At 40.1% G+C, this 136,211-nt stretch overlaps 1 protein-coding gene across 3 annotated transcripts; it reads left to right on the plus strand.

Annotated features, from left to right (window-relative positions):
* The first annotated feature begins 11,327 nt into the window (after nucleotides 1-11,327).
* LOC126198777 (alpha-N-acetylgalactosaminidase) lies at nucleotides 11,328-110,161 on the plus strand. Of its 3 annotated transcripts, none has more exons than XM_049935341.1 (10): nucleotides 11,328-11,470; nucleotides 11,876-12,048; nucleotides 50,159-50,333; nucleotides 64,356-64,530; nucleotides 82,441-82,535; nucleotides 82,680-82,841; nucleotides 102,992-103,189; nucleotides 103,918-104,082; nucleotides 108,855-108,927; nucleotides 109,013-110,161. In XM_049935341.1, the coding sequence occupies exons 2-10, from the start codon at nucleotides 11,891-11,893 to the stop codon at nucleotides 109,141-109,143; spliced, it is 1,332 nt and encodes a 443-aa protein (XP_049791298.1). In that variant the 5' UTR covers nucleotides 11,328-11,470; nucleotides 11,876-11,890; the 3' UTR covers nucleotides 109,144-110,161. The 3 variants fall into 3 exon arrangements, with proteins under 3 accessions (XP_049791298.1, XP_049791297.1, XP_049791299.1); XM_049935340.1 differs by having other exon boundaries at nucleotides 11,348-11,518; XM_049935342.1 differs by lacking the exon at nucleotides 11,328-11,470 and adding an exon at nucleotides 11,610-11,798.
* The last annotated feature ends 26,050 nt before the right edge of the window (nucleotides 110,162-136,211 follow it).

Below are 136,211 nucleotides of genomic sequence, written 5' to 3' on the forward strand. Positions count from 1 at the left end.
TTTTACTCATATTTTGATGCTGTCCACATTTCCCCCATTATGAATTCAGACATATCTTAGCAACAGCTCATTTTCTTGGGCTTACTTTTAATCTCTTTAAATCCAAGTCAATACTTTTTTGTTTACATATTTAACCTACATTTTATTAGCTCCAAACTTATGTGAGTTAGTTTCTAATTTTATCTTCATTAGGTCTGTCATGTAATTTTTAAACTACATGTTGTTTTTATTTCTAAAAACATACTTCATAGACATCTAAAATTTATATCCTTTTTCAATAGCTTTCTATACTTTTTTATTTGTCCAAGTTCCAATAAAACTCCTTTCATGATCATTGTGATTACATATATCTATTCTTTCTTCTGCACATTCTACACATACAGGAAACAACAGTTGTTCATTTTTATTGACCTTCATTTGTACAGGTAAAACAGCATGATACAATCCTCTAGGTGCCTCTACTTTACATTTTACAAACCTATACCATTTTTTTAGAATAACATCTTGGCTTATATATTTTTTGGATGACCTACAGGATAACAATCATTAATTGTACAGCTGGGTAGTGACCATATGCATCAAAATATTTTATTTTTGTCTTAACATCATTCGCTTTGGCTTTAATTTTATTGTGTTTGTATGACGAACATGAAAAGCATCTCTTGGATACAGTGGTTCAACTAGTTTGGGTAACTGTTTCAATTTCTTAAGACTTTTATACATAAGTGAGTTGATCCAATTACATTCTCACATTTCTCCCTCATTATACCCTCAATTTTGTATTTCTGTACTTTTTGTTAAAGCCCTTTGACATAAATCATCTATTGATTCTCGGTTTTTGTTGTTAATCGTTTCAGTTTTAAAACATTTTTAAACTATTCCAAAAACAGTTGTGGTGTTGATTATTCGTTTATAAAACTATATACTTTTGCTCCAGCTGTATTTACTTCACCACCATCAAGAGCGAGATGAATGTTGTTGTTTAAACTATTTAACCAAGTTATAGGCTCTTTACTGTAATTTTTCTTTCGTTCTCCAGCCAATGCATCAATTTTATTGGGTAAATATTTACATCTGTATATAGCCATAAAAAAATCTAGCAATTGATAAATGAGAGAATGGATCTATGTTAGCTATTTCTTGGAATTGTTTTCTATTTCTGAACAGCTTCTTCTTAATATATCTACATCAGAGTTACAGTACTCATTAACTTCCTTTCTTCATATTCAATTCATAATTTTCTTTAAATTTTTGACTATGCCATTTGCATAATATGTCCCTATTTTTCGGTTTCTAGTATAAACACAATAACATTTGATATCAGGAATTGGTCCTATGTAATTTTCATTCTCCTGGGTATTGAATAAATCTGGGAAGTAACCATTCTTTAATTCTTTCAAATCAAATGCTTCTGGAAATTTACTATATTTTCCTTGTATGAAATGCTGCAATCTATAATTTTAAACCTAATTAAGCTATCTCCAATAACATTAATTTAATTCATGTGTAGGTAATATATGGCTTTATATTTTCAATGCAATGAATAACAGTCGTCAGTATAATGAGCTGTAAATTGTAATCATTATGTTTATTAGATTAATCCACCTGCAAAATTCATCATTTATGAACAGTATCACCATTAATAATGTGAACTATTATGAGATTTGCAATATTGATTCCTTTTTCTTGTTGAGCTTTATAATCGAACCATATGCATTTTTCAGTATAAGTACAAGGACTTCTCTTTGGGAATCCTTTTTACAACACTTAAAATGTTTCCCTGTAACTATAATATTGCACATCGAAGATTCAAAAATGTAATAATTTTTACATTCTGCATTAACACAACAACCATTTTTGCTTCATTATTGTCAACTTTTGACTATATATTTTTCATTACATTTTCTTTCATGTACACCATCTTTTTGTGTTTGGTATTGCACATCTTCTAGGTCACAATTTCGATGTATTTCAAAGCCACATTTATGTTCTACAGATCTCAAAAAAATCCGTTTACATTCCCCACATTTATAAGCTATACCACAAACATCATGGTGATTGTTTATCCATTCTCCATTATAACAGTGTCTGTTACAGTTTTCCCAATATATCTTATTGTCCACAGTGTTGTGTTCTCTACCACTGCAGAATATATATATATTTCTTTCTAGTTTGCATTTATGTTCATTCTTATTGTTATATGTTTTCTTACACTTGTCACAGAAGTATGATGATTCTAAGAAAGCTGACGTACTATTGATTACATCTAAATGGTTATGATTTTTATACAGATTTATTAATATTATCAAGAGTAAATCCTTCCTTGTTGTATTCGCCTAAATTATTGCACAATACAGTGGTTAATTATTTTGGTAATTTGTATTTCTCTCCTCTAATTTTCTAAATTTAACCAATAGTTAGTTCTGTGTCTAAGATAAAATCTGTGTAATGTGTTAATGCAATTATTATTGTTCTAGAACAATGCACGTTATTACTATTATTAACTCTACTAATGCATGTTTTGGTATTTTTATCATCAGCTAAGTTTATTATTTTAATACCTTCGCTACCTCTTCGAATTGGTAACATGTGACAATTAAATATGGTATTTGCTATAACAACAGACTCATTGGGTGTCAATATATCTCTGATTTTATTGCACAAAACTTTAACAGATTGTTTAGTATTATCTTATGCTTTACATCTCATAGAAATTGGATAAAACATTTTGGATTTGCTGTTGTTATATTCAGCTTATGTCCTTATTTAAAAAAATTAATTCTGTGTTTGTTAGAATGGTTGGGTTGTTTGAAGGGAAGAGACCAAACAGCGAGGTCATTGGTCTCATCAGATTAGGGAAGGACGGGGAAGGAAGTCGGCTGTGCCCTTTCAAAGGAACCATCCCGGCATTTGCGTGGAACGATTTTAGGGAAATCACGGAAAACCTAAATCAGGATGGCCGGACGCGGGATTGAACCGTCGCCCTCCCGAATGGCGAGTGCAGTGTGCTAACCATTGCGCCACCTCGCTCGGTGTTGTTAGAAGGGACACAGGAAAAGTAACCACTGTGGTATGTAGTATTACTGTTAAAGAGAATGAGACCATCTTAACCAACAGTACACAGGTAGCCAATGTATTTAAAAATCACTTCTTAAGTGTAGGAGAAAAAATTGGTGAGAATAGTTCAAAAGAAAAAGACAGGTAGTACATGGAAGAGATAGTTTTGAAAAATTTTAGTCATATTAAGTCTCATTTAACAATCTCTTGTGAAATAAGGAAAATTATTAAGTCTTTGAAAAATAAATATTCTGTTGGAGTAGGTGACATCTCTAACAAGTTATTAAAACAATGTGGAGCAATTACAGCTGATGTTTTGAGTCACAAATGTAATGCATCACTGACTCAGGGTATTTTTCCAGATAGGTTAAAATATGCCATTGTCAGGCCTCTCTACAAAAAGGAGGAATCCACAGATGTCAATCATTACCAGTGAGTATCCTTGCTTACTGCATTTTCAAAAATCTTTGAGAAAGTATGTACTGAAGAGTGGTTAGCAATCTCAACAGTAATGGGATACTTAGTAAATGGTTCAAATGGTTCAAATGGCTCTGAGCACTATGGGACTCAACTGCTGAGGTCATTAGTCCCCTAGAACTTAGAACTAGTTAAACCTAACTAACCTAAGGACATCACAAACATCCATGCCCGAGGCAGGATTCGAACCTGCGACCGTAGCGGTCTTGCGGTTCCAGACTGCAGCGCCTTTAACCGCACGGCCACTTCAGCCGGCACTTAGTAAATCACAGTTCATATTTCAGAAATGCTGTTCCACTGAGGCAGCAATATACAATTTCACTGCCACATAATAGAGCCTTTAAATAGTAAAATGTCACCAGTAGGAATATTCTGTGACTTACCCAAAGCATTTGATTGTGTGAACCATGACATTATGTTAGAGAAATTACAATTCTATGGTATAAATGGAACAGCATATGAGTGGTTTAAGCAAAAAGTCCCTTTATATGCTTCAGTTGATTCAAAGAAGTTTGCCACTTCATCTAACTGGGGTGAAATTACATTAGGTGTTCCACAAGGTTCGATCATGGGTCCCCTCCTGTTCTTGATATAAGTGAATGACCTCCCTTCTTATATGAAACAGGATTCTGAACTGACACTGTTTGCTGATGATACAAGCATAATTATTAATCCAGTAAAAGAAGGTCCAATAGAAAATGATAGAAATAAGGTATTTGGAAAAGTTATTAACTGGTTTTCTGCGAATGGGCTTGCTCTGAACTATGAAAGAACACAGTACATCCAATTTTCTGCTGCAAAAATCATAATTCCTTCAATAAACATAACACATCAAAAGAAGTCAGTAGCCAGGGTAGAGCATACTAAGTTTTTGGGTGTACATATGGATGAGAATCTTAACTGGAAAATTCATATTTTGGATTTCCTAAAACGACTAGGATCAGCAGCTTTTGCAGTCAGAATAATTGCCAATTTTGAGGATGTAGAAATTAGTGAGCTAATATACTTCGCATACTTCCACTCTCTGATGTCATATGGAATAATATTTTGAAGCAACTCAACACTTAGGCAAAAGGTATTCACTGCTCAAAAGAAAGTAGTTAGAATAATGTGTGGAGTTCATAGTCTCACATCTTGTAGGCATCTGTTTAAAGGGTTAGGAATTATTGCAACTGCTTCACAGTACATTTACTCAGTAATGAAATTTTTTCTCAACAACATGGACCAGTTTAAAATCAACAGCAACATTCATGATTACATTACCAGAAAATAGGAAAACCTACACTATCCTTTACTTAACCTGTCTTTGGCACAGAAAGAGGTAAAATATGCTGCTATAAAACTTTTTGATAGATTACCAGATAAAATAAAATGTCTGACAGACAGTAGTAATAGTTTCAAAAACAAATTGAAATCATACCTCCTTGACAACTCCTTCTATACCACAGATGAATTCTTGAATATGAGCAAATAAATCTGGAGATATAGTATATGCATTTTGTGCCATTTAAGGGAATGGGATAGACAATAGAAATATTGGGGTATAGCACTATAATGTAAACAAAAAAAGAAAAAAACATGTTTCCTGTGCGCATTTATTGTGCATTTGACATGTTCCACATCACAACAGTTTTCCGTGCTATTGATCAATGGAACACATTACTAACTAACTAACTAACCTCCCAAAGATGTAAACAGCCATGCATGAGCAGCGCCCATTAGATAGACAGGGTCTGATAACCGATCAGTCCAGTCACACTGCTCGTGTTGCCTGTAGTTCAACCATGCCTAGATGGTCAATACCGCGGTTCGATCGCGTCAGCATTGTTACATTGTACCAGAAAGGGCTCTCAACAAGGAAGTGTCCAGCCATCTCGGAGTGAACCAAAGTGACGTTGTTTGGACATGGAGGAGATACAGAGAGACAGGAACTGTCAGTGACATGCTCGCTCAGACCGCCCAAGGGCTACTACTGCAGTCAATGACCGCTGCCTACGGATTATGGCTTGGAGGAACCCTGACAGCAACACCATCATATAATGCTTTCAGTACAGCCACAGGACTTCGTGTTACGACTCGAACTGTGCACAATAGGGTGCATGATGCGCAACTTCACTCCTGACGTCCATGGCGAGGTCTATCTTTGCAACCATGACACCAAGCAGCACGGAGCAGATGGGCCCAACAATATGCCGAATGGACCGTTCAGGATTGGCATCACGTTCTCTTCATTGATGAGTGTTACATATGCCTTCAACCAGAAAATCGTCAGAGACGTATTTGGAGCCAACCTGGTCAGGTTGAACGCATTAGACACAATGTCCAGCGAGTACAGCAAGGTGGAGGTTCCTGCTGTTTTGGGGTGGCATTATGTGGGACGAATGTATGCCGCTGGTGATCATGGAAGGCGCTGTTACGGCTCTACAATACATGAATGCCATCCTGTGACCGATAGTGCGACCATATCGGCAGCATGTTGCTGAGGCATTCGTCTTCATGGACGACAATTCGCGCCCCCATCGTGCACTTCTTGTGAATGACTTGCTTCAGTATAACGACATGCTCGACTAGAGTGGCCAACATGTTCTCCAGACATGAACACTGTGGAAAATGCCTGAGATAGATGGAAAAGGGTTCTTTGTGGATGATGTGACCCACCAACCACTCTGAGGGATCTACGCCGAATCGCTGTTGAGTTGTGGGACAATCTGGGCGAACGGTACCTCGCTGAACTTGTGGGTAGTATTCCACGACAAATAAGGCATGCATCAGTGCAAGAGGACGTGCTACTGGGTATTAGAGGTACCAGTGTGTACAGCAATCTGGACCACCACCTCCGAAGGTCTCACTGTGTGGTGGTACAACATGCAATGTGCGGATTTCATGAGCAATAAAAAGGGCAGAAATGATGTTTATGTTGATCTCTATTCCAGTTTTCTGTACAGGTTCCGGGACTCTCGGAACTGAGGTGATGCAAAACTTTTTTTGATGTGTGTATTTTGCAGTAACATAATTATTAAGATGTGTTAGAAAACTTGTATATTCAGGCCTTGTAACACATTCTTTTCCTAAGTAATGTTTGGTAGCTGCATCATAACCGCTTATTGAATCTTTTAAATCTACTAATCTTCTACCTTTAAAATCAACATACCCATTACTTACTTTAAAAATGGTGTGTAATTACTTACAAAGTTATTTGATTATATTTTCTAGTTTTAGATCAGTTTCATTTAAGTTCATTTTCCTATTATTGATGCCACCTTTAGGCTGCAGCTTTTTTCCAAAATTTTAATTTACTATATTCTACTTTGAAAAGACAAAGAAACTGGTACACCTACTTAATATCATGTAGGGCCCCCACAAGTACGCAAAAGTGCCACAAAATGATGTGGCATGGACTCGACTAATATCTCAAGTACTGTTGGAGGGAATTGAAACCATGAATCCTGCAGGGCTGTGCATAAATCCGTTAAGAGTATGAGTGGGTTGAGGTCTTTTCTGAACAGCACACTTCATGGCATCCCAGATATACTCAATAATGTTCATGTCTGGGGAGTTTGGTGACCAACTTAAGTGTTTAAACTCAGAAGAGTGTTCCTGAAGCCACTCTGTAGCAATTCTGGAGGTGTGGAGTGTCGCATTGTCCTGCTGGAAATGTCCAAGTCTGTTGGAATGCACGATGGACATGAATGGATGCAGGTGATCAGACAGGTTGCTTACGTACATGTCACATGTCAGAGTCGTATCTACTCGTATCAGGGGTCCCATATCACTCCATCTGAAACATGCCCCACACCATTATAGAGCCTCCACCAGCTTGAACAGTCCCCTGCTGACATGCAGAGTCCATGGGTTCATGAGGTTGTCTCCATAACCGTACACGTCTATTTGCTCGATACAATTTGAAACGAGACTTGGCCGACCAGGCAACATGTTTCCCGTCATCGACGGTCCACTTTCAGTGTTTATGGGCCCAGGCAAGTCATAAGGCTTTGCGTCGTGCAGTGATTAAGGGTACATGAGTGGGCCTACAGCTCCAAAAGCCCACATTGATGATGTTTCATTGAATGGTTTGCACACTGACTTTTGTCGATGGCCCAGCATTGGAATCTGCAGCTATTTGTGGAAGGGTTGCACTTCTGTCACGTTGAATAATTCTTCAGTCCTGTTCATGTAGGATCTCTTTCCAGCCACAGCGATGTCAGAGATTTGCTGTTTAACTGGATTCCTGATATTCATAGTACACTCGTGGAATGGTCGTATGGGAAAATCCCCACTTCATCACTACCTCGGAGATGCTGTGTCGACTATAACACCACGTTCAAACTCACTTAAATCTTGATATCCTGCCTGTGTCTCCTATGGCTGATTTCCTTTTAATTTAATTTAATGTTTATAAGTCGGAGGAAGGTAAGCATGATGCAGGAGGCGCATACCAGTCTAAATATTATACATCGAAAGCGTACAAAGTACACTTCATAGCTGTATTCCAAACACCCACAACTCCAGATTGTAGCAGCAGTAATCAGCCTCACAACTGTGCCAGATACTTGTTGTCTTGTATAGGCATTGCCTACCACAGCGCCATATTCTGTCTGTTTACATATCTCTATATTTGAATATGCATGCCTATACCAGTTACTTTGGCGCTTCACTGTAAATTTCATCGAACTTATTGTTATCTGACATCAGTTTTAAAATAAATATACTCAAATGGCCACGAATTACGTCATTAAAATTTTGTATTCGTTGTCAACACTGGTGTCCAAAATTAAAGCAACAAACCCCTATTTCGCTGTTTTGTGTCTAATTCACGATGTAATGGACGTCTAAACGATCGTGTTCTGCACGGAAACTGGCTTTCCGGTCAATGCATAACCACTCCAACTATGACGTCAGGGCATCTATCAATTGGGATCATGTTAGCCGTATAGTCCCTCAGTCACAATTGCTGTATACACAGTCACAGATGGTACAGTGTGGCACAGAGAAGATGCCTACCAGACTGACTGTGGTGGAGGGCGATAGGAAGAATGGAAGCAGGACAGTCGCAAACTGATGTGGCCTGATAGCTTAATGTGAATCGTTCCGTTCTTTCTCAGATGTGGCGACAGTTTATAGAGACCAAAACTGTATCCTGAAGACCAGGCCAGGGTCGACCATTTGTGACATCAGAAACAGAAGACATTTATTTGGCTATAAGTACCGCCTTGGAACTGCACAGCAACTAGCATCTGACCCTGCAATATCCACTGGACGTGTTGTATCGAGGCAAACGGTGTACAGAAGGCTCTGTAAGAGTATTCCTTATTGACGGAGACCTGCTGGTTGCATACCTCTGACATGTCTTTGCAGAAGGGAACGTCTAGAGTGGAAATGTCAGCATGCCACCTTGATGGTCTAACAGGGGCTAATGTTCTTTTCACACATGAGTCCCTATGTGGTCTGGAGAGTGATTCTCGATGGAATCGCATCTGTAGGGAATGTGAATTCGATTCATTACTCAAATACTGTTGAAAGAGACCAGTATCGAGGAGGGTCCCTAATGGTGTGGGTAGGGATTATGTTAACTACACGAACATCCCTTCATGAAATTGTACAAGTGAATCAGCAAGATTTAACTGCTGTCAGATATTGTAACGAGATCTCGAAACCTCATGTGCTGTTGTTGCGAGATGCTGTGGGCCCAGACTTCTCATTGATGGACGATAATGCTCGACCTCATGGAACACAGGTGGTTAATGTTCTCTTGGAAATGGAATATATTGCACAAATAGCATGGTCTGCTCGTTCTCCCGATTTGAATCCCATAGAGCATGTGTAGAATGCATGGGAAGATGGGTTACATCATGTCAGCTTCCACCAGCCATTTTTTAAAACTTGTGAGCAGCTCTGCAGGAGGAATGGGCGTTATTGCCTCAACATGAGATTGACGACATTATTCACAGCATAACCTGTAGCTGTCATGCCTGTATTGCTGTCAGAAGTGGTCGCACCCTACACTGAGCACATTAACCAGTTGTCGTAATGTGTGTGCAAACCCGTTAATTTGGAGAAAACGAAGAAACGTTTTGTCTACTGTTATGCATATTGCAGTCGTTTACGTTGTGTATTCTGTACATTGTTTCCACTCTACTATCAGCTATTTATACTGTTTTGTGCCAAAATAAACGCAACCTTGTAAAATTACCGTCTGTTGCTTTAATTTTGGACACCAGTGTATTGCAGCACAACTCACTTGAGCCAAGATATTTAACCAGTTGTTCAGGAATTTTTCCATCAAATTAAAGAAACACAATTTTTTATCTTTATTTTCATAATAGCATATCCAATGAGTACCAACATAATCAGATGTGTCAAAATTAACTATTCCAGAGTACTTTTTTTGTTTATTACGTAATTTATCAATCATAAAACCACCACGAAAGTATTTTATTTTTAATTGCTTTCTATATCAAAATTACTTAATGCATTAGGATACGTACTGGTATGGATTATTTTTTGCGTTTTTTTTATTTCAGTGCCATCTTTTTCTCCATTGCTAAATTACGACTTTTTTGTTCTTCTAATTCTTTATCACCATTTTTTCTTGTCCGTTACTGCTTTTGCAACATCAAGTGCTCGGCCATTGCATTTATTGGGTACAAATACTCTTCCCAAAATACAATGAGCTGAGATGTAACTCCAGTAAAACGTAAATCCAGTCACTAGCTAACATCATCCAACAGTTTAAGAGGTATAAAAATGTAGTGCAGATGAAAGCAGGTTAAAATGACTGCCAACATGATACAAACATGATTTTTGCAGCAAAACATTTTGCAGACACCTGGCTGACCACGTTAACTACTTTGATCCAACACTTTAAACGAAAACACGAGAAAACGAAAAAAACGTGAAGTTTCATTTAATTAAATTTTTCCAGTTTTTGTCTCTATTCACCTACGTGTCCCTATTCACCCCAGGTTACGGTGCAATATTTGGTTTCTGTTGGTGGTATTCCATCAATTCGACGTGATTTGTTTATTTTGTGTCTTTTGTGATCCATAGTGTTTCTTCTTCTGTCAAAAGGAAGCTTCACGGAGTAGTAGGCTACTTATAGCCTCGTAAACGATGATTTTGTGAACTGATCTTCTGGAAACGAGAAAACGACCAATGGAGTGCCCTGTTCATTCCTTGCAAGCGTAGCAGATTTTGGAGTAAATCTTATTTTTTGTTGATTTATAACTGTTACTTCTGAATGTGACCAAAAAAAATTGTGAAATACGTGTGGGTTTCATTTCAGGCCTGCAATCGGGAGTTGTGGGATTGTGTGGAATACAACTATGACGCGTACTTTGTTTAAATTCGATGCATAATTTTTTAGACTGCTATGCGCCTCCTGCGTCGTACTTACCTTCCTCCGACTTGTGGATTAATTTAGTGAATGTCAGGGGATGGAAACTATTTGTAATTAATGAAACTGTACTTGCTTGTGAGTTTGGGAAATAGAGCAAATTATACTCGAAGGTTTGTTGTATCCCTTCTGATCGCGATAATGCGAAATATGGCAATTGTGCTGTAAGTTTTCGCAACGAAAGTCAAGGGGAATAACCAATAACACTGCGACTAATGAACATTAAATTGAACTAAAATCTGGTAAAAGAAATCAGTCATAGAAGACACCACTCGGTCACAAAAATTCGACACGGAGATAGCTTACTACGAACGCAACGTTTTTCGAGTGGAGATCATGTTATCTCTGGTGCCATTGGCAACATGAAATACGGTTTTTGTTTATTTTGATGTGAGTCAGCGAAGTCGTACAAGATAAACATGTGTTGAGATGCATTAGAAAAATAAAAAGAAACAAATGTAAAAATAAGCAATGACATCACGGAGAAATAAGATGTCATATGAAAATACATAAACCGGAATCAAACGACAGCAGTGACAATAAGTATGCCTAATCTGTAAATTATTGTTGGACGTGGATTAAACTGTAGCAGTAAGTGTTAGTGTAAAATCCTTGTTTCATTGTATTTACTTTTCGCGGAAATTGATTTTATTATGCTTTCTGAATTCAGTTCGTGGGGGAAACGGGGCAAGATTGATCGACACGAAGTATTACAGTCGGTTTTCTGGGCTTGACAAGCGTCAGACTTGCCGTAGTTACATTTTTTTTTCGCCGGGGAACGGGGCCGACTGGTGAAAGTGAGGTTGAATGCTGACAGTGGTGGGAGTCGGCCGCTTGGAGCAGCCGCCAAGTCTGCTCGGAGTTACATAAAGTCAGTCAGTCGGTGAGCGGTGGTGTGCGAAGACGGTGCGCGAGTGAAACAAACTATATGACATCTCTTATTTTCAGGTAGTGTAACGCATCATGAATCGTGATGCGGTGTGCGCAGTGTTGTGCTTGGTGTTGACATTCGTCGAAGCACTTGAAAATGGACTGGCTCGCACACCCCCTATGGGGTGGTTGTCTTGGGAGAGGTTTCGGTGTAACACCGATTGTAAAAACGATCCCGATAACTGCATTAGGTAAGTTATGAGGCTGTGACTAAATGACACCTTCATTTATATTTATGAATAGTAGTGATCGACGTCAGACGTTACTTCTGTGTACAGTCCTGACTTTGCTATTTTGTTTTAGAATTGTAGATTTCAACAGAAAGTAGACAATAATTTGTAACATGCTATATTTCAACGTGCTTCCAAGTGTTCACTTGTTGCCTTGAGATGTTTATTTCGGTAGTTTTTCTACACAGTTTCAAAGATGCAGCAAAGTTAAAGATCTATCCCAGATGCACCGTTTTTTTCGATTCGTTGTGCTACAGTATCAGGAAGTCCAATAGCCTACTGACGTATAAAAACTATGCAGTTTACTTCTACCACTCTCCTAAACTACACTTGATTTTGGCCTTTATTTCATTTTGAAATAAGAGAAAGCAGTGCGAAAAAATGAAAAAAAAACATTAATTGTCATCGTATAATTTAAACTACAAGATGCAAAACTTAACAAACTCGTAGATTATAAGGACAGCAATAAGATACCTTTCTCTCGAACTTGCTGTGTGATTCAAAATCTATGGTGTGGAACTCATGTTATCTGAAAAGAATCTGGCTCAAGAATACATACACAATTCCAAATAATATTGATGATTTAATTTTGGGGAGTAATAATGTAGTATTAGGAATAGTGTCAAATTGTAGGAACTTGCTAAATAAAAGTTTAGAAGTAATAAATGTGATGAAACGGTACTGAAGTGTGATCTTGATTTGTGCCACAATAATTTCTGAGTGTCATGTAGGCATGTACTCTAAATGTTAACAGATGAAGATGATCTGTAAATTACACACAGCGTAACTCAAAGTAGAGGTGTTGACATAACATAAAAATTTATTAACAGCAGTAGAACTATCATATTACATGTAATTATTTTGTGTGTGCATGTAGTCGGTGTTTGGGATGAGACACATACGATTCACCAAGTATGACTGCCTTATAAATGTAGGCAGAGGTTAAAATATTCACAGTGTGATATATCATTTCTATGTCAAGATGGGGAAACTGAAGTGGATGGTGTGTTTAATATGATTATGTGTGTCTTATATGAGGCAAACAATGTAACAGTTTTTTGGAAGACAATTTTCCATAGTTCTCAAAGATCTGGAACTGTCTTGCTCCAAGTTCAAGTAAATTATAATCTGTTATCTGTCACATACTCTTTTCTCCTAATTAATGGGTTAACAACAAATTGATTTGATTGTGTTCTCAAAATTATATACCACTAAAAATAACATAACTTGCACAGACGCTTAGCTTGTGTAGGTGTTTTGGAGATGGTGCATGAAAGGAAATTCTACAGGCCAACTATAAGAATGTGGGTCCGACAAAAAAAGGGATGCTTACAAGCACTGTCAAAATAAAATTATTTGTTTTTTTATTGTACCTTGCCAAATAGTAGATGCATTCAGTTTGGAGATCATGGTATAAAAATAAGCCATAATTTTACACACAGAGTCTAGTGTACGTCCCCTGTATCAGTGACACAAGTATATTATTAACAATATTTCTCCATTGTGATATTTTTTATGGCTTTGAGCCAAATCAAAAACGTCCACTAGCTATATTTTCCAATCAATACACTTCTAAAATATTCTGGAATGTTTTCATTTTTCTTGTTACACTTGACTAACGCCATAAAAGATGTTACCTGAAGTTCTTCACACTCTTCTTCAAGCTGTTCACATAGGAAATATGAATGACATGCCCATTGTGTTACATAGTATATTATGCTTTAAAATTAATGTTCTGCACTTATGAACTTCATGGTCATTGTCACCCATAGGATTATTTTCCTTTGTCAGATGCTTTAAGAATATTTAAGGGAGTATGTTTATTCCAAGAAGTACAGTCACTGGTATCTGAACATGCTATATTAGATTAGATTCAGTTTTCGTTCCATGGACCCAAAAATGAGACAATTCTCGTGGGTGGTGAACATGTCAGTTTCAGTAATGATTGCCTTGCATACAACATACATTGTAGTTGATAACACTCTCCTAAACTAGCTAAATGGCATATTTAGTACGTTACTAACAGGTTTGTGTTTATTTGGAAGTAAAATATCCATGGATTGTTTTCCCATGTTCTTCCATGTATTGTTAGTTTCCTGTAGCATGGATCATTGTCAATATGGTGTAGTATTTCTTCCTGGTGTAAAACTTTTTGCACTTCAGAGGGACTTTGTGTGATTTGTGTGAATTACATAGTGGCAAATGCACCATTGTAATAGATTGGGTGTATTCAAAACATTTGCCTGTGCGAATGTGTGACCACTGTACCACAATTACATGTTTAATTAAAGGCAGTGGTGCAAATTGTGTTTGAACAAAAGAATAATTTACAACAGGGACCAACTGAAAGTGCGGTGCTATTTTTAAGAGACTGACCTCATATTCAGGAGCATGGAATTTGCTCTGTCAACTCCTTCTGGTTTAGGCTTCCATGGTTTTCCTAAATCAATCCAGGCTAATGCCAGGACAGTTTTTTTTTTTTCAGCAAGGACTCAGCCAAACCACGTGTACTACCCTTATAAAAATATCCTTATGTTTTCAATTTTTCTATATATTTGAGCTATTTATTATCATTGCTTTATGACGACAAATCCTGTCTCATTATTGTATGATCCATGGATGAATAAATAATAATATTTTTAAAAATAAACCTACTGTACTGAAAAACCACGTATTGCTTCCATAGCGTTTGTGAGGATAAAATTAGATTAATTACAGCATGCACGCATAGAGACATTAGATTGGGCATTTTTTTCCCATACTCTATACATGAATGGAACGGAAAGAAGCCCTAATAACTTGTACAGTGGGACATACCCTCTGCTATGTGCTTCACAGTGGCTTGTAGAGTATAGATGTAGATTTAATTAGAAATGACATTAAGAAAACATATAGAATAACCTGGATCCCAAGTGGAACTATTATACGCACAGACAAAGTTGACACTCGGCGTGGTGGCTGATGGGAGCAACTGTAAAGGCATTTCCCATTTACAGTCACTCCCATCAGACATTGCGCCAAGTGTCAACTTTGTGTGTTTAATAAAGCATCGTGTAGTCAGAAAAGTAAGGTTTAAATAATAAGTAGAGCTACTGAAGAGCTTGTTGCTGCACGTTATGAAGCTGTGACATCAGTGTATTAAGAGTAGGTTTTAGAAAGTCTAGATATATTCACAGGTAGTTGGTATGTTCGTTACCTAAAATTAGATAAAGGCAGCCTCTCACTTATAGCGGTTAGATATGTGGAACACAGTAACACATAACAGAAATTGGCATTCACACTAGTGTTCGAGCACTTAATTTTTTTTTTTTTTTTCCACCAATATTACACACATTTACACACACAGACACCCAAACGCATGTTCCCATGGCCACGGTACTAGCTGATTAATAACTTCTGTAATTTAGCAGAGAAAATGGGTTCAGGTGCTCATAGGTAAAAGCAAGACAATATTTTCAGAACATTCTTTTATAACGGTATAAACAAACAGCAAATTTCATCTATTGCATTGTGGGATTAAGTGTTTCAGTAGATATACATTTGTACTGATTTTCATACAAATATGGTCTGTACGTTCTTTCCATGAATGGTGTTTATCAACAATTATACCCAAAAAATTGTGTTTGTTTGTGGGGCTAAGGGGCAATTGAGCTGTAAGTTGAGTACTATTTATGTTCTGGTTATAGCTAAGCAGAAATTGCATTGTCACTGTCTTCTCTTTATTTACAAGTAACTCATTTGCCATTAGATAACTTGACAAAAAATTAAAATTCATTTCACTACTGTTCATAGAAGTTTGCGTATCACGGATCCAGCTGCCAAAAGATGTCATCAGCATAGCTCACAATCCTGCAGTTTTGGGGTTCAGTTAATCATTAACATACACAAGAAACAGAAAAGACCCCAATATACTTTCTTGCGGCACACCACAGTGGGGCATCTTGTGGATTTCATCCCTTTTGCAAGTTGTTTGACACATTGTTTTCTGTCTTTCAAATAGTAGGTAAGTAGTTGTAAGGCTACACCTCTTCTCCCGTATGCTTCTAATTTATGCAGTAGAATTGTATGATCGACAGTACCAAAAGATGTACTCATATCCAGTATATATGCCGGATACCTTGTTTCCTTCATCTAGCTTGTTTAATATTTAATGTATAAAAGTTGCTACTGCTGTTACAGTAGATCTTCGTTTTCTACAACCAACTTGTGGATTGTTGAACAAATAATGTTTGAGGAAATATGCCTCAGATTGATTTAATATATTTTCTGTAGTGATTTTCCGAGCTCCGAAGTTAATGATATTGGCCTATAGTTTTTGATGTCAGTTTTTATTCTGTTATACACCGGTAGGATTTCTGTGGTTTTCAAAAGATCAGAGAAGTCTCCATGGCAAAGGAGGACATGCATGAGATGTGTCAGAGACTTTACTGATTCTCCTCTGTGTTCCTTTAAGGGTCATTCCATATCAAATCACCCAATAAAAAATAAATTTTACACCCACCTCCTTAGGTTTTCATGAAATTTGGCTCAAATGGTTCTAATACCATCCTGACAACATCTGCAATTTTTTTTTTTTTTGCTGTATCTCTTACAGTTTTTTTTTTTATAAATTTTTAAAGTTTTTATGTTTTGCGTTTTCTGAACCTTCGGAAATGGTCAATTTAATTTGTATTCAAAACTTTAAATTTGCTTATCTTAAAAACTTTTTTAGATAACATCATGAATTTTTGCAGCAAGTTTATTTATTATACGTATTTGAAGATAAAAATGATGCTATTAAAATATATTAATATTTTCTATGAAAAAATATATATATATATGTATTTTTTTTTTTAACGGATGTTTTGTTTTATAAGAATTGCAATATCTAGAGTCTCAGACCTGATAGAATGCTCAAATTTGTTTTAATTTACTCTTAAACATATAGGCTACTTGATAAAACAAAAATAATGGCTTTTTAACATGTTTATTAATTATAGTAGATTACATTAGAATTATGTACGAAGATAGTTTACTTACGACACTTATGTATAACCCAACTGATTGCTTAAAACATTGAATTTTTTGAGTAATTTTGTCTTTTTAATAAACATTAATGCTGATTCAAACTGTTTTTCTACTTCATCCAAGAGCTTTCAGTTCTTTTGATACAGTGTTTTTTGAAGTAATACATTCTCCCAGTGCCGCTTGATTGAGGTGGGTCTACTACACAGACTATGTGCTCCAAAGGCACTATGCAGGAATCTTCTCTTTCAGGCCAATAAAATGATGCAGCGGGTCCTGAAGGATGTAGAAATAGAATTTCTGCATCTTCTTCATCATTGAATATTGTTTTTACCAGTCCAAAGTACCAGTTACCATCATAATTTGCAGCCACATAGCAATTTATGGATGGCTCAACACGAACCCAATCAGAAGAAGAATGGAAAGAAAAGACTAAGGAGGGTTTTACACTATCTGTAGTCCTTCTAATTTCAAGGTTGTTTGTTGGAAGTGGTTTGAAGTTATGAAAACTTCTAGTTCCAGGAATGGTTCGGGTTGCTGAAAAACGTTTTTCTAGTTTTAACCGTAGCAAATCAGCTTCTTTTTTGTCAATAAAGTGAAAATGTATGTTCTCAATATTTTTTTCACAAAACTTATACAATCGATTGCTGTCATTATTTGTTCTTTGTCTGAAACCTGTAGACTGGCTTTCCTTAAAATTCTTTTAATAGTTCCTCCTAGGCCATCACAAATTGACTTCCCATGACTTGTTGCGAAAAAAGAGTGTTGGGCCTTCAAATTAAAGTCTCTCAAGTGATCAGTCAGATTTTTAAAACTGTTTCTATTTTTGTACTGCCCAGCACAACCATCTGTAAAGTAGTGAACTGAGTCAATGTCAGTATGATGTAATGACAGCCACTTTGTAATTTCTTTTTGTAAAAAGTTAACAAAACCAGTGTCATGTTCTTGGTCATCACTAATAAAACAGTGGTTGGAAACAAAAACATTGTTTTCCTCATTTCTTAGAAAAACTCCAACTGGGTGTAGAGTACAACCACCTCTATTCCAGTGGTAACTTTGGATCTCATTTTGTATAACAAAGGAATAATTTTCACTGAAATCCATTACAATAATTGCTGTTTTGGGTGGTGGGTCTTCTTTCAATCTTTTAAAGGCTGCTGATTGGGATTTTGCTATAAACGAGTGCGGGGTGAGCTTTTCCAATGACCTAACCAATAAAGAAATGTAGTCTTCAACACTGATAGACTGTTTGATCATTTCTGCCCTGTCTGTGTTAACCCACTGACTGATTACAATTTCTTCTTCTAAATCATAATCTTCACTTAGTTTTTCAGTTAAGTACTCAGTTAGTGCAGTATTTGCAGGACAGCTGTCGCAATGATGTAGCATGCAGTTTTGGTTTTCCGTGTTGCACACAAGCATCTTAATTAGGTCTTTATAAGATTCTTCAATTTTCACAGCATCCAGTAATAGTTTAACATTCTGGTGGATACTGCATACACATACAGTGTGTGTGCCTGCAGCACCAGCAAGGATACACCATTTAGGTCTCAAGAAACAAAATTTTGAAAATCCTACTTCTACCTCGGGATTCTCCCATTTGAAAGAATAATAGAGTTCTCTCAAGTTACACAAAATGAGTCTCTTTTGCGTGTACACATTTTTTTGAACACTTACTTTGTCTTTTGCTCCAGGTAGCACTCTGGAACTTTCATCCTTTTCATAAAAATCTGTTACAAGTCTTACTGTATTTTCAGAAAGAGTTTTACCTTTTTTTGGACCAGGAGTTTCCAAAATACCCTTTTCAGATTTTAGCTTTCTAGCTTGTCGCACCATGTACTCACTTACATTAAATTCTTTCATCACTTTATTTCGAGTCCAAGAATCTGGAGCCAAGGTCAGAATATGGATTTTTTTTTAGACCTCCCAACAGATGAAATCTTCTCTTTCATAAGAGAAATCATTACATCAAAATCCTTTGCTTTCTCAACCACACTTTTATCTTCTTCGTCATCATCAGAACTTGGTGCATCATATTTTAATGCTTTTGAAACCGCCTTTTTTGCAGTCTTTTCAATACTACTAACCTTCCTTTTAAAATAAGACCCTTTACTTTGTTCTGACAAGCCATGAAGCTTTATCGGTGTTAAGCCTAAATAATCAAGAGCAATGTTTGTTTGTACGAGGGATTCATTTCTCGATTCCAATGATTCTAATTCAACCATGACTTCATCATCTGTTTCACTTTCATTGACTTCAACTCTTAATTTTTCCTCACAAAAGTTACGGCATGTTGAGCAAAGCTTTTGTCCAGGTTTTATGCTAATATTTTTTGTCAGTAATAGTTTAGAAAGATCCAAGCCTACACTTCTCAACGATTTTTTGATGGGCTTTTTGTGTTTTTTTAGTGGGTCTACACATGTTGTTTGATACTTTTCAAAAACATTTAAAAAGTAGTAGCTGTGGTGTGAACATATATTCTTAAATTCACACAGATTAATTCCAGATCGTAAGTGGATCAAATCTTTTTCTTCCTCACTCAATTCTGATACCGGTTGTAACTTTTTTGAAGGTGTGTAGGTTGTTTGGAAACAGTCAGATTTTTTAAATAACCCTACACTACAGGTTTGAATATCTGACATATTGATTTCACTTTTGGTCTGATTACTGTTCTGGTTACTTTTATAGGATATTGGAAAAGAATCTCTGTAAACTAAGTAACAGTACTTAATGAGAGTTCGAATAAACTTAATAAAATACTATCCAAGCACTATTTAACACTGTAATAATTTTTTACTTCAAAACACAGGAGTAACAATACAAAATCCAAGTGTACATTGTTACTCCAAGAAGACAAAAACTTATTTTCGGTGTCTAAGTCACTTGGTATTTTTTATTTTTAAAATATAATTAATATTATTTTAAAAATTATATAACTATTAAACAGGTTAAAAAGCCAACATAATTTTTCTTTTACCTAATAGCCTATACAATTAAGAGTATTTTAAAACAAATTTGAGCTTTCTATCAGGTCTGAGACTCTAGATATTGCAGTTTTTGTAAAACTAAACATCCGTTAGCTAAAAAAAAAATAAAAAACTTGAAAATTTTTTTCATTTGGAAGAATTTAATATATCTTTATGGTAATTTTTTTTAACATTTAGATATAATACACAAACTTATTCCAAAATTTCGTACTGATATCTTGAGTATTCTTTAATATACAAATTTTTTTAATTGTGAGGACACGTTAAGTTACAGTTTCCGACTGCTGAAACAACGCCAGATCTAAAAACTTTAAAAATTTATAAAAAAAACTATAAGAGATAGAGCAAAAAAATTTTACAAGTGCTTTCAGGATGATAAAAGAAGTAATTGTACCAAGTTTCATCAAAATCTGACATGGTTGGTGTCAAGGCCTGGGTGACTTGACATGGAATGACCCTTAACAGCTTAGATAAAATTTCATCCCAGTCGCAAGACGTTTTAGCTTGAAGTTCTGAAATGATTGCTAGGCAGTCCCTCTCAGTTATGTTATGGATGAAAAATAATTGGCTAATATTTGTAACATCTAAATTGCGTGCCCAGTCATGTGTTTCATTTGCGTCAATCGTACTAAACATCTGTATGAATTTCTCACACAGTTCTTTTGGGTCGTTTCTTATGTTGTCATTTTCATTTAATGTCTTGCTGGTGTAATAATGTGATTGCTGTTTCCCACAGTCTTTATACATTATTTTTCAGGCTGTTTTACTAACAGCATAGTCCATATCACTTCAGGCAGGCTAGGAAAAATCTTACCATCATAGTTTCATATGTTATTGAATTTAGCATATGTTAAAATGAATGACTGAGTAAGGAACACATATTTTTTTTGTTTTCTCCAGAAAAATTTCTGCTCTGGGATACAGCACTCCAAAGATGATACTGTGCATGCCGTTGTGAAGATGCAACTTTTGGAAAAAATTTTAAAACAGTTCTAGATATTTTGTTGTTTTTTTTTATTTTATTTTAAAGATAATTGATTTATGATTACAAAGAGAGCCTCCATTTGGACTTACCTGTCAAAATTCTTTTACTATGGCACTCTGAACTTTTTAAATAATTTATGGATTTTTTTTCCAAAAATGCCAATCCATAAAATTTTGATTTTTTTCTGTTGATTAGTACTATATCGTTCTACATTCCCTGAAAAGGAGAGTTTCCACTTTTAACTTGAACAGGTTTTATAAACAATTGAATTTTATTCCATATATAAGACCTGTTTTATTACCACATTATCACATAACAGGCTCATAAAAATCAAAACCTAGCCTTATTTAATATAATTTTAGTTTCGAAAGATGAGTAAGAGACTCATTTTTCAAGCATTATAAATGGTTCCAAAATGTATGTGAAAGGTCCAAAGGCATAAAGGTTTCAATTTATACAACCTCTGTGCTCTCTGTTTTGCACTGAAATTGGCCAGTCAATGAAATAAAAATGTGTTCCACTGCTTCAATATCTTCCTTTGATATACGTTATGCCTTCCTGTTGAACCAATAGAAACTGGAGCACTTATAATCTTCAAAACATTGTGAACAGGAAGTGAGCTCTGATGATGTTGTTGCTGTCCTTCAGCTGGAAACCTATATCCAGCAGCTGGTTGATGTTGGCCAAACAAACAAAATTTCTTCTTTCTTGCTTTTTAAAGTGCATGCAATATGAGTTCGCCCATCACTTTGAGTCCAAAAGTGTGTCTTCTGAATTCCTTTCACAAGAGTAGTTTATTTGGACAATTCTTCCTTTTTCTGCTTACGGAATTCTTTGATTTTCTCTTTGGACAAAAGAATGAGGGTTGTGGATGTGCAAGCTTTCAAGACTCTCATAAAATCCTCAGAATTCTGAATCACAGCTGTATTTGGCATGGAAACATTATGTTTTGTAGCATGGTGCTTCAGCAGGCCTTCTACACCATCACAAGGCCCCTTCCTGTGACCAGTAGCACTGTATACCCAGTCAGGTGGCACAAGTGACTTACTCAATTCAAACAGCTGGTAATGATTTTTAAAGTGACTAGGAGCACCATCAGAAATAATGATGATCTTCTCTACCCCTGTTTGCAGTTGAAGAATTTTGCACATTGATAGCAAAGCATGTGCCGAGTCATGTCCTGTGTCATCACTTATAAGTGTGACACTTGTGGTCTTGTTTTGAATATATGTCACTCCTGTAAAAATTGAAACCTGGTCATTACTCAAACGAGTCCCTTGTACTTCATATGGGAGAATTACAGACAAGTTCTCAGCAAACTCACAGTGCAGCACTAAACATAGTTCTTCAGCCTGTACACACTCTTTCACTTCTGCAATGTGTTGTTGTTGCAATTTCTTCAGATGCTGGTGTGTTACTGCTTTCACTGACCACTTACCAAATTCTACAATGAAACTGTCAAAGGCAACAGTTTTCTTTATTAGTTTATTTTTCCTGCCATATCGCATATGTAATTTCTACAGCGAGATGTGCTACATCTTCCAGGCCAAGTGTCTATAAAGACAGTCCTCCCTTTCCAGGGCAGTCACCATATTCTTGAAACAAACAAGTCTCTCACTTTATGTCACAGACGACTAATGACTTAACACGCCCATCCAAGTTGTCATATGTCACATGCTCCAGTAAGTTCAAAATTTGCACAGTCACACGTAAACAGACATGTCGAGGTGGGTGTGGAACTACTCACTTACGTTGTAGTGCGTAAAATTTTGATTTTCCAATATGTGATGTTGTATAGTTGCTCTTATAAATTGCAAAAGTTTCTTTAATACTGGGAGTCATGTACTTCTTCACTTTCACAACTCTTTAAATTTCAACTGTTGCAGTTATAGTGTCTTTTTTGTTGGCACTATGGCGAGAACAGACCCATTTATCTTCCAGATAAAATGACTGCACGATTTGAACTAGAGCTGCATCTACAGGATGACCATAATAGGAATCTGTTCTTCTAAAGGCTCCTTTTACTAAACTCACATTTTTTGATATGTCTACCATGCACTTTGATACTGATTGAACGTGGTTCAAATTGTTTTCTTTGAAAATGTCTCTGGAACTTGCACCTTTTCACTGTAGGATGCACAGTATTGAACAGCTGAATTGATATTTGTGAAAAATTCCTGGCAAGAAGTGCAAGAGTGCTTTGGTTCATTTTCTTTTGAAGATGAAATTTCTACTTTGAAGAGTATGGTCAGTTTTGCTGTAGTGTATTCATCCATAGTTTAAGTAATTTGTCTGCACTTTCTTGATGCATAAAGCTTATGACTCGACTTCACAGACCTCGGATTCTTAACAGGACTAACACCTGCCTCTGTAGTTAACTGATTTAGGGTATTAAGTCTTCCTCTATTGATGCCAAATCTGCACCATGGGAGGCTTCACCTTGTTCAGATACTATCATTGTTATTCTGTCAAAACATGTAGAACACAAAGTCATCACTGGAAAATCTTCACTTTGAAACAAGTCTTCAAATGAGAGCACTTATTCCCAATGTGAACAAATTCTGTTTTTTGTTTGTCTTGTATATCGCTCTTTTATGGATATGCGAATAGTCAGCACACTTTACTCTCCTGTGGCCCCAGTCAGAAGACATTTCAGATAGTCCTTTTCACAAAACACTCTGCAACTGTGTCAACTGGCAAATTCCTCTCGAAAACACAGAACTCATTGGATGGTCTCAGTTTTCTTAGAAGCCTCTTCGGTAAAGAAATTAGCACTGAACAACTACAATACAGAAACCTGCAATGAATAACCACGACAAAGAAACTGACAGAAACTACAACAAAGTGTAAGGAATATCTGCAACAATGAAAGTGAAAAGAAATAATTGCAACAAGGAAAGTGATAAGAAATAACTGCAGTAAAGACAATAGAAATAAACATTGTAACAAAGAAATTAGTAAGAAACAACTTCAGTGAAGACATACATTACCCTTGAAAGTTAAAAAAATTATTTTTTTAAATAAAACTTGTCCAACTTAGAAGTGGAAGCTCTTCTTTACAGAGAATATAGTACTACATGATACTAATCAACAGAAAAAATCTAACTTTTCTGGATTGGCATTTTAAAAAAATCTTGTAATTTGTAAAAAAAAAAAAATTCAAAATGTGACAGCAAAAGAACTTTGACAGATCTATCCAAACGGAGGATACCATTCTATTCATAAAGCAACTATCTTTCAAATAAAAAAAACTCTAATCTGTTACAGAGACACAGCATTTTAAAAATTTTTCCAAAATTTGCATCTTCAAAATGGTGTTCGCAGTGTCATCTTTGGAGACCTGTATCTCAGGGCAGGAATGTTTTTGGAGAAAACAAAAAACTTGGGTTTCTTACTTACTCCTGAATTTTAACAGATGCTAAATTCAATAAAATTCGAGAGACTGAAGGTAACCGCCCGGCCTGAAGCGATATGGATTATGCGTAACACAAGTTGAGTTGCATATTTGATAGTTATAGTTATGAGTTTTGAGGTTAATCAAGCAATCTGTGTTTTTTTTTCTGAGCAGTTTTGTCTTGTTAAGGAGTATTGTGATTTAGTATCTCTAAAGAGTGTGTGTCTGCCGCTCATGGTCTCGCGGTAGCGTTCTCGCTTCCTGAGCACGGGGTCTCGGGTTCGATTCCTGGCAGTGTCAGGGATTTTCACCTGTCCCGAGATGACGGGGTGATGTTGTGTCATCTTCATCGTCATCATCATTCATCCCCATTACGGTCAGAGGAAGGCAACGGCAAACCACTTCCATTAGGACCTTGCCTTGTACGGCGGTGTGGGTCTCCTGCATAGTTCCCCTACACTCTGTCAAGAAGGATGGGACTTCATTTCCAAAGAGTATGTAACAGTCCTGAATGTTCTCTCTCAGTTCAGTGATTTCAGGAGGGAAATTCTCAGCTTTGAAATTAATAGCTTTGTTTACCTGTTTTACTAAAGGACATGGTTAATTTAAAGTTTTATTGTATAGTTTATAGAAGTTTTCCCATTTGTCATTCACATTTGATGCATTGTAAATTGGTTCCCAGTTTTCATTGCCTAATGCCCTCTTAAGTTTACTATAATTAAATTTTCTTTTGTGCATTTTCAACTTCTCATGGTGTAATGAATAGTCCATTAAATTTCCTTCACTGATATTTCGGCCGCATGTCGTCCAGTCATGTTCAGACTGAGTCACAAGACTGACAACAAGATGCCAAGCACAGCCTTATATGCTCCACCTTGGCGGTACTGCACATGCGGGTCACAGATGCTGGTCGGCGGCAGAGACATACGCTTATACATGTGCCGCCTGTGGTGTAGGCGTACAGACATTCGATCCACTTATCGATGTGCGATTGGCAGTGGTGACACCACGACTACTTCTCTGCAGTTTAATTACCCCAAGAGCTGGATTCCATGCTTTGTCCAAATTAAAACCATTATCTCTACTTATGAAATTATTAGCTAATCTAACCTCTATAGCTTCCTTGAAGACAGATTCCCAAAAAGAAGAGGTGGATGTTAAAATCTTCACATCACTGTAATTCATGGAATGCCCTGTATCAATACAATGTTCAGCCACAGCTGACTTGTCTGGCTGTAATAAGCGTGTGTATCTTTGATGCTCCACACACCTCTCATGAACGGTGTGTGTTGTTTGACCTATGTACGACTTCTCACAATTTCCGCAAGGAATCTGATACACACCAGGCTTTACGAAGCTGTAAATTGTCCTTCACAGAGCAGAGTAAAGCTGCATTCTTCGTGGGGGGCTGGAAAATCACCTTAACACAGTGTTTCTCAATAATACAGCCTATCTCCGAGGAAATAGCATCCACATAGATCAAAAACGCACTAGATCTGAAGGAATTACTATATTCTTCCCCATCACGTACCTGCATGTTAGGTTTTTCATCGAATGCTCTACGAATTTGTTGCGGAGAAAATCCATTCGATTTAAAAATGCTCTTGAGGTATGTGAGCTCTTCTTGCAAATTGTCTTTATTTCATATACAGTGCGCCCGATGCACTAAGGTCTTAAGGACACCTATGGTGTGTGGAGGGTGATGGCAGCTACTGGCATGAAGATATAGATTTGTGTATGTCGGTTTCCGATATATGCCATATCCTAATGTGCCATCACCTTTACGGAGAACGACAACATCCAAAATGGGGAGGCAGCCGTCTTTTTTTGTTTCCATAGTAAATTTAATGTTAGCATGGATGGACTTCAAATGCTCAAGAAATCGATGTAATTTATCCATCCCTTGAGGGGCCCATACCACAAATGTGTTGTCCACGTACCTCCAGAAGACCGTTGATTTAAAACTTGCTGAGTCCAGTGCCTTGTCCTCGAAGTCTTCCATGAATAAATTAGCTACCAGAGGGGAGAGGGGGCTTCCCTTAGCAACATCATCAATTTGCTCATAAAATTCACCATTAAACTGAAAATAAGATGATAAAAGCACTTGTTCAAATAAGGCCGTAATTTTCTTATCAAAATGTTTGCCAATAAGAGATAAAGAGTCCTTTAAAGGTGCCTTGGTGTATAATGATACCACGTCAAAACTAACAAGCACATCCGTACTATTTAGCCTGACATTGCTAAGTCTCTGAATAAAATCCATAGAATTACGAATGTGGTGACTACATTTTCCTACCAATGGGTTTAATAAGGAAGCTAAATATTTGGCAGAAAAATACGTTGTTGAACCAGTAGTGCTCGTTATAGGTCTCATAGACAAGTCCTCTAGATGCTCATCCTTACCAATCTTGTGAACTTTAGGAAGACCAAAAAATGTCAGTGGTACTGCACCTCGTACTTTTAAACTTCTTATGACTTCCTTCAGTAGTGATGAAGCGTTCAGTAAGGCAGCAGTCCTTATTGTCACCTTGTTAGTAGGATCTTTGTTAATCTGCTGGTATGCACCAGAACTAAGTAGACCACATATCTTTTCCTTGTAGACCTCCTGAGGCAAAAGGAAGGTAGCATTACCTTTATCAGCACACAGGATGACTGTATCAGTATCCTTGCGCAGCTTTCGTATCGCACATCTTTCTTCATTGGAAACATTGCTTCTTTGTGGACGATGCTTCGTAATTGCTTGACAGGTTTCTCCTCTGATTTCTTCAGCAGAATCCTCAGATGGTGGAGTTGTCCCAAAATTTGCAGGGTTGGTTCACTTTGTTAAGAACGTTGCAGTTCTAACTCTTAAAAATATTTGGATCACTCACATACTTTCAATTAAGGAATCATTTTGGAAACTGTGATCTCCTTTGCAACAAGCAGTAGAGTTTTGGCCATGTAAAAATACCACTGCTGCTGTTCTGGAAATGGTTGATCAGACTCCCTTCGAAAACAAGAAGACGGTGTCACTTGTATAATGTCATCTAAGTATAGCTTTTGGCTGCATTCCTTTTAATGTATTACTAACAAAAGTAGAGTATTATGTTGTACAGAAATCTGCATTAGCAGTAACTTCTTCCTACATGAACAACAAAAGACAGTTTCTTTCAATTAGAAATAGGAATCCCCTTAGCAAAAATTGGTACTAGTGTTCCACTAGACTTTGTCCTTGTTTTCTTCTTTTTAATTGTGGCTATCAGTGACCTGCCGCATATCAGTCTGTTATCTGCCATGCTGATGATACGACTTTACTTCGCGTCATGACATCTGAACTCTTGATAAGATTACACTAGAAACTCTTGACTCAACATTATATTGGTTTGCAGTCAATAAACTTGTTTGCAGTACAGACAAAACACACAAGCTTGTGTTAAGAATGACTAAGAATATAGAAAATAAAACAATGGAAAATCCAGGATGGAATTTAAAGGAAAGTTGCCACTCACCATGTAGCGGAGATGCTGAGTCACAGATAGGCACAACAAAAAGACTGTCCCAAATAAAGCTTTTGGCCAGTAAGGTCTTTGTCAACCCCCCCCCCCCCCCCCCCCCCCACACACACACACGCAAATGCCTCACACACAGTGCATGATAGGAGAGGCGACTGGGTGGGGATAAGGAGCAGGCTGGGCAGTGAGGAGGAGGGATAGCAGATTAGGGGTGGCGGGCTATGCTGTGCTGCTGGGGAGTATGCAGAGATGAGGTAGAGAGAGGGTGTTGGGCAGCTATGCTAAGTTGGAATGTTAGGTGGAGGGCAGGGGAGAGAAATAAAAAAGACAGGGTGCGATGGTGGAATGAGAGCAGTGCAGTGCTGGAATGGAAACAGGGAAGGAGCTGGATGTGTGTGGATGGACAATGACTAACGAAGGTTGAGGCCTGGAGGGTTACAGGAACATAGGATATATTGCAGGGAAAGTTCCCACCTGTGCAATTCAGAAAAACCGTTGTTGGTGCGAAGGATCCATATGGCCAGGGTGTGAAGCAGCCATTGAAATGAAGAGTGTCATGTTTGGCAATGTGCTAAGCAACAGGGTGGCCCATTTGTTTCATGGCCACAGTTTGTCGGTGGCCATTGCTGTGGGCAGACAGCTTGTTTGTTGTCATGCCTACATAGAATGCAGCACAGTGATTGCAGCTTAGCGTGTACTTCACATGACTGGTTTCACAGGTACCTTCGATGGGATAGGTGATGTTTGTGACTACACTGAAGTAGGTGATGGTGGGAGGATCTGTGGGACAGGCCTTGCATCTAGCTCTATTACAGGGGTATGAGCCATGAGGTAAGGGGTTGGTAGCAGGGGTTGTGTAGTGATGGACGAGTGTATTGTGTAGGTTCAGTGGACGGTGGAATACCACTTTGGGAGAGGTGAGTAGGAACAGCTGAAGCAAATTGGAGAGATGTTGTTGAGGTTCTGGAGGAATGTGGATAGGTTGTCCTCACCCTCGGTCCAGATCACAGAGATGTCATCAGTGAATCTGAACCAGGTGAGGAGTTCAGGATTCTGGGTGTTTAGGAAGGATTCCTCTGGATGGCCCATGAATAGATTGGCATAGGATGGTGCCACGTGTGTACCTATAGCTGTACCTCGGATTTGTTTGTCAGTAATGCCTTCAAAGGAGAAGTAATTGTGGGCGAGGATCTAGTTGGTCATGGCAACTAGGAAGGAGATTGTTGGTTTGGAATCCATCAGGCATTGGGAAAGGTAGTGTTCAGTAGCGGTGAGGCCATGGGCATTAGGGTTGTTAGTGTAAAGGTAGGTGGCATCAATAGTGATGAGCATGGTACTGTGTGGTAAAGGGACAGTAACTGTGGAGAATCGGCGCTGGAAATGGATGGTATCTTGTATGTAGGAAGGTGGCTCCCGGGTAATAGGTTGAAGGTGTTGGTCTACGAGAGCAGAGATTCTCTCAGTGAGGACACAGTAACCGGCCACAGTGGGGCATCCTGGGTGGTTGGGTTTATGGGCTTTAGGAAACATGTAGAAGGTAGAAGTACGGGGGGTGGGAGGGGTGAACAGAGAGATGGACTCTGGGGAGAGGTTCTGGGATTGGCCTAAGGATTTGAGGAGTGACTGGAGATCCTTCTGGATTCCTGGAATGGGGTGACTGTGGTAAGGTTTGTAGGTGGATGTATCTGACAGCTGGTGGAGTCCTGTCATGTAATCCTTGCGGTTCAAAACAACAGTGATATAATCTCTGTCTGTAGGTTACCAAATATATCGAGGGTCTCAGTGAAGCCTTCACATACTGTAATTATCCTCCCAGCCTTGTAGAAAACAAAGTTCCCATGCCTTATCTTTCCAGTGTCCCGCCACCTCCCAAAGTCCCACTGTCCGGCCACGGAGCGGCACTCCCCTCGTAACTCAGTACCACACAGGACTGGAGCAACTGAATTACATTCTCTTCAAGGGTTTCGACTACCTCTCATCGTGCCTTGAAATAAGAAATGTCCTGCCCACTATACTTCCCTCCCTTCCCACAGTGGTGTTGCGCCATCCACCGAAACCTGCACAATATACTCATCCATCCCTACGCAACCCGTGCTCCTAGCCCCTTACCTCATGGCTCATACCCCTGTAATATACCTAGATGGAAAACCTGTCCCATACATCCTCCCACCACCACTTACTCCAGTCCGGTCACAAACATAACCTTTCCCATCAAAGGCAGGGCTACCTGTGAAACCAGTCATGTGATCTACAAGCTAAGCTGCAGTCACTGTGCTGCATTCTATGTGGCCAAGACAACCAACAAACTGCCCATCCGCATGAATGGCCACAGACAAACTGTGGCCAAGAAACAAATGGACCACCCTGCTGCTGAGCATGTTGCCGAACATGACATCCTCCATTACCATTACTACTTCACAGCCTGTGCCATGTGGATCCTTCTCACCAACTCTAGCTTTTCTGAATTGTGCAGGTGGGAACTTTCCCTGCAATATATCCTATGTTCCTGTAACCCTTCTGGCCTCAATCTTTTTTAGTCATTGTCCTCACCCATCCTGCCCTATCCCTGTTCCCATTCCAGCACTACACAGCCCTCATTCCACCATCGCACCCAGTCTTTTTACTTCTCTCCTTTTCCGCTACCCTCTCCACCTCTCCCACGCCCTCCGTCTAACCTCCCTACCTCACATAGCTGCCCTACGCCCTCTCTCCACCTCGTCCCTGCGCGCTACCCAGCAGCACAGCACTGTCTGCCACCCCTACTCTACTATCCCTCCCCCTCCCCGCCCTAGACTCCTCCTTGTCCCCACCCAGTCGCCACTCTGGTGCTGCTCGCAGTGTGGCATCAGTTCCTTGAGACTGCAGTCATGTGTGTGTGTGTGTGTGTGTGTGTGTGTGTGTGTGTGTGTGTGTTGTCTATTTTTTATTGTTGAATATAGAAAATAAATGTGTCAAATTCTTAGGAATAAATATCGATGCTATGTTCAGCTGTGAATAGCAAATCAACCAAGTTTGTACAAAGATCTTAAAAGTGTTCTAGTTCATGTGGAAACTGAGCTCTTTCAATTTTATCTCTCATTTGTTCTTCTCATATGGGGACAAACTCCTTGGATGATTCTATAGAGCACTGTCACCCTCCTTTTACCGGGCTTGGGATACTAATAGTTGTGAATCTGTATATATGTATGTCTGCGCTCTTTGTCAGGAACAAATAGAAATAAGACAAACATTGACATTCCAAGGCACAGGCTAGCAATAACAGGAAACTCCGATGAAGTGAAACATCATCAAAAATTTTAACAGGTTTCCTCCCACTCCTCAATCCTTGCCATTTAAAAAATTCAAAATAAAATTATATGACTGACAAGGACAAAAAAAAAAAAACTTATGTCACACTACAAACACACAGTACCTAATTGTGTCACTGCTAACACTGTCAAAAACAAAATCAAAGCAAGAGTAAGCAGTAAACGACTGAAATCTAATACTGAGGCTTTTAACTGTATTGTGTATATAGTGAATACCGTGAGTCCCATCAGGAAATTTTCTTTCAAAAAACAACAATCATTTGTGTTGTGTGAACAGGTGATATCAGTGCAATATAGTCATGAGTCATGAAGGTGACTGAAGTAACAAATGAAACAAGTTAAGCCTATTATTAATGAGCAGCTGGAGGTTATGAGCTCATTGTGTCAAAAGACATCAGACAAGTCTGATCATCCACTATCATTTTATTGGCAGAAGGGAGGAAGGATTGTTCCTACCCCTCCCTCCTCCTCCCCCCCCCTCCCCCCTTTCGCATACACGTTGGGGGAGAGAAAAAGAGAAAGAAGTAATGTTCTCGTTCTAATAACTTTTGATGGACTGCAAATATACAAAAAAATAGATTATTATCTTGTTGTAGAAGAACAGAAATATCTTAGCCGCCTGCAACTATAGAAGTGTGAAATGAGAATGTCAGCTTCAGTTGCAGTATTTGTTTTACTGGGCACAGGTAGTTTTGACATTATTAGATATTATGATGTGCATGTAATAAGTAAGAGTCATCACCAGTAATAAACAGAAAATGGGAAGTCTCTGTCTTGCCATAGGGTGTTGAATTAGATTATCTGTGGGAGAAATGTCTAATAAGACACACATTTAATTCTCTGAATCCCTTTGGATTCCCTTTTCTTCCCTGTACGTCATAACTAATTATTAACCATCATTTTTGTGTGTCGCTGAACCACTATGATAAAAGCTAGCAAACACTCCAAGTTTAAGCATGTATGTTTTGTTCTTTTACCATTGTTGATAGGTTGGTCTCATGAGTTGTTCTATCTTTTCGTGCTCTGGAACAGTTCCTCTACTTTACATATGTGCACCAAGCTTAATAGCTTCGTGATAACTCACTGTCTTTACAGATATGACTTTAAATTTAGTTCTGTAATGTGATAAACGGTCACAGATTACGATTACCTTATCTGAGGTCTGTCTTTTCATCTAAAAAGAAGACACTTTATTTGTCTGCTGTACATATTTCTCTTCTTTCATTTGTAGAGCATAATCAGTCACACAGATGTGAAGAAGGGAAGTCAGTAAAAGCACTACTGATCCTTTATACAGAAATGTGTGTCACAGACAAGTAAAGAGTCACAGAAACAGACCTCAAATGTAGAGAATATAATCATAATTCGCTAATGACAGCAAGTGTACAGAATGATGCCCCAGATTATAATCAGCATCTTAGTATTGCAGTATCATTGCTGCCTTCAGTATACCTGTACATCAACTAACATGTTTTGGGAGAAAGGAGGGAGGGGATGTCAGTGTCTTTTATTCTCTTTGTCTACCTTGAACTTGGTTCCCTTTCTGTTCCTAGCATGAATCCCTGACTTGATCTAATTTCATAGAGAATATATCTTCTTATAGAGTTCATTATTTTTGGATCATTACATCTATCTTTCAGGGCTTTGTTATAATTCCAGTAAAATTATGAGTGATACGAGTAGGGAAATAAATTTGAAGTTTTTTTTAACTCTTGATCTTTAAAGTTGTGGAGTTAATGAACAAAATTTGCAAAGCCTTTAATATCCTGCCAATGGCAAAATAATTGGAAATGGAACACCGCTAAATTTTGATTATCTTGAATATATGGGTCAGTATTCAGAATTCAAGTAAGCTAAATGTAAAACAAATTATGAAAGCTTTCTTAGTGCACCAGACAGATGTGTGGCAGCATAGAAAGACATTAAAACAGAGGTAAGGTAATAAAATGAAACTAGTGCTATTTCCGTCCCACCAGATGTGTTAAAAACATTTTGCCAACCCGTCCAGGCGTCAAGTTTGGAGGGAAGATGTGTGCAACACTTTAAGTGCTAATGTCAACTACAGATAATAATATAAGTCGTAGTTTTAGCTGGAGTAACATAACTAATCGTGAAGTTAATGATTCAAAAGACAAAATCAGTATTATGGTATTTCAAGCATTCTATTTAGACAAGTAAGAAAAAAATATCAGTGTCATTAACAAATACAAATAACATATTACATGAAGGTTCCTACCCATAATGCTTGGAAAATCTTGTATCCTATCCTAGATGGTTACTTTCATTGGTCATAATTACTTCTTTGTATAGAGGGTTAATTAGGCACAGGCATACAAACTTTACTGAAGTATAAGGAAAATGTACATGGATGGCTAATGTACCTGTAATAAATCTAATGTGTGGCTTATATGGCTTCGGACTTAGTATCACTGTATCCATGTATACATTATTACATACCTTATTTTGATGAAATATGGCACTGTGCTTCTATTATTTCTACATGATTATTGTTTTTACAGTTATCATCCTTTTATTTCTAATTGTCATCTGATGTTTGTTTATACTCGACCTTTAACTTTTATAAATTAACCTTTTGAATAACATTGAATGCACATTGACCTGTGCTGTTAACTGTCAGTGGCACGGTTATCAACATTGCTCTTCTGCTTCATGAACGCTTTTCTAAATTTTTTTCTTTTCATTTATTAATGAAACAGTAAATTATTTGTATTGGGTATGCCTGTTATTGTTGGCATTAATCTTGTTCCTCTCATTCAATATAATTAGGGTATACGCCAGATGTGAAAATTACCGAACTATCAGTTTAATAAGTCACAGCTGCAAAATACTGACGCGAATTCTTTACAGACGAATGGAAAAACTGGTAGAAGCCGACCTCGGGGAAGATCAGTTTGGATTCCGTAGAAATATTGGAAAACGTGAGGCAATACTGACCTTACGACTTATCTTATGAGGAAGATTAAGGAAAGGCAAACCTACGTTTCTAGCATTTGTAGACTCAGAGAAAGCTTTTGACAATGTTGACTGGAATACTCTCTTTCAAATTCTAAAGGTGGCAGGGGTAAAATACAGGGAGCGAAAGGCTATTTACAATTTGTACAGAAACCAGATGGCAGTTATAAGAGTCGAGGGGCATGAAAGGGAAGCAGTGGTTGGGAAGGGAGTGAGACAGGGTTGTAGCCTATCCCCGATGTTATTCAATCTGTATATTGAGCAAGCAGTGAAGGAAACAAAAGAAAAATTTGGAGTAGGTATTAAAATCCAGGGAGAAGAAATAAAAACTTTGAGGTTCGCCGATGACATTGTAATTCTGTCAGAGACAGCAAAGTACTTGGAAGAGCAGTTGAACGGAATCGACAGTGTCTTGAAAGGAGGGTATAAGATGAACATCAACAAAAGCAAAATGAGGATAATGGAATATAGTCGAATTAAGTCGGGTGATGCTGAGGGAATTAGATTAGGAAATGAAACACTTAAAGTAGTAAAGGAGTTTTGCTATTTGGGGAGCAAAATAACTGATGATGGTCGAAGTAGAGAGGATATAAAATGTAGACTGGCAATGGCAAGGAAAGCGTTTCTGAAGAAGAGAAATTTGTTAACATCGAGTATAGATTTAAGTGTCAGGAAGTTGTTTCTGAAAGTATTTGTATGTTGTGTAGCCATTTATGGAACTGAAACGTGGACGATACATACTTTGGACAAGAAGAAAATAGAAGCTTTCGAAATGTGGTGCTACAGAAGAATGCCGAAGATAAGGTGGGTAGATCACGTAACTAATGAGGAGGTATTGAATAGGATTGGGGAGAAGAGAAGTTTGTGGCACAACTTGACTAGAAGAAGGGATCGGTTGGTAGGACATGTCCTGAGGCATCAAGGGATCACAAATTTAGCATTAGAGGGCAGTGTGGAGGGTAAAAATCGTAGAGGGAGACCAAGAGATGAATACACTAAGCAGATTCAGAAGGATGTAGGTTGCAGTAGGTACTGGGTGATGAAGGAGCTTGCACAGGATAGATTAACATGGAGAGCTGCATCAAACCAGTCTCAGGACTGAAGACCACAACAACAACAACGCCAAGCTGTCAGTAACTTGCTAATAATATTGTTTTATCATTAATATTCTGTGTTGATGCCAGTAAATTTCTCTTTGTTATACAAAATTTCTACTGTATATTCATGATTCGCAGAATACATTGTGCATTAAAATTTATTTTGTGTAAGTTAAACTATGTATTGGTATACCAACACCACCCCATTGAGTTCCTACATCTGCATCTACATCTATATGCCTACTATGTGAATCACACTTAAGTGCCTGGCAGCATGTTCCTTGAACCACCTTCACACTAATTCTCTAATATTCCACTCTCGAAAAGTGCATGGAAAAAACTAACACTTATATCTTTCCGTGCTGCAAGCTCTGATTTCCCCAATTTTATGATGATGATCTTTTCTCCTTATGTGGGTTGGCATCAACAAAATATTTTCACATTCAGAAGAGGAAGTCGGTGATTGAAATATCATGATAACAATACCAGAGAAGGAAAGTTGCTAATCACCATATAGCGGAGATGCTGAGTCACGATAGGCACAATAAAAAGATTCACACACTCATAGCTTTCGGCCATTAAGGCCTTTGTCAGCAGTAGACACACACACACACACACACACACACACACACACACACAACTTGCACAAATGTCTGCAGTCTCAGAGAGTTGAAACTACACTCATGGTAACCTACCTTGTTGTCAGTTTATGACATTATATTCTATACCTATGCCATTTCACTTCAGCAAACACATTTGAAGTTATGGGTATTTTCTTCTTATTATTACTGATAAATCAATGTGCTTTCACTGTATTACTTGCAGAATGTGTTCCAGCTGTGACTGATTTGTATGTAACTTGCTTATTATGCAGTGCCCAACTTCTAGAAAATTGTTCTTGTACAGAAATGTGAAAGTCGCCTTTTAATGTCATTTATCCTTTATTACATTTGTAGATCAGGAGACGACATGAAGCTTCTGTCAAAACTGATCATTGTGAAATAAATAATATTTGGCGATCTTGGCTTCGGATGCTATATCTTTCCATTAAATCAACATATCCCTTCTATTACATAAACATATTTAACCTATAAAAAAGGTTCCATTATTATACCTACATTTTGTAATTGGTTTGGCTTGCAATTACATATTATTTCTTTTCTTGCTTATTTCTTTCCAGTAATTTTTCATTCTTTCCCTCTGTTTTTCCCTTCTTTCTTCTGTTTGTATTACACCTGTCTTTTTCTTTTCTTTCTCCTGGAATCCCTACAAACATCTTACTTTTGCTCTGAACCTTTCTCCTGTTTCTTCCTCCATTATTTCCATTACCCTCAGGTTTGCTTTCTTTTATCCATATCATTGATATTTTTGGGGTTTCTGTTGAAGTTAAGAATTCTTTTTGTTATCCTGTTTTCATCTAGCCTTTTTAGGTGTCTATAGAATGCAACTCTTCCCTTCCTCATTGTGTCTGATATTTGCTCTATTTTCTCATAAACTTCTTTGTTACTTCTTAACCCTTTGAGTGCTGCACCGGCACGTGTGGCTGACCTTGTCAAGCATGCCCTTGGGGTCGCCTGATCCATGTACCTGCACTGGCAGCCACTTCTGCAGACTTGTGTGCCTGAGCTCTCTGCTCAGCCCTCCTTGCCCTGGCCTGAGTATTTCTGGAACTACGGCAGCCGTGACAGTCTCGCAGTTAGTGTGATCGCCGACGTTACAAATAAACGCAGGATATCTGGATACTTATTCCATAGCTTTGAATCTGGAAATGAATTGCTCGACAGACCTAATGTACGCTGAAACTGCTTACGCTGCTAAAATGTAACTCCTCATCAAAGGCTTTCTTCCACTTGCAATAAGTTCTTGAGAATCGTCATAAGGTCTCAGTACACATCTGTGTTTTATTTGGCATACTGATACTTAATTATCAGATTTTTGTGTGTATGTAAACACTGTGGAATCCGTAACGACCAAACGTTGATGTTCTTCTGTACTAGCGCACTAATTTGTTCACAAACAACCTTCGAGGGAAGCGTCTGGATGCTGAGACACACTTTTGAAACTAATCATTATATTTTGAGAGCATTAACCCAATAAATTATCCCAAAGGAAACTTCAAAATAAAAAATTCAACATTTCTGAATTCTTTTTATATGGGACGCATTTGTTATTGTACAGTAGAAATAAAGAATGATTTATAACTTTTGTTTAAGAATTAGATAAGGAAATACTCAAGGTTCTAAACTACCTAATTAAACGTCACCTTTAATTCCTAATGACCTTTTGTGCTTCAGAAACGGGTGAGTGTGTGCAACTGACCAACGTGTGCCGAGACACCCTGTCCAAGTATAGGCCTAGAATTTTTCACAAATCCATTGTCCTGGAAAAATAGGACAGCAATCCGTTACTGAATTTTACTAGAAAATTGTAGCCTGGGTTGCGGTAAAACATATTTGTTTAAGCGGCGACTAGTTTCGGGCGAAGCCCATTTCAACCAACCATGTCAAAAAGGAATGTGACAAACACATTATAGCTTTTAATAAAACCATAGAGTATCGATAGCTATCCATCTTCTATGGTTTCATCAACAGCTATAACGTGGTTGTCACAGTCTTTGTGGTGGTTTGAAAGTGGGCTTCGCCCGAAACTAGTTACCGCTTAAATAAATATCTTTTACCGGAACCCAGGCTACAATTTTGTAATAATAATAATGCTAGAATTTTTTGTTTAATTAATGATATTTGCACTAAGTTTAAGATTTCACTTCTACCAAGAGGTTATGGAAGAATCCATAAATTTGTATCAAGTTTTTATTTTTGCACCTTCTGTACGAACATTTGAAGCATCCAGTTTGTCAGCACAGACTGGATGTTTCACATGTTCATACATAAAGTGTTTGACAGCAAAGTAATTCATCTGGAGAGGCTCTTCAAGCTCAGATAATTCGGTGATTTTTTGCACAGTTATATTTCCCATCCTTCTCTCACATCCAGGCTTTGGACCGTCAATGGCGAAGTTAAAAATATTTTTTAATTATTTTTTAATTATTTTTTAATTATTTATATTTTTGTAAGTAATTTTTTCAGAAGTAAGGGCTTCATTTCATCTTCCAGCTGTAGCAACTTGGCTAAAAGTTCTTCTTTGTGTGGTATGTTTCAAAACATAGGTCAACGCACAAAGGTACATTGCATGTTTTTCATTCATATTTTGTTTCTCGACGCACATTCTGTTTCGAGCAGACTGCACATCTATGCCATAGTCTGCGTTTCTTGGACTGGTCACTTGGAATGACATTTGGAAAGTGCATTCCGGTAAAGCGAAGAGGATTCTCGTCATCAGAGTGTCTTCCTTTCCTATCTCTTCGCCATTCTGTAGCAAATTTTTCCCCAAGTTCTCGTACCAGACATAAATGAAAATCTACTAATGATATTTTGCTCCCTGTCACCGATCTGTGAAGAGTGTGAGCATTCAAAACACAAAGGTCCACAACAACAAAAAAACTTTTTGTACCATTTAACAGATTTACGCACAGATGCAACAGAGCTTAATAGCATATCAGAGTGGTCTGCTGCTCCCACATTTGCACTGTAATCAACAACACATTGCAGCTTCATTACTTTTCTGCCAGTCGTCCTGTTTATCTTTCTTGTGTCACGCATTTCTATAATGTTGCAGGTAGTCAGCATGAACACTTCTCTCTTGTCATACCACTTGTGTCTGTTGACATAAACTCAAGTTCTCTTCGTTTCAGTTTCTTTTGTAGCTTCGGAAAGTTGCTGCTGTTCTCTGGTTGTGAAGCCAGAGGACCAAGGCTGAACTTGTATACCAATTATTGACATACAGGGTATGTCTTCGTTCAAGGTATGATTTCATTAGTGTTACCACAATATCACCAGATTTCTCCAAATTATGGACTTCAATTTCTGTTGTTGTGCCTGTGTATACAGTGAAATCCAAGACATATCCAGTTTTACAATTGCACAACACGAATGTTTTGATTCCAAATCTACTTCGTTTTGAAGGAATGCATTGTTTAAAAGATAAGCGACCTTTGAACAATAATAGGCTTTCATCAGCACAGAGTTTTCTGTATGGATTAAATGCACTGCAGAATGCCACACGAAGTGTATCAATTATTTTCCTAATTTTAAACAAACAGTCATCTCCACAATTGGCCAAGTTGTCACTAAAATGCAACATTCTCAAAAGTACATCTCTGGACCAATATTCCTTTACTCTCAACTTTTTAACACGAGCCGTGAGAAGCCAAATACCGTACCAATGAAGCTATACATTTCCTCAAAACCTGTATCTTTCCAGGTGGATAGTCGAAAACAAACTGATTCTGACATATTTGCCATGGTGAAAGTGAAAAATAGGTTCGTTTCAAGTGCTATAAATTTCAACAGATCTTCTGATAGAAATAGCATGAAAAAGGATAGAACACTTGAATCAGGCATTAGTTGGCAATTATGTCCTGAAGATGAGTCATCAAATGCATGAAGTGCTGGACTGAGATCACGTTTTTTACCAATTAGATTTCTCATTCTTACTATGGCGTGGCCTTTTACGGGTCGATTCATCTTTTTTTAAGAATCTGAAGAAGAACTGTCCTGGCGGGCTCTACTAGGTTAAGTATGTGGAGGTGTATTACTACGAGATTCTTCTGATGAATCTTCATCGTCACTACATTCATTGAAGATGCCTCACTCACTGTCACTGTTACTCCTTGTCATTATCTCCAGTATCTCTCGTCAGTGCAGCAACGCCGATGTGCAATTTGTCTGTGGAACTCAAAAGTGACAGCACTCTAAAAATCCTTTTGAAATGTCAGATAGCTAAACAGCACCACAGAAGCAGAATGCAGAAGATCACACGAACCAGCTAGCACGAATGTCGAACAGCAACTGCAATATCCGTAGCAGAGTGTTGCCCAGATAGCAGGGATAGTGGCACAGAATAATAAATAGTGTACATCCATCCCAGGGAGTGCACGGGACAAAAGAACTTGTGACTGGCTGGCATGCTGCCCTGAGGGGCTATGGATGTCCGCAGACCCACAGGCAGTGGAACCGGCTGCAGTATAAGACATCATTAGAACTCCAGTACTGGCCTGGCCATGCGATGAATGCCATCTACAGGGCCCACAGGAAAGCCCACTTCAGCGCAAACAACGTCCGCAGGCCCCGCAGCAAGGTGGAGTGCCGCAGCATATCATGTCTGCAGTACTCGGAGTTAATTTCCATTTTCCATTCTCATATTTAGGTGTCCCTTTCAACTCTCCTACACTTCAAAGGTCCAGGGGTAAAAAAAAAGAAAATAATAATAATATATCTACATTATTATTAGGTTATATCTAAAAACAAAGATTCTGTAACTTACCAAACGGAAGCACTGGTACGTTGATAGAAACAATAACAAACACAAACACACACACAAACACAATTTTCAAGCTTTCGCAACCCACGGTTACTTCATCAGGAAAGAGGGAAGGAGAGGGAAAGATGAAAGGATGTGGGTTTTAAGGGAGAGGGTAAAGAGTCATTCCAATCCCGGGAGCGGAAAGACTTACCTTGGGGGGAAAAAGGGACAGGTATACACTCGTGCGCGCCCACACACACACACACACACACACACACACACACACACACACACACATAACAGACACAAGCAGACATATGTAAAGGCAAAGAGTTTGGGTAGAGATGTCAGTCGAGGCAGAAGTACAGAGGCAAAGATGTTATTGAATGACAGGTGAGGTATGAGCGGCGGCAACTTGACATTAGCGGAGTTTGAGGCCTGGTGGGTAATGGGAAGAGAGGATATATTGAAGGGCAAGTTCCCATCTCCGGAGTTCTGATAGGTTGGTGTCAGGGGGAAGTATCCAGATAACCCGGGCGGTGTAACACTGTGCCAAGATGTGCTGGCTGTGCACCAAGGCATGTTTAGCCACAGGGTGATCCTCATTACCAACAAACACTGTCTGCCTGTGTCCATTCATGCGAATGGACAGTTTGTTGCTGGTCATTCCCACATAGAAAGCTTCACAGTGTAGGCAGGTCAGTTGGTAAATCATGTGGGTGCTGTCACAAATGGCTCTGCCTTTGATCGTGTACACCTTCTTGGTTACAGGACTAGAGTAGGTGGTGGTGGGAGGGTGCGTGGGACAGGTTTTACACCGGGGGCGGTTACAAGGGTAGGAGCCAGAGGGTAGGGAAGGTGGTTTGGGGATTTCATAGGGATGAACCAAGAGGTTACAAAGGTTAGGTGGACAGCGGAAAGACACTCTTGGTGGAGTGGGGAGGATTTCGTGAACGATGGATCTCATTTCAGGGCAGGATTTGAGGAAGTCGTATCCCTGCTGGAGAGCTACATTCAGAGTCTGATCCAGTCCCGGAAAGTATCCTGTCACAAGTGGGGCACTTTTGGGATTCTTCTGTGGGAGGTTCTGGGTTTGGGGGGGGGGGGGGGATGAGGAAGTGGCTCTGGTTATTTGCTTCTGTACCAGGTCGGTAGGGTAGTTGCGGGATGCGAAAGCTGGTTTCAGGTGGTTGGTGTAATGGTTCAGGGATTCAAGACTGGAGCAGATTCGTTTGCCACGAAGACCTAGGCTGTGGGGAAGGGACCGTTTGATATGGAATGGGTGGCAGCTGTCATAATGGAGGTACCGTTGCTGGTTGGTGGGTTTGATGTGGAAATTGTCTACCTGTCCATAATGTAGGTCTTTTATGTCGATAAATCCCCTTCCTCCTTCCTTTCTGCTTAATGTGAATCTTTCTGTTGCTGAATGTATGTGATGTATTCTATATTTGTGGCATTGTGATCGTGTAAGTGTATTGAGTGCTTCTAGGTCTGTGTTACTCCACTTCACTACTCCAAATGAGTAGGTCAATATTGGTATAGCATAAGTATTTATAGCTTTTGTCTTGTTTCTTGCTGTCAGTTCTGTTTTCAGTATTTTTTTAGTCTTTGTCTATATTTTTCTTTTAGTTCATCTTTAATATTTGTATTATCTATTCCTATTTTTTATCTGTATCCTAGATATTTATAGGCATCTGTTTTATCCATCGCTTGTATGCAGTCGCTGTGGTTATCCAATATGTAATCTTCTTGTTTAGTGTGTTTTCCCTTGACTATGCTATTTTTCTTACATTTGTCTGTTCCAAAAGCCATATTTATATCATTGCTGAATACTTCTGTTATCTTTAGTAATTGGTTGATTTGTTGCTGCCAGTAGTTTTAGATCATCTATGTATAGCAAATGTGTGATTTTGTGTTGGTATTTTCCGGTAATATTATATCCATAATTTGTATTATTTAGCATGTTGGATAGTGGGTTCAGAGCAAGGCAGAACCAGAAAGGTCTCAATGAGTCTCCTTGGTATATTCCACACTTAATCTGTATTGGCTGTGATGTGATATTATTTGAACTTGGTTTATTAATAATAATAATAATAATAATTGTATAATGATTTTTCCAACCACATTGACTTCTGAAAGTGCCCTGTGTAAATGGCAGTACCCTGATTGAGTACCCAGGCTGGAGAAAGTACAACTTATCTGTAGCAACAGCTATAGACATATGCAGCACAGACTAATTATTGGGTCTATGCATAAGTTCATATCTTTTTTTTTTCATAAAAAAGTTTAATAAACACTACAGATACACATAACAGATTTTATTGATGACTAATATATTCTACCTCACTGTTTACATCAGTCTGCCAATGCGGGGGTAACTTTTTGATTCCACGACTGTAGATATCATGTGGTTTTATGGTGATGAACCCATTGAGCCATGTTTTGAGCACATTTTTATCCAAAAAGGAAGTGACTTGAAGTTTATTTGACAGAGAATGGAAAATGTGAAAATCTGAGGGTGCAAGACCAGGTGAATAAGGTTGGTCAGGAATGACCTCTCAGCCCAGCTCCTGTATTGTGTGTGTGTGTGTGTGTGTGTGTGTGTTTTTGAAGTCCAGCAGAATGTGGGCAGGTGTTATCATGGAGTAGCATCGCTTCATGCAGTCTTCCTGCTCGTTGTTCTTGGAGTGTGTCTGGAGGACACCTTAGTTGGTAACAATAAATGCCAGCAGTGATGGTTACACTTGGGTAACACAATTTGTAGTACATCACACCGTCGCTGTTCCATGAGATGCATAACATTATCTTTTGTGGATGTTTGGAGGACTTTGTAGAGGGAGTTGCTGCTTGTGTTTGGACTCAACCATTCCATTCTTTTTCTTATGTTAGCATAAACACACTATTTCTCATCGCCAGTAATGATATGGGATAGCAGTAGTTAGTGTTGCTCACAAGCCAGTTAGATGATGAGTGAGCAGAGGTGCACATATGACCACCCACTCGTTTTTGTGATTTTGGCTTGGAGCATGTGGTGCCGATACACCCTATTCTTGAATCTTTCCCATTGCAAGCAAATGTCACGCAGTGGTGGAATGACCACAAATGATAACTGCCAGTTCTCGGTTACACTGAAGTGGATCATTGAGAATTAATGTGTTTAAACGATCTTCATCAAACCCCGTAGGTCTTCCTAAATGTGGAGAGTCGCTAATGTTGAAACGATCCTTCTTAAAATGAGAAAACCATTTTCTTGCCATTCTCTGCCCAATGGAATTACCCCATATATGGCGCAAATGTTTCTGGCCGCCTCTATTGATCTCAAAACAGAAGAATATTTGGCAATGGCAGTGTTCTGATTTCTCCACTTGGCACTCCATTTTCTAGTGTCACAGCTCACCATACACCATCTCCAGATGACAAAAATACAGTATGTAAACTGAAAAACAATGAACTACAAATAAAAAATGGCATTGATAAATAAACTCGTAGCAGTCGAAATACCAACACACGAAACAAAATTGCTACGAACTTATGTACCAACCTAATAAATAAAAAACTGAAGATGTGTTGTTAAGTTTAAATGCTCTTAAATAGAACAATAAGTTAGTAAAATTTCTTGGTTTCATATTGACGAAGGACTTATATGGGATACTCATACAAGTAAGCTATGCAACAGACTCTCTAGGTTAATGTACCTGTTGAATGGTGCGAAAATAATATTTAAATGACAGTGAAGGCTTGTAGATGTACTGAGGGACTTGTAGCATAATAATCTTGCTGCAATTAGTTTCAGGAACTAGTAGATACTAAGGAAAATATAAATCAATTTAATCTTGGAAATCAGTACATCACCATCACATTAGAAATGCACATGCGGTTGACATAATGGACAACAGATTAGTAAAAATCCACCACACCTATAAACATTTTGGCAATTATTTTTAGCAATCTCCCACCCCTACAGTATGTGTGAATAACTTTAAAAATAAAATTGGAAAATGGTTTAAGACCAAAGAATACCATGCACTGAAAGAATCTCATGGCAAAATAATAAGAGCTTTGCTTTTATGAGATAATAACATGCAGTATTACACAATACATAGTTTTAAGCAAATCAATCTGTAATGTCCAAAGTCTAATGTCCAAACGTAATGTAAAGTGATGTGTAAAGTCTAATGTATAAAGTATTTTTGTAATTGCGGTTGTGTTTAAACTTTGATGTCACTGAGAATGAGATTTTCACTCTGCAGCGGAGTGTGCGCTGATATGAAACTTCCTGGCAGATTAAAACTGTGTGCCAGACCGAGACTCAAACTCAGGACCTTTGCCTTTCGCGGGCAAGTGCTCTACCGACTGAGCTACCCAAGCACGACTCACGCCCCGTCCTCACAGCTTTATTTCTGCCAGTACCTTGCCTGGCCACTTGCCCGCGAAAGGCAAAGGTCCCGAGTTCGAGTCTCGGTCTGGCACACAGTTTTAATCTGCCAGGAAGTTTCATATCAGCGCACACTCCACTGCAGAGTGAAAATCTCATTCTGGAAACATCCCCCAGGCTGTGGCTAAGCCATGTCTCCGCAATATCCTTTCTTTCAGGAGTGCTAGTTCTGCAAGGTTCACAGGAGAGCTTCTGTAAAGTTTGGAAAGTAGGAGGCGAGGTACTGGCAGAAGTAAAGCTGTGAGGACGGGGCGTGAGTCGTGCTTGGGTAGCTCAGTTGGTAGAGCACTTGCCCGCGAAAGGCAAAGGTCCCGAGTTCGAGTCTCGGTCCGGCACACAGTTTTAATCTGCCAGGAAGTTTGATGTCACTGACTTCTCGAAAATGCTCAAAGGTGAAGAAATCTGCTGTGTTCCTTAATGTCTCTCTGTGGCCTGGATGGTGTAACAAACAATGACCCAATTGGTATTGGCAAATGAGCAAGCAAGAAATCCTTGTTGAAGCTGTAGCAAATGACTGGAGGAAACAGATTTCTGACAGTGTTGTATCACTGTCCTGGGGCTGGGAATAATGGGCGTAGATATGTTTGTCCCTGCAAGACATTATGTCTGGCCATTGCAGCCACCTCTTATGATGCTTTGAGTAGAATGTTTTTCAGCGCTTCAGCTGGTAGATCTTTGGCCTGTCAGAAAACCTAAACAGAGGTCTCAAAACAGTTGTCGTTGGATTTGTAGCTGTACTAATGCATTGTGGTTGGAAATGACAGACTGTTGACCAGAAATAATTAATGTACTGGCGACTGAATTATGATGTATCCATGGTCTAGGGGTACCGTCTTTGTTTTGTAATCATAACGTCCTCAGTCCTGGGTTCAAGTCATGCCACTGCTTAAATTTTGAATAAAAATCATCAGCAATGATGGCCAAAGACATCCGGTATAAGGAGTCCCTCTCATTCTGACAACAGTCTTGTCAAGAAGGTCAGAGGAGCAGACAGAGTTTCAGGGAACTCTCTTGCCCTAGTGGTGGTGGGAAACTGACCCTAAAATGTGGAATAATCAGCAGTGATTAACGGCATAGGGGATGCAGAAGGCAATGGAAACCACTGCATTAAAGACACATAACATGTATTCACAGGACATGGGGCTTGTACTTAAAAGTATCTGTTAATCTCTCCATTGGCAAAAGTTCCAGACTAGTCTCCCATTTATATCTCCAGGAGTGCACTGCCAAGGGGGGAGATGAACATGAGGAAAAGCTCGAATAACCAATTAAAAGATAACATTTCATGAGACAGGGTGTGGAATACCAGAAGTTTGAATGTGGCAGGGAAGCTAGAAAATCTGAAAAGGAAATGGTAAGACTCAGTCTAGGTATTGTGGGGGGGTCAGTGAAATGATTTGGGAAGAAGACAAGGATTTCTGGTTACATGAGTACAGGGTAATATGGTATAATGGGAGTAGGATACATTATGAATAGGAAGTTAGGACAGAGGATGAGTTACTGCATACAATTCAATGATAGGGCTGTTCTCATCAGAATCAACAGCAAATGAACACCGACATCAATAGTTCAGCTATACATGCAGACATCTCAAGCAGAAGATGAAGAGTTAGGGAAGGTATATGAGGATATTGAACAGGTAATTCAGTAAGTAAACGGAGGTGAAAATATAATAGTCATGAGGAATTCGAATATGGTTGTATGGTAAGGAGGAGAAGAAAAGATTACAGGAGAATATGGGCTTGCTTGTAGGAATGAGAGAGGAGAAAGACTTATTGAGTTCTGCAATAAATGTCATGTGGTAATAGTGAATACTCTGTTCAAGAACCACAAGAGGACGATGTATACTTGAAGAAGCCCAGGAGATAGAGGAAGATTTCTGTTTGATTACATCATGATCACACAAGAAAGGCTGTAAGGTGGAGCCAGGACCAGATGTAGACTCAGTTCACAATTTAGTAGCGATGAGTCATAGGATAAAATTTAGAGACTAAAATCAATGTGCAAAGAAGTGGGATATGGAAATATTAAGGAATGAAGAGGTACGCTTGAAGTTCTCTGAGGCTACAGATACTGTTATAATGAATAGCTCAGTGGGTGATTCAGTTGAAGAGGAATGAACGTTTCTAAAAAGGGCAATTGCAGAAGTTGGAGGAAAAAACATTGGTGCAGGAAGGGTAAGTGCGGAGGAAGCATGGCTAACAGAAGAAATACTTCAGTTGATTGACGAAAGAAGGAAGTACAAAAACGTTAAAGGGAAATACTGGAAATCAGAAATACAGGTCACTTAGGAATGAAATAAATAGGAAGTATGGAAAAGCTAAGGTGAATTGGCTGCATGAAAAATGTGTAGAAATTAAAAAAAAAATGTTGGAAGGACTGACTAAACATATAGAAAATTCAGAACAACTTGAGGTTAAATTAAAACAAGGGCAATAACATTTAAGAGTGTAATGAGAATTCTACTGTTAAATGCAGAGAAGAAAGGCGATAGGTGGAAATTGAGGGCTTGTGTGAGGGGAGGACTTGCCTGAAGATGTGATAGAAGAAGAAACACGAGTCGATAGGGAAGAGATAGGGGATCCAGTATTAGAGTCAGAATTTAGAAGAGATTTGGAAGAATTAAAATGAAATAAGGCAGAAGGGATTGATAACATTCCATTGGAATTTCGAAAATCTTGGGGGAAGTGGCAATGAAGCAATGACTCACATCAGTGTATAGGCTGTATGAGACTGGTGATACACTGTCAGACATTTGGAAAAATATCATCCACACAATTTAAAGATTCACCAGTGACGTTGCTATCCTCAGTGAAAGTGAAGAAGAATTACAGGCTCTGTTGAATGCCATCTAATGAGTACAGAATACGGATTGATCGTTAGTCAAAGAAAGGCGTAAGTAACGAAAAGTAGCAGAAATAAGAAGAGTGAGAAACTTAACATCATAATTGGTGGTCACGAAGTACGTGAAGTTAAGGAATTCTGCTACCTAGCAGCAAGATAATCAATGACGGACAGAGCAAATAGGACATAAAAAGCTCTAACCTATGGTGGAAAACTGGTAAAAATGGTATTCCTGTCCACGAGAAGTCTACGAGTATCAAATGTAGGTTTTAATTTGAGGAATAAATTACTGAGAATGTACATTTGCAGCACGGTATTGTATGGCAGTGACACACAGATAGTGAGGAAACCGGAACAGAAGAGAATAGAAGCATTTGAAATGTGGTGCTACAGAAGAAGTTGAAAATTAGGTGGGCTCATAAGGAAAGTTAAGCACGAGGATCTAACCTGTGGTGGAAAACTGAAATGATTGTTACACCTGATAGAGCAAAAGGCTGCTGCAGGGTACTGTACTTCTTAAGTTGCATCCACACCAGAGTGCCTTGTGCAAACATGTGGTGCAAAGCAGTGCAGGATGGACTAAAGAGTTCATAGGTATGCAGCAGTGTTCCAGTGTGCATGCGCACTTGTGAATGGAATTTCTAGGCTCTATAAATGAATAAGTAGTCCAGTTTCAATGTGTGAGTTTGAGCTAGTGACAAGGTTTTAGAAGTATAGCTTATGGGTTAGTGTAATCCACATGTTGGTGCAGTACAAAACCAAGGCTGTATGGAGAAGCATCTGCTGCCATATTTAGGATGCACGGGGAAGAAATGAGTAGGGCATACAGCTCAGAACAGTCAACATTTACAAGTGTTGTGTTGTGTTGTGTTTACACAGCTCTGTTAATAGAATGGAAATTGTGGGAGCATTCAGGTTGAACCATCAGGAGTAATTAAGGTTTGCCAGCTCCAAATGCAGTGTGTGTGTGTGTGTGTGTGTGTGTGTGTGTGTGTGTGTGTGTGTGTGTGTGTTGTGGGGTTCGGGGAGCTGTTTAATGGTCTGCAGGTTTGACTCCATGCCAGTTTTTCACAGAACATGGTTCCAGTAACACTTGGCATGTGCCTCAGCTCTTGTAAATTGGCAAAACTCATGCTGTCAGTGGCTATGGCTCCATGTCTATGACGAAGAAAGAGAAAGAGGAGAGAAGGAAGGGGGGGGGGGGAGAGAGAGAGAGAGAGAGAGAGAGAGAGAGAGAGAGAGATGAATAATGTTCACTGGCTTCCCTGTATCCCAAAAATTATCTCCAAACATTTATGATAAAGGCAGTGTTTTCGGTACACAAGGAATTTGAACCAGAACATCAGATGATCAATGCAGAGTTAAACTGAGGTTGTTTTGAAATTGTTTCTGCTATGTTGTGTTTTTGGCTAAAATTGTCGACAAATGGGAAGTGTTGCACAGAACTGCCCTTCTGCATATGGAAATTCTTGGTTGCAGTGACCACTGCTCTTGAACATTGAACATATTCTTGTATGTCAGATGTAGAGACAACTTTTTGCTCTGTTTCCCCAAAAGGCAAAGAAAGTCATAGAAAAGAAATGTCTTGCAGATTATAGTAGTGTTTTGAAAGGTAAATTAAATTTATTTCTCCTTTGTAATTCCTTCTGTAACCCAGGTATTTGTATGAGTTGGTCAATTCCAACAGTGACTCATTGATATAATAGTCATTAGGATATAACATTTTTTTGTTTTGTTAAGTGCACAATCTTCCACTTCCAAATATTAAAAGCAAGTTGCCAATCTTTGCACCACTGTGAAATCTTTTCAAGATCTGAATGTATATTCATGCAACTTCTTTTGGACAATACGTCTTTATAGGTAACTGGATCATCTGCAGAAAATCTGCAGTTACTATATCGTGAATAATCTAGAATATGCAGCTAAGAAACCAACAGGTAGCAATCCCTTTGTGGAAGAATCTTGTGAAAAGAAAATTATTGTAATTAATCTGTAAATAAAGTAAATTTCATCATATGTAGGGACCTTTGATGTACTGTTCTCAGTAGGTAATTAAACATATGCTAATGATGAGTTGTTCAAACAATTTCCATGATCGTGACAAAGCTGCAATAAATTAGAAAATCTAATATTTGCATGAGGAGGGTCTTACTTATTGACCGCTTTTCTAATTAGTATTTCTTTCTGTTCAGTGAAAACTTATTCCGGACTATGACAGACCTCGTGGTTTCTGAGGGCTATGCTGCACTAGGATATGAATTTATAAACATTGATGACTGCTGGTTGGAGAAAGAGAGGAGTTTGAGTGGACAGCTTGTTCCTGATCGTAGCCGCTTTCCAAGTGGGCTTCATGATCTTTCAGACTATGTAAGTATATAATTTTAAACTGTAAATGTACAGTAGATAAATTCTACTTCTAAACCTTGCAGGGGAAATTTATCTTCCCTTTCTTTACCTTTAGCATATGGTACTGGTACACACACACACACACACACACACACACACACACACACACACACACACACACACACCTGTGCATCTACATTGTGCAGGCTGCTGGACACATAATGCTGGGGCTGCAGTTCCCCAGATGGACTGAGGACAGGGGCTGTGTCAGAGGGGTTGGCTAGAGGGAGAAAGTGGGGGCAGAGCAGGAAGAGGGGGTTGGGGACACGTAGCTAGTGGCTCAGAGCAAGATGAGAGGTGTGAAAAATAGGAGCAGTGATAGGTGCGTGGGTTAGATGTGTGAGACACAGGTTCCAAAGTCAGTGAGCTGCAGCATGCCGATTGGAAGCGAGTGACAGGACAGAGGGACTTAAAACTGTTGAATAGAAGACATGGGTACTGTGGATTAGCAGAAGTTAAGGCCAGGAGGATTACAGAAGTGGTCCCGTTTACTCCTAAATATTCTCATCTCATCTGTTGTTGTTTCTGACTTCTGTAATGTCATGAGAAAACATGTGAAAAAGTGTAGAAATGTCTAAAATTTAGATTTTGTGTAGCCATTGTCTAATCATTTTTACTTACTTACTACAATTTTAGTTTGTGGAAGTTGAGTGATTATCACAATTCTGCAAATTTTCTCAAAGAACAATTTGTTGTATCACACTTACTCTTCAGCCATATGTTATATTTTCCTGTGGCTGTAATCAACGTACACGACCAGATGGATTCAAGAAATTTTGGGTTTCTTCTTGTAAACAAAGACCCTGTACAGGTAATGTGTTTGTAATTTGTTCAGGAGGCACAAGTAAATTTCTTTAAATTTTGTCGATGATTATTGGCGGGAAAGATATCACATTGTTACTTATGTGAAAAATAGATGAAAGTTCATTTTCATTCATACTTTATTGATTTATTGAAGATGCATGATATACTATTATGTTGGTGTATAAGTTCATAGTATTCTTGTTTTGCATATTGGTATTCCAATTGCTGTAGGCTTATTTATCAACTGTCATTTTTTATTTGTAGTTCACTGTTGCTATTTGAGTTTATGTGTAGTCAGACACTAGTGGCTCTCAGTGTTCAGGAAGATCTCCGGGGTTTGAAGATCGTTTAAATGCATTAATCTACAATGTTCTACATCCTTGTACTTAAGAACTGGCAAAAGTTATCATTCCACCATTGTATGACTTTTGCATACAGTGGAGAAGGTACAAAAATGTATGGATATTGCATGCTCTAAACCAAAATCACAAGGATCAGCAGGTGGCCATATGTTCATTTCTGCTTGCAAATCATCAATTGGCTCTTGAGCAACACTAACCATTCCTATCCTGTATTGTTACTGGTAACAAGAAGTGGTGTTCTTATGCAAACAGAAGAAAAAGAAAGGAATGGTTGAGCACAAACAGTGCAGCAACTCCCTGTACAATGGCCTGTGTGCATCCATAAACGATAATGCTAGGCTTCTGGTGGAACAGTGACAGTGTGGTGTACTACAAATTGCTTCCCCGAGGTGCAACCATCACTGCTGACATTTATTGTCAACAACTGAGACATCTTGCAGATGCAGTCAAAGACCAACTACCAGGAAGACTGTGTGAAGTGATGCTACTCCGTGATAACGTCTGCCCACATTCTCCTAGACTGACACAACACAGTATACAGGAGTTGGGTTGGGAACTCATTTCATACCATCATTATTCACATGATCTTGCACTCTCAGCTTATCACCCTTTCCAATCTCTATTGAACAATCTTCAAGGAACTTCCTTGCCGGATGAAAATGCACTCTGAACATGGGTCAACGAGTACTTCGCTTCGAAGCCACATACAGTCATAGAATCAAAAACTTACCCCAGCATTGGCACAGACTGTAGTAGATAGTGAAGGAGAGTATATTATTAATGACTAGAGTCTCTGTTATGTTTATCTATCGTGTTTATTAAACTTACAGAAAAACACTATAAACTTATGCACCAACCCTATATTTACAGCCCTAGGGGCTAATTTTAAGATTTTTACATGCTTTTTTCATTAATATTAACTTTTTCTTTCCACTGGTCCTATTAAATGTAAACAGTTTAGCCAGTGATGTTTTTCCACCTGTTCACATTTGTAAAATGGTAGTTTTCTGCAGATTTCACGGGTTAGTCATATCCTGCACATGTATATTAATTTTGGGACTGTCTTTATTAAGGAAAAAGTAGTTATGCAAGGTCACAAATATAATTGTAGCTTATGGAAATGTTACGTTCATTTAGCTTGTTTTCTGGGAAAAAAAGTTTTCCTTTTAATTTATATATTAAATGAAACTGAATACTGTGCAAAAATAATTGTCATAAATGTCAGTTATGTGCCCTGCACTTCATTGTAATCACCATGAGAACCAGTAAGAACAAGCACATAAAAATATTATTTTAGTGCTGATTTAAGTTCTCTACAACTAAGCTGTTTACACCAAATGTACTACAAGTATAAGCATTAATGAAAAACCAATGTAAAACACCTGAAGATTTGCTCCAAAGACTCCAAAAGTGTCATGAATTTTCTGTATGTTGGTAGCTTGATAAATTTCTCTCTCTCTCTCTCTCTCTCTCTCTCTCTCTTGCTCTCTCAAGATAGAATTTTATTCCATTCTGTACCTAAAGAATTTACTGCCAGGGATTTCATTAATCAGCACTGCATTGTCAGGGGCTCTTCACTCTTTTATGACTAGCCTCAAATGAACTGTCCACACTAGCATTGTGGGATGTCACATTTCGTGGACCTCAACAGAAGCCTGTGTGTCTTCTTGATCATTTAATTCATTTGGATCCCTGTCTCAAGACCAGTGATTCAGATTGGTGGAAATGAGAGTTTGGTATCAAACAACATACACTCCTGGAAATGGAAAAAAGAACACATTGACACCGGTGTGTCAGACCCACCACACTTGCTCCGGACACTGCGAGAGGGCTGTACAAGCAATGATCACACGCACGGCACAGCGGACACACCAGGAACCGCGGTGTTGGCCGTCGAATGGCGCTACCTGCGCAGCATTTGTGCACCGCCGCCGTCAGTGTCAGCCAGTTTGCCGTGGCATACGGAGCTCCATCGCAGTCTTTAACACTGGTAGCATGCCGCGACAGCGTGGACGTGAACCGTATGTGCAGTTGACGGACTTTGAGCGAGGGCATATAGTGGGCATGCGGGAGGCCGGGTGGACGTACCGCCGAATTGCTCAACACGTGGGGCGTGAGGTCTCCACAGTACATCGATGTTGTCGCCAGTGGTCGGCGGAAGGTGCGCGTGCCCGTCGACCTGGGACCGGACCGCAGCGACGCACGGATGCACGCCAAGACCGTAGGATCCTACGCAGTGCCGTAGGGGACCGCACCGCCACTTCCCAGCAAATTAGGGACACTGTTGCTCCTGGGGTATCGGCGAGGACCATTCGCAACCGTCTCCATGAAGCTGGGCTACGGTCCCGCACACCGTTAGGCCGTCTTACGCTCACGCCCCAACATCGTGCAGCCCGCCTCCAGTGGTGTCGCGACAGGCGTGAATGGAGGGACGAATGGAGACGTGTCGTCTTCAGCGATGAGAGTCGCTTCTGCCTTGGTGCCAATGATGGTCGTATGCGTGTTTGGCGCCGTGCAGGTGAGCGCCACAATCGGGACTGCATACGACCGAGGCACACAGGGCCAACACCCGGCATCATGGTGTGGGGAGCGATCTCCTACACTGGCCGTACACCACTGGTGATCGTCGAGGGGACACTGAATAGTGCACGGTACATCCAAACCGTCATCGAACCCATCGTTCTACCATTCCTAGACCGGCAAGGGAACTTGCTGTTCCAACAGGACAATGCACGTCCGCATGTATCCCGTGCCACCCAACGTGCTCTAGAAGGTGTAAGTCAACTACCCTGGCCAGCAAGATCTCCGGATCTGTCCCCCATTGAGCATGTTTGGGACTGGATGAAGCGTCGTCTCACGCGGTCTGCACGTCCAGCACGAACGCTGGTCCAACTGAGGCGCCAGGTGGAAATGGCATGGCAAGCCGTTCCACAGGACTACATCCAGCATCTCTACGATCGTCTCCATGGGAGAATAGCAGCCTGCATTGCTGCGAAAGGTGGATATACACTGTACTAGTGCCGACATTGTGCATGCTCTGTTGCCTGTGTCTGTGGTTCTGTCAGTGTGATCATGTGATGTATCTGACCCCAGGAATGTGTCAATAAAGTTTCCCCTTCCTGGGACAATGAATTCACGGTGTTCTTATTTCAATTTCCAGGAGTGTAGTTAGCTTTTGCTGTCTCACTATTAACCCATTGGCATAAAATTCTTTTTATTGACATCGTGACACAGCAGTAAACTTATTTTTCAGCTGTTTTCCTCATTTTTACAACAATGTACTATAAGCTATATTAAAGCATTCTATTTATTGCAGTTCTCTATTACACTGTTGTCTGAATGTTATAAAGCTTAAAACACTTACCTACGTGTAGACAAATCTTGCACTTGTCCCCCCTGCGGGTCCAGGGGTTAGAATAGGCCTGAGGTATTCCTGCCTGTCGTAAGTGGCGACTAGGAGTCTCACATGTTTCGGCCTTTATGTGATGGACCCCTGTAGGGTTTGACCTCCATTTTTCAAAATTTATTCTAAGAGCAAGCCAATTGGGAAAGGGTGCCTTACATGGTGCATAGTGTCCATCATGTGCTGAGACCTCTCACATCCGCCTTTGACGTGAGTCTGCACTTCCACTCATTCTTCAGCTGCTGGGCGAGGTCACCCTCTTGGGTGAGTTTTCCTCCATCCTCTGTGCAGTATCACTTTCTGCGCTGTCAACGATAATGGACTTCTTAGCTCGTTTGTGCCTGATATCCAGCACAATAGCCAGTCCGTTGTGTTAGGGCCGCCATGTACCCTGTTGGTTGTAGCCCCCTGACCACACAGGGATCGCTGTGCTGATGCCTGTGCCGTTAACTCCCCACATATGCCAAGGACTAGATGCCCGTCAACCTGGGGCATCAGGACTCCCAGCAATGGCCATCCTTCCAGGCGGCCTTTGCTGCGGCTGGGTAGGTGCCCGTTTTGAGGGCCGCTGGTCGGAGTGGGTGGTATCAGGGTGGATGACACACCATGAAGCGTAATACGTCATCTCTTGCCGGTAGTCAAACATCACCAGTCTCTAAGCGGTCAAGGTCTAACTTCAATGCTAAGAAATACAACCCCAAATAGTCCCTCCCCCCCCCCGCCCCCTCTCCGCCCGGCCACATCATGGGAGGAACACCAAGCTAAGGATGGCAGCGAAGCGTATTCACCCCGGTACCTCATATGTACGAGATTTGATGGGGAAATCTTTCTTGTCAATGAAACCTTAGTTTTTTGTGGAGCGTTTAGAGGACTAGTTTGGGGAGGTGGAGGGCTTGTCCGAAATGCGCTCAGGGTCGGTCTTGACCAAAACAGCATACTCTGCCCAGTCACAGGCACTACTTGCCTGTGACAAGCTGGGGGATGTTTCTGTTTCCATCACGCCCCATAAGAGCTTAAATATGGTCCAGGGTATCATATTTCACAAGGATCTTCTTTCTCAGTCCGGCGATGAGCTATGCGCCAATTTATAGCAGTGAGATGTCCATTTCCTCCGGCGCGTTCACCAGGATCCAAGGGACAATCACATTGCCACCGGCGCCTTCATCTTGGCCTTCAAGGTTGACACATTACCTGAGAAGATCAAGGTGATGGTCCGCCGTTGTGATGTAAAGCCTTATATCCCTCCCCCAATGTGGTGCTTTTAAGTGCTGGAAGTTCGGCCATATGTCTTCCTACTGTACTTCCAGCATCACCTGTCAGGATTTTGGACGTCCTTCACATCGCAACACTCCCTGTGCCCCGCTTCCCATCTGTGCCAACTGTGGAGAGCCCATTCACCTTGCTCGCCAGACTGCAGGATTCTCCAGAAAGAAAGAAAAGTAATGGAATACAAGACCATGGACCGACTGACCTACGCTGAGGCTAAGAGAAAATATGAGAGGCTACATTCTGTGCATGTGACGTCAACCTATGCCGCCGCTAGGACAGCGGTTCTGCCATCTTCCGTTCCGCTGCATACAGTTGGCTCTAAGAGCCGTCAGACTCCACCTGCCCCCTTGATTTGGGGGGGGGGGAAGTGCCTCCTCCCCCCCCCCCCCCGGTTGCTTCTGCACAACCTACTTCTGGAGCAACACCCCCCACCCCCAACAATTGGGGCTGCCAGTATGTCAGTCCCCACTTCTCAGTTGGAGAAGTGTATTTCTTCTTCGGCTCCTCTCGCCAGGAAGGGATCCCTTGGGTCACTCCCTTCCCAGGTTCCTACCAGTGGCAAAGCTGACACCTGCCAGTGGCTGAAGGAACCACAGGTAGCTGGTTGTAGGGCTTCACGGTCCTCTTCAGTCCCTGAGACTGAATCAGTGAAGCCCTCCCAGCCAGTCAACCCTAAGGAGCAGTGAGAGAAACCTAAAAAGAAAAAGACCCCCAAGAACCAAGGTACTGTGGTGGCACCCACGCCACCACTACCTGCAAGCTCTGTGTCTGAGGATGAGGTGGAGATTCTGTCGTCCGCTGAGGACCTAGATCTCGCTGGGCCCTCAGACACAATGGATGTCGATCACACAGGTACTCATCTGGTGGCAGCAGGTGACCCTGAGGCGTAGACTGCCTCATTGAGTGTTTCATGCCTTCCCATCTCCTGATCACATAATCCTCCTGTGGAATTGCGGCAGTTTTCTCCACCATCTGACTGAGCTACGGCAACTTTCAAGCTTTACAACTGCTTTCTGCATTGCCCTACAGGAAACCTGGTTCCCAGCTATGCGGACCCCTGCCCTCCGCAGCTATAAGGGATATTACAGGAACCGTAGCAACTATTATCGTGTGTCAAGTGGAGTTCGTGTCTATGTCCTGAACTCAGTATGTAGTGAACCTGTGCCCCTCCAAACCCCTCTTGAAGCTGTGGCTGTCAGGATAAGGACGACACAGGAAATAACTGTCTACAATGTATATCTTCCTCCAGATGGTGCGGTATCCCTGAACGTATTGGCTACACTGATTGATCAGCTCCCTAAACCTTCCCTGTTTTTGGGAGATTTTAACGCGCATAACCCCTGTCGGGTGGCACCCTGCTTACTGGCCGAGGTAGGGAGGTCGAAAATTTACTGTGACAACTCAACCTCAACCTCTGCCTCTTAAATACAGGTGCCCCCACACATTTCAATGTGGTACATGGCACATACTCAGCCATTGATCTCTCGGTTTGCAGTCCAGGCCTTCTCCCATCTATCCACTGGAGAGCACATGATGATCCGTGTGGTTGTGACCTCTGCCCCATCTTCCTGTCACTCTCCCGGCATCATGCCCATGGACGCCTACCTAGATGGGCCTTAAACATGGCAGACTGGGAAGCCTTCATCTCTGCTGTCATCGCTCTATCTCCCCCACATGGTTCCATCGATGTTGTCATTGAGCAGGTCACTACAACTATCGTTTCTGCGGCCAAAAATGCTGTCTCTTATTCTTTAGGGTGCCCCTGGCAAAAGACAGTCCCTTGGTGGTCATTGGAAGCCGCTGAGGCAATTAAAGAGCATCGGCAAGCTCTACAGCGACATAAGCAGCACCCTTTCCTAGAGCACCTAAAAACCTTTAAGCAGCTCTGTGCCCACGTTCACGAGCTCATAAAACGACTGAAACAGGAGTGTTGGGAGAGGTATGTGTCGACCAGTGGGTGCCATACGTCACCTTCCCAAGTCTGGATGAATATCAGACGTCTTTTTGGGTACCAGACCCCAACAGGTGTCCCTGGCACTAACATCAATGGCGTGTTATCTACCGATGTAGACATGATTGCTGAGCACTATACTCGAGACTCTGCGGCAGAGATCTACCCCGCCAGCCTTTCGCACCCTCAAATGGCAGTTGGAAAGGGAAGTCCTCTCGTTCACTACATGCCACAGAGAACCCTATATCGCCCCATTTACAGAGTGGTAGCTCCTCAGTGCCCTTGCACATTGCCCCCACACAGCTCCTGGGCCGGATTGGATCCACAGTCAGATGATTAAAGATCTCTTGTCTGACTACAAGTGACATCTCCTTGTCATCTTCAACCGGATTTGGTGCGATGGCATCTTTCCATCGTAATGGCGGGAGAGCACCATCATTCCGGTGCTCAAACCCTGTCAAAACCCACTTGATGAGGATAGCTACCAGCCCATCAGCCTCACTAGCTTCCATTGTAAGCTACTGGAACGTAATGTGTGTTGGTGGTTGGGTTGGGTCCTGGAGTCACGTGACCTACTGGCTCCATGTCAGGGCGGCTTCCACGAGGGTCGCTCTACCACTGGTAATCTTATGTCCCTCGAGTCTGCCATTCGGACAGCCTTTTCCAGACGCCAACACCTGGTTGCCATTTTTTTTTACTTATTTGAAGCATACGACATGACCTGGCGACATTCTATCCTTGCCACATTGTATAAGTCTCCGGAACCCGCTCCCAATTTTTATTCAAACTTCCTGTCACTCTGTACTTTCCTTGTCCAATCAGGAGAATGGCATTCCATTGGGCTCCGTATTGAGTGTCTCCATTTTTAATGGCTATTAACAGCCTAGCAGCAGCTGTAGGTCCATCGCTCTCACCTTCTCTGTACGTGGATGACTTCTGCATTTCGTATTGCTCCTCCAGTACTGGTGTTACTGAGCGGCACCTACAGCAAGCCATTCACAAGGTGCAGTAATGGGCTCTAGCCCACGGCTTCCAGTTTTCAGCCGCGAAGTCATGTGTCATGCATTTCTGTCGGCATCACACCATTCATCCAGAACCAGAACTTTACTGTGGTGGAGACATGTTGATTCTTAGAACTGGTTTTCAGCACCCGATTGACTTGGCTATATCACCTTCGTCAGCTTAAGCAGAAGTGCTGGCAGCACCTCAATGCCCTCCGCTGCCTGAGCAACACCAACTGGGGTGCAGATTGCTCTACTCTGCTGCAGCTCTACAGAGCCCTTGTTCAATCCCTCCTTGATTGTGGGAGTCTGGTTTATGGTTCAGTGGCACCCTTAGCATTGCGTTTACTCAACCAGTGCACCACTGTGGCATTCACCTAGCGATGGGAGCTTTCAGAACAAGTTCGGTGACCAGTGTCCTGGTGGAGGCCGGAATCCCTCCATTGAAGGTTAGGCATGCACAGATGCTCACCAGTTACATTGCACCCATTCGTAGTTCTCCTGCGCATCTGAATTACTGTCTCCTTTTCCCAACCACGGCGGTTCATCTCCCACATAGGCGGCCCAGGTCAGGGCTTACGATTGCGGTTTGTGTCCGGTCCCTTCTGTTTGAACTGGAGTTCTTCCTGCTACCACCTCTCCTTGAGGTCCGTTCACGAACACCTCCATGGTGTACACCTAGGCCACAGATTCTTCTGGACCTTTCGCATGGGCCTAAGGACTCCATTAACCCTGCGGCGGCTCTCCGCTATCACTTCCTCTCAATTCTCGGCATGTACCGGGGCCATGAAGTGGTTTACACTGATGGCTGATCGTCACATAGGCTTTGCGTATGTTCATGGAGCACATACTGAACCGCACTCCTTGCTAGATGGCTGCAATGTTTTTACTGCAGAGCTGACTACCGTATCTCATGCTCTTGAGCACATCCGCTCATGCCCTGGCGAGTAATTTCTCCTGTGCACTGACTCCTTTAGCAGCCTACAAACTATCGACCAGTGCTACCATAACCATCCTTTGGTTGCGTCAATTCTGGAGTCCATCTATGCCCTGGAACGGTCCTGTCGCTCAGTGGTGTTTGTGTGGTCCCCAGGACAGGTCGGAATTCCAGGCAATGAACTTGCCGACAGGCTGGCCAAACAGGCTACACAGAAACAGCTTCTGGAGGTGGGCATCTCCGAAACTGACACGCGTTCTGTCTTATGCCGCAGGGTTTTTCGGCTTTGGGAGACGGAATTGTTTGACAGTACGCACTATAAACTGCGTGTCATTAAGGAGACTATGAATGTGTGGAAGTCTTCCATGCAGTCCGCTCGCAGGGAATCAGTTGTCCTCTGCTGGCTTCACATTGGCCATATGTGACTAACGCGTGGTTACCTCCTCTGTCTTGGGGACCCACCTCAGAATTATTTTAATTGGAGTGGGGGACCGATGACCTAGCAGTTTAGTCCCCCCCCCCCCCCCTTCCCCATGCTTTTAAACTAACCAACCAACCAACTTGCACTCGTCACAATCAAAGCAGGTTTCTCCATGCTATCCTCTGTTTTAACAGATCTTGCATCTTCTGGACAGAGCTGCTTTTTTGTCAGTTGGGGTTATTTTTGTGGGAGAATGCTCCCAGTACCTTTCTGGTAGCCTTAATGGATTTGTTCCTTGGCCTTGGCCTGGGCATCCATGAATCCTGTGATCCGAAGTCAAATGTTTTTCAGCCAGGTTGTGATGAAAACTCTGGGAACCTCATTCTTCTGTTACTGGAGTTATCATGTAGTATACCATACTTGAATTGCATTGTCTGACATATAAAAACATTTTTCTTTTTTTTTTATATATATATATCCCTTCACATATCTTCTCAGAAGAGGATATGATGCTAAGCGTTGATCGTGTGCATTGACTCTGCCCATCCCTTTGTTGTAATTGCTGATGCAGTTAGGTTTCAGCTTAGTCTTCCCATTTATTTGCTGGTCTTCATAGTGAGGTCTATCGTGAAGGTGCACCGGTTTTTTGTCAATCCACTTCACAGCAAGAACTTTATTCACAGTTGCAAAAGTCAGTTTGCCTTTTTTCAGCATTGAGTTCTTGAACTGTGGTGGCATGTTCTTCCTGTTTGATCTTATAGTTCTAACTGTGTAGGTCTTCCTCTCCAATAGCTTTAGAAACAAGCTGGGAGAACTACACCAATTATCCATATATATTGTTCTCCATTCTTCCAGTAAAGTCTCACACAAATCAAGAACAACTTTCTTGCTCAAGACCTGTATAAATTTTAAGTAATAGTATCCATTGTCAGATGAGCAGGTTTTATATATTTTCAAACCAGATATTCCCCTCTTTGAAGGGTTTTAGTGTACATATGCCAATCTACCACTGAACTTCCTCAAACTCTCATTGATACAAAAGAAAGAAAGAAAGAAAAAAAAAATCGAGGCTTGTACACCCTCTGAAATTTGTCAAGAAGAAGATTAATAACTGATGTGACCTTCCTCAGTTTGTCACACTGTGTATCTGCGGAATCAGTAGCAAAATAAAGCACATTGAAATGGCTTTGAATCTCCTAAAAGGAATGTTTTCACGAAAAATAGGAGTTTGTATTATTTTTCTCTTCGACCAATTATCTTATACAAAAGATTTCTTTGTGTGGGACATATGTATGCAGGGTACAGAATGGGCCTTCATCTCATCTACTGCCACAGGAAAGCAGTGTGCTTTGTCAACCATTCTTCCCTGTTCCACATGTACAATTGTTTCTGTGCACATTTGAGCAGCAAATAAATTTGTTTCCTCGACCACTGACTCCCAGAGCTGTAGCGTCAAAAACTGATCAGTTACATTCAACTCTGATAGGTTTTGGCCTAGGGATCAGTGAATAGTTACATCTATCTTGCCTCCAGTGCTACTTTTGATAATGTAAGGATCATTGCAAACATTATCCCAGTTCCACGTATCAGTAACTGTCGATATACCTGTTGCCGGCTCTGCTACAGCATCTTGCTTGTCGAGGAAAAAAATCTCCCTTGTCAACACAACCACTGTTGTCACTCACTTCCAATTCTGTGCTTTTACTGTGTTCAGAATCTATTTCACTATCAGTGTCACTCAAACCACTTTCTTCAAGAGATAACGTATTCTTTTACCTTAGATCTCGTATGGATCACCTATGTTGCTTTACTCAATCTACGAAAATGTGCCAACTTTTCATTATACCGTTTAGCTGCAGTTGAGCATTCTTAAAATAGAACCATCAGTAGTGCAGTACATGCCTAAACACTGCACAACATGGCAATTGCATGATGATAGCCATATATGTCATTGTGCATAAATCCGTGCGATCATAATGATGGGTACACCCGTCATTCTACGCCAATGGGTTGACTACTGTATTTTTTTGGTGACATTTCTCCTCTCTGCTCTTCTAACATATATTGCTTGTCTACTTTTGTTTTTGCACTTTGCATTATCGGTCTGCCTTACCATCAGCATATGTATGTCGTTTGTTTTTATCATTTTAATAGTTTCTTGGTAATAAACTGCTATTACTTTATTCTCCCCTTCCTTCCCATCTCATTCCATCCGTAATTCTCTCACCTGTTTTCTTTCTGCTGTTCTGCATGATTTCTTTTGTTTCAACTTTCATATTTGATACATCAGTTGCCTGTGATTTATTATTACAATTTAAGATGTTATGACCAACTGCTTTGTCTAGTTCTTTTCTGGCAGTTCGTTTGCTATGACTCAAATGAAGAAGTGGCATATCCTTTCCTTGAAAAGTTACACATCTTTTTGTACTGACATTACTTGTAGTTCTCATTTCCTCTGATGAAGTAACTGATAAAAGATTCCAGTCATATGTTGTTTTCTTCTTTATTGTGTTTACTGATAACTTTTTTCATAAACTGGAAATAAAATTGAGCTCAGTGATTCACTGTTTGTGTTGTTCCTTTGAACTAAATTTGTGTGTGTTACTTTTCATATGTGAGTAACAGACTGTTAATATCTCATAATATTTATTTTATAGCATTTGGTGATTCATAGTTAAGGCAGGTATATTAGAAAGCAACCAGCTTTTTAAAACAGAGAACTTTTACATGTGTAAAATAATTATAATCATGAGGATGAAACACATTAAAAATAACTGCATCATTCAAAGGTAAACTGTTTTATTGGCAGCATTCTTCAGATACTGACTCATTGCATTATTTATGTAAAATCTTAATCTACTCATGTCTTCAGCTGCATCAGTAACTCAATATTTTACTGTTGTTATTGTTAGTAACTTTCTGTCAGTTTCACAACCGTCTTAGCATGCCAAACCATTTCACTTCATAAGGAGTTTTACAGTGACATCCTGTACAGGCACAACTGAAGTTAATACTTGAGTTTGTGAGGCTATAGTATACAGGGTGTTTAGGGAGGAAAGGTCAATATTTTACACAGTGATAGTATACGTAATTCTGAATAAAAAATGTTATATGAACATAGGTCCACAAATGCTTCGTTAAGGAGGTATGGATATTGAAAGGAACTTTAATTCTGCAAAATTGGTGTGCACAGCGCGAATCTGTATACAGTACAACTGGACCGTAACATGATTTTCTTCAAAACAATGTTATGGAGAAGTACACTAACGTTACACCTTTTTTCATGATGTTTATTTACTTTGCATTTAGTACATAATGCATTGCAACATGCATGTTACAGGTATTTAGTTGAAAAAGATGTACCACATCTTTTACAAACGACTTTAATCCTTATCGTACAGATGTTGTACAATTCACAGAACAGGTTCAAATATCCCACCATGAATGTCAATGCACTTTTGTGCTCTAGCAGTAACACGTTGTGTTGCTTGTTCAATTGCCTGTGGTTGGTTCCTAATCAATTCAGCAGGTCCATGATGCGACAAAGCAGTTCATCTCGTGTATTTACTTTCACTTTGTGCACCTCTGATTTCATCCAAACCCATAAACAGATATCTAAAGGTGTAAGGTTAGGTGATCTTGGAGGCCAGTTAATAGCACCGCCATGGCCAATCAAGCGATTAGGATAGGTGCAGTTGAGACGGTCCCTCACACGTAAGGTAACATGTGGAGGGGCACCGTCATATTGAATTACAATATAGTATGGATTCCAATCTATCATCACTGTGGTTTATGTATGATTTGTATTTATACTGAAATGCTCTTTTTGTTGCAGATACATTCAAAAGGCCTCAAATTCGGCATCTATGAGGACTATGGAAATTATACTTGTGCAGGCTATCCTGGAATTTTGGGTTACTTGGAAACTGATGCACAAACATTTGCTGATTGGAATGTTGATTATGTCAAACTTGATGGTTGTTACTCTCATCCCAGGGAGATGGACAGAGGTATGCTTCATTGATTTTTACAGCTGAAGTTATTGCACAACTTCCGACATGGTTCTTTAATCCTTTGGCTATGGTGACTGGTTGTAGTGCTATGCCCTTGACTGCCACAAAAGTGACACATGACACATGGTGTGCTGCAGGTGCAGTCAACTGCTGTTGATATTTTGAGATTAATACTTGGTTATTGCTTAATTGTGCCAGACTTCTGCAACATTTTAATTGCAGTATTATTGACAGACTCATGCCGCACTTGACTCATGGTTTTTCAACTTACAGTATGTTACTTCACCATCACTTTGCTGTCAGCACTATTGGCGGACTCACGCCATACTGAATACTTTGGTATAAACCCAACACATCTGAAATCCACAACAAATAGCATCTCAAATACCCAAGAGATGGTGTCTCAAGTAAAGCTCTGTTGTTAAGAATGAAGTTAAACTGTCTTTACCTCTTTGTGTCCTAAAATATAACAGAATGAACAAATCAGTAGTAAATAATCTACTTTATGTTATGTTTTATGAAAATATATATCATAGTTGCAAATGTGTTTGTTTATCTCTTTGATTAAAACACATCACACATGTACAGAAGTAGTGTAAAGAAATGCTACAAACTCTCCCAGTGCCTGCCCAAATTCTGTAATAAGAAGAGATGATGGAAAATGCCAAACATATCCAAAATAATCTCTGCCTGAGGGCTTCAAAAGCAGTGTGATGTTGCAGCACCCAAGAGACATCTACCACATTTTTCTCACCAGAGTTGAAGGGTTAATATTGACATAAACTGTGATGATAAAGTTATCATGTTGCTACCATTTACTGGGAAATTTGTGCAGTTCTTGTTATTACTTTTGAGCTCAAAAATCAGTAGTTAATTAAGAGTCTTAATGTAAATTTATTAATACACCAATATGTTTTGCCCAGAAAGACTTTAAAACTGTTTCGCTGTTCTCAAAAGTGTGTTAAGGAATGAGTCTGTAAATGAATCTGGATGTGCTTTATTAAAGAAAATCAAAGTAAATCTGGTAGTCGGCTGTATTCCTAACACGCACGCGCGCGCGCAAATGCAACTCGCACAGACATCTGCAGTCTCAGGCAACTGAAACCACACTGTGAGCAGCAGCACCAGTGCATGATGAGAGTGGCGACTAGGTGGGGGTAAGGAGGAGGCCGGGGTGGGGAGGGGGAAGGATAGTACGGTGGGGGTGGTGGACGGTGAAGTGCTGCAGGTTAGACGGAGGGCAGGGAAGACGTAGGGAGCGGTGGGGGGGGGGGGGGGGGGGGGAGTAGTGGAAAATGAGAGAAATTAAAAAGACTGGGTGTGGTAGTGGAATGACAGCTGTGTAGTGGTGGAATGGGAACAGGAAAGGGGTTGAATGGGTGAGTCACTGTCCTCACCCATCCAACCCCTTCCCTGTTTCCATTCCACCACTACACAGCCATCATTCCACCACCACACCCAGTCTTTTTATTTCTTTCTTTTTCTGCTCCTTCCCCCCCTCCCCACATCTCCCCTACCCTCAGTCTAACCTGCAGCACTTCACTGTCCGCCATCCCCACCATCCTATCCCTCCCCCTCCCCACCCTGGCCTCCTCTTTACCAGCACCTAGTCTTCATTCGCATCATGCACTGGTGCTACTGCTCACAGTGTGCTTTCATTTGCCTGAGACTGCAGTATTGTGCGCATGCGCATGCACGCCTCTATTGTTGACAAAGGCCAATGGCCGAAGCCTTTAATTGTGAAAGTTATGGATAGTGTCAAAAGTTCAATTTTTTATAGAGAACTTACCCGACTAGCACACTGAGAATGTTCACTATTACACCTGCTATGATACAACATACTCTTTTATTATCCAGGAAATATGAACTATAATTACTTGATATTCGCAATTCCAGACCATGCTGGGTTGTTGTAAATTGGAGAATGCACCAAGAGAACAATCCAGATGGTTCAAGTTCAGACAAGTCCTTAAGTAATTTGTAGAACAGCTGTCCAAAACGTAATCCAGTTGAAATGAAGTGAACAGCCGTGTCATGAAAGTATGGTGTAAACGAGGTAAAGTCTTTAGCAAAAGAGGAGTCGAGGTGTCTTGCAGTGGTTGGGTACCTGGGTTTTACTTCTGTCTCGATGTCAGGAGCCGGGTTCATTTGACGACCCGCTGGTACCTCTCATTGGAGTGATTGATAGTGAATGTTGCTGGGTATTAATCTCGCTGTCAGATGGCAGACATAGCATCCCTCCCTTCATTACTTGGTGCATAGGGCTGGAAGTGTTCATTTTGGTGCCATGATGATTGTATTGTTATAGGGAAGGTGTGGGTGGGCAATGCAGCTAAAACTTTTCTGTCCATTTCGATGAGTGGTGGCGCTGTGTCCTCTGCTGCAGCTGGGACTGAGAGCTGAGGCTGGCAATAGCTGCAGCTGATGTTTGTGTCTCCAGGTCCTTCCTGGAAACCAGTTCTGCTGGGGGTGGAAAACATTTGCTTGTTTACAGCACTGCACACAGTACGCATGCAGGCACTGAATTTATGTTTAGCAAATCAATCTGGGCATGCTGAATACCACTTTCTGCTGTTGTTATAGCAATATTTGGCACCAGAGGAACTCTTTGAAGACTGTGAGTCAAATACATGCCGCTGCTGATTTGTTGTTTGGGCTTTGTCCGTAAATGTACGTCAGGGTTCAAATCCGGAGTTGGATGGCTGAGATGATTTTGATGAGTTCCTATCACTTTACTGTGATGTGAATGGGAATGATGTTTTATGGAATTTACATCACTTTCATCAATATTTTGCTGTACTGCAGTCAATATTTTAAATGATTTTACAAAAGATGCTCTGCTTTTCTGAAAATAGTGCTGTGCTGCATTTGATATTTCAAAAGTTTTTGCTATTGTTAATATTCTTCAACAGTAGCTGTTGTTAATAACAGTGCCTGTGCACTGTTATTTTTCAGCGTACATGTAATTATTGCATCACACACTAACAGTTGAGTATCTGGTTATTTACAGTTTTGATTTCTATACAAAAATTGAAACTTGTGGGTCAGCCCGTTGAGATCAGCTGTCTGTGCTGCATACAATGCGACTTCTTGCGACAATGGAAAAACGTAACCCTACCTGCTGCAACATTTGTATGCTGCTTATAATAGAGGCCATGGATTTCACACAAATCTAAAAACTCAGATTTATCAAGAGAACACAATATTTTTTTTTTTTTTTTTTTTTTTTTTTTTTTTTTTGCGATTAATAGATCGCAGAACAGCACTCTGTTTAGCAATATCAGCTGTGCTAGTCACCTGGAAGTGGAGTGCGGGTGTCGGTAGTACAAGTCTCAGTCTTCTTCTTCTTCTTCATGAAATATTGTGTGTGGTGGTGGTGGTTGCTGTTCTGGCCTGAAGTGCTGCTGTTGTATAAGTTGTTGCTGCTCCTGTTGTTCCATTTGAAGTTGCAGCCAGTGCTGCCACAGTTTCTTGAATTCTGGACCCATGATCAATGAACTTTGTCTGTTGTGGTTACACAAACACTAAGTTTGACTCTTCATTGCCAATATTACACCTTTTGTTGTGCAACACACTCGTCTTTACCCAAAGAATATGAACACACAATAATAAGTTGGTAGTTGACAATTCCAGCTCTCACTGGGTTGTCATAAGTTGCAACACATCGAGATAATAACCTAGATAATCCGGGTTCAGGCAAACTGTCCAAAACATGCTCCAACTGAAATCCAGTAAACAGGGCTAATCATAAAAGAAAGTTGTTAAACGAGATAGAGACTTTAGCACAGCATGATTGAAATTGCTTGACAGCAGCCTGTTAGGTGGGTTTCATCTCCTGCTTGACATAAGCAGCCAGGACAATGTGGTGGCCCGCTGGAACCTGTTACCTGCCATCAGAGGTGTTGGTAGTGGATGCAATGGGGCCTTGCTGTCAGATGACAGAGATATGGCTTTTAACACAACAAATACACTGTGAAAGACTTTGTGATTAATAAAGTAAACCCAGAATCATTATGCACAAGCTTATCTTCTTTTGTTTCACCTGTGTGATAATGTAAAATCCTGAGTGCAATATAAACAGTGGAATGTGTCAAGATTACCGCTCACTGTATTGAAGAAGAAGATAGGCTTATCATTGAAATAGCAAAAAAACACAACTGTTGAACATTGTAGTTTAACTAATAAACTTGTACACTTCTTCAGACCACAGAGATAAAGTCAGCATGCAAGAGCTGCAGAATGAGCTATTGACACGCATGGTCAAGAGGACAAAGTTCCATCAATAATGACAGCAATGCTGGTCCCTATGCCAGTGTTGATTGTACCTATGTTTCTGACTTCAATGAGAAGGAGAGTTTGGTAGCCTTAGATGCATTGGTTTTTGCTGTTTTGCCATACCACTAACATTGTACAATTGTAGTAATCAGTCAACACTGCTTTTGTCTTTCAGTTGTTAAATATACAAGGTGCTTTGCAGATTATGACCACTTGTTGCTTGGCATTTGGCAGCTTGTATGGTTTCCTACAGTCATGTTTTGAGAAACAAACAAATTTAGTGGCTGCTAGACTAAGATTTATTTAAACATCAGCAAAAGAGGAACAAATCTTTCAAGGCCTGTATTGTGTACCTGGAGTAACTTAGGAGTGTGATACTTTATGTGCTCACAATCTAAGAATTTGCACACCATTTGTTTAGTTTGCGGTGTCATGCATATAGCATCTGACCAAGATGATGCAGATAGTGATCTGAGAAACACGCACCTCTAAGCAAAGTTTAATTAAGGAATCCAGTCTTCTGGGTTGGGTTGTTTTTGGGTGGAGACCAGACAGCAAGGTCATCGGTCTCATGGATTAGGGAAGGAGGGGGAAGGAAGTCGGCAATGCCCTTTCAAAGGACCCATCCCATCATTTGCTGGATCGATTTCTGAAATCACGGGAAACCTAAATCAGGATGTGGGATTGAACCGCCATCCTCCCGAATGCGAGTCCAGTGTGCTAACCACCACTGTGCCACCTCACTCGGTCCAGTCTTCTGAAATTTCATCTACAGGAAGAGCATTTAGTGTTGACTTGTGTGTAGAAAAAATGCATCCTAGACAATGGTGTTCTTGTAGCTCAACTGATAGCAGGACAGGATCCTCTTCATTAAGTTCAGTAGCACCATTACATAAAGGTGCATCTAACTTGATTCAAGCTTTCCTCCTCAATTGTGACTAAAACATAAGTTCTATACTCTTCATTGTATGCAACATAAAAAAGCTGCACCTTTGCCTTGTTGTAGGCAATGAAAATTCAAGTAATATTAGTAGTTAGCAAACTGAAGCAGAAACATTGAAATCATGTATCAGATTTTTCCAGAGTCACAGCTACTGAAACTGCCCACACCTCAGTGAGTAACATTTTGTGCTTAAAACAAGCTTGAGCATGCAGCTTCTGTTTGTAACAACTGGCCAGATGTATCATCTTATTTTGGCTGCATAGTATGTAACATTGGACTAGTGCCAGTAGCTATTAAAAGAACTCCTATCAGATTTATGATCCCATTGGTCAACAACAAGGTTGAAATGAAGTTCCAAGGATATGAGAGCCCCTGAATCCATATGTAAAGTAAAGCAGTCACCAATCCATAGAGAGTTTTGACCATTACAGCGCTTTACTAGGTGTGGTCTTGATGGAGGCAATATTCCATTAGCTTCTTCCAACCTTTGATCTGATGTACCCAGCCAGTTGTAGGACATTCAGTTTAATGTGGATTCTGAACCAAGGTGTAACTTGGCATTTTTTGCATCAACAAACATTGTCGGAGGTGAGAGAAGTAATAAGTGGCAGAGGCCATTGGATTTTTATTCAGGCATTTTATCACTTAACCACACAATACAGGCTAATGATGAGAAACCTTTTTTAAATGGAAGTGACTTATTCTTGGGGTGGTTAGTGGGTGGAATCCTAATATAATAACAAAAAGCATTATCAGCTATCATGTTTTATAATTAATACTTAGTATTTGATAAATTGTTTTTAGTGGTTTTTAATGATATGTATTTCATATTATATTTTAGTATATCAAATAATAGAGAAGCAACCCATCGCATATAGCGAACCAATGCATGGAACACAGATGCACATAACAAGGAAACAACATTTTCGCTAGCTTTTGAGCTCTTGTTCTTTTACCAGGAAAAGAACACACATTAACATACATAAGGCCATGGTAGTGCACGTTTGGGTGTCTGTGACTGTGTAAATGAATGTGTGTACTTTCACTAGAAAAATAGCAAGAGCTCAAAAGCTAGTGTGACTGCTGTTTCCTGTAGCATGTCTCTGTGTGCCACGCATCGCTCCACTATAAGAGAGTGTTTGCCTGTTCTTTATTTTACATATCGCTCCATCAGGGATATCCTTTATTGTGATATAATATTTCAGTTAATAAAAAGACAATGTGGATTCTGCATAGCATGGAGAGCTGCATCAAACCAGTCTCAGGACTGAAGACCACAACAGCAGCAACAACAACAACAACAACAACAACAACAAGACAAAGTTGACATTTCAATTGCAGTGATCATACTGTCTAGTAAACATTGCAACTTCTGCAACACCCTCTTTGGACATTAATTTGGCTGTAGCAGAGCACTTTGCCAAAGCCTAATCCAGAAATGGAGAATGTTTTAAGTATCTCTGTGGGAAGTTTTGTTACCAGTCAGAAATTAAAAGAAGCTGTGTTTGTTGGACCCAACATTTGAAACATTAATTTTGATAAAATCTTGGGTAGAAAGGAACAGAAAATTAGTGTGAGTGAGTGGGAGGCTTGGGTATCATTTCAGGAGGCTGTTAATTAAATTATTAGGCAGCAAAAAGATCCACAGGAAAGTCCTAGAAGTTACACTTTTGTTCAACTACAAGATTCACTCTTTGAACAGTCAAAGGTGTTGTCCAGATGAACAAGGAAGATTTTTTTTGAAGATTTCTTGAGGCCTTCAGCTGCCGTTTTCTTTATTTCCTTTAAAATTGTATAATTTCAGCCTTAGGTCATTTTCAGGTATTTTATGGATGATTTTTTAGTAACAGATTATGTCATGTACGTCGTTGCTCCTGTGACATCATGTTATGCTCATAAAAGAATTCAAGGTGTTCATGCTATTTTAGTAGCATGTTACTTTCAAACGTTGTGGTGAGTGTTCCATCAAGACATTAAAGTCATGAAAAGATGGTATCAAGGCTGTGGAATATCAGTATGGTCAGAGAATACTGTTGATCACTTCATCAGAAATGAAATCATGTGGCATTGATGGCAGGGAGGCCCCATCCAGGGAAGTTCAGTCACTGGGTTGCAAGTCTCATTTTAGGTGTTGCCACATTGGGCAACTTGCGCATCAGTGATGAGGAGAAAATCTCCAGCATGGCTGGGAATCGAACCTGTGTCCACTGTATGGTAGGCAAACATGTTACCACTCAGCTAAGCAGGCAGATACTTCATCAGAGATAAAGCTATATTAGAAGCTTTAAGGAGAAGAAAGAAAGGAAAAAGCCAGGGGCACACAATTCTAATGTAATAAAGAGAAATTTTATTTGTACTTCAATAAAACCATTCTCTATACAAGAAAATTAATATTACTTTTCATTCCACTTACAGGTGTTTTACAAATTTTATTGTGTATTACCAAGGCCAAATTCTGACAAAACTGTATGTAATAGAAAAAAGCTGTCTCATATCTGTATGCATGAGACAGCATGTGCTACCAGTATGTTTCAAAATGCCACACGTAAAAATGGAATTCTTCTGGGGCTTATAACTCGGATCCTATTGGTAACAGTAAAGTGAGGTCAAGTGTTTTGGATAGCCCTTGGGCTACGTACCATAACATACCCAACACAAGGATCATCTTAATTTCACTACCCTACAGTACAGGGTCAATTTTTGAATATTACACACTTCCTCTGCTCAGGCAAATGGAGCAAATCGCTTGATTCTTTTTGCATTTGATGTGGTCCTCGGTGGACTTAAGGGGCTTATGGAGACACCATTAGTTCATGGCAGGTTCCTTAGATAACACCCAAAAAGGAGCTTTTTGTACTGTTTTTGTTTTTTGTGCCAAAACTGAACATTAGATTACAAGACGGATATGCAGAGCAAAGGGCTGAGATTTTTGCGATATAGTCCAAAGATCCCAAACTCAAACAACCGTGATTCATTTATTTATTTATTTATTTATTTTTTTTTTTTTTAAGTATTATTTCTGTATCTGTTTCCAAGATACAGAGGTACAAAATTACCTGACTTGTACACTTAAAATACACACACAAAATCCAGTGTGAGTCAAAAATGTAGTTTACAAAATGACATAGCATTGAGAAATGTGCTGTAATGTATCTCTGTTATCATCAGAAGGGCTGTGGAAACCCCCTGCTGTAGTACTGAAGCACATGCAAAATTTTTGTGAATGTAAAATCCGGTATGAAGTGTAAAATTAGTTTTGCATAATTTCAATTTCATGTAGGTAAATTATCAAAATTTTACAGACCTGTAATGTTTTTTTTTTTTGGTGAGTGAAGAGTCCTGCTGCTGTAGGGAAGAAAGAGAACCTGCAGAAAAATGCTCCTATTGGAATGCAAAAAGGCAAATATGTCCTTTAAAAGACTGACTGAAAGTGGGGTACCAGCTGCCCCATTCTACCTCCCTCAGCAGCATAATTTTGGTATGGTCGGAGAGGAGGAGATAGTGGCAGTGGGAAAGAGATGGAAAAGTAATACATGCTGGAAGATAAAATACAGTGGTTTTGATATAGGAAGAGCAAACGACAAAATGACAGTGTGACAGAAAGAGAGGGGCACACTGGATATGGAGCATAATTGACAGTGAGAGAAAATTGCTAGGAAATGAGTGAAGAAGCCATTGTTAGTGGGAAAGGAATAAAGAGAAAGCGGAAGTGAGTGAGAACCAGTGATAATGTGAGAGAAATATATGACAGTGAAAACAAGGAAGAGAGAGATTGTGACAGTGAGAAAAGATAGCTGCAGTGGGAAGGAAGGAATGACATGGTAGCAGTAAGAGAGTGCAAGGGGGAGACCATGATAGTGAGAGGTGATAGTATGAGTAGGGCAGAATGAAGGAGACTGTGGTTTTGAGACAGGAGACAGTGACAGTTAGAGAGGCATAAAGAGATAATAACAATTAGTTGGGCTGAGAGAGAGAGAAGGGGATTGGGATATGTTCACACACCAAAAATTTTGTGAAAGTTTTTAAAAGTGCTGAGGAAGGCAGAATGAGGCAACTGGTTCCCCAGTTTTCAGTCAGAGTCTTCTAAACAGGAGAATGTTCTCCTTTTTGTGCTCCGAAAGGGGTAATTTTCTGCTGCTGGATTCATTGACTGAAAACCAAAGTATACAAAAAAATATTTTTTCTTTGGTCTATGTAGTTGATGCTGTAACATGTTGGTGTGTGAGCTTACTGGTTTTGAAGGTAACTAAACAGTGTTTGTGTGGTAACATACAGTAACCAGCCTGTTGGTTGTTGCTTGTCTGCTTCCTATGGCACACTGCCACTAAAAGGTGAGCAGGTAGGTATCCTATGAGGTCAGGCACCTTTCCTCTGTTGAACAAGTTAAATTGATTTTCTGTCCTACAGTCACTTTTTCATATCTGTTATTTTGGTGACGACTGAAAGGAGGAAAAAAGAATTAGTATTTTGGCCCTTCTATATCATTCTTCATTTTGGTGCCGGAGTGGTCACTGGATACCTGTACAGATGGCTTTCATCCATTTATTGATTAAACATAAGACGAAAACTTTTTAGGATTTTCTATCAGATCAGTAGATAGAGTATTATTTTTAATTCCATTGAATGCTTCATGCATGACTTTGCTTCTGCTAATTTGGCTTTGATTAGCTCTTTTTATTTATCTAAAAGGCTTTGTCTCTGTTTAAATCTGTGAAGAAGCCTTTTTTCTTCGGGAGGAACTTTTTAATGTGGCAGATCTTTTCCCTTCCTCAGAATTTTGCTTGGCAAATATATCCATAAGGCAAATTATACAATACTCTCGTGAACTTCACCCATTTATGCTCAAAATTTTCAGTCTCTGAGATGAATGCTTGATGTTGACTGCTCAGGTAATAAGAAATCTGTTTCTTGTTGTGCTTTCTTTATTTTTTATTGACATCTTTAGTCATTGATGCTATAATTTCCATATGATCATTGATTTCCTGGAGGCACACATCTTCACGTTGTAATGCCAGCTCCATCTGTAGGAATTGTAGGTGTACATTGCACATGAACACGCCTTGTGCCCTCCGTCCTCCCCACCCCCAGCCCTCCCAGTTTGTGTCAACTATTGGTAGCAACATTCTCTCTGTACACTGGACAGCAGTGTCTTCCAAAAATAAAAGAAAATCCAAGAATATAAGGCTCTTGACTAACTCACACATTAGGAGACTGAGAAGGAATATGATTGTCTGCATCCTCTACCTATGACAATGACATTTACTATGGCTACAAAGATGTCATCCTCTCCAGTGATAGTACCCTCGCTCTTAGTGTCTTCCATGTTGGGTCCTCGGGGTAATTCGACTACTTCCGCTCTCCTAGTGGTTGAGGCCCCTCTTCCTACTGTTTCCCACACACCCACTTTAAGAGCGTTGACTGCCCACCCATTGGTGACGCCAATGCCCAACCCCTAGCCAGAGAAGGGACACCTTCCTCCTGCATCTCGCACCAGGAAGGGTCCATCGAACATTCCCGTCCCTGGATTCTGCTGATCTACAACTGCATACCAGCCACTATCTGAAGGATAGTGGCTGGTCGTAGGTCTTTGCGTTCCTCCCCTGTCCCTAAAACCAGGGCAGACAAGCCCTCATGGACATCAAAATTGTCAAAGGTGAAGAGGGACAAAAAGAAGACCTCCAAGACAAAGGAGAGTCTGGTGGTCTCCATACAGCTGGATCCTGTATGTTCTGACTCTGTCTATGAGGCAGAGTTCCTGATGGCTTCTGTGGCACTGGATCATCCCACACCTGCTTCAGAATCAATGTTTATTGGTACTCTATCCTCACAACCAGTGCCAGCAGGCAACCCAAGGGCGTGACATGCTTCCTTGTTCCCTTCATGCCCCCAAAGATTAATGATAGCGTGATCCTCCAGCGGAACTGCAGTGGTTTTTTCCACCACCTGGCTGAACTTCGGCATCTCTTATATGTTACCCCTGATTTCTACATTGCACTCCAGAAAACTTGGTTCCCAGCACTGCAAACCCTTACCCTCCACAGCTATCAGAGCTATTTCAAGAACTGAGAGACTGTCAAGTGGAATTTGCATGTATGTTCTGGACAGCAAACACATGCCTCTTGATATTCCTTTGGAGACTGGCTGTTTGTGTGAGAATGTCTCTGGATTTTACCATGTGAATGTGTGTCTCCCTCCTGCCAGTGCAGTGTCTCAGACCATATTGTCGGCATTTATTTCCCAGCTCCTTCCATCCTTCATTTTGGGTGATTACAATGTCTACAACCACTTGTGGGGTGGAACTACGACCACAGGCCACGGTGAAGTTATTGAAACTTTGCTCGCAGTGAGGCGGTTTGCCTACTTTGATTTCTTCGTTGATTGTCTTCGGTGTCGATGTACTGGCTGAAAAAATAGGGGGCAGAAGTGCTACTGTAGATGATGTAGCCAACAGATGCACAGTTGCATTTCACAGTCTTTTACTTTCACTGTTCACAACCCCCCAATAATACACAGTTATATATGGCCAGTTCACTATTGTTTAAACTTTCCATAAGCCTCATTAATAGTGTGCAGGCAAACCTCCACATAATGCTACAATAGTTCACTATTGAACATCTATGAGCAGCAAAAACCTAACCACAAAGTTCAATGTTCTTGAAGAATAGAAAGGTATGTATGGAGCAGACACTGTCATTGTTTTAACACACGGCCAAATTGTGTAACACTTATTTCACAGTTAAGTTGCAGAACAGTTGTTGTTCTAATCAACACAGGTTTCTCGTCTGAAACTTGGCCGTGGACTGACTGTCTCATGGTCAAAAATTGGGCCCTATCACAATAATAGGTACTGAACTTACACACTGTTCAAAGTTAAATTTACAGAAATTACTATTAAAACTTAACTCATTAAATTAATTGAAAACATAAAAAAGATTACTAGCATTTTGTCTTCCAAATGTTTACTATTATTACAGAATTTATATTTATTTATAAGTCAACAATATAATTTAAGTTACGAAACAATTACTGATTTTGCCCTATAATAAAAGGTACTAACTAGGAATAGTGGAAATAAAATACGAAAATCAATTACATACATAAAACTAAGCACAAAATTAGAACTGTGTTATACCCTTCAAAACTGAGGGCCAACCTTTCTCTTTTATGAAAATGCAGTGTATACTCACATATGTTAATCGTAATTAGTTAAAATTGAAAAAATGAATTTTAAGGAGGCAGATGACAAAACAAGAGGGGAAGTAAAATTATCCCAGCTTGCTTCGTCACAGCAGTTATCGATCTTCGTCTCTTTAATACTGGTGCTCCCACATGCTTAAGTGTGACAATTGGATCTTATTCAGTCATTGATCTTTCCATTTGGAGCCCTGGTCCCCTCCCCTCCATCTATTTGGAGAGTCCATGATGACCTGTGTGACAGTGACCATTTTCCGATCATCATGTCCCTCCCTCAGCATCCACCCAGATGGACACTCAACAGTACTGACTGGGATGCCTTTGCCTCTGCCATAACACTTAGCACCCCACCACATGGAGATATCAGTGTGGCTGTCTAGAGCACAACCACAGGCATTCTATTAGCATCGGACTTAGCGAGCCCCAATTCCTTGGGATCCCCCTGTCGTATGACAGTACCTGGGCAAACTTCAGTAATCACTGTCCTCTACATCTGAGAATCATCAGCCTGAATTTTGTGCCCACAAACAGTGAGTGGAACAAATTCGCTTAACTTTCATGATGCATCACCTGGAACTATATAATACTTTGTTCAGTGCGTGTGAATTTCTCAGTGCCAGTGTCATGTTCTTGCTGTTTTTGACCATGTCATCTCAATGGCAAGAAAGCATGATAATCCCAGTACTGAAATCAGTTAAACAAACCCTTGAGATGGACACCAGTTGTCTGGTTAGTCTCAAAATGTTCTCTGCAAGTTGCTTGAACATACGGTGAGGAGGCTGCTGTGATGGTATTTTGAGTGTCAGGGTCTTTTGACTCTGCCCCAGGGCGTTTTTCGCCAAGGCCATTCTACTGCTGACAATTTGGTCTGCCTGGAGCCTTATCACTGTCTTCTGTGATTTGCAAAAGGCTTATGACACCACATGTGGTCATCACATCCTCCTCATCCCACCTGAGTGGGTCTCTGGAACCCACTCCAGGTTTTTATCTGTAACTTCTTGTCACACAATACTTTCCAGGTTGAAGTTAGTGATTCCCAGAGTAACCCCCATAGACAAGAGAAAGGTGTCCAGCAAGCTTCTGTATTGTGTGTGCCCCTTTTCCTAGTGGCTGTCAATGGTCTAGCTGCAATTGTCGGGTCTGAAGTTCACCCTCCCTGTATGCCGACAGTTTTTGCATTTACAATTGCTCCTCACTGTGAGTGTTGCTGAACACCGACTACAGGGTGCCATTATGAAAGGCACAACCCGGAGCTCTCATCCAAGGCTTCCGGTTTTCAGCCACCAAGACATGCACTTCTGTCATCATCGTATTCCACCCACAACTCTACCTCAGTGACCAATTGCTCAATAAGGTGGAGTCTTATCGCTTTCTGGGACTGTTCTTGATGCCTGGTTGAGGAGGCTTCCCATCTTTGACAACTTAAGCAAATATGCTGATCACAGCCTAACACTTTTTGCTGCCTCAGTAACACCATCTGGGGCTCAGACCACTCTGCAGTTTTGCATCTTTACAAAGCTCTGATCCTGTAGTGTTTTGGTTATGGGAGCATGGCACAAGCTCGGCATCACCTTCAGCAGTGCAGATTCGATCTGATTTGTGAAAGGTGCCTTTCAAATCAGCTCTGTGAACAGCCTACTCATTTAGGCTGGGGTCCCTCCACTGTCATGTACCAGCAACTGCTACTCAACTGTGCAATACACATTGGCTGCTACCCTGAGGATCTGATTTACCCTGTCCTTTTTCCTGGAAGGGAGATCCACCTCCAACAACAGCAGCCCAGGGCTGGATCATTATCACAATTCTCATACAGTGTGTCTGCTCTGTACTCCAACTTCCCCTACTGTTGCCTCTTGTGAGGGAGCAATTGTGTACCCTCCTATGGTGTGTATCGCATCTTCTGATCAGTCTTGACGTGTCTTTGGGACAAAAGACTCTTTCAACCCTGTGGTTTTTCGTCACATGCTCCTGGCCATCCTTGATGCATTTCCAGGTTTGGAAGTGGTATATACTGATGACTCTACGGTCGATGAAAGAATTGGTTTTGCCTTCACGCATGCTTGGTTCAGTGAACAACGCTCCCTGCCGAACAGATACAGTGTATTTGCTCCAGAATTGGTATTCATTGTTTGAGCTCTCAGTCACATTCATTGCTGCACCAGCGATGACTCCCAGCAGACTCCATGAGTAAGTCTTCATGCTGTCAAGCAGTGCTACCCTTGTCACCTTATGGTTGTGACTATGCAGGATCTCCTTGCTGACCTCCATCAAGCTGGACCGGACCCCAGGCCACACTGGGATGCTATGAAATGAACATACTGACCAGTTGGCCAAATCGGCTACCAGGGAGCTGCCTTTGGAGATGGTGGTACCAGAATCAGACCTTTGGTCGACTCTACGCTGCCAGTTGTTAAAGGCTTCAAACACAAATTAGTGTGCCCTTATTTCTCCAAACAAACTGCTAAGAGTAAAGGGGAACTTCTCACAGGGAATTTACCATTCTGTGTCATCTTTACATTGGCAACACTTGGCTGACACATGGCCACATCCTACAATGTGGAGATCTGCCCCACTGTTGGTATGGCCCCCTCCAGTGGTGGCCCACATCCTAGTGGATTGCTGCAGTTTGGCCATCTTACGACAAAACTTTAAACTTGCTGCTACGCTGCCTCTGGTGCTAGCAGATGATGCCAAAGTGGCTGATCTGGTTTTATACATTTTACCCATGAAGGTGGTTTCTACTCTTCCCTGTGAGGTGGGGCACATTGGCCTCGTCGGCCGCTTGAGGTACTGGAGAGGTACCCCGTTACCTGCTCTGATGCAGGTGGGCCCTTGGCTGCCTGTGGTCGGTAGTCCTTCCTTCCAATTTAATTCTTCTAATCATTTTACAACTATTGATGGTTTACTGTCTCTTTGTCTTCATTCTCTTCCCTGAGATTTTATCAACTTGTCTTCATTGCTAGTTTTCTCGTGATAATGGAAGGTGAGCAAATACAGGACAGATGCAGAGGATGCATCTCCCATTGCATAACTTGTCCATGGGGCCTCCATCTGCTTTCTGGGCGGAGCAACTCATGCACCTTTACGTTTTTATTCCTTTCTCACTTCTACTTGCTTATGTCTTTGACCACTTTGACCCCATCAATCCAATCAGTTGTTTTCAAGCATTGAGAGTAGTTACATTGATTGTCATCATGATTAAAAACTGTAGTGGGCCAGTAAGAATTTGTGGCACTTTCACGTCATCTATCAGTGTTCAATCTGACATAAATTTTTGCATGATTATACATCCTCAAGAGCTTTTTATGATGCTACTATAGATATTTGGGTTCGAATTCTATTTTAAAGTAATCCTAGCTCAAGGGTACATGCAGAATCAAAGTGTTTCGTGGTATTAAACATGACATTCAGTAGACACAGATGTGCTATGGAGATCAGAGCAACAGTGCAGTGGTGGAGTGACTGATCATAGCCATTCATAAAAACATCTCTCAATTAATCTTTCATATCAGTATAAACCTTGCTTGGATTCTGTGTATGTTGTGATAGACATTTCTTGGAGTACTAAGATGTAGATTGGGCTCACATTACTAACAGCCATATGCTCACCCTCATTGGCCTTAACCAGCTCCTAACTTAAAGTCCGATTACAATTACCTAGTATTTGACATTTCACTTGTTGGAGCTGGTTTCCTCCAATCAGAGCGCTCAACATCACGCCCGAACCATTCACAGTTGCCAAACTATCACAACAGTTGGTCAGTTCATTTCCAATTCTTTATCCAGCTTTCCTTCTTGTTATGTTTAGATCTCAAATAATGGGTCTGGCACTTTTATTTCGTATTTCAACACACATACACACACACACACACAAAACAATACTAATGGAATAAATAGTTTCAGTGTCACATATACATCTATCATAATTACAGTGATCACTCTTCACTAGGTAAGCTTCGCACAACATTGAGTGAAGCCTAATTTTTGAAGGCTGTAATTCATTGTTGTGACTGGGTCACTGTAGTTATATTTATAACTACTTAGCCCAGTGTTGTGGCATAGCATAACAGTTAATGTATAAACCTGACATGTAGAAAGTTGTGGGTTTGAAGCTCGTCAAATGTAGTGAATCTTCTGTATTTCTAAAACTAATCAAAAGAGTTTGATAATTATTTTTATTCAGTTAATTGGTTTAAATGTAATTTTCGGTTTCTAATAGTCTGCTGTGTCATTTTCATCATTGTATTGACTTTTTTATTTGCCCTTTTCTTCCCTATCATTCTTTTTTCATTTGAAATCTGCCTGTGTTGCTTATAATGTACAACAAAGTGCCAACAAGGACTGCTCATCAGTTGGTAATGCGGCAGCTCATGTAGCCAGTATGAGGATAGTTTAAGGTAACCGATGACAGCAAGAAATTACAGCTTGCTTGTAGTGCTGAAACATAATTATTTTCTGTCTTGAGTTTGCTCGTAGAGGTTAGCTTTAATCATCGTGAACAAAGCAAACGACTTGAGTTCTGCTGCAGGCTATTGACCACAGCTTTCTTGACTACATTGCACATCATGAGGCTTTGGTTAGCTTAGGACATTTGTTTAAATTTGAGGCTGCAAAATGCATTGTCTGCCACAGTTTAGTCATTGCCCAATTAAAATAAATTGTCGACAGCACTTCTCACATTTCTGACATACCTCACATCGGCCACTTCCAACATTGCTCCATGTTACGCATAACAGCATCTGCGAAGTGACCCACCGTGTTTGTGTGTCACATACAACCAAATGATAGCCAGCAGTTGATGTGGCAACATTGTATAAACAAGTGACACCCATTGTAATATTAATTGGACTATAGTGAAGATCACTGTTTTCACACTCCATATTGGTCCCAACAGTAATTTGTGACTTAAAGAGCTGTATAGGTGATAAGATACTGTGTTCATGTTCAAGAGGACAGTGGTTCAAATTCCATCTGACCATACAGAGTTAGATTTCCTGTTGTTTCCCAATTCGCTTACGGCATATTCTGTGAGCAGTCCTTTGAAACAGTGTGGGATTCTATGGAATGTGAGACGCAGAGAGTAGTTATATTAATTAGTCTCAGTTTTCACAGCAATCGCCCTTTATTCTAGTATTCTCTCACCTTTGTCTTCCCTTGGCAGTAATCAGCAATACCATACCAGCTTTCCTATCCTCGAATAGAAAATAGAAGCATTCACATCTTTTATATCTGTGTTTTTTTCCTGTAGGCAATGGTATCATTAAAGACAGATCGTTACTTTAGTTTTGGGAAGGATGATAGAAGTGGCAGTGGTTGGGATGTGGTAGGAGAGATCAATGTGCCTCAACCTGTCTACTGTCAAATGTGACACTATTGCTATATATTATCCACGTGCTCAATGCATTTCTTTTGGTCAAATTCAGTCATAGATATATTTACAATTATGTACCCTCAGTGCTTTAAAATTTTAGTGACAGTGCATTATTGATTCCCAGGTTACCCGGAGTTTGGTTACTACCTGAACAGGACTGGAAGGCCAATGATCTATTCTTGTAGTTGGCCTGTTTATCAGATCTATGCAGGAATGTCGGTATGATTCTTCTCTTCACTGATAATATTTACATTGTCCTTGTTTTCCATTACATATACGTAGTGATAATTCCAATAAATTTTATTTTATTTTTATTTTTGTGCTGCTAGAAAATTTCCTCTGAAATGCTACTTTTCCTTTCAGCCAAACTTTTCTTCCATTATAGAACACTGTAATTTGTGGCGAAATTTTGATGATATCCAGGATTCATGGGCAAGTGTTGAAAGTATTATTGATTATTATGGAAATAATCAAGATATAATTGTACCCAATGCTGGTCCAGGTCATTGGAATGACCCTGATATGGTGAGTATTTTACATAAGATCTGCACAGTGCAACTATTGATAATAGTACCAGAAACGGCATACAAGGAAGTGACTGCAAATATAAATTATTATGTTGTCAGTCATTCATGTGTATGAGTTGTTTTTTATACTCACTTCATTACATTTTGTTTGCTACCTTGTAAGATGATGTCAGTAAATGTAAGAAGCATTAAAAATAGATGTCAGGTAGCAATGTAATCAGATTCATAATTGTCTGACTTTCTTGCTTTATTGCATTTTTCCTTTCACTGTAGCTCTCTTACAATGTGGTAGGATCACCATTTCATTTGTATATGCTTCAGTGACAGACTATATCTAAATTCTTGACTCATCTTCTGTGTGTCATATGCCACAATAGATCATCAGAAGCCAACATTCCACAATGAAAAGCTATAATCCACATATTCACTCATTGAGCTCTTGAGCATTGTAAAGGATGCTACATTGTGAACTTAGTCTTTTCATCTCTTCCGTGCAGTATGAAAAATTGTGTAATTGGTTTACAAATTATGCTCTTAAACTTCATTTTACACATTGTTTCCCTGGGCCTTGTAATAGTGGATCTAGAAATTCTGATCTGCAGTGTAATTTTGATTTTACTGGCAACCTATGATTAATATGTGCAAAACTGTGATTCACAGTCTGTCAAGGTGTCACTTGTTTCATGTCTTTCAACTCTCATAATAGCAATCTGGTTTCTGTACAAGTTGTAGATAATTTACTCCCTGTATTTTATCCCTGCCACTTTCAGAATTTCAAAGATTATATTCCTCTCAACATTTCCAGAAGCTTTCTCTAAATCTACAAATATCATAAACATTTTCAAAAGCAAAATCTACAGATATTATAAGAATAGATTTGTCATTTTTCAATTCATGATATAAGTCAAAGGGTCACTATTGCCTTATGCATTCCCACATTTCTATGGCACCCAAACTGATCTTCCACAAGTCAGTTTCTATCAGTCTTTTCATTCTTCAGTAAATAATTTGTGTCAGTATTTTGCAGCTATAACTTACTAAACTAACATTTAGTAATATTTACATCACTCAGCAACTGCCTTCTTAGGAACTGGAATTATTACATGCTTCTATATATTAGGGAGAATAGCTTTGTCTTGTTATTGATCCAAGATCTCAATAATTCTAAGGGAATTTTCTCTACTCTAAGTGCCTTTTTTATCTTAGATCATTCATTCCATCTAAATCTTCTCGCAGGATCTCACCACACTTCTCATCTTCATCTACTTCCTCATCACTTTCCACAATATGCCTTAAACTTTCTTCCTATAATAAAGCCATTCTGTTATATTACTTCCATCTTTCGGCCTTCCCCACTTTGTTTAGTACTGGCTTGCCATCTGAGCTCTTGATATTCATACTGCTGTGTCACATTAAAGGTTTCTTTAATTTTTCTGTACACAGCATCTATCTTTCCCATATGCATTCATGTTCCTTTGGTTTTGCATTTCTCGTCTAAGCATTCCTCATTCACATTTTACACTTTCTGTGTATCTCTGTGTTTTAGATGCCTGTCTACCCATTGGCCTGCTAAAGGTGCTCCATTTTTATATTTTGTCCTTCCATCGGTCAAATTCAGTATCTCCTGTGCTGCTAAGGATTTCTACTAGAGCTCGCCTTTTTGATCCTCTGCTGCCTTCCCTATTTCATATCCCACAACTACCCACTCATCTACTATTGTATTTGTTTCCCTTTTTTCAGTCAGTTGTTGCCTAATGTTACCTTTAAAGCTACCAATAATATAATATTCTTTTAGCTTATTTGACTCAATCTCCTTAATTTCCTATGTTTCTATAATTTCTTTTGTTTTAATCAGCAGTTTACAACCAGCAAGTTGTTGTCAGAAGCCATGTCTGCTCCTGGATGTACTTTGAAATTTAAGCTCTCATTTCAAAATGTCTGTCGTACCATTATACAAACACTGTAGGAAAAGATACGTTGCTACTTAGCATAAAGAAGACTTGTTAACTTGCAGAGAGCCACAATTAAAATACACTTACGAGGGGCATTTGAAAAGTCCATGCAAAAATAAAAACTACATACGTGTTGGGGGTAAACCACCTTTATTTTTCAACATAGTCTCCTTTTAGACTTATACACTTCGTTCAACACTGTTCTAATTTGTTGATCCCTTCTAAATAATAGGAATTGTTCAAGTCTGAAAAATAGCTATTAGTGCTGCAATCACCTCCTCATTTGAATAAAATCTTTGTCCCGCCAACTATTTATTCAAATTGGCGAACAAATAGTAGTCCGAGGGAGCCAAGTCTGGAGAATTGGGGGGTGGGGGGGGTGAAACAATTTGGAATCCTATTTCCATTAATTTTGCGACCTCAACTGCTGAGGCGTGTGCTGGTGCATTGTCGTGATGGAAAAGGACTTTTGCGGTCCAATCGCCGGCATTTTGTTGCAGCTCGGTTTTCAAATGGTCCAATAATGATGAATAATATTCACCTGTAATAGTTTTAGCCTTTTCCAGATAGTTGATGAGGATTATCCCTTGCGAATCCCAAAAGGCAGTGGCCATAACCTTTCTGGGCGAAGGAATGGTCTTCGCCTTTTTTGGTGCAGATTCTCCCTTGGTAACACATTGTTTAGATTGTTGTTTGGTCTCAGGAGTATAGTAATGTGTCCATGTTTCATCCACAGTGACGAAACAACGCTTAAAGTCATGCGGATTCTTCCTGAACAGCCGCAAACCATCCTTGCAACACTTCACGATTCCATTTTTGGTCAAGTGTGAGCAATCGCAGAACCCATCTTGCAGATAGCTTTCTCATGTTCAAATGTTTATGCAAAATTTTATGTACCCATTCATTCGAGATGCCCACAGCACTAAAGTGCGCGTCATATATCTTGGCGGCCGAGTTTAGGTTCGTTCTGCGCATCTGACGTCACAAACACAGTCAGCCAATGAACAGAGAACGACGTTGCCAGATCTCGACTGCAGTGCAGAGCACGGACGAGTGTCTTCAGTTTTAGAAACGTTCAGTCATAAAGAAAGTAATAGAACAAAAGCAATGTCTTGATAGCAGACTTTCTTTTATAGAAAGTTTGGAAAAAGCATTCTTTATACCAATTGCTTCACATTCTATTAATTAATTAAACCAAACAAGCAATAAGACTCCTAATTCAGGCGATAGCAAGGAAAGGTGTTTGTTTCAATCTCACGAACTGCTTTTTCGCAATAAAGAACCGCGGTAATTGTTTATTTCCTATTGTACTTCGACGAAGCGTGAGTAATTCATAGTCATACCAACAGTGTTTATAAGTAGTTGCGTGAGGTGTTAGAGTCCTTATGGAGTTACACTGTTCAATGAGCTGAGGTAGCAGAAGGGTTAAGGTGTTGGGCTGCCAAGTGAAATGAGCTGAGGTAGCGGAACGGTTAAGGTGTTGGCCTGCCAAGTGAAAGGTTATGAGTTCAAACCTTGTGCAGTGCTTCATATTTTCTTTATTTAAAAACAATATTGGAGTGCCTTACTTCACGAATTTTATTCGTTTGAATGAAATTTCTAATGCTTTGCCTCTTCATTAACTTTTTCGCTGCTGCAGACATGTGCTCCCAGCATTCCGCGCTGTGTGCGATTTTGTCATCACTGTACTTCTCGCCTGTGCAGACACATGGTGTTCCCACTGCTTTGACACACTTATCATTCGATTTCACAAAAACTATTTGGCCAAAATATTTGATTTTTACACGTCTTCTTGACTGATACATTCCCCCCACAAATGACTTAATTTTGTTTTGATGTGCAGCATTAAATGTAGTAAACCATTGCACGAAATTTTGAAGAGTTTGCAGAGGTAAAGTCCATAGCGTATACTTTCTGTATGGTCGATTTTAGTTGCCACAATGTTGAGAATGAAATGTGGACAAGATACCTAAATTTCTTATAATATTTACTGTATAACAATATCTCATTTAATTTAAGTACCATATAGGTGTCGTATGTAATATTGAGAAATATTCCGTCTTCCACGACTGTAGTAAAAGTTTTATTTACACAGGGCGCGTTTGGCTTTATTTTAAAGCACTTCCATCGGTGAAAGGTATGGCACATACACAATGGTATTCATGTTCTATTTCTTGTTTTTGTTCCACAGTCGCAGTTTTACCAATGGTATTGAAATATATCCCTCTTCTGCAACTGTAATAAGCGACTTATTTAGACCAGATGCGTTTCTCTCTTTTGAAGCATCATAAGAGGACTGTATTTTGTGTCCTCCATTGCCAAGTCACCTTTCGTAGTTTTGTGCTGCGGTAGCACAATATTCAATGTTTGTGTTGGCTCATCAGTGTTTTAGCAAATAAATGCTATTTGTGTGTGCCACACACAAAATTATATTTGACATAGCTCTGAGCACTTCACTGACAGAAGGTATATTCAAGTCCTAACGTTTTTGTAAGTCCACAGTTTTGTTCAATGTATTTTGTCTACTTCCTTTTGATTGATTGAAGTGCTTTAAAATAAAGCCAAACGTGCCCAGTGTAAGTAAAACTTTTGTTACAGTCGGAAAAGGTGGAATATTTCTCAATATTACATACGACACTTATGTGGTACTTAAATTAAATGAAATATATAGGTATCTTGTCCACATTGCATTCTCAACATTGTGGCAACTAAAATCGACCATCCGGAAAGTATACTCTGTGGACTTTACCTCTGCAAACTCTTCAAAATTTCGTGCAATGGTTTACTATATTTAATGCTGCATAATAACTGCGTTGAACATCGAATCAAAATTATGGGGGGAAGGTATCAGTGAAGAAGATAGGTAAAAATCTAATTTTTGAGCCAAATAGTTTTTGTGGAATCGAATGATAAAGAGTGTCAAAGCAGTCGGAACACAATGTGTCTGCACAGGCGAGCAGTGCAGTGACAAAATCGCCCACAGCGCGGAATGCAGGGAGCACGTCTTTGTAGCAGCGAAAGGGTTAATGCGGCCGTGGTGGCTTTACTTCATGAACAGCGTGCTCCCCCCTAAACGTAAGCTTGCGAACTATGCTATACTATGGCGCTGCTTCTCTTGGCGCGTGTGTCGTGTGCAACTGGCAACGCAGCAATCTCCCGCGTCTAGGCGGGCGTGCGCGAGCCGCCAAGATAAAAGAATTGAACTATAGCAATCCCATACACCTTAACTCTTCTGTCATCCAGCACCATATCATGGATTTTATCAATGATTTCTGGAGTTGTAACCTCCACAGAGCGTCCAGAACGTTCAGCATCACTTGTGCCCATATGGCCACTCCGAAAATTTTGAAACAACTTAGTTTTGTTCTAATCGAAGGTGCACAATCACTGTAATGTTTATCAAGCTTCTGTTTAGGCTCCTGATGCGTTTTGCTTTCATAAAGTAATGCTTAATCACCACACAAAATTCTTTTTTGTCCATTGTTTGACAATCACTCGACTTCCTTGAGTCACACCAATGCCAAACACAAAGAAGTAGACCAATGTGGCTAAAACTTGGTGTGCAGTCTTTCCAAAGATGTTACGAACTAAACATTACCTTGATATGCGCCGTTGGTGCCATCTCTCGGACTTTGCAAGGACTTTTCAAAGGGCCCTCGTACAGAAAGCTTTCAGCCACAGCCTTCATCAGCAAAAGAGAAACACATCATTCATACACACAAACAAGCACACCTCATGCACATATGACTGCCAACTTCAGCATCTCAAGACATAAAGCAACTGTCACGTGGGATGCAAGCAGCAATCTGGAGGGGGCTGGGAAGGGAAAGGGATAGTGGAGTATGGATGAAGAGAGAGAGAGATGAATGATGTTTGGCCGAGCATGCAGGGCTTAGAATGCCATCAGGCACAGGGTCATGAAGTTGTGGGGTACGGATGTGGGCGAAAAGGAGTGAAAATGGAGAAGAGCTGGGAAAGATCGATGGATGCACTGGCAGAGGGGGAGCAAACAAGACGGTGGGAGATGAGAGTGGGGGAGCAGATGATAGGACATAGAAGCTGGCAACTGATGAGTGGAGGGTGTGGGGCATTATGTTACCTTATGTTAAGGCCAGGATAATTACAGGAGCGGAGAATATGTTATAAGGATAACTCCCATCTGAGCAATTCAGAAAATCTGGTGGTGGAGGGGAGGATCCAGAAGGCTCGTGTAGTGAAGCAGTCATTAAAATCAAGTATGTTATGTTCAGCTGCATGCTGTGTCACAGTGTGGTCCACTTTTCTCTTGACCACAGTTTTGAGGTGGCCATTCATCCTGATGGACAGCTGATTAGTAGTCATAAAATATAAAAAACTGTGCAATGATTGAAGCAGAGCTGGTAAGTGACTGTCTGTGAAGGCCTTGGTGAGACCCTCAGCATACTGAGCAAGGGAGTTCTTGTCACTGCAGATAAGCTGTCCCCCATTGGCCAGGCTATACAAGAGGAATTTTTTGGAATGAAAGGGATGACAACTATGGAAGTGCAGGTACTGTTGGTGGTTGGTGGGTTTAATATGAACAGTGATGAAGATAGAACCATTAGAGAGGAGGAGGTCAACTTCTAGGAAGATGGCATTCTGGGTTGAGGAGGACCACATGAAGCAGGTGGGAGAAAAGGTGTTTGAGTTTGTGAAGGAATGAAGTTTTGGTGTCTTGGCCCTGAGTCCAGATCGTGAAGATATTATCAGTGAACCATGAACCATACTAGGGGTTTGGCATTTTGGAAGGCTAGGAAGGTGACCTCTAGATGGCCCATAAATAAGTTGGCATAGGAGGGTGCCATGCAGGTGCTCGTGGCTGTGTCGTGGATTTGTTTCTATACCTTCCCTTCAAAGGAGAAGTAGTTGTGGGTTAGGATAAGAGTAGTATGATGTAGTATGGTGAATGAGGTGGTGGATTTGGATTCTGAAGGACTTCTGAGGGGTAGTGTTCAATAGTGGTAAGACCATGGGCATGAGGGATGTTGCTGTATAGGGAGGTGGTGTCAACAGCGATGAGTAGGGATCCAGGAGGAAAAGGGTTGGATACAGTGGAGAGTCAGTGAAGGAAATGGTTGGTGTTTCTGCTGTGGGAAGTTAGATTACGAGCAATTAGTTGGAGGTGTCAGTTTCTGAGGACCAAAATTCTTTCAGTGGGTTCAAAATGGATCACATGGCTCTGAGGACTACGGGACTTAACATCTGAGGGCATCAGTCCCCTAGAACTTAGAACTACTTAAACCTAACTAACCTAAGGACATCACACACAGCCATGCCCGAGGCAGGATTCGAACCTGCGACCGTAGCGGTCGCGTGGTTCCAGACTGAAGCACCTAGAACCCCTCGACCACACCTGCCGGCTTTCAGTGGGGGCGCAGTAACCAGCCACAATGGGGCGTCCAGGATAGTTGGATTTGTGGATTTTTGGGAGCATGTAGAAGGTGCGTGTGTGGGGTGCCACAAGGTTGAGGAGTGAAATAGCTTAAGGGGAGTGGTCCTGGGAATGGCCTAAGGCTTTAAGGACGGACTGGAAGTTGTGTTGGACTTCTGGGATGGAATGACTCTGGCAGAGTTTATTGGTGGAGGTGTTAGATAATTGGCAGAGGCATTCTGTCAGGTAGTCACTGTGATTCATAACAACAGTGGTGAAACCTTTGTCTGCAGGTAGGGTGATAAGGTCAGGATTTGTTTTGAAGTTGTGTTTGGCTGTTCTTTCTTCTACTGAAAGGTTGGTGTTCAGAGGAAGGGACCTGGGGAAGGATGGTGAGGCAAAGTTGGAGGTAAGGCATTCCTGGAAGGTGACCAGTGGGTGATTAGGTGGGAGGGGTTGGGTGTTGGGGGAAGAAGGGGAGGATCATGGTTTATGGTGGTATAAACTGGAAGAGGCAGGGTTCACTGTTGGAATTAGTCTTTTGGCTGGAAGAATTTGCATCAAAGAAGTGCTTCCATTGCAGGGATCAGGAGAAGGAGAATACGTCTTTGAGAAGTACAGCATGGTTAAATTTTTGCTTATTTTTACATATTTGTGCATACTTTTATGTATCTGTGTGTGTTTTGTGTGTCTTTACGTACTTTTTAAGCGTCTTCTCACTTATCCAGTTCCTCTCACACCCATCAACACCTGTTGTGCCCATTTCTGCATCATTCCCATTTCCTTTGCACCATTTCTTCTACAATGTACTCCTGCTCTGCCTTTCTGCACCAGTTTCGAAAATCATTCCTTTCCCTGGCTAAAACCCAATCTCAAATGCTGCCTAAACCATGGAATGCACCCAAGATTCCTTTTGCTGGATTTCACCCCTCCTTTCACAATGATCTTCATTTTTTTCAGACTCTGCCAATCCTTGGCCCTCATAAATCTGGTACTGCTAAAACACATCTCCATAGCATAGGCATCCCAAAACCACCTCTGCTCTCTCTGCAAGATACTATTACTGTGCAATCTGTACTCCATACATCATATCTCTGAAATTAAATCCCTTGCTCTCCAGCACCTGTAGAAGCAGTCCAGACACCACCTCCATAAGTTATCCAACCTGCTGACATCTTACTGCCACCTCGGGCACCACCATCCAACCCCTATCCTACCCGCTGTGTTCCTCCTCATCCACCCCTCATACCACATAAACACTGCCTAGCTGACCTTTTCAACTTGTCACATCACCCAAACTCCTTGCCAACTCTCCACCTAATCAAGAGCCAAAACATTCCTGTAGCACTGTTGTGAACCTTTACACTAAAACTCTCAGTTCCACAAAAGTTTCAGTCCTATCCAAAGGCCCCACATTTAGCCATACACCCAAATGTAACATGCTAGATGTGTCAAAGACTACCTCTCCTTCTCCCGATCCCTGCAATGGAAGCACTTCTTTGCTGCCAATCCCTCCTACCAAAACCACCCTAATTCCATCATTGAATCCTGTCACTTTCATCCCATACTACCATACAACTGTTATCCTCCCCCCTCCCACCTAACCACCCACTAGTCACATTCCAGGAATTCCTTACCTCCAACTTTGCCTCACCATCCTTCCCCAGGTCCCTTCCTCAGAACACCAATCTTTCAGTAGAAGAAAGAATAGCTACACACAACCTCCAAACAAATACTGACCTAATCACATTACCTGCAGACAAATGTTCCACCGCTGTTGTGAATCACGGTGACTACCTAGCATAATGCCTCCACCAATTATCTGACACCTCCACCTAGTAGCAGTAGTAGTAGTAGTAGTTGTTGTTGTAGTAGTAGTAGTAGTAGCAGTAGCAGTAGCAGCAGCAGCAGCTTTATTCATCCATAGATCTCTTTTTGCAAGGATATAGGACATGTCAAAGTATTTACAAGTTTAGACCAATTTAAAAGAAGCTAATTCGTATACACATATATTTACAGACTTCTAGTTAGAGACAATCATTAGATTTACTCCTGGTATACAACACTTTTTTTACAAATAAATTATTAAATAATGTAATGGCACACTGTTCAGTCATATCTCACTATCACACACGCACACACACACACTGGTGATTTCTGGGCCATTCTCTGTACTGCAACTTCCCATTTGCTATCCTGAAAAACTGAGTCAGCATCACTCCATAGTGAGTGAAATGTTGGGCTCAGAAAGAAGAAGAGGGAGTTGTTAGTACTGTACTATGCATAGCTTTGGGGGGTAAGTATTTATAGAAAGGAAAAACATAAAGTGAAGGTGTTATGTGGAATGTTGGATGTTTTATAATTATTATTATTATTATTATTATTATTATTATTATTATTATTTATTTGTACAACATTTTTTTTTATCAAATCCCTACTCATATCTAAGTGATCCTTCAATGTATAAAATGTATTGCATAACAGGTACTTTTTAGCTGCCTTTTTAAATGTGTATTTTTGCAATTTCTCTTTTGATAATTTATTGTACAGTTGTATTCCTTGGTAGAAAATGCTGTTTTGAGTTTTATGTTTATTTTTTCTTGGTAAATGTAAGTTGAGTCTATCTCTTGTTGCATGGTTGTGGACAGAGCTGTTGTGTAGTAATTACCAATGTTATTTTTGATGTGTACAACTGACTGGTAAATGTATTCACATGGAACAGTTAAAATTCCCAGTGTTTTGAACAGATCTTTACAATGAGCTCGACTAGTATTTTTAGTTATTACTCTTATGGCTCTTTTCTGGAGTTTGAAAATTGTTCATATTTTGTGCATTTGCTCCCCAAAAAAGAATGCCATATCTAAGAACTGAGTGTACATATGAATAATATGTAACTAAAAGACACTGCATGTTGCACACTGATGATAGGGTTATAAGGGCATAACATGCTGATGATATATTTTCAGGTACCTTTGTGTGTTCACACCACTTCAACTGCGAATCAATATTCATTCCTAGAAATTTTGCGTTTGTTACACAGTCTATAGAGGTGCCATCGCATTTAATTTAACATTGTCATTTTTCCTCTTCAAACTGAACATGGCATTAGTTTTATGTTCAATGTCACTTTATTGCTTATTGATCAATCATAAACTTCCTTGAGAGTTTCATTTGCTTCCTCGGCGAGGAGTCCTCTTGTTTTTTCAGTGACTATAATATTGCTGTCATCAGTGAAGAGAATTTTTTCACCATGAGTAACACTACTGGGAAAGTCATTGATGTACATCAGTAATAGTATTGGTCCTAATATGCTACCTTGTGGAACCCTTTTATTAATATATTTTGGTTCTGGAAAGTGTTTTACTAAATGTTTCAATCTATTTTAAGTATGTGTTGCCTCTACTCGTTGCACCCTATCTGCTAGGTATGATCGAAACCAGTTATTAGCTACCCCTCTTATTCCTAATGCTTCTAATTTATTTAATAGAATCTTGTGGTCAACTGTGTCAAATGCCTTAGAAAGATCCAAAAATATGCCTGTGGCACCGAGCAAGGTGGCGCAGTGGTTAGCACACTGGACTCGCATTCGGGAGGACGACGGTTCAATCCCGCGTCTGGCCATCCTGATTTAGGTTTTCCGTGATTTCCCTAAATCGCTCCAGGCAAATGCCGGGATGGTTCCTTTGAAAGGGCACAGCCGGCTTCCTTCATCGTCCTTCCGTAATCTGATGAGACAGATGACCTCGCAGTTTGGTCTCTTCCCTCAAACAACCCAACCCCACCCTATACCTGTGGCACACTCATCTTTATCAAGAACATCAGGTAAAACTTTTGTGAATTCTACTATGGTTGAATCCGTATTTTTGCCACTTCGGAAACCAAACTCTGATTCGCTTAAAAGATTGTACTTATTCAGGTAATTCTTTAATCTGTCTTTCATAATTGCTTCTATTATTTTTGAGAATGCTGGCAGCAGGGAAATGGGTCGGTAATTTTCTGTGTCTTCTTCATTACCTTTCTTAAGGAAAGGTACAACTCTTGCCTGTTTTAACTACTCTGGAAATGTCCCTGATGTGAAGGATTCATTTATTATATTTGTTAAGGGGTCTTGTATAATCCCTATGCATTGTTTCATTACACAAATGGATACTTCATCTAAGCCTACTGACTTTTTATTTTTTAGTTTTTGAAAAGTTTTATTGGCTTCATTCTCTGTGATTGGAAGTAACATCATTGTATTTAGTGCAATATTATTTACAGGTGTTGTATTTGTTTTGGGGACCTGTTGCTGTAACTTCTCTGCGATACTTGAAAAATGCTTGTTTACATAGTTTGATAAGTGTTGTGGATCATTTATTACCTTATCCCCCTCCCTTAGCAGTATGTTATTCGGCATTTGTTTGCCTCTCCCCGTTTCCTTTTTTATAACATCACAGACTGCTTTTCTTTTATTCTCTGCATTATATATTATTTTGTCATTAAATGACTTTTTTTGTAGCAATCGGCACCTTCCTATAGATCTTTTTGTACCTATGACAGAAATTTAACAATTCTGGATCATTGCGAATCTTTTTCATGGAACTGAGGTGTTTAAGTGTTTGGGAGGACTTCTTAATACCTGCTGTTATCCATCTGTTTTTGGGAGATGTTGATACAGACATGCATACATTTGGAAATACCTTTTCAAATTTCAGTTTAAACAATGTGAAGAATTTAGAGAATTTCACATTCACATTGGTTTCCTTATACACTTCAACCCAGCATTGTTTTTCTAGTTTTTTTGAAAAATCTTTTATTTTGATTTATGATACATGTCGTTTGTTGGCTTTTTGTTTAGGGAATGATTCAATGCCTGATTTTACTGTTGTTGACAGAGATGGTCTGATAGTCCGAGACCTTTTACAGCTACATCATATTTTTCCCTGTCCTTATTTGTGGCCACATGGTCAACTACTGATGTGATCATTGTATTAACCCTTGTTCCACTATTGACCAGTAGGGACATGCCAAAACTTTGAAGGATGTTTATGAAGGTGCTGCTGGGTTCATTTATGATATTAGTGTTGATGTTAATGACCCACAAAGAATTATGTTGAGCTTTGTACTTGAGACTTTATCTAAAACTTCTGCTAATTTATTGAAAAAAGTGTCCACACTACCACTGTGAGATGTAGACACACACAAAATGATTAGTTTCTTGGTGATATCAAGCCCTGTTAATTCAGTAGCTGAGATTTCAAAGTGTTTGTCTTCACTTAACTGTACTGAGGTCATGTCTTGATTTGAACTGTGTTCCTTTTCTGATATAAATGCATGATCCTCCACCCCTTGAAGTAGTTCTGCAGTAAGAGTTTGCCCTTTCCTACAATGATTATACTACATGTTGGATTTCTGTGTCTCTACACCAGTCCTCAGTAATACAAACTACTGTGCAGTTCAAAGATTGGAACTCAACTTCTAATAGTTGTATTTTATTTTCTATTGATTGGTGTTTTGATGGAGGATTGTTCAGTCTGTGAAATGCCCCATGTTACTGTTTCCAATGGTTTGTTTTTCTTTGTGACATCTGATATGTGTGATATTTGAAGTGTTAAAATTTGTCTTGTGAGTGATTGTTTCAGTATTTTTTAAATTGCTGGAGATACTCTATTGTCAGGGGAGCCTGTTGTCTGGATTTATCCTAAAAAAGACCTACTTTTCCTACCTATGACAACAGGTATTTGACCATGTGTGGCCCCGAGATCCACCCCCTATACTTTCATGAATCAGCTGTACCAATCTTCCCTTCCCAGTCCTTTTTAGGTGTAGGTCATGCCTACTGAAACACCATCTGTTGATAGTCCCAATGGGCACCAGTGAAACATGAGCAAAGTGATTCACCTCACAGCTCCATCAAGGTGTGGTCAATCATGACACTGGAACAGCTCAACAAAGTGTACATTAGTGCCATGAGTCAGGGAAGCTATCTTGTCCAGGTCACCACGTATGTCATATGCCCCATCCCTGCCCAAACTGTTTCCCACCCCACCCACTATCACTACATGGTCCTCTTTTGTAAAGTCCTTACATAAAGACCCTAGGTCCTCTGTCACATGACTTAGCCCTGCATTTGGCTTGAAGATACTGGTGGCCTGTTACTCTGCCCCTGAACTTTCCTGTAACTGAGGACCTACACCTGTACATTCCTAGACTTCTTGGCCTCAGTTGAAGTGTGCTGTACGTTTCCTGCTCCTCATTCTACCTGAGGCTCTTCTCCACTTAAGTCTGGCAGTGGTAGATACCTGTTTTTGGTGTTGATGATAAAACTGTCAGATCACGTTTTCTTTCTTCCTATCCTCCTACCAGCTGCCAGTTCCCAACCACTCTCCTCCCCTCCATCTCCCTTGATCATTAAGAGTTCCTTCCTTCCTTGCTTCCTCCAACTATGCCTGAAGGGCACAGATTTTCCTTTCCTGTTCCCCAATCAAAATGTTCCTGCTGCATACTCTGCAGTTCCAGGAGAGAGCCTCATTTGTTCTCCCAACTGTACCCCCCCCTCCCCCCCAGTGAAAATATTTCCTACAAGATTTGAAATAAATCCCGCTTCTCACTTCCCTATAACAGCTCCCACATTTCTCATTCGTGGCCAGTTTCGAAAGAATACCCTCTGCGGGAGTCATCCCATCCCAGAAGTCCAACACAACCTACAGTCCATGCTTGAAGTGAAGCCATTCCCAGAACCTCTGTTGTTAATCCATTTCTCTCTTCACCCCTATGACATCCTGCACGCCCACCTTAAACTTGCTCCCAAAAATCCACAAACCCAACAGTCTTGGATGCCCCATTGTGGCTGGTTATTATGCTCCCACTGGAAGAATTTCAGCCTTAACCAATACCTCCACCCAGTTGCTTGTAATCTAATTTCCCAAGAAAAAAACACCAACCATTTCCTCCACCCGCTCTCCACCATACCAACTCTTTACCTCTTGGATCTCTACTCGTCACTGTTGACACCACTCCCCTATATGCCAACATCGCTCATGCACATGGTCTTACCGCTATTGAACACTACCTGTCCGAAGTCCTTCAGACTCCAAACCCACTACCTCATTCACATTACTACTGTTATCCTAACCCACAACTACTTCTCCTTCGAAAGGAAATTATACAAACAAATCCATGGCACAGCCATAGGCACGTACATAGCACCCTCCTATGCCAACCTGTTTATGGGTCATCTAGAGAAGACCTTCCTAGCCTCCCAAAATGTCATACGTCTAGTCTGATGATATCTTCATGATTTTGACTCAGGGCCAAGACACCCTATCTTTGTTCCTTTGCAACCTCAACATCTTTTCTCCCACATGCTTCATGTGGTCGTCCTCAACCCAGCATTCCATCTTCCTAAATGTTGACCTCCTTCTCTCTGATGGCTTCATCCGCACCTCTGTCTATATTAAACCCACTAACCGTCAACAGTACCTGCATTTCAACAGCTGTCATTTTTTTCACACCAAAAAATTCCTCTTATATAGCCGGCCATCGGGGACAGCTTATCTGCAGTGACAAGAACTCCCTTTCTCAGTATGCTAATTGTCTCACCCATGCCTTCACAGACAGGCACTATCCCCCAGGCGTAGTCCACAAACAGATCTCTTGTGCCATTTCCCTCCCACCACTTCCAAGGAACCAGCCACAAAGAAGTGGCCCTTCGTCATCCAGTATTGCCCCCAACCAGAGCAACTAAACCAAAACCTTCACCAAAGCTTTGATTACATATCATCATGCACTAAAATGAGGGAAATCCTACCTGAGATACTTCCTACACCCCTCAAGTGGTGGTCCGTCACACATTCCATTTCCACAGCATCCTAGTCTATCCCTGTGCCACTCCCAATCCCTTGCCACAAGGATCATATCCCTATGGAAAACTGAGGTGCAACACCTGCCCAATCCACTCACCGAACACTTCCTATTCCAGTCCTGTCATAGGTTATCCTACCCCATCAGGTGCCAAGCCACCTGTGAAAGCAGCCATGTCGTGTACCAGCTCTGCTGTAGTGATTGCACAGTGTTTTATATTGGTGTGACTACCAACCAGCTGTCCACCAGGATGAATGGCCACTGCCAAACTGTGGTCAAGAGCAAAATAGACCATCCTGTGGCACAACATGCAGCTGAATGTAACAAACTTTATTTCAGTGGTTGCTTCACTACCTGAGCCATCTGTCATTTTTTTCACACCAAAAAATTCCTCTTATATAGCCGGCCATCGGGGACAGCTTATCTGCAGTGACAAGAACTCCCTTTCTCAGTATGCTAATTGTCTCACCCATGCCTTCACAGACAGGCACTATCCCCCAGGCGTAGTCCACAAACAGATCTCTTGTGCCATTTCCCTCCCACCACTTCCAAGGAACCAGCCACAAAGAATCTAATACCAGATTTCCTGAATTGTGCAGATGGGAGTTATCCTTACAACACATTCTCCACTCCCATAATTGTCCTGGCCTCAACCTATGGTAACATACTGTCCCCACATTCTCCACCCAACAGTTTCCACCCCATGTGTTTTATTATCTCCTTCCCATTCTTGCTTCCCATCCTCTTTGTTTGCTGCTCTCTGTCAACACGTCTGCCCGTCTTGAGCCACTCCTCTCCTTTTTTGCTCCTTTTTTCTCCACCTCCCTGCACCACAACCTCCTGACATTGTACCTGTTGGCATTGCAGTCCCTGCACATTCTGCCAGACAGTGTTCGTCCCTCTCCCCACCCGTACACTACTATCCCTTCCCCTTCCCCACCAGATTGCTGCTTGCATGCGCCAAGGTAGTTGTATTTCGACCCAAGATGCTGGAGTTGGCAGTCGTGTGCGTGAGGTATGCTTGCTTGTATGTATGGATAGTGTGTGTTACTCTTTTGCTGATGAAGGCTGTGGCTGAAATCTTTCTGTAAGTGTCTTTTAATTGTGTATGTACGTAACTTAATGTGTCATCTTTACAATAAGTAGCGATCTATCTTTTCTTACATTGTTCATATTCTTACATGGAGTTTCTATTGTTTGAGTCTTAAGTTATATAACGTATCCAAAATTCCATGGTGAAAATGACAAGCTTCTTGCTTATACATTACAGAGACTACTCAGCACCAAGCTTATCTGATTTTGACAACCACTCGTACTCAACCATTCATAGTCTACAAGAGCTTAGTGAGTCTTCTACCAAATTATAGGCTTTGCAGAAGTGGCTTTGTAACAATGAAGGATTGCTAGTTAGGACTATACAAATACTGTTGTCATAAACTGTAAAGAACAAAGTCAGGAGGTGGCAATCATGATGTTCTTGCTGTTGTTGTTGTTGTGGTCTTAAGTGCAGATACTAGTTTGATGCAGCTCTCCGTGCTACTCTATCCTGTGCAGGCTTCTTCATCTCCAAGTACCTACTGCAACCTACATCCTTCTGAATCTGCTTAGTGTATTCACCTCTTGGTCTCCCTCTACGATTTTTACCCTCCACGCTGCCCTCCAATACTAAATTTGTGATACCTTGATGCCTCAGAACATGTCCTACCAACCAATCCCTTCTTGTAGTCAAGTTGTGCCACAAATTCCTCTTCTCCCCAGTTCTATTCAGTACCTCCTCATTAGTTAAGTGATGTACCCATCTAATCTTCAGCATTCTTCTGCAGCACCACATTTCGAAAGCTTCTATTCTCTTCTTGTCTAAACTGTTTATCGTCCATGTTTCACTTCCATACATGGCTACACTCCATACAAATACTTTTAGAAAAGACTTCCTGACATGTAAATCTATATTCGATATTAACCAATTTCTCTTCTTCAGAAACACTTTCCTTGCCATAGTCCATCTACATTTTGTATCCTCTACTTGTATTCTATAACTGCCATCTGGTTTCTGTGCAAATTGTAAATACCCTTTCACTCCTTGTTTTTTACCCCTGCCGCCTTTAGACTTTGAAAGAGATTATTCCAGTCAACTCCATCAAACACTTTCTATAAGTCTACAAATGCTAGTTATAAACGTAGGTTTGCCTTTCCTTAGTTTATCTTCTAAGATAAGTCGTAGGGTCACTATTGCCTCATGTGTTCCAACATTTCTATGGAATCCAAAGTGATCATCCCAGGGGTTGGCTTCTACCAGGTTTTCTATTTGTCAGTAAAGAATTTGTGTTAGTATTTTACAGCCATGACTTATTAAACTGATAGTTTGGTAATTTTCGCACCTGTCAACGCCTGCTTTCTTTGGGATTGGAATTATTATGTTCTTCTTGAAGTCTGAGGGTACTTTGCCTGTCTGATACATCTTGAACACCAGTTGCTAAGAGTTTTGTCATGACTGGCTCTCCAGAGGCTATCAGTAGTTCTGATGGAATGTCGTCTACTCCCGGGACCTTGTTTCGAGTTAGGTCTTTCAGTGCTCTGTCAAATTCTTCACGCAGTATCATGTCTCCCATTTCATCTTCATGTATATCCTCTTCCATTTCAGTAATATTGCCCTCAAGTACATCGCCCTTGTATAGACCCTCTATATACTCCTTCAACGTTTCTGCTTTCCCGTCTTTGCTTAGGACTGGTTTTCCTTCTGAGCTCTTGATATTCATACAGATGGTTCTTTTTCTCCAGTGGTCTCTCTAATTTTCTTGTAGGCAGTGTCTGTCTTACCCCTAGTGATACATACTTCTACATCCTTACATTTGTCCTCTAGTCATCCCTGCTTAGCCATTTTGCAATTCCTGTTGGAACCGCATTGTTGAGACATTTGTATTCCTTTTTGCCTGCTTCATTTACTGCATTTTTATATTGTCTCCTTTCATCACTTAAATTCAATATCTCTTCTGTTACCCAAGAATTTCTACTATCCCTGTCTTTTTGCTTACTTGATCCTCTGCTGCTTTCACTATTTCATCTCTCAATGCTACCCATTCTTCTTCTGTTGTATTTCTTTCCCCTGTTCTTGTCAATCATTCCCTAATGCTTTCTCTGAAACTCTTTACAACCTCTGGTTCTTTCAGTTTATCCTGGTCCCATCTTCTAAAATCCCTACCTTTTTGCAGTTTCTTCAGTTTCAATCTACAGTTCATAACCAATAATTATGTTCAGAGTCCACATCTGTTCCTGTAAATGTCTCATAATTTAAAAACTGGCTTCTAAATCTCTGGCTTACCATTATATAATCTATCTGAAACTTTCCAGTGTCTCCAGGACTCTTCCACATGTACAACCTTCCTTCATGATTCTTAGACAAAATGTTAGCTATGATTAAGTTGTGCTCTGTGCAAAATTCTGCCAGACGGCTTTCTCTTTCATTCCCTACTCCCATTCCGTATTCACCTACTACTTTTCCTTCTCTTCCTTTTCCTACTATTGAATTCCAGTCGTCCATGACTAGTAAGTTTCCAGCTCCCTTAACTATCTGAATAATTTCTTTTATCGTGTCATACATTTCTTCAATCTCTTCATCATCTGCGGAACTAGTTGGCATATAAACTTGTAGTGGTGTGGTAGGCGTGAGCTTCGTGTCTGTTGTGGCTACAATAATGCGTTCACTATGCTATTCATAGTAGCTTATTCATGTTCCTTTTTCTTTTATTATTATTATTTTATTATTATTATTAAACCTACTCCTGCATTACCCATATTTCATTTTGTATTTATAACCCTGTATTCACCAGAGCAGAATTCTTGTTCCTCCTGCCACCAAACTTCACAAATCCCACTATATCTAACTTCAACCTATCCATTTCCCTTTTTTAAAATTTTGTAACTTACCTACCTGATTAAGGGATCTGACATTCTAGTCCCCGCCCAGAGATCCAAATGGGGGACTAGTTTACCTCTGGAATATTTTACCCAAGAGGATGCCATCATCATTTAACCATACAGTAAAGCTGCATGCCCTTCTGATAAATTATGGCTGTAGTTTCCCCTTGGTTTCAGCCATCCTCAGTCCCAGCACAACAAGGCCGTTTTGGTTGATGTTACAAGGCCAGATCAGTCAATCATCCAGACTATTTCCCCTGCAACTACTGAAAAGGCTGCTGCCCCTCTTCAATAACCCCATGCTTGTCTGGCCTCTCAACCCATCCATTGTGGTTGCACCTACGGACCAGCTATCTGTATTGCTGAGGCACGCAAGTCTCTCCAACCAAGGCCAAGTTCCATGGTTCATGGGGTAGGATGTAGGTGTTAGTGAAGCTATTACAGAGTAGTAGCAGCATTTATTTATGAGAGACTGACTATACTGCATCATTAAGAAGAAGGAAAGCATCAATGGTCGAGGTACATAAACAGGAAAGAGTGAACCTAATTTTTCAAGCTTTACACATTTTAGTCATAAACAATTTAAGCAGGGGCACTGATGATCATGTTGTTGAGGCCATAAAACAAACACACATGCTCGTGTGCACACACCTCAATTGATAAAGAAAGCCGTGAATTTTCTCCCTCCATATGTCCTCTGCCCAGTCTTGGGAAAAGATGAGAGAGAGTGGGGAAAGAAGCAATTTCATATTGGATCTAATCTAATGTCTGTTGACATATTGGTGTTTGCAGTATTAACCGAAGAACAATGAAGGGAAGAAATGTTAAACTGCTACTAAATCATTCCAAAGTTTCCTTTTCATATTTCATTCAAAGTAAGTCATAATTTATAGGTTATGCATCAGTTAATTACCCTTGTTAGATCTGTAATAGTATGTTACACATCAAATTAAGTACAAAATCTTCTGATTTATACCCTACTGTTAATTGAAAATTTATGAAAGTTTAGTATCCTAGGGTTAATATCATAGCCTCTCGTACTTGTTGCAGCTTATTATCGGCAACTTTGGCCTTAGTTATGAGCAAAGCAAAACTCAGATGGCGATTTGGGCCATCCTTGCTGCACCCCTTTTGATGTCAGTTGACCTGCGCACTATTCGTCCTGAGTACAAAGCAATATTACAGAACAAGAAAATTATAGCTGTTGATCAAGATCCATTGGGCATACAAGGTCGAAGAATATACAAGGTAACTTAATTCTGAATGAATATTTCTGTGTTGATTTTAATTGTTTTGCCAAGATTGTGTTTTATCATCTTGTTGACAGTGTGGTTCTTCTCCAATTATGTTTTATAGTTTGAAATTTTCAGTGGTTAATGGAACTTCCTGATTTTGTTTTCAGCGAAGTTCATATAACGGCAGATACTTTTCAAAGTGAATGAGTAGTGTCTGCTTTTATAAGTATTGTAAGAAAGTTCCAGTAAAATTTAAATAATTTAGGAGTAAAGGACACTGCTGGTTGAATAGAAGTAGTGTTAAGTAGAGGACAGGTTTACTGAATAGAATAAAAACTTGCTAGCTTCTACTCTCCTATACCCCTAAATTATTTAGTCTCCATTTTCAGTATGTACATGCAGGAGTAATACCAGTTTTCAATTAATTATATATAAACTGATAATATGTGGTGCATCATGTTGTACATAAATAAGTTCATTGTCCATTGCTACAAAGCATTGAAATAATGATAAAATCTACAATCAAAGTCATTGTATTGATCAGAGAGAACAAATGTATATCAAACGTACAACTTGTTAAAATATTTTTCAGCCTTAGGTCATAAAAATTTGTTCCTCTAACACAGTATGCCTAGTCTGTGTAGCATTTGTATTTTGATTTGTGAGTGTCTTTTTTCAGCCTGTGAGATGAAAGAACTGTGTACGCATCATTTCGTAGCTCATATTTCATTTTTGTTTCAGCACAATGGTATTGAGATATGGGCTCGGCCAATTACTCCAGTCTATCAAAATTATTTTTCATATGCTGTGGCATTTCTTAACCGTAGGACTGATGGAACACCATCAGACGTTGCAGTTACCCTAAGAGAGCTGGGCCTCTCTTACCCTGGTGGATACACAGTTGAGGTAATTACTTGACCATTTAGAGCTGTCACTCCTTCCTTTCATCCTACAGAGCTTCATTCAAAGTTGCTTTTAAAGATAAAAACCATAATTAATCACCACTCTGTGACAAATAGAATGGTTCATCTCATGTTGTCATGATTTGGGCATTGATGATCTCTTGGTTTAATATTCTAGACTAGCCATCTGTGTGTAATGTGAGGCTCGGCGACCTTCCTTCCACTCGCTGAATCTGGAAACTTATAATGCCCCCTTTACTATGCGGGAACTCGAACGTGCGCTTGCACTGTCCCGGTCCTCTGCTCTGGGGCCGGATGCCATTCACGTTCAGATGCTGGCACACCTTTCTCCGGCGGGCAAAAGCTTCCTTCTTCGTACCTACAATCGCGTTTGGACCGAAGGTCAGGTCCCCATGCGTTGGCGTGACGCCGTCGTTGTTCCTATACCCAAACCCGGGAAGGATAGACACCTTCCTTCTAGTTACCGCCCCATTTCTCTTACAAGCTGTGTCTGTAAAGTGATGGAACCCATGGTTAATGCTCGGTTAGTTTGGATTCTTGAATCTCGACGGCTACTTACCAATGTCCAATGCGGTTTTTGTCGCCGCCGCTCCGTGACAACCTTGTGACCTTGTCGACATTCATCATGAACAACTTTTTGCGAAGGCGCCAAACGTTGGAGAGGAGGTATCCTCCGCACTATGCACAGGTGGGGCCTACGCGGTCACCTGCCCCTTTTTATTGATTCCTTTTTAACGGATCGAAAGTTTAGGGTACGTGTGGGTTCCGTATTGTCCGACGTCTTCCTCCAGGAGAACGGAGTGCCTCAGGGCTCCGTCTTGAGCGTAGCTCTTTTTGCCATCGCGATCAATCCAATTATGGATTGCATTCCACCTAATGTCTCCGGCTCTCTCTTTGTCGATGACTTCGCGATCTACTGCAGTGCCCAGAGAACATGCCTCCTGGAGTGCTGCCTTCAGCGTTGTCTAGACAGCCTATACTCATGGAGCGTGGCAAATGGCTTCCGTTTCTCTGAAGAGAAGATGGTTTGTATCAACTTTTGGCAATATAAAGCGTTCCTTCCGCCATCCTTACATCTCGGTCCCGTTGTTCTCCCATTCGTGGAAACAACTAAGTTTCTAGGGCCCACGTTGGACAGGAAACTGTGTTGGTCTCCGCATATCTCTTATTTGGCAGCCCATTGTACACGTTCCCTTAATGTCCTCAGAGTTCTTAGTGGTTCATCTTGGGGAGCGGATCGCACTGTCCTGCTTTGCTTGTATCGGTCCATAGTCCGATCGAAGCTGGATTATGGGAGCTTCGTCTGCTCGGCCATCCCTCTTACGCCGTCTCAACTCCATCCACCATCGAGGGTTACGTCTTGCGACCGGAGCCTTCTACACTAGTCCTGTCGAGAGTCTTTATGCTGAAGCTGCCGAATTACCATTGACCTACCGGCGCGACGTACTGCTGTGTCGGTATGCCTGCCGGCTGTTGTCTATGCCCGACCACCCCTCTTACGAGTCCTTCTTCGCCGATTCTCTCGACCGTCAGTACGGGTTGTATGTATAGGCACTGCTGCCCCCTGGAGTCCGCTTCCGTCGCCTGCTTCGACAATTGGATTTTGCCCTCCCTACCACCTTCAGAGAGGGTGAGAGCCCGACACCACCTTGGCTCCAGGCTCCAATTCATATTTATCTCGACCTCAGCTCACTCCCGAAGGAGGGTACTCCGGCTGCACTGTATTGCTCACGGTTTGTCGAACTTCGTGCTCGACTTGCCGGTCACACCTTTATTTACACTGATGTCTCCAAAACTGACGATGGTGTTGGCTGTGCCTTTGTCGTCAGGTCCGCCACCTTTAAATACCGGCTCCTCGACCAGTGTTCCAGCTTTACGGCCGAGCTTTTTGCTCTCCATCAGGCCGTTCAGTATGCCCGCCGCCACCGCCATTCATCGTATGTACTCTGCTCTGACTCACTCAGTGCTCTTCAGAGCCTTGGAGCTCCCTATCCGGTCCATCCCTTGGCTCAACGGATACAGCAGTCCCTCCATTCTTTCACTGATAATGGTTCTCCTGTCAGCTTTCTGTGGGTTCCCAGACATGTAGGAGTGCCTGGAAATGAGGCTGCGGATGCTGCAGCCAAGGCTGCAGTCCTCCTGCCTCGGCCAGCCTCCCATTGTGTCCCGTCATCTGACATTCGTGGGGATGTTTGTAAGAGGCTTGTGTCGTTGTGGCGGGATGCTTGGTCATCCCTCCAAGGAAACAAGCTCTAGGCAGTAAAACCACTCCCAACTGCTTGGACAACCTCCTCCCGACCATCTCGGCGAGAGGAAGTCCTTCTGACCAGGTTGCGGATTGGGAATTGCCGGTTTAGCCACCGCTACCTGCTCTCCGGTGACCCAGCCCCACAGTGCCCTTGTGGTCAGGCATTAACAGTGCGCCATGTTTTATTGTCGTGTCCCCGCTTTAGTCAATCTCGTGTTGTCCTGTCCCTGCCATCTACTTTACCGGATATTTTAGCTGATGACGCTCGAGCAGCTGCTCGTGTTCTGCGTTTTATAACTTTGACTGGCTTGTCCAAAGACATCTAACCTTTTTACTTATTTTATCTACATCTTTGCTAGGTCTTTCTGGTGTCCCCCCCTCCCCTTGAGTTTTACTAGATTCCCTGTGCTCAATAGTGACTGGGCGCTAATGACCTCAGTAGTTGAGCGCCCTTAAACCCCACCAAAAAAAAAAAAAACAAAAAAAAATGTGTGTAATGTTTTGCCCATAAGTATATACCTTTGGAAATTTGGTATTTGGAAGGAAAAATAAAACTCTGCATGAGTTAGCTCTGAAACAATGGTTACTTCAATGGCTGAATGTAAATTGTTTGATAATGAGTTTGTACAGCTTACTAGTATTGTTGTGTCAAGTGAAAATATCACCTCACTACCAAAGTCAAGAGAATCACTTGTACATTTTTACTAAGTTTTGACAGTAGTGAGGGCACTCCTTTACTGTCATTCATGATTGTAAAGGTTACTACAAGAGCAACATGATATGTGATCAGCAGTTGGAGGTGGAATCATTTGTGACTGAAATGGCACTGTGCTTAAAAAAGCTAGTAGTTGAAGCAAAACCCTTGGGGGGGGGGGGGGGGGGGGCTGTATTCCTGTTCCTGTGGTCTGCTGTAAATCCCAGTCTGATGAACACTGTTCTGAAATTTCCCTCTTCTCATCTTTACCAAGTCCAAATTTGTTCTCCTCTCTGATGGCCTGACCATCAACGCTACCTTAAAACTTGGTACCTTCCATTTTACAAAACTCCCTGTGTTCTGTAAACAGTCTCCAAATGCCTTGACTTGGAACAAAAGTACATCTGGACATGTTCATGAGAAATTTCCCTTCAGATAATAGTTATGTGAGTCCACAAAGGTTAAGCAGTGGTAACTGATGACCGTAATAAGTCATCCAGACATGTGTGCCAGATAGTATGTTAGGTGGACATGCAGCTGAGAGAAGCAATGGTACCAGTCGTTCTCTGAATGACTTGCCACCTGTGGACAGACTTTGTCCTGTTGAAGTATGGCTTGTGCAGAGGCCAGAAGGAAGGGCAGTTCATTGGGCTCTAACTCTTCGCTGATGTAGTGGTTGCTTTTAGATTACTTCCAGTATATTGTATCCAATGATGTCCCAAGCTATCACACTTGCAGTTTGTCTGCTACGACAGTAGCATTGGCTGCCAGAATGTGACATAATGGTAGCATCTGATACAGCTGTAACTGTAAGACATAAAAAAGCAGGAGTCATCTGAAATCAATACAATTTGCTACTCAGTATGCCAGCAATGGGGTTCACTTGCCCACCATGTGGAGGATTTTGTGGTATCTGGATAATAGAAGCATGCATGCCACTAATTCAGATCACAACAACTGCTTCTGTCTATGTAGATAGGTTCATATTCATTGCAGTGCTCCAGCAACATGTCCAGTCTAATCAAAGAAACATGCGATGAGTTTGTTGGAAGTGCTTCACAAATGAATCACATTTGTTGCTCTCAGTTAAGCCTGTAACTCTCAAAAAGTTGAATGCTCGTCAATGTCCAGCTCGTACAAATAGACCCAAGTATCACCTCCTGATCTACAGATTTTACATTTCATTGGTTAACTGTTTCGAGTTTCTCTGTATATCATTTGACATGAGGCTATTTTGAGCTTTGGTGAAATTGTGCTGAATCCACCGAAAAAAATATCTTTATCACAGTTAAATATTGATACAAGACTGAATATACTGCAGTTTCCAGTATGTCTAAGGATACCTCTATCTCACGATAATTCACATGCTGATCCTTCTCAATAGTGTTGCACAGAACACTTATTTTAGTCAACATTCATTAAATTCATCATTGATGGAAGTACGACCACAATGAAATTCTGCAGACTAGGTATAAATAGTCTTTTCTGTGAGTGATTGTTTACCAAAAGTTGAACAAAGTAATGCATTTTTTGTGCAGTTTAGTGTTTACAAAAATGTTACAAAATTGTAACTTTTATGAGATTAAAATGCTGCAGAATTTAGGCTTGGTGCCAGGCAATTTTTGAAAGCAGATAGCATGTTAAAGTTTTCCAATTACGTTAGTTAGCTCACTAAAGTTCTGTTGAGCAAAGCTCACTGACAGTTTTCTTACTTTGGTCTTCTTTTCTTCTGTTATTTAGTTTATTTCCTAAGCTTCAAACTAATCTTTTTCAGTTTATTTACTTCTAAACATCAATTCTAAATTGATTACAGGACCTCTATGAAGATGTCAACTATGGCACTCTTGTGCCAAACACAAAGATTAAAGTGAAGGTGAACCCTTCAGGTCAGTAAGAACAGTGTAGTAAACATTTCACCTGAGCGTTTGAGGGAAGGGATATGTGTGTTGACACTTTTGTTGTTTACTACAGGTGTTGTGATTCTCCGAGCTGACGTCCAACCATCATTCGAACCATCTGCGGCAAGACAATCCTTCATTCAGCAAAGGACACCCTATGATCCCTACAGTATCTTTCAACCGAGACCTAATAGTTTTATATAGTGTACATAAAAAGCCTATTTAAGGCCAAGCCTGACGTGCTACAGTGAAAATGAAGTACAATAACGTTTATAAAAGAAAGGTCTTTGTGAATTATTATTTCGTCATTATGTGACCAAAGTCTTTCTTTAAGTACAGTATCATTTTTTGTACCCGCAGCAAGGACTCAATGATAATGTGAAAGGCTCCGTGAATGAATATTTTTTGTTATTTATTTGTAGTTTTAAATACTACCAAGTGTGTGCGCGCTCTTGGCTGCAATATAGACTACGTACAGAACATACTACGTGATCGTTCAAAATACGAAAAGAACATCATTTTATTTTTGACACTTGATTGGAAATAAGATCTGTATCTGTACATAGAGGGTGACTTCCTACTGTTGTCTTTGCAGTAGTTCGCCTAGTCTGTGGAGACGTGAGCACTAGGATGTATCCAAAGGTCAAATGCTGAAGGAAGTTTGTATCTACTTGAATCAATGCTTTCAAGAAATGCAGTGCCACTGAATATTTCTCAAGTTATTAAAATGTGATATTTAATGTACAGTTCATTATATGGTGCAGCTCACTGACCATTTTACTGGCCATGAATCACGTTCTCACATATCTACTCAAGAAAAGATATTTGTTTGAGATTAAAAATATTTCTTGCATACCATGAAAAGCTTCTGTATATGCTTAACTGTTATGACTTACGTGGTACATGACCTACTTGCCTGAAATTATCAATTAAACCATGTACAAAAACTTCAACAAATCCATGTACGTATAGGTTAGTAGGAAACAAAGATGTTTATTTTGTCTGTTTCTTTTAAATACTTCTGCTTTGTTTTTGAATCATGGAAGTTTTATTGCTAATTAATAGCAGAATTATTTGTAATGTAAAATGAAAAGTATTTCGTGTTTTGTGGCATGTGTTTCCTTTCTGTACTCATGAATGTCTTTTCTTAGCTACTTTCAATGAGTGTGATAAATATGCTTCCGTCATTTTACTGTGGCCAATAAAACATTCCAACTTTGTATGTCTGTATCTTCTTTTTTGCAATAGTGGTATAGAAATATCACTTAATGTAGTATATTGTAATTAGCATTGTAGTTGTGTTGTATGTTTAGACATTTTATTCAGATGAACAGTGAATAAGAAAAACTTGTTTGTGACTAGTACAGTAAGGAAAGTTCTGGTGGAATCTAAATATTTTACTCCTAAAGGAAGACCACTCACTGAACAGCAGAAGCATTGAATGATCAACAGGCACACAAAAAAGAATGAAAACCTTTCCAGTTTTTGGAAGAAATCCTTAATGAGCTGGAGTACAAAACACTCTCTCTCTCTCTCTCTCTCTCTCTGTCTCTCTCTCTGTCTCTCTCTCTCTCTCTCTCTCTCTCTCTCTCTGTCTGTCTGTTGGCTGGACACACAGTGCTGGGATTGAAATTTGGCAGGCGGGCATGGGTAAGTGGCTATGTCAGGTGGTATGGGGTAAAGGGAGAAAGATGTGGGAAGCAGGAGGAGGGGCTGGGGATGGGTAGCTGTTGGCTTGGAGGGAGGCAGCAGACGTGCAGGTTAAGACTGCAGGGGGGGGGGGGGGGGGGGGGGTGACAGGACAGAGAAAGAGGAAACTGTGGGCCGGGAGTATGGGAACAGTGGTTTAGCTGAGCGACTCTAGATAAGAAAATGTTTATGTATCTGACACAGCTTGTTTGGCTCATTGTTGTGACTGTAGCATTTTTACACATGCCATCTTGTTATGATTAGTGAACTGTGTACTCTGGTCTGAAGATGGTCATTATGGGTTGATATTAACAACCTGATATGTAAAAAGACATTTTTGTGATCTGTAACTGGAATAAAAATATGTAGATTCTTGGATCACTGGGAAAATTATGCTGCGGCTGTGTTTCAACTCGTTACTTCAGGTGATCGTTGGGATGATCCCTGCAACTGAAACAGAACTTATTTTCTCCTCTTCTTTTGTGCAGCTGAGCTAATATTTTGTATAAAACGATTTCAATATTGATGGGTCATTAACATTCCTTCCTTCCTTGCCAGCTTGTACCAATGCTGCCCAAATATTATTTATTACCTTCTCTTCTGTCTTCACTTCATAGAGCTTTCATTGCATAGTAAAAATTGTTAGCATGCACCAATAGCAAAGAGTTGGGACCTACTTGATTACAGTATCAGATGTGACAAATAAATCACACATTAACATGTTTTAAATGGCAGGAGTGCTTAAATTGCCATGACCCTGCCACCTGAATGAGATGTATGTCCATGAGCTCTAGCAGGATGTCTCAGTCATTCTTGAGCTGGGACACTGAATCCCTTCCCCCTGAGAGTGACATGTAAAGGCAATATGTTTGTGTCACCTCTGCTGTCCCGTGTGACCGAGCGTTTCTAGGCACATCAGTCTGGAACCGTGCGACCACTGCGGTCGCAGATTCGAATCCTGCCTCGGGCAGGGATGTATGTGATGTCCTTTGGTCAGTTAGGTTTAAGTAGTTCTAAGTTCTAGGCGACTGATGACCTCAGATGTTAAGTCCCATAGTGCTCAGAGCCATTTGAACCATTTGTGTCACCTCTTCTGTAGGTGTCAGAAGTAGGGAAACTGTCCTGAAGCCATTGACAGACCCACGAGAGAGGTGTCATAGTCCATGGCCAGTACTGGGACATGGTGATGTCAAATTTGAGATGTGTCTGCTAGTTGCATATTTTTGTATGCAACTCAACTATACTGCCACAGAGGGTACTGACAGCATTTAAGATGGCCATTGCCCCAGATAGAAGATAAATTGTCTGCAGCTGGGGCTGAACATCCTGTCGCCTTCATATTTGTACTAGAAATCTGCTTCTCAGTCTGTATCATCCATTCAAGCCTATTACGTATGCTATACAGTGAAAGCCTGTTTTACTACTTGGGAATCATTACATTGGGGAGATATCACCATTTTTGTAAGTAAATGCGATTGGCTGCTTGGTGCTGTCAGTCTTTTAATGGGCTACAGTTGCCTGTACACACCACTGTGAGGCATCAGCTGCAACCAGAGTTTCCACAGAGTGTAGACACCCAGGCATGGAGCTAACTGCAGTTTCTCTTTCAGGGTCTGAAAAGGTCTTTTCATTCTTAGGAGACCACTCAAATGAATGTCTTTGTATCTAAGGTAACTTACGGGTTACATTATTTTAGCTACCTGTGGAATTAATTTTGCATATTAATTTACTTTTCTGAAAGATGTTTGAACATCTGTGAAATTTCTTGGGAGCACCATGGTGTCAATAATGGCTAAGTGGCACACAGTGGACTTAATGCCCGTCCTGCTAACAATGTGCCGTAAATATTCCATGTTTTCATGAAATATATCCATTTTTGCACATTGCACTTCATGCAAAATCCCTATAGGTTCTAGAGCACTAAATTAATGTTTTTAGATCTTTCTGTTGCATGTAGTCTGTCCAGTTACAATGTTGTCATCTGGATAGTTCGTGTTGAGCTGCTCTCAACATTGTTTGATAACATTTCAGGGCCCTACTGATTAAGATCAGTGTCTTACAGTTGTTTGTGTTGCAAATGAAGGTTGTTCTGGTTATTAGGTAAATGGTTCTAAATAATTTAGTGCATTGTATAAAGTAGCCAATTTCAAAAGGAGGATGTTCATATTTCATGTACTAATAAAAGGTCACAAAGTGTGTATGACTCATAAAACGAGCATAGTAAGATAATCAGCATCCAAGAACTGGTAACAGGCTACATTTGAGAAGAACACTTTCTCCTTTGTAATCTGAATGGAATAAATAGAACTGACTGAGAAATGGGTAAGAATTCAGAGAAAATGAGATACAGATTAGAAGAACTGGAATACTTGATGAAGTGTACAAGCCCACAAATTGAAATCCAGTACCTGAATATATGATGCTGTGTTACCTGTGAATAACGTGTATATAAACAATATTGCATTTTGATTTCAATTTACAGTGGTCTGCTTTCCTCAACAAGTTTTTTTTCTATGTTTCACTTTTATATTCAAAATGATTTTCAGACTATTACACCAATTGCCAGGAAGTACACGTTATAATTTTGTGCAAAGAGTAAACAACTGTATACTACATAAATAAGCATCTTTGATCTACTGCTGTAAATAACAGAATTAATATAAGTGGAAAAATCTTAAGTACTGATAAACCATGAAACAAAATTTTTGTCTACTTTCCAGTTTCAGAAGACTATGATTTAAATAAAAAATATTATGTGTAAGAACATACAAATAGATTATGTGTGAAAATTTTGTGAAGTTTCATTTGAGTTGTTTCAATAAACTTGCAAATGCGAAATGTTTCTGCAAACCTACAAAGGCAGGGAAATGTGTGTAACAATGTTGTTGCTGCCAACAAAGTAAAAATATCCATTTCATCTTTTTCAGGTAACACTTTATTTTATTGCAATGTATTACATGTTGGGTCATGTTCTTGACTTTCATATCCATTGAATTTCTACCAATGACAACATTGTCTTACAAGATGGACTTCTGTTAAGTTTTTTAAGCATTTTAAGGACAATGAAAAATGGAATGGTGGAGGGTGTGTGTGTAAGCATGTAATTAAAGAAAGAATTTCTCTCCAAAAAAAGGAAACACTCTTCTATAGAGACAACATCTTTGTACAGTAACTTTTCTGTAAAGTACCTGTCAGTGATCCCTATTCTAGCTGGAGAAAGGACTTTGACCTTGGAGCAGGAACCTCCCATACACGTTCAGATTTTTGCCATCTGCATCAACCACCATATTGTAGTTGTGCAAAAAATTTGTCATCTGCCTGTTGTAGTTTTGTAAAAAAATTTGACCAGTCTGTGCATGACTTAGGATTATTTATGTTTATAGATCTTTTGTGATTGACTGTAACAATGTCTCGGCCAAGAAACTGTTCAATGAACAAAAGACTGCAATACTTACGTGAATTACAAATAACCATAATAATTCCTTAGTTTACATAAACTTAGAATTTTATAACAAACTTCATGCTTTTGTTGCTGCAAATGGTAACAAAAGATTGTGACTAACTTATTAAATTAAAATAGTAAAGGCACAACTAGTATATTTATTCTGCAAGAAACTGTTAAGTGTTTGCTATACTATTTGTGTTAGTTTATATATGTCTCTGTCATGAAAATAGACTATATGTGGTACTCAGAAGGCAGATTTTCTTGCTGAAAGCTTGACATTTAATAGTCATTTGAGAAAAATACATTGTCACATTTGCAGTACATGTCTATCAAACAGGTGTCAACACAAAAATGGTAGGCAGTGCATAATTTCAGATACAAAGTGTTTAAAACTATAGTTTGCTTTACGTTCAGAAGTTGGAGTCCCTGTACATGTTCATACTCGTACAAGTTTCTGCTTAAGAAGTACTTGCATAGCTCATTCATAATTTTCAGCATGAGTAGTGGCATGCCTAACCAAAGAATGTCAACCTTGTTCAGGAGCTATTTGTACTGATTGAGAAACATCATCAAGCATATTGATCGCTACTGCATCATACTATGTTTTGCACAACAATGAAAAGAGTGTATGAAGCATAAGGGGAATAAATTAGAATAAATTTTCTCTTCAGTGTGTCAGTGCTTAGATCACTCTAGAGTTCCCAAATGATATAGCAGGACAATCACCATTTTTTGCACTAGCTTGATTTTGTTCTCTGTAAATCTATAACATCTGGTGAAATAGATACATATGGGTCCAGACTGGATAGTATTTTGTATTTTAGTAATTTCTTACACTACAAAAAGTCGGACACGAAGTACAAGTATTTAACGACTTCGGTAACAACAAGGTGTTAAAAATCACAAGAGCTACAAAGTCATCATACTCAAGTATCACAGATTATTTATTTAATAATATTTCTTTAAAAATTGTTACACCCTGTTTAAAATGATAAACAATTCAATACCCAAAGGAATTTTCCATGTATATTAAAGACATAAAAGTGTGCTTTCAGTTGCCTGAGACTGCAGTTTGTGTGTGTGTGTGTGTGTGTGGTCCATTGTTGACGAAGGCCTTAATGGCCGAAAACTTTAATTGTCGGAGTCTTTTTGTTGTGCCTATCTGCGAATCAGCATCTCCACTATATGGTGAGTAGCAAGTTTCCTTTCATAATATTGTTAAAGACATAAAAGATAATTCCAATCTTCAAGAAGAGGTGCAGTCATGATTTAAACAATCGTCATCCTATTTCTGTGCTTCCAACTGTATCTGAGATAATTGATAATCATCTAAAGTCAAATTACAGCATTTCTCAATAAATTGCAATAAGGACCAAACACCAATTTGAATTTAGTAAAAACGGAACTGATAATGATGCAGATTTCATTTTCACGGACCAATTCCTTAAATCCTTCAATCACAAGAATTTTCTTCTGGACCTTTCATTGATGTAAATAAGGCTTTTGATGTCATTAAATATTCTTGAGTTGCTTCAGAACCTAGAAACATACAGTACAGGAGATACACCAAGTCGGTTACTTCAGATATACGTCAGCAGGCAAAAGCAAATGGTAGAAATTACAACTGAAGAATCTGGAAAAAAAAAATTATTCTGAAAAGCTGTGGGGTCCCACAAGACTTAGTGCTGGAGCTTTTCTGTTTTCTATTATTATTATTATTATTATTATTATTATTATTTACAATGACCCTCCATTTAACTTCCCAGATACTTTGCCCATGTTACACTCCTGGAAATGGAAAAAAGAGCACATTGACACCAGTGTGTCAGACCCACCATACTTGCTCCGGACACTGCGAGAGGGCTGTACAAGCAATGATCACACGCACGGCACAGCGGACACACCAGGAACCGCGGTGTTGGCCGTCGAATGGCGCTAGCTGCGCAGCATTTGTGCACCGCCGCCGTCAGTGTCAGCCAGTTTGCCGTCGCATACGGAGCTCCATCGCAGTCTTTAACACTGGTAGCATGCCGCGACAGCGTGGACGTGAACCATATGTGCAGTTGACGGACTTTGAGCGAGGGCGTATAGTGGGCATGCGGGAGGCCGGGTGGACGTACTGCCAAATTGCTCAACACGTGGGGCGTGAGGTCTCCACAGTACATCGATGTTGTCGCCAGTGGTCGGCGGAAGGTGCACGTGCCCGTCGACCTGGGAACGGACCGCAGCGACGCACGGATGCACGCCAAGACCGTAGGATCCTACGCAGTGCCGTAGGGAACCGCACCGCCACTTCCCAGCAAATTAGGGACACTGTTGCTCCTGGGGTATCGGCAAGGACCATTCGCAACCGTCTCCATGAAGCTGGGCTACGGTCCCGCACACCGTTAGGCCGTCTTACGCTCACGCCCCAACATCGTGCAGCCCGCCTCCAGTGGTGTCGCGACAGGCGTGAATGGAGGGACGAATGGAGACGTGTCGTCTTCAGCGATGAGAGTCGTTTCTGCCTTGGTGCCAATGATGGTCGTATGCGTGTTTGGCGCTGTGCAGGTGAGCGCCACAATCATGACTGCATACAACCGAGGCACACAGGGCCAACACCCGGCATCATGGTGTGGGGAGCGATCTCCTACACTGGCCGTACACCACTGGTGATCGTCGAGGGGACACTGAATAGTGCACGGTACATCCAAACCGTCATCGAACCCATCGTTCTACCATTCCTAGACCGGCAAGGGAACTTGCTGTTCCAACAGGACAATGCACGTCCGCATGTATCCCGTGCCACCCAACGTGCTCTAGAAGGTGTAAGTCAACTACCCTGGCCAGCAAGATCTCCGGATCTGTCCCCCATTGAGCATGTTTGGGACTGGATGAAGCGTCGTCTCACGCGGTCTGCACGTCCAGCACGAACGCTGGTCCAACTGAGGCGCCAGGTGGAAATGGCATGGCAAGCCGTTCCACAGGACTACATCCAGCATCTCTACAATCGTCTCCATGGGAGAATAGCAGCCTTCATTGCTGCGAAAGGTGGATATACACTGTACTAGTGCCGACATTGTGCATGCTCTGTTGCCTGTGTCTATGTGCCTGTGGTTCTGTCAGTGTGATCATGTGATGTATCTGACCCCAGAAATGTGTCAATAAAGTTTCATCTTCCTGGGACAATGAATTCACGGTGTTCTTATTTCAATTTCCAGGAGTGTATTTGCAGATGATACAAATTTGCTGTTCCATTCTGACACAGCTTTGCAATTGTATCAGAAGGGAAATTCACTTGAGGAAACTACTGAATTATGAAGACAAATCGTCAGAAGGCAAAAATTTAGTGCCACTGCCAGACACACATAAAAGTACAAGAAACTATCATGGTTTCCAGAACTATTAGTTCCTTCCCTAGAGAGTGAACGGGGGAGCCATAAGAGATAGTTTGAGGTAGAAGGCAGTGCACACCAATGTAGGCTTCATTACAGAAATGATAGTAGAAGAGTGTGAAAATTGAAGATTAACTAAGATGAAGAGAGAATGGTGCAGTGAAGAACTAGGAAGAAAATAAGGTTACGGACAAAACAAAGAGAAGGGGTGGGGGAAAAAGAGCAGAAGGAAACAGAAACTGTAAATCAATCCAGAAAATAACTGAGTAAACAAATAAAAAATAAATTATAATGTGGCAATGGAAACTCTGGTGTGGAATAACAACAATGTGGAAAGGGTGGATTGCTAATCAACATTCATTGAGTCACATACAGGCAAGTGAGAAAGACTTAAAATATTAACACGCGCGCACACACACACACACACAAAAAAGCAAAACACAACGTGATGTGGTCACTGTCTTTTCTTCTACTGCAGGAGGAGGACTATGTCCAAAATCTGTGACCCAATGCCTCCTCGGTATGATGAGGTGAAGGTTAAGTCCAGGAGGCTGTCAGGGTACAAGGCTATCTGAAGGGCACATCCCCAGTTTCAAAATTCAGAGAAACTAGTATCAGGCAAAAGAATCCATCCAAATAATCTGTGTTATGTATCAATTTAATTCTTTATTCACTATTGACTACACTTACAGTGGAATGCGGTTAGACATTAAATATCCAGTTAATAAAATTTTATACAGAGAAGTCATTGCAGTTTAATTCCACTTCTTTTAAAATATTCTTAAAACTAATGTTAATATTATTTATTTAAAATAGTTCTGCTTTCTTGTAAAATGTTTCAGTAACCAGTCATAAATCTTAAATTTGAAAACGTTGCATGACCAGCACTGAGCAGATATTGAAAGTTTATTAAAATGTTTGAAGCGTGTTATTTTATGTGATTAGCACTCTATGTCTCAATAGTCCAGTTTGTGTCTAGTGCTGTGAAGGCGTGCGTTTTCCCTGATGTTGAACTTATCTGAATTATTTTTTATGTAAATCAGTGCTCTAGTTAACCCAAAATTAGTGCCTGTGTTTTATCAAGATTACAAATGAGTTCAGTGGAAGAACACCAGTTCATTGCTAGTTCTAATTTTTCTTATGTAGCCTGATGCAATTCACTAGTGTCATGGTATGTACTGAGCAGTGTATGTTATCTGCATAGCACATTATTGAATTAGCTCCTGCATGGCAAGGTAAGTTATTAATTGCACTGACGAAAACAAATGAACCGAGGACTGAGGCCTCTGCAGCACTCCAGTATGAATTTCCTTCAACAAAGAGTATTTATTTTTAAGTGAGACCTTCTCCTGTTGCTTGAATGGAACTTGACTACAGATAAAAATGAGTTGTGTATGCCATAAAATTCCAATTTTGCAAGTGGGATATTAAAGGGAATGCAAGATTTCCTGAGATCACAAACCAGAAGATACAGCAGAAGGAGTAGTATTTTTAGTGTGTTTGAATTGCAAAATGCTTGTTTGAGAGGAGCTCATGCTCTTCAAAATAATTATTTAGCTGAATATACATTAGAGACTCAAAAACTTTTGAAGAAACCTGGGACAACAGAAATTGGTCTGTAATTTGAGGCCAGATGCTTAACTCCCTTTTCAAAGTTGGTATCACTTTAGCTGGTTTGAGACTTACAAGAAAACTCCAGATCCTAAACAGGTGTTAAAAATGAAAGAATGAAGTTGACAAAATAAATGTATTGTTATTTCAAAAATGTCCTTCCCAGTTTGAGCTTATATAACCCAATCTTCTTCTTCTTCTTCTTCTTCTTCTTCTTTTGCTAGCGCTTTTGTCCCGCATCTTTGTGCAGGTCAGCATGGTTAAATCGGATTTGGCTTAGTTAATTTTAAGGGGTGGCTGGATGCCCTTCCTGCCTTGAGAAACAAAATATTCTACCTGACCGTCTGTCAGCCAATGTTATGACAATACATACATCATCAACATTTTCAGCATTGCAAAAAATTTCTAATATTTTCTTCCTAATGCAGAGAATGTATGTTTGCATTATAGTAAGAGATGTATGTTAGTTGTTTATTATCTGTAAATGCTTTAACTTTCGAGTGTTGCTTTTAGCACCCAGTGCAATGTGAAAGGTTTATTACCTTCTTAGTCATTGACATTCATCCTGGAAAGTTATTTACATTTCTGTTATTATTCAAATCACTGCATTCATAGATCACTTTCACTCTACTACAATCCCTTTTTACACTTCTATTCATTAATGTCTTTTTTACTGTACTGTAGGTTTGAAATTTAGCTGCCAGGTGTATTACTGTCTGTTCCTCTTTGCTTGTTTTTGTTAAATGTATGTGTATTCTTGTTGTTCTTCTTTCAATTGGGGGCTGTCATTTTTCTCGTATTCATTTGTGCATGCTTTATTACCAGTATTGTGCTTGGCTTTTTATTTTTATCATACATATGAAAGAGACAAGGCTGTTGCAAATGTGTATCATTGCTCGTCTTTTTAGATGCAAACCATGAACTGTATATTTTTTCCTTCCAGTTGTTCAATTTAGAAATTCACAGTCAGTCTCTTTCTACACAGGCTTGTACTGGTATTGATTTTTTCTATTATAAAGTGGTTCACAGACTTCATTTTCCAATTCCAGTCTTGGGCATCAAGGCTGTGTGAATTATTGCATTCATTTTGTGTGTAAGTTTCAGTATGCATTCCAGAGAACCCATCATGTTCCTTTGAAACTCTTTCAGCGGCACTCATGTCCCTTCAGTCATCCTGTAGGGCATGCACCAGCAGCTGGATACTGGTGCCCCAAAGTAGACAGTTCTTCTATGCCCATTCATGTACTCAAACAGCGGGAAATCTGGGATGGAATAATGACAATATTATGAAAAGGACAGTTGTTTTTCACCACATAGTGTCATATATGTCACCATATGCTGAGTCGCAGATAGTCACAACAAAAAGACTGTCAGTAAGTAAGCCCTCTGCTACACACGCTATATGGTGAGTAGCAACTATCCTTTTCATAATATTGTCAATCATGTACTCAGCCAGTTCAGTGGTGCCCATTCACATGTAAAACATTTTGCAGTGAACACATGTTACTTGTTAAACAACATGGATAGTACTGCATGTTGCTCCGCCTTTGGTATTTTGGTACTTATTAGTGGTGGGCCAGAGTAAATGGTAGTTAGTAGGCACCTGGAGCAGTTATTACAGTGGAAAGAATTGACAGGGCAGAAACTTGAGGTAGAAATGAATGAGAATGTCATATGGTGTGCGAACAATGATAGACGTTTTTCCAGAATGAATTTTTGCTCTGCGTGGTGTGTGCACTGATTTGAAACTTCCTGACAAATTAAAACTGTGCTGGGCTGGAAATCAGATGTGGGATGTCTGCTTTTGAAGACACCTTGCGGAATGTCTATGTAGATGAATCTATGTAGATGAATCTCACATTCAAGAAATCGTTCACACAGGAGAATCATATGAAGGAACATACCATCATTTGACCATCAAGCAGACTCCCATATGGACGACATAGCAATAAGCATCTCTAGCTTAGAGAAGCAACTGAAAGATATGAAAGTAAACAGATCACCAAGTCCGAATGGAGTCCCAGTTCGATCTTACAAAGAGTACTGTACGGCACTGGCTCCTTACCTAGCTTGCATTTGTCGTGAATCTCTCACCTTGCACAAAGCCCCAAGCAACTGGAAAAAGGCACAGGTGGCTCCGGTGTATAAGAAGGGTAAAAGTATAGACATGCAAAATTACAGACCAATGTCCCTGACTTCTATTTGCTGTAGAATCCTTGAACATATTCCCAGATTGAATATAATAAACTTTCTTGAGACTGAAAAGCTTATGCCCACAAATCAGCATGGTTTTAGAAAGCATCGCTCGTGTAAAACTCCGTTTGCCCTTTTCTTGCGTGATATACTGAGAACTATGGATGAAGGACAACAGGCAGATTGCTTATTTCTACATTTCTGGAAAGCATTTGCCACAGTGCCCCATTGTACGAAGTTAATGAAGGTATAGGCATGTGGAATAAGTTTACAGATATGTCAATGTCTCGAAGACTTCTTAAATAATAGGAGTCGAAGTTGAGTGACTAGAGGGAGGTACAAGACCACTTAGACAAAATTTCCAGTTGGTGTGATGAATGGCCTAGTCCTAAATGTGGAAAAGGAGATAAATAGGAAGGTGAAACCTATAATGTTTGGCCAAAGTATTACTAGTGTTCTGCTTAACACAGTCAAGTTGTTTAAATATCTGGGTGTAATGTTGCAAAGTGATACATGATTTTAATGAGCATGTGAGAACTGTGGTAGGGAAGGTGAATGGTCGACTTTGGTTTGTTGGGAGAATTTTAGGAAAGAATGATTCACCTGTAAAGGAAACCCCATATAGGACGCTGGTGTGACCTATTCTTGAATACTGCTCGATTGTTTGGGACTTGTACCAAGCCGGACTTAAGGAAGACATCGAAGCAGTTCAGAGGCGGGCTGCTAGATTTGTTAGCAGTAGATTCGAACAACATATAAGTGTTACGGTTCTGCTTCAGGAAGTCAAATGGGAATCCCTGGAGGAAAAGGTGACGTTCTTTTTGAGAAACACTATTGAGAACATTTGAAGCTGACTGCTGAATGATTCTACTGCTGCCAACATACATTGCGTGTAAGGACCACAAATTAGGTCTCGTACAGGGGTATATAGAAAGTTGTTTTTACCTCACTCTTTTTGGAAGTGGAACAGGAAAGGAAATGAGAAGTAATGGTATGGGTCCTCTCTGTCACACACAGTACGGTGGCTTGCAGAGTATCTATGTAGATATAGACAAGTGCTGTACTGACTGAGCTATCCAAGTACAACCCACACTCACAGCTTTACTTCCACCTGTACCTCATCTCCTACATTCCAAACTTCACAGAAGTTCTCCTGCATACTCTGTGGAATGAGCGCTCCTGGAAGGAAGGACATTGTGGAGCCATGGCTTAGCTAAAGCCACGAGGATTGTTGCCCAAATGAATTTTCAGCCTGAAATGGAGTGTGGGATGGTTTTAAATTTCTTAACACCTCAAAATTATGTGCTAGACTGGGACACAAACTTGAGACCATTGCCTATCACAAGCAAGTGGTCAATCGACAGAGCTTTTACTTCCAGGAGTGCCTGTCCCAAAAGATAGGCAGGAGAACTTCTGCGAACTTTGGAAGGTAGAAGATGAGATCCTGGCAGAAGGAAAGCTGTGAAGCCTGTTGTGTTTGGACAACTTAGTCAGTAGAATACTTGTTCCAGGAAGTTTCAGTGATGGAAATGTTTCTTGTAAGAAACATTGTAGAGATGGTGTCACCTCCCCAAATCAATCCCCCCCCCCCCCCCCCCATATCACCATCTCCCAGTCTTCCCAATCTGTTGTAAATAATTTGCGCTAGTATTTTGTAAGCATGATTTATTAAATTGGTAGTTCAACTGTCAGCATCAGCCTTCTTTGGGTTGGGATTATTGCATTCCTCATTAAGCTTGAAAGTATTTCACATGTCTCATATATCTTTCATATTCTTCTTCTTCTTTTTCTTCTTCTTCAGCACTTCAACCCTTTCTTCATGCATCTCTGCTTTTCTCTTCCATCCTCAGATCCCCATCTTGGTAAGGGCAGCCAACACATTCTCCAGCCATCTAGCTCATGGTCGTCCTTCTGGTGGAATACAATCGGTCTTTCATTATTCATTTGATCATCCTGTTATCCGTCATCCTTTCTATATGTCCTAACCAGCATATTGTTTGAGATTTAACAAATTTCACTATATCTGTCCCTTATATAAGGTACTGTATTTCCAACCCTTTGCCCCACATTTGCCCATACATTTTTCACAGGCTTATCCTTTCAAATGTCCTTAAGTTGTTCATATCTGCTTCTGTCATCATCCGCATTTCTGACCCATAGGTGAAACTGGTCGCACAAGGGACTAGTGTACTCTTAACTTGGTTGATCTTGTAACTAGAAAATTCATGAATATCTGTGACTTTGCCTAATTGATAGTTTCATGCTTGTATCATTTCTCTAATACATTGTCTCACATTATTATCACTTGTTAAGAGGACACCTACATAATATAAGCAGCTGACTTCTTTAAAACATTTATTAGAGGCCTTCAGGTCGTGTGGTGTTCTTCTTGCCTTAAAATTGGACACATTGCCTTGTGTTTGGTCTTGTTTTCATTTATCATAAGTCCAATTTTTGCTCCTTCCACTTCCATTATTGTTCCTCTCCTGTCATTTTTTTATCAGCCTGTGCAGTGCTGAGGTGAACAGGACTGCAAAGAGACCGTCACTCTGTTTCACTTCATATGTAGAGTTAAAGCTCTTGATCATTTGCTTGTGTCACAGATGCCCCATTTTTTTAGTACATCTATCTGGAAAGTAACAGTTGTTGTGAAATAAAAAAAATTAACAATATGGAAACACCAAATTTTATTACATACATTTTGAAGGTACACTCTTAAACTATTTTTCTACATAATCACCATGCAAATTGAGGCACTCATTATGCTGTGGCACAAATTTTTCAGTTCCATATCTGTAGAGATATGTTTCATGCGATTGCAACCACTGGTTTATACCAGCATGCAGTTTGGCATCAGCATTGAAGCATCATGTAGCAAGCCATGTTTTCATTGCTCTGGGAAGAGGTGGTAGTCGCTCGGCACCAAATCTCTGTTTGTGGATGATCAAACACTTCCTATCCAAAACCCTGTAGGAGCTCTTGGGTACAATTTGCTATGTGTGGAAGTGTGTTGTCATGAAAAAACAAAACTTTTGCACTAACTTTTCCCCAATGCTTGTTTTGTTTCACCCGCCTTAACTTTGTCAGTGTTTAACAATACCTCTTGTAAGAATTGATTGTATGTTAATTGTTGTGCCACATTCAAAGATATCAATAAGAATCACTCCCTTAAGAGTCTCAAAACACATAGCCATGATCTTTCTTGCTGACAACGTTTGCAAACACCTCCTTGGTTTATTTGGAGAATTTGTGTGTCCCAATTTCATGACTGCCTTTCTGTTTCACAATTGACATGCTTCACCCAAGTCTCATCTCCAGTTACAATACAAATGACAACTTTGCTATCCTTCCTTGTAATCTTGGAGGTAGTTCAGTGCTGCATCAAATCTCTGTTTTTTGTAGTCTTCTGTTAGGTTTTTGGGAACCCAAGTAGCACAAAGTTTGTGATAACCAAGCTTCTCCGCCAGTTTCATGCACTAAACTGTGTGAAATTTTGGGGAAATGTTGGGAAAGTTCTGCAGTCATTAAATGATGATTTTCACAAATTTTGTTGTTAATTTTCATCACCAGTTCATTACTCGCAAGGTTAGACTCATTGTGAACATTGGTACAGCCATTTTTAAAATTGGTGCACCATTGCCTCACTCGACCTTCACTCATTATTCCTTTCCCATACTCATCACAAAGTTTGCAATAAATTTCAATTGTTTTACAATCTTCTGCCAGCAAAAACTTAACCACAAACTGCACTTTACAAGTGTTGGGATTTTCTGTTGTGCCACACATTGTCACAGAAAGCAAATTAGCAGAGACATAAACCACAAGCTATCACTGGGTGTAGGAAAGTAATGGCACGAAGATAGACCAAAACGTGTTACTTTCTGGATAGCCCTTGTACAATGCTGCCCTGTTAATAGTGTCAGATGCTTGTTAAAATCAATAAATATTAAGTGGGGATCAATGTCACATTCATAAAATTTCTCCAGTGTTTGTCTAATTATAAACAACTGGTCAGAAGTGCCTCTACTTGGCCGGAAACCACATCGGTACTTTCCGAGGATATTTTCAGCATGCTTCTTTATCTTTTCATTCATCAACCTGAAAAATATCTTGTAGGCTATATTCAATAAATTTATGTGCCTATAATTTTCACAACCTAACTTTTCTCCTTTCTTAAATATAGGGCATATGCCAGTGTCCCAGTCCTCACCGAGCGAGGTGGCGCAGTGGTTAGCACACTGGACTCACATTTGGGAGGACTACAGTTCAGTCTTGCATCCGGCCATCCAGATTTAGGTTTTCCGTGATTTCCCTAAATTGCTTAAAGCAAATGCCAGGATGGTTCCTTCGAACAGGTATGGCAGCTTTCCTACTCCATCCTTACCTAACCTGAGCTTGTGCTCTGTCTCCAATGAGCTTGATGTTGATGGGACGTTAAACACTAATCTCTTCCTCCTCCTCCAGTCCTCAGACATACTATCATTTTCCAATATGTTATTTATGAATGCACATATTTCATATGTGAGATGATGGCACTACGTGCCATCTTCACTAGGTGTATGGTTATTTTCCAATTTATGTACCACTGACTTCACCTCTTGCATTGTAGGTCTTTTTGCTTCTTCCCCTTAATCTTCTCTTGCATCTATACTCTCCTCCTGTTCTTATGGATCTCTCGATACCTGGTCTGAGTTGGTATTGAATATATCTGCAAAATATTCTGCCCATCCCTGCAATATTTTTTGCTCGTATTTGATTATCTTGCCATTTCTGTTTTTAAGTGTATTTTGCATTGGTTGAAAACTTTTTTTCATCTTTCCATTGCATGATAGAATTTTCTTGTTTCACTCAGCTCCTTCACTTCTTCTCTCTCTTGAATTTTACTTTCAGCCATTCCTTTTTCTTTTTCTTACATATCCTATCAGCATTAGATCTTAATTCTTTATACACCTCCACATTTCTTCTTGTCTCTCTATAACATTCTCTCTCTTGCTGCATTTTTCTATTCTATAGCTAATTTACATTTATCATCAAACCATTCATTTCTTTCCTTTCTTCTTATCCCAGTTGTTTCTTCTACTGCCTCTTTCACCATTTTCTGGATCCTGTTCCATCTGGCATGACTTCGCATGACTTCCCCGCTGGCTGTCAAGACATCTTTAATTTTTATTTGGTATGCTTTTACAATTTTGGGATAATTCAGCTTTTCTGTAGTCCAGTTTGCTTTTTTCCCCATTGCTGCTAACTTCTATCAAACTACAGCTTTTATAGCATAATGATCTGAATCACAGTTTGGACCCCTGCAGCTTTGTAAATCTATGACTGATGTGACATGTTGTATTTCCACTAACACATGGTTTATTTGGTTAACTATTCCACATAGACATAAATCCATGTTCCAAGATGTATTATTTTGTGTGGAACACATGTATTCTCAATGCATAAATTATTTCTGACAGCAAACTGACATAACATACCTGTAGTCTCATTACTTTCTTCATGTAGTGTGTGTCTCCCTGATACTCTTCCACATTCATTTCGACCAACCTGTGCATTTAAGTCTCCCAAAACTACAAGTAGGTCATAGTTCTGTACTTCACTGCACGTTCTTTCAAAGTCTCATAAAATGGTTCTTTTATTCCTTCTTTTGCTTCCTATGTTGGTGCTTATGCTATTGTTGTTGTTGTTGTTCTTGTTATATTCTTGAATTTCCCTTTCGTTCTAAGTCTGATGAATATTTCATTTATAGGTTCAAATATCAAAAGACTTTTCCTAATCTCTTTTGCTGTTATAAATCTTGTTCTAGATTGACCTGTTCTTCTTTCTAGTTCACTGTACAGCAGAGAGTACTGAGGCATATCTATCTGTCCATGCCCTTCCCAGTCCACCTCTTGTAATGCCACAATATTATACTTCAACTTCATGATTTTTTTCAGCTATTTCTTTCATTTATCCGGGTTTCAGCGCTGTTCATATATTCCAAGTTACTATTGACAAATATTTTGTCCTTTTTCTTTGCCAAAGTCGTATTCTATATGTCCCATCCATTATCCGAGGTTCTTGTTGTGGTTCCATAATATGACATTTTTACAGTGTGGGGTTATTGGCCCCACACCCAACCTTCAACCTTGAGGATAAGGATTCTTTTAGGGTTTACTCCCCTAGGAAGGTTGCATTCCCTATGCATTTTGAGCCCTAACTGCACTGTGTTGAGGAACACACTGTCTGGCTCCTGTATCAAGACAATTCTGGCTTGGGTGACACTCCCAATACCTATGTTACTGGTGACACAGCCCTTGATTTCATCAGAGTACACAAATCCTCCCATCTGGCACTGAAGGTGCCTTCGATGAGGCCGTGTCCCGTGACTGGACTTTATTGTGGTTGGTTCTCTCCGAGATTTTAATACTTGTGGTGGAGTGTTGTCTACTCCAGGTGACTTGTTTCAGTTTAGGTCTGGTAGTGTTCTATCAAATTCTTCTCAAAGTATCACATCCCTGATCTCACTTTCATCCACTTCCTCTTTCTTTTCACAATATTTTCTTCCAGTTCGTTTATTTCATATAGCCATTTGTACATTCCTTCCACCTTTCTGCTTATTGCTTAGTACTGGCATACCATCTGAGCTCATGATATTCAGACAATTACTTCTGTTTTCTCTAAAAGTTTATTTTCACGATATGCAACCTCTGCCATTCCCAAAGTCATGCAGGTTTCTATGAATTATGTATCATATTTGTTAAGAGAAAATATAATAAGGAAGCAAGCAAAAGGGAAAACAGACATCTAGAAATGAAAATATCAAAAAGTTGCTACCATACAGAGACTAAAATTTAAAGATAAACAATAAGTAAATTATTTGATAAATTAAACATAAAAGCATGTAAATACAAAATGTTCAAGAACTATGAGCATTAATGGAGTAGAAAACATAATCATGACTGAAGATGTAAGAAAAACAGACAATGATGGGGAAAATGAGGACAGGCAGAGGAATGAGAAGTGACGGATGAGTGAGGCTTCCAAAGGTTGAGACCATGATTTCCCTGGTTCCTCATGTGCTCTGATACCCAGCAGAATTGCACCTCCCTCCCACTCTGTGAGAGGAAAGAGGAAAACCTAACATGTAACATAGTTTGTTTCTTTACTGGGCTCATATTTTAAATAACCTTGAAAGGCCTTGGGATATCAGAGCAGAGGTGGAATTTCTTGGTTCGATTTCACCCCATGTGTTCCATTACTCTCCCGATCACATGTGGTTCAGTATCATAAACTACAAATTTTATTAATAAGCAAATCTTGAAAGTGCATTCATGAAAAACAACTAAGTAGCCAGTGAAAAAATGATTTTGGGTCCTTAGATGAATACAGTGTCAAGGATGCAGTGCTCAGTCCAAATTTTAGTAAAAAAGAGACCTAAAACAGATTCTGTATTTTTCTTCTTGTACTCTTGTAACTGTAACACAAGTCTTCTCAAAAGCCTAAGTGGTGATTGGGTCCAGTCTTGATTAAGACAAACATTTTAACCAAATATTATGCCACTAATTCAAGGGTTACATGGATTCTTAAAGGTATCTTTATACATGATTGACTTTCAGTAAGTCATTCCATTGGAGCATGAACAATGATTTGGAAAGCTGGTGAATGGGAAGATAATAGAATGCTGTATGCTTGACAACCCTAGAAGGAGGTACCAAGTAATGGCTTGCTTATCTCAGTAAAGAGGGTGTGAATATAGCTAGTGATCAGTATTACGAGCTTCCATTGTCAGCCTGATCCTTCTAATGGTGGATAGCATCACTAGTTTTCAGATATGATTGTCAAGTTGAAGGGTATAAAAGCATCCATAATCTAGATGGAATCTCCCATGCAATGATATGTTGCTGGGATACTTTAAAGTCACATCCACACCAGCCAGCCCAAGCATTGCAAAACCAAAAAAAGAGGTTCACTGCATACAATATGAATGTCAAAATGCACTGCTCAGCACAACAACAAACAACTTCTGTGCAGTGTCAGTACATCAAAGGAAATGATTAGTTTGTGTGCGCTTCTACTTGGACAACGTTTCTTATTTTCCATTTTTAGTCACAAGCATGCATGCCCACTGGAACATTCCTTTGCACCTACTCCATACTGCACTACTCTGCACCACGTGTTTGAACACATCACCCCATTGTGAATGTAGCTTAAAACATACCGGTGCCTTGCACATTTTTGATTTGAGCTATATCAGATGTGACGATCATTTCAGCTTTTCACCACAAATTTGGCCCAGATGCCTAACAATTTTTTTAATCGAGAGCATTGACATTTTTTAGCATTTGATGTCTATAAAACTAACCCATGTGGAACATCAAAAGTCAATAAACGTTTTTTCCTCTGGTAAGAATTTGAATGCAGCATTTTACTCATTCCTCCAAGCTGTATTCCAATCTTTGTCATTCCCTATAGTTTTTACTCTTTGCAGTTCCCTCTAGTACCATGGAGATTATTCTCTGATGTCTTTAACACATATCCTGTCTTTCTGTCCACTATTTTTGTCAGTGTTTTCCATATGTTCCTTTCTTCACCAATTCTGCTATGAATCACCACACTCTTTAGCTTATCAGTCCACTTAATTTTCAACACTCTTCTGTAACAGCAGCTCCATTTTTCCCACTGTCCATTTAGCTTTGTCTAATATGTGGTCACCAATTTTGATGTTAAGTAACTTCTGTTACTTCTCAGTACTTTTGTCTTTTCCAGTTTACTCTCAGTCCATATTCTGTATTCATTAGATCATTCATTGCATACAACTGATCCTGTAATTCTTCTTTACTTTCACTGAGGACAGCAACATCATCAGCAAATCTTATCATTGATATCCTTCCGCTCTGAATTTTAGTACCAGTCTTGAATTTTTTTTTCTTTTTTTCTCCCCCCCCACCCCCACCCCCACCCCTGTCATTGCTTCTTTGACATTAGAGTGATAGAAGGCGTGAAAGATTGCATCCCTGTTGCACACCCTTTTTAATCCAAGTACTTCATTCTCTGTCTTCCAGTCTTATTGTTCCCTCTTGGTTCTTGTACATTTTTATATTACCTGTCTTTCCCTGTAGCTTATGCCCATTTCTTTCAGAATTTCTTGCACCATTTTATGTTGCTGAATGCTTTTTCTAGGTCAATAAATCATATGAGTGCATCTTGAGTTTTCTTCAGTCTCACTTCCGTTATCAAGTGCAACATCAGAACTGTCTCTCTGGTCCCTTTACCTTTCCTAAAGCCAAACTGATTATCATCTAACAGATCCTCAATTTTATTTTCCATTCATTGGTGCATTATTCTTGTCAGCAGCTTGGATGCATGAGCTGTTAAGCTTATCATTTGCTAGTTGCAGCACTTATCTGCCCTTGCTATCTTTAGAATTGTGTGACTGACATTTTTCCTAAATTATGACGCTACATTGCCAGTATCACAGATTATACATAGTAACTTGAGTAGTCATTTTGCTGCCACTTTCCCCAATGATTTTAGAAATTTCAGGCTATAATTCAACAGCTAAAGCTGGAAAATCATGGTAGTTTGACTGGATGGAGTAACAGATAGCAGAATCATTACCAGAAAGTGAATAATGAATGGGACTTTGTACTGTGTTTGTAAGGTTAAGTCAATAAGTATCTGTAATCAATTTTTATACTTTATTATAACTAGATTACACAATTTTTATTGATATCATTTTTCAACATAGTGACAATACCCCAAAACGCAGCATCTGAGGAATGTGAGTGGCATGGGCATGGGCAGGGGATGTGGATGTATATTGCCATGCAAGAAAAGAATACCTTCCAACATGATTTCATATGCAGAACTGTGACTGATCTGCATGTGGTTTGCACGTCATCAACAGGCACTTACCTGTTATTTAGAACTGTGGCACAGACTTGTTATATATTGGCATTACTTGTGGTTGTAGCTGAACGCACCATTCTTTCCTCATCCATCATTCTCATTCAACCACTTTTGAAGTGTTCAATCCTTTTATAAACACTTTGCTGTGACGAAACTCTCTCTTCATATTGTTCTGGAAATCTGCTATGAATTTCCACTCCTGGTACACATTTAGACTATAAAACAATGGATTACAGAATGCTGTTCTTTTATGGTGTGAACAGTGAGTGGTGTGGCCATCTTTACATCACAATAGTGCAAAGTGGACTGATGTGATAATGCTGCAACCTGCCAAAGGCAAAGACAATTGTGCCATCTAGTGGCTCATGAGGACACAAAGGTGTAGAGCCAAACTAAAGACAAGTAGAGCAAATTTGCAGATAATTCTTGACTTACCTTCATAATATACTATTAATAGCTACAGTGAATGTGGCTACATTTATGAGGGGCATTAAAAAAGAAATGAGATGGAGGCATAATTACAGATACCAGCACCTGCATGTTTGAAGTATTGACCCTGGCTGTGACACAAGCACTGAATGGCTGTCTCATAAAATTCCTGGGGCTGCGATGTTAACCAGTTCCACACGTACAGCTGGACATTATCGTCTGAGGTGAATCTTTTGCCCCTCGGAGCCTTAGAGCCTTTTTAAGGGGACCAAAAATGGTTTAATCACAGGGACAGAGGTCTGGACCATATTGAGGGTGGCTGAGAACATCCGATTTGAATTCCTGCAGGAGTACCGCAACTGTGTTGGCCATATGAGGCTTTTCATTTTTGTGAAGCAGAATGATCCCACGGGTGAGATTGCCTGGTAATTTTGATTTGATCGCTTGGCGAAGGGTGGTCAAGGTTTGCGAGTAATGTTGGGCATTCACTGTTGTACCTGTGATTATGCCATTTTTGGTTCCCTTAAAAAGGCTCTGAGGGCAAATGGTTCACTTCGGACGACAACGTCAATCTGTACATGTGGAACTGGTTAACATCGCAGCCCCGGGAATTTTATGAGACAGTCATTCACCACCTTGTGTCACAGTGGGACAAATGTCTCAACAGCCAGGGTCAATACTTCTAACATACAGATACTGGTTTCTGTAATTATGCATCCGGCTCGTTTAGTTTTGAACACCCCTTATAAAATGTACCCTTGGTGGACACTGTTGTCTTGCTAGAATATCCCAGAAGTGGTCAGACAGAACACAGCCAACCATATACCCCAATAAATTTGTACAGGAAGAATCGCATGTTGATGGATTTCCACTTATGGAGCTGTTGGAAGATGTTTCTCAAAATAGTATCATATGATCCTCTCTCTCTCTCTCTCTCTCTCTCTCTCTCTCTCTCTCTCTCTCTCTCTCTCTCTCTGTGTGTGTGTGTGTGTGTGTGTGTGTGTGTGTGTGTGTGTGTGTGTGTAACCAGTGGGGAAACAAAAAGTAGGAGCCTGGACAAGGGTAACAATAATGGTACATCTGGACATTTATAGGAAGATGAAATAAAAGTGACAAGGTTTGCCAGTAAGATTATAATTCTGTCAGAGACAGGAAAGGACTTCGGAGTTCAGCTGAATGGGATGGCTAGTGTCTTGAAAATAGGTTATGAGATGAACATCAACAAAAGTAAAACAAGGCTAATGGAATTTCATCAAATTAAATCAGGTCATGCTGAGGAAATCATTTTAGGAAAGGAGACATCAAATACAGTAGATGAGTTTTGCTGTTTTGGAAGAGGGGAATAATTGATGATGGCAGAAGTAAAGAGGATATAAAATGCGGATCTGAAAGGAAACTATACTGAAAAAGAGCACTATGTTAACACTGAATATAAATGCTTCAGAAAAACAGTGTAAGTTAGATGGGTAGATCATATAACTGTTGAAGCAGTGCTGAACTTAATCAGGAAAAAAACTGTATGGGACTAAATGACTAAAATAAGATACATCCTTTTGAAAAAAAAAATGACATACTGCCAAAGTAGATATTCCTTCTGTAAATATAAAAATGTACAAATGGAGAAAAAGAGAATTTAATTCCATGTACAAACCCTCAACCTCTTCCTATGGTGACCTTGAATCTGCTTGTAGTATGTGCTGCATATGTTAAATGTTCTGTAATGATTCTTTGTTTTCTCTTTTTATCTATTGATGGTCAAGACAGATATTGGCCAAAAAAAGCTGGTCCTCATTGTGAAAGCCATGTGATTGTGGCACAAAAATATCAAAACAGAACAAAGACACATCCTGTGGTATCAAGCAATAGTTAATTTGTTAGTGGATGGAAATGTAAAGGGTAAAAATTACAGAGGAAGTCAAAGACTTGACTACAGTAAGCAAGTCCAAGAGGATACAGGTTGCAAATGTTATGAAGAGTCTAGCACAGGATAGACTAGTATGGAGAGTTCCATCAAACCAGTCTTCAGACTGAAGGCAACAACAACATGGTGGTGACATAGATTCCGTATATGACCTGCTTTTCTCTAATCTAATCTCCTTTGTCAACCATCTTATCTGTTTCTTTGTTCGGAGTTTTCTCTGTCAGTATTTATGTGTTTGTATTACTATGTTTCTTTCTGCTAATTCTTTAGCTAAAACTTCCATATACCACATAAGGCTGCTGTTTCACCCCATTTGATCTCCCTTATTCCACTGCATATTTTATCATGTATTGCACCTTAATGTTTGAGTCATTTTACTCTGCTCCATCTCCATATAGGAAAATTTGTGAGCACAGTATTTTATTCTAATTGATAAGTACCATGTTGTCATTACAGAATAAAATGCATGTAAACTGCTCTAACTTTTGACAGGTAAAATAAATATTTAAGCCAAAGCACATTGATACTCTGTCATTTGCCAATTCATTGCCTGCATCATTCAAGGAAGATCTACAGTGAAGTTGAATGAGTCCAGGTACACATTAATAAGAGACAAGGAAATCAAAGAAATTTAACCTGTGTTCTATTTTAAAAATATTACTGTTTAATGTTCTTCACACTTATGGCGTCAAAATTTAGTTGAATAAATTAGAAAGAAAGCACCTGCCATCTCATTTGTACTTTAAACTTGCTGTTTATATGCCATTAGCAGCTTAATATTTACATGATTATGATGTTATATTTGAAAGAAAATATGCACATGAATATGTAAATACTGAGTCCTATTTACAATACAATACAGAACTACTTGTCTTGAGCTTTACAATGAATACTGCTAGTTGCCATGTAGCTTAAACAGAATCTTTCAACTCCTAAATCCTAAATGTTCAGATAGTTTGTAGACATAGTGCTTAAAGGGATTTGTTTTTGATTTTCTTTTGAACTGATAGGAATTCTCGATTTCTTGTTTTTTGCTGGGAGCCTGAATATCTTCCTACCAGAGAACATAACCCCAATCTGAGTCATAGGCAAGAGGGTAAAGTCTATTAATAGCAGCAAAACCCATCCTTGATCATTAAAAAGTCTTCTGCAGGACATATGGTTATCTGCTTTACACAATATTATATGAATGCATGGTGTCTGTTCCTTCAGACATGTCTGAAGAAACAGACGCCATGCTGAATCCACAGCTGTAACACATGTTATGTAAGTTGAAGGTGGAAGGAAGAGAAAGAAAGGGAAAGGGAAGGGAATATTGGTGTCTTATGCATCAGAATTTTATGCAGAATCAGCGGCAATGAGTGAAAATGTGTGTAGAGTGAAATCTGAACCTGAGATCTCATGCTTACTAGGCAGTTGCATTAACCACTGCACCACCTAGACACAATGTTTATAGCAATTGTGTGGACTATCTCGGCACGCCTCCCAGCTGACCCACATTCCCACCTCGTGCTGCCTATCTGCAGTCCCTGTCCACATCCTCCATTCTCATTACTTTAAGGTTCCCACAAGAGGTTGGAAGTAATTGCGCATCCACACTGAAGTTGTTGAATAGACTCCACAAGGAATCTGCAGCTGTGAAACATTTTATGAAAATTAAGGGTGGAGGGGGACAAAGGGAAGGGTCTATTGCTTCATCTGCATCAGGATTTTATGTGGAGTCAGTGGCGATAAATGAAAATGTATGCTGGACCTGGATCTCAACCCAGGATCTCCTGCTTACAAGGCAGCTGTGTTAACCGTTGCACTACACAGACCCAGTGTTTACTGCAATTGTGGAGACATACAGAACCAGAGGTTGTAGAGTATTTCACAGAGAGCGTTAGGGAACGATTGACAAGAATGGGAAGGAATACAGTAGAAGAAGAATGGGTAGCTTTGAGAGATGAAATAGTGAAGGCAGAAGAGGATCAAGTAGGTAAAAAATACGAGGGCTAAGTAGAAATCCTTGGGTAACAGAAGAAATATTGAATTTAATTGATGAAAGGAGAAAACATAAAAATGCAGTAAATGAAGAGGGCGCAAAGGAATACAAACATCTCAAAAATGAGATCAACAGGAAGTGCAAATGGGCTAAGCAGGGATGCCTAGAGGACAAATGTAATGATGTAGAGGCATATATCACTAGGGATAGAGCCAACAGGAAAGTTAAAGAGACCTTTGGAGAAAAGAGAACTACCTGTGTGAATGTCAAGATCTCATTTGGAAAACTGGTTCTAAGCAAAGAAGGGAAAGCAGAAAGGTGGAAGGAGCATATAGAGGGTCTATATAAGGATGATGTACTTGAGAGTAATATTGTGGAAACAGAAGAGGACGTAAATGAAGATGAAATGGGACATATGATACTACATGAAGAATTTGAAAGAGCACTGAAAGATCTAAGTCAAAACAAGGCCCTGGGAGTAGACAAAATTCCATTAGAACTACTGATAACCTTGGGAGAGCCAACCATGACAAAACTCTACCATCTGGTGAGCAAGATGTATAAGACAGGCGAAATAACCTCAGACTTCAAGAAGAATATAATACCAATCCCAAAGAAAGCAGGTGTTGACAGATGTGAAAATTACTAAACTATCAGTTTAATAAGTCACGGCTGCAAAAATACTGACATGAATTCTGTACAGACAAATGGAAAAACTGGTAGAAGCCGACCTCA

This window comes from Schistocerca nitens, chromosome 8 (genome assembly GCF_023898315.1).
Source record: "Schistocerca nitens isolate TAMUIC-IGC-003100 chromosome 8, iqSchNite1.1, whole genome shotgun sequence".
Classification (NCBI taxonomy): Eukaryota; Metazoa; Arthropoda; class Insecta; order Orthoptera; family Acrididae; genus Schistocerca; species Schistocerca nitens.

What these genes read in the sequence shown, in the direction of transcription:
- LOC126198777 (XM_049935341.1), top strand. Translation starts at nt 11,891, where the DNA reads ATGAATCGTGATGCGGTGTGCGCAGTGTTGTGCTTGGTGTTGACATTC. An exon ending in TCCCAGGGAGATGGACAGAG is followed by an intron (nt 64,531 to 82,440) that starts GTATGCTTCATT and finishes ATTGATTCCCAG; the next exon opens with GTTACCCGGAGTTTGGTTAC. An exon ending in ATTGGAATGACCCTGATATG is followed by an intron (nt 82,842 to 102,991) that starts GTGAGTATTTTA and finishes TACTTGTTGCAG; the next exon opens with CTTATTATCGGCAACTTTGG.